General features: G+C 38.6%; 8 protein-coding genes and 1 long non-coding RNA gene across 15 annotated transcripts in view; 5 read left to right on the top strand and 4 right to left on the bottom strand.

Moving 5' to 3' along the window:
* Positions 1 to 11,725: 11,725 nt before the first annotated feature.
* elovl4b (ELOVL fatty acid elongase 4b) lies at positions 11,726 to 19,459 on the top strand. Its single transcript, XM_056733540.1, has 7 exons — positions 11,726 to 11,944; positions 13,236 to 13,326; positions 13,410 to 13,597; positions 14,360 to 14,440; positions 15,756 to 15,927; positions 17,398 to 17,525; positions 17,959 to 19,459. The coding sequence occupies exons 2-7, from the start codon at positions 13,260 to 13,262 to the stop codon at positions 18,232 to 18,234; spliced, it is 912 nt and encodes a 303-aa protein (XP_056589518.1). The 5' UTR covers positions 11,726 to 11,944; positions 13,236 to 13,259; the 3' UTR covers positions 18,235 to 19,459.
* Positions 19,460 to 22,546: 3,087 nt separating this feature from the next.
* LOC130409503 (protein SOGA3-like) lies at positions 22,547 to 27,512 on the top strand. The gene is made up of 6 exons (XM_056733515.1): positions 22,547 to 23,274; positions 23,485 to 23,709; positions 23,885 to 24,043; positions 24,214 to 24,279; positions 24,370 to 25,587; positions 27,372 to 27,512. The coding sequence occupies exons 1-6, from the start codon at positions 22,636 to 22,638 to the stop codon at positions 27,480 to 27,482; spliced, it is 2,418 nt and encodes an 805-aa protein (XP_056589493.1). The 5' UTR covers positions 22,547 to 22,635; the 3' UTR covers positions 27,483 to 27,512.
* Positions 25,635 to 34,156, top strand: LOC130409504 (uncharacterized). 2 transcript variants are annotated; one of them, XM_056733516.1, is made up of 6 exons: positions 25,635 to 28,584; positions 31,188 to 31,394; positions 31,843 to 32,226; positions 32,305 to 32,372; positions 32,464 to 33,202; positions 33,285 to 34,156. In XM_056733516.1, the coding sequence occupies exons 1-6, from the start codon at positions 28,561 to 28,563 to the stop codon at positions 33,474 to 33,476; spliced, it is 1,614 nt and encodes a 537-aa protein (XP_056589494.1). In that variant the 5' UTR covers positions 25,635 to 28,560; the 3' UTR covers positions 33,477 to 34,156. The 2 variants fall into 2 exon arrangements, with proteins under 2 accessions (XP_056589494.1, XP_056589495.1); XM_056733517.1 differs by lacking the exon at positions 25,635 to 28,584 and adding an exon at positions 28,616 to 29,876.
* Positions 34,157 to 42,345: 8,189 nt separating this feature from the next.
* Positions 42,346 to 47,914, bottom strand: rnf146 (ring finger protein 146). The gene is made up of 2 exons (XM_056733868.1): positions 47,720 to 47,914; positions 42,346 to 46,279 (listed from the first exon to the last, which is right to left on the bottom strand). The coding sequence occupies exon 2, from the start codon at positions 46,276 to 46,278 to the stop codon at positions 45,187 to 45,189; it is 1,092 nt and encodes a 363-aa protein (XP_056589846.1). The 5' UTR covers position 46,279; positions 47,720 to 47,914; the 3' UTR covers positions 42,346 to 45,186.
* A 3,090-nt stretch (positions 47,915 to 51,004) lies between these two features.
* LOC130409361 (cadherin-11) lies at positions 51,005 to 107,036 on the top strand. 2 transcript variants are annotated; one of them, XM_056733295.1, is made up of 14 exons: positions 51,005 to 51,106; positions 61,959 to 63,017; positions 76,308 to 76,602; positions 76,780 to 76,899; positions 78,672 to 78,839; positions 91,075 to 91,256; positions 93,649 to 93,905; positions 94,089 to 94,225; positions 94,794 to 94,915; positions 98,930 to 99,047; positions 99,970 to 100,296; positions 101,391 to 101,595; positions 103,513 to 103,873; positions 104,560 to 107,036. In XM_056733295.1, exons 2-14 carry the CDS (start codon positions 62,235 to 62,237, stop codon positions 105,364 to 105,366), a joined length of 3,882 nt encoding a protein of 1,293 aa, XP_056589273.1. In that variant the 5' UTR covers positions 51,005 to 51,106; positions 61,959 to 62,234; the 3' UTR covers positions 105,367 to 107,036. The 2 variants fall into 2 exon arrangements, with proteins under 2 accessions (XP_056589273.1, XP_056589271.1); XM_056733293.1 differs by having other exon boundaries at positions 51,042 to 51,102.
* LOC130409362 (uncharacterized) lies at positions 104,588 to 108,962 on the bottom strand. Its single transcript, XR_008904849.1, has 3 exons — positions 108,746 to 108,962; positions 107,088 to 107,226; positions 104,588 to 104,722 (listed from the first exon to the last, which is right to left on the bottom strand). It is a non-coding gene; the product is annotated as an uncharacterized LOC130409362 (long non-coding RNA).
* Positions 108,963 to 109,892: 930 nt separating this feature from the next.
* Positions 109,893 to 112,581, bottom strand: mdp1 (magnesium dependent phosphatase 1). The gene is made up of 6 exons (XM_056733385.1): positions 112,446 to 112,581; positions 112,058 to 112,121; positions 111,861 to 111,968; positions 111,301 to 111,408; positions 110,905 to 110,990; positions 109,893 to 110,784 (listed from the first exon to the last, which is right to left on the bottom strand). Exons 1-6 carry the CDS (start codon positions 112,477 to 112,479, stop codon positions 110,702 to 110,704), a joined length of 483 nt encoding a protein of 160 aa, XP_056589363.1. The 5' UTR covers positions 112,480 to 112,581; the 3' UTR covers positions 109,893 to 110,701.
* An 8,735-nt stretch (positions 112,582 to 121,316) lies between these two features.
* cltrn (collectrin, amino acid transport regulator) lies at positions 121,317 to 128,103 on the bottom strand. Of its 2 annotated transcripts, none has more exons than XM_056732177.1 (6): positions 127,748 to 128,103; positions 126,473 to 126,531; positions 126,312 to 126,397; positions 123,519 to 123,635; positions 122,263 to 122,457; positions 121,317 to 122,147 (listed from the first exon to the last, which is right to left on the bottom strand). In XM_056732177.1, the coding sequence occupies exons 1-6, from the start codon at positions 127,809 to 127,811 to the stop codon at positions 121,994 to 121,996; spliced, it is 675 nt and encodes a 224-aa protein (XP_056588155.1). In that variant the 5' UTR covers positions 127,812 to 128,103; the 3' UTR covers positions 121,317 to 121,993. The 2 variants fall into 2 exon arrangements, with proteins under 2 accessions (XP_056588155.1, XP_056588157.1); XM_056732179.1 differs by having other exon boundaries at positions 121,317 to 122,144; positions 127,748 to 128,100.
* A 2,652-nt stretch (positions 128,104 to 130,755) lies between these two features.
* Positions 130,756 to 144,179, top strand: part of reps2 (RALBP1 associated Eps domain containing 2) — a 27,655-nt gene continuing 14,231 nt past the window's right edge. For all 4 annotated transcript variants that reach the window (XR_008904840.1, XR_008904839.1, XM_056733140.1 and 1 more), the window contains exons 1-4: positions 130,756 to 131,034; positions 140,912 to 141,035; positions 142,420 to 142,583; positions 142,671 to 142,779. Coding sequence is in view for 2 of the 4 variants with exons in the window: in XM_056733140.1 (XP_056589118.1) it covers positions 130,855 to 131,034; positions 140,912 to 141,035; positions 142,420 to 142,583; positions 142,671 to 142,779 (577 nt within the window). In the remaining 2 variants the exon portion in view is untranslated. The remainder of the gene's footprint in view (positions 131,035 to 140,911; positions 141,036 to 142,419; positions 142,584 to 142,670; positions 142,780 to 144,179) is intronic.

Below are 144,179 nucleotides of genomic sequence, written 5' to 3'. Positions count from 1 at the left end.
TCTATAAATATATTTTGAAGAATGTTGATAACCAAACAACACTGAACCCCACTGACTTCCACTGAATGACACGAAACCACTGAGACATTCCTTCAAGATGTTATTTTATGGTCCACTAAAGAAAGAGTAATATATAATAACATAACTTCCTCAAAAAAATTGTGTTAAGAGAACTAAAAAAAAAATATTCTATAGTTTTTCCTACTATGGTAGTCAATGGTGCCCAAGAAATGTTAGTGGCTAACATTTACCCAAATTGTGTTTAGCATAACAAAGAAATTTATACAGGTTTGGAACAACTTGAGGGTGAGTAAATCATGACAGAATTTCCATTTTGGGTGAACAATTCCTTTAAAGTCTAAATTACAATGTCTATTTTTTCATGAAATATTGTGGGTACTTAAATTTACTTAAATTACTAAAATTTATGTGCCCTAATTATTCATGTGCCAACATTTCCGTCCTGTAGCGACTATCCATCTTCGATGATGTATGTTAGACAGATTGGGCGGAGCATCCGTTAACTCCACCCCTTCAACTGTCAGTCTTCTGCCAGTTCAAAATGCGACGGCTGTTTTTACACATCCAACCAAATCGCAGAGAATGACAAAAGCCATGCCCACTGTTTTTCTCATTCAAAATTCCTTTTCACTCGGAAATGTGTCAAAAGACGGAAGAAAAAACGATTGGAACAACCTCTGGTTCTAGGGGACTTTAAGTATGCATAATCTCATGACAATACATTAAAACTGGTTTAAAAATATTTAATTTAATAAATACAATCTCTTTGAGAAATGTTACCATCTCCCTTACAGAAAATCACAGATTGCATTGTGTCCACATGGTTTAAATTCTGATTTTATTTTGGACTAACATGAAGATGATACAAAATGGATTTATGACCCCGTCTCCAAACGGCCTGTCATTTGGAGACATTTCATAAAAACAAGTAAAAAAAGAATCTCCCTTAAGCCCAAAGTTAGAATATAATCCATCTAGCAAATGAGCTCCATCGGGGACAGCAGGACTGCACTGATGTTTGAAAGACAAAGTTTAAATACGTCAAGATGTCTCCGTTTCTCCTTAAACAGCTTAAGGGATAAAAAAGAAACAAAATTAAACAATTGTTGAAATCCATGAGGAGTATGAATGTGTAAAATAAATGCAGAGATTGAAAAGATAAAATAATCAGGATTTGTGTAAATTTGAGGAGAAATGTTTGAGTTCAGAATCAGAAACAGCTTTATAGCCAAATGTGTCTGGACACACAAGGAATTAGTCTTAGTGACAGAAGCCTCCAGTGCACATACAGGTTAAAAAAAGTGACAAGGCACAGGTAACAAAACGTAAAAAATGTATATGTGAGAGATTATACACATATGACAAAAAGGACAAAAGACAGTATATTTTATGTACAGATGTGCTATATACAAATTATACTGTGTTATATACGAGTTATGCAGGCGAATGTGGATAGGTAAATATCATATTCATATTGAGATCTTCAATAATATTGAGTTTTCATTGAAGTCTTGACAACAATGTGTCAAACTGAGCTCAGATTTGTCATCTCTTCCGAAACTCATTAGTGTGATTTCTCACTCGTTTTCTCAGGAGAATATCTGAGATGCAAATGAGACTCATATAGGAGAAAAAATGAGATTCGTCTGTATTTAAATTTATCTTAAAGGTAGACATAGGACTCAGAATCGACATCTGCCTTGCAAAAGCATCTCAGAAAGCCTGATCTAGATGATATAAATGTTCAAACCGTTTTTGATCAAACCGAGACATGGCCGCTTGCACCAAAGAGTAAATTTGAGTGAAACGGTTTAGCGTTGACGCACCACTGAGAAGCGAGTGACTCATCGTCACAGAAACAGGGACAGTCACACATTGGCCTTGTTAGTCGCCAGAGTGACTGAGTTTCGTGTCCTTGAACATATTTTAGGACCCCATTAGTGAAACCTCCAGCAGTCTGTCTCCGGTCTGAATCGCTGGGTCTTTTCATTTATGCAAAGAAATATTTGGAATACTGACAATAAATCTTGCAGATGCTGATAACTGATGGTTTGTGTGCACGTGGCGCCTGTTTTGTGAAGCTCCTGCTTCATATACCTACAGTAAAAGAGAGAAAAATCGTAAATGAAGTGTGTACTTTAAATTCCAGTGAACCATAAACTAAAACAAAATATGTAAACCAGAATAATAATTATTTAACAACGGAGACAAAAGAGCAAGCGAGCACTGATGGTTGTATGTAGCATTATACATTTCTTCAGGTGCTTTGACAGTAATCTAAAGAAAACTACTAGAAAAATGTCAAAGGCCGTTCAATATCAAAATTGAATTTATTGTGCTTTTAAAATACTAAATACTAAACTAAAATAGTGAAAACGAACTCCCACAAGGGATCTCGCTTCTGAAACCCCCAGAAAAACACAGAAAACTTTTGTCAAGACACACAAGTCTCAAAGCAGGGTTTAGCACTCGCATACTGACGGCTTTTGTGGGAACTCAGGGATGTCTTTATGTTATCCTGTAGCCGGACACGCAAACAAACATTTCCTCCGTTGTGCTTTCATTCTCTCCCAATAGCAATCATTTTCAGTGAAAATATTATTCAGAGAGGTGTACCAGTTGTTAAATGATCAGGGGCCAGACGAGTGAGTTGTTGCTTTAATCTGAAGGCTATTTGTGAAACCAAATCTGCAATCGTTTTTACATGTCTGATAAAACATCCATTAGAAACACACAGTACAGCCAAATGATACAATAACTTTCAAGCTCGAAAATACTTTTCTGAAATGGACGAGCAGTCAATAATAGGCCTACCGTATGTACTCGAGAACAAACCAACATTTTATTGCTCGCAGGCACTCAAGTTTGGTTTTCATTTAAGTATCAGATGTGTTTCTTACAAACATTTACTACAATTTGATTATTCGTAGGAGAAATAAATACAAATATACTGTAAATGGAACAACTTTCATACTCATAGAGAATTCATTAATCAGGAATATTGGGCGTATTTTTGGCCAACTCTTCATCTGGGATTGCATGTATAATTATCACAAATCTCCTGAAGTGTTGCAAACCTGAAATGGCTGAATCAGACCTCACCAAAGCTGTAAAGCCAAAGCCATAATAAACACCAGGGGATACCAGCGCTCAGGCATGTCCCGAACAACCACTGTCCCGAATGATTTACAAACATCAAAGACATTCCTAAACTGGACGGGATTAAAGAAAAGTAGACTGGATCTTATTTGGGTGTTTGTAAAGTGGGACACAAGTGCACAGCAGACCAAAGATGAGCTCACATTTAACAGACAGAAGGAGTGGATCATAGAGCCGAGACCACAGAGCCATCGCTGACTTTGGTCTTGAAACAGTCAAACGTAGGTTATGTTCAGAACGGAATACTAGAGTACGGCAGATGATTTTACACGAAAAGCAGGATTAAACCGTAAGCATTATGTAATAATAAACTATAAATCTGTGAAGTGAAATAAACATTTCGGAACATTTCGGAAACCATCTCTGTTTGGAACATAAAACCGCAGGCTACTTTAGTATTTATCACAATCGTTGATTTTATTTTGGACTCCTGTATGGTGTTCATGTTTTTATTCAACTTCAGTTAAAAGTCCAAAACATTATAAAAACACACATCTAAATTATCCCAATTACAAGCAGCATAGACCTTAGAGCAGAATTCACACAGGCTATGAAAAGGCACCTTTTGTTAAAAATACAGTCCTTTAGAAACATTTAAATTGATTTACAGTAACTGGAAAGATTTGGATTCAGATCTGCAGAACAAAACGTTCTGGATCTTGGTTCACATAAATGACATATTTTGCATTCAGAACGGTAAATTTTGTTTAAGGCGACATGTCTGCAGCTCTGTAATTATCTTTACTGTGAAGTCCACATAGTTTTATTCTCTTTAAACTGGAGGATGTGAGAGCAAATATTGTTTGCACAGACCTGCACAGAGTTCTTTATCATAACTTTAAAAATGTTGAAAAATCTTTTGAAAATCTGAAAAAAAGTATATTACCCCTCTAGAGATAAACACACACCATATCCAACAACACACACAATATCCAACAATACACACACTAGCGCACGCACACAATACCAAACAAACATCTATGAAAGCTTATGGGTTGCAAATCCTAGATTAGAATGTATGTACATTTTTGCACTAATTTATTATATTTGATTACATATTTTTACATGTTGCAAAACAATATTTAAAATGTTACCGAGACTCATTAGATACATTTAAGCCAAAGCAAAAATGTATCAATTTTTTATATATATGGAACTAACAACATTACTGCTGACCAAGGTGATTCACAATAACTGTTATGATATTTTCCTTCCTTTTTACTTGGGATTGCATTTTCATGTACTCACTGTACTGCAAGATTAATGCAGCAAACTCCAATGTGAATTAATTTAATTTTGCACCCAGTCGGCTTCCTTAAATATCCAGCTTGAATGCACCTGTCACTTCTAAGTAACTGGGTTGAGTGTGTATAGAATGAATAAATAAAAAAGAAGCGAAGTGACATCTGTATTCAGCTACAGTGTGAACACAACCACAGACACAGAACTGTTAATGCAGGTCAACAGAAAGACTTCTCAGATGAGCAGAAGCTCTTCACCATCACAGGCTTAAACCCTGACCCCACTCACAGGAATAAATCTGGCCACTTCATTTCAAATTATTATTAGCCAGTAAGACTCAAATGTGCCTATGTGTACATCATCCTCATTATCTCAAACAGATGTACACTTACTTGATATCCCTGCTCTCACGCTCAATGACATAGACTGTTAGAGATCTGTGTATCTGTGCTGATATGCAGAACAATTCACGTTCTGTAACGGTTAAAAAATAAATATATGCTTGTCTTTAATCTGAGGATTCGTTCATGTACAGTGTATTTATACATACATACTTAAATCACATTTTTTAAATATGCTCTGGTCATACTCAGGTAATTCAGTGAATTTTAATGAATAAAATCTTATGACAAAATGGGCCGGAAATGAAAGGATTGCAAACCAAAACACAAAGAGTTAGGATTGACTGTGTCAAATTAAAGGTAATGTTGACGTTGTCCAAATTAAATTAGACATACTAGAGATATATATTTATTTGTTTAAAAACCTGTAAGATTTAGATCGTTAAAACACAAAGCAACACATTACCTGTGAAAGGTTAATCCAGGCGACGCAAAGTGATGACAGCACTGGAAATGTTGACTGTTCCAAGATGGCGGATGTGTTGACATGGCTGGAGCGTAGATTGTGGCATCTACATGTACACGTCTATGTGCAAAATTCAAAGATAATTGAAGTGGAACATGAAGTGGAAGTTTCCTCTGTTGCCATGGGTTACCTCGGGTACCTCCACAATCCACAGACAGGCAGATCAGGTGAACTTGCTGCAGGTGTGCATGTGTTTATCTGTTAACCTGCAATCGACCGGTCACCTGTTCAGAGCATTTCTCTGCCTCCATCCTCATGAAATGAGCTCCGGCACGTTCTGTGACCCTACATAGGACTAGTGACAAACAACCTGGATAAAACAATTATTACATCTCTTCATAACTGGACTCACCTGTACATCACATACTCATATGTACAGTACCATTATTTGTGATGATCGTCGTATACAGTTTGTAATAGTCAAAAATAAAGTTATTATGCACTCATCTATGATCACCATATACTGTTTATATCACATTATTGCATGTGTTTATAATTCAGTTAGTATGACGGCTTATTCCTACACCGTTTTCAGCATTCAAACCAAGCATCATCGCAATATAATTTTTCTATTTTATTATCAGCAAAATAAAGGAATATTACAGACATAGATATTGTTTAGTATGGCATTTTACACCGGGGTTGTATAAAATATTTGTTTTCCTTTTCTACAGCTGTTTCTAATCAAGGTGGATCAACTCGGTGAAAATGTGCTACAAATCTCAACAAAGGAAGAAACCTTGCTACATATAAATATTTATTGTCTATAATCAGTGCAAAGAATGGAGTAATTATGATGCTTAGGACGCTTTTACAGCTGTGAACTGCTTTCGCTAGGAAGTAATAAGCAATTTAACAACGAATGTCATGAAGATGCGTTTGGTTTATTGAGTTCATAAACACATTTCTGAGCGATAATGATGGGAGTGGATGTGGGCACGCGCCAGTTCTGACATCATTCCCTTTCTACTAATATTGCCATGGCAACAAGACACTTTCTACGCTGCCCCATCCCTAGATCCAACAGTTGGCATCGCTATGGCGACAGGCGAGCCCTAATGTGATTCTCAATGACGTGAACAGAGACCCTGTGTGTATGTGTGTGGTGGGAGAATGCACAGGGTTACCGGCCCAGGGCTTTGTTGGAGATTAGCTCTAACACACAATGATGGAGCTCAGGAGATTACGAGCTTCTAGAATACAAACCTGAGCTGATTACCTTACTCGCCTGGCAGCTGAGATGTCATAATATATGACTCCGCCCCCTTACCCAAACCCTGCCATCAGAAATGTTAATTGGACACAACCACCCTAAAGAGGGACCGTCTAACCATAATAAATCTACCTACTTGAATTTACAAGCAAAAAATGAATATGACTTTCTTTCTTCTGCAGGACACAAAAGATATTTTGAAGAATGTTGAACCCCCATCAACAACGAACACCGTTGACTTGCATTGTGCGAACACCAATCCACTGAGACATTTCTCAAAATATCTTCTTTTGTGTTCCACTAAAGACAGAGTTAGTGTACATATGTGAACAGATGATGACAGGAGTTTTTTATTTGGGGTGAACTGTCCCTTTAAGTTGCTGTCGTGGCAGATTTGACAACAGTCTGTCAAGTTCATTTGGAAATAACTTTGGGACTTAAAGCAAAGTCTGTCTGCACACTAAATGAAAACCTCTGGCAAAGTGGCTCATAATCAGATTGCACTCAAAAATAAAATAAAGGATGCATTCTGGCTCACTTTCTAAAACACAGTGCAGTACAGTCATCCGGGCTCAACTGTTATTGCCGGATCTGTAACCAAGCACAGAGCCTCAAATCAGTCTTTCCCAAAGACATAAAACAACTATCACACTTTACGACAGGCAAATTTATATTAAGCATCAGGAAGTTTTCCCATGAAATATCTATCTCTGCTGGCACATCTCCTGGACTCCGGTTTCACTCTTAAAGTCATCGGAGTCCATTATGGGAAAATGACACGGGCCGAGTAAAACCTTCCAAACTCTCTCTTTCTCCCAGAGCTTTTAAACAAAACACAGAATTCATTTTACTGTTGAATTCATCTCAGCAAAACAGTCCAAGACAAAAACACACACACAACACCATCCACATAGTGAAACAGTAAATTTATTACAAGCAACTATAAATCTGTTTATGAGAAAACCATTTTCTTTCAGTTCTGATTTAAACCACGGCCAACGTGATAGTGTGGAAAATTAGCAGCAGCTGGTTCAGTTTTGTGTCTCCAGAGTAATTGTTTTTTTCTGTATTCTAAAGAAAGGAATATTCTGAGGCAAATCAACATGTTTTAGGCGGCACATTGTTGACGTAGAATCAAGTGTTTTCTTCCGTGTCTTCCGTGATAAAACATGAGAGACTCAAGAACTAGAGATGCACCAATATATCAGCCAATAATCTGTATCGGGCAATAAAAGCTATTCTTCAGCACTAATGGCCGACAATTTAAAAACAGTCAATGATCAGGGTCAATAAAAAGAAATAGGAAAATGCAATGAATAGATACAAGGTTTAAGAAAGACATAAAAATAAAAAACAGAAGTGTTTTCGGACAGCACTTCAATATAAAATGATTTGCCTGTGTTCAAATGAGGAAGGAAGTCATACTGTATCTGGGATAGGATGAAAGTAAATTCTCTTTCAGTGAACTGTTTCCTTAATACAAGACTTTTATTACGCACAGCCGAAGCATTTCGTTTATGTTTATTCAGTACAGTATGTCCGCACACAGCATCAGACGGAGGGGTCACGTCGTTTTGTTCCACAACAACGACACAGCTGGACTCATTAAACTGATTAGTTGGCCTCCGCATAGACGTTTGATAAACCGGGCCGTGATCGAGAGACTAGATAACTCAATACCTGTCAGACGGGTGGGCCTGCTCATGCCAGATCACTTTACATGAAAGAAAAATGTCAACACGCCTCCCGTAGATTACACAGCCTCGCCTGTCGACACGGCAACGACCTTTACAGCCAGGTCTTGTTTTCATGAATAAAATAATTACTTTCTGAGAATTCGCTACAAACATGAGGGCAACATTTCACTGTCTGCCAAACCGCCGAGAACAGAAGCAAACGGCATGAGACCAACACGCTACTGTTGATGCATTGACTCCTCAGGCTATTCATATGCATTTATTTGAATTGTTAAATTGCATAATTGTTTTTTAATGTAATACATTGCTTGTCAAACAAAAAATTCTAAATTTTACTCTGCATGCAATCATTTGGTTTGAATAAATCTTATGCAAAGTTTTGATTAACGTTAACATCTCATTGACATTTTTACAATGAAAAAAGAAAAGCAGAGAGAAATAGAGCCAGACATAGAGCGAGGGAAAAGAGAGCAAGTGAGGGCAAGACTGGAGATGTAAAGTGTCTCTCCACATCAGTATATATTCACAGCGTCTGTCCTGACAGTGTTCATTTAAGGACACGGGGTGGTATTCTGCATGTGTGCAACATCAGCTCTCTTATTCTCAGCCATGTTCAGAGCTCACACTCCCTCACACACACTGATATGCTTTTACAACCGATAAAAACCTCAGAGAAAAACATCTGAACCTCTTTCCAGCTGAAATAACAATGTGAAGTAAGGCCACAACAAAACTCACATGAATAAAAGCATGGGTAGAAGAAATACATAACGCGAAAACAAAGTCACAATATCAACCCTGTTTTCTGACACGATCTATTGGTGTGTGTGACTATACATGCATCCATATCAGGATTTATATTGTGTTTTAGGTTTTGTGTTTTACTTCTGCATACAAAAAAGAACTGCAGAAATGTGTTCTCAAGTTAAATGTCTCTCAGCGTGTTGTGTTTCTTTTAGTGTGAGAAGATCTGGTCACATCTTGACCGAGTTAAATATCACATGCTCACATTGTTCATTAGTTCTGTAGACACAGGCGCACACACACGCAAATCTTACGTTTTCATGTCTGATGACTTTTCCTATAATTTTCCTATAATTCATATAATGTCTACCTTAACCTTAAACTTTCATAAAACCTTCAAAATTTCTTTATTTCTTTAAAAATTATTTAGTTTGTTGTTACTTCAAACTTAAAAGTTGTTTCTCCACATGGTCAAAAATGACTTAAATTACAATTATTGCGGTCCATGCAACAAATAATGTACAACTACAGCAAAAACACAGACAGCTATATTATTGCATGTAAATTCTATAAAGTCATAGACCCAAAATGAAAATTCTGTCATCATTTACTCACCCTTATGTTATGTCATACCTGTATAAATAACTTTGTTCCAATAAACACAGATAAAGATATTTGGAAGAATGTTAGTCATTTTCAGTTGCGGGACATCATTGACAACCATAGTAGGACAAATTAAAGACAATCTTTTTTTCCTACTATGGTAGTGGATGGTTTCCCAGAACTAAAAATGGCTAACATTCTTCCTTATATCTTTCTTGGTGTTCATTGGAACAAAGAAATGTATACAGGTTTGAAACAACCTGAGGGTGAGTAAATGTTGACAGAATGTAATTTTTGGATGAACTGTCCCTTTAAATTTTAAACCTTGTGTGCTGACTACCTAGACAGCATCTGTAGATAAAATCACAAAGATCTCTTTAATATATCGATTGTTTCTCTTAAAAAAACGATTCAGTATTCTCCCCTAAAAAATAAAAGATGAGTTTTTCTATAACTTTTGAGACATTAAGATCGCCAGTAAGTCTCCACAGCTACGAAAGAGCATTCTTCCCGGGATCTCTCTCTTGTTCTTTCTTTTCATCAGTTGTATGATCAGTTTCCTTGTTTGCATCGTGTTGTTTCACATCTGCCCGGGAGCGTCTGAACGTCTGACTCCAGATCAGCATGCAAACACAGCAGATCTCCTCTCTGCACATCATAATCGCTTTCATAAACTTCATCACCTCGACTGATCTGTAACCAAAACCTCTCCCCTCTCTCCGCTTCACATCTCAGTTGAAGACTACAGACACGCATAACACTTCAATAAACTGAAATGTGAGAATCCTTCGGTTTGTTTGGATAGTCTAAGTGAAGACTAATAAAAGTGGAGTGAAGAGCAAAAAGCAGCACCAAATGAGAGAAAGATAGAAAGATATAAGATGCAGTAATAAGTTGTGGGTTTGAGACAAAGGTGAGATGTTGTGAGAGAGTTTGAAGCCATGACTTTAGTCTGTCATCACCTTTTGCTGACAGATTTAATGGCTCTGATCTCCAGCTGCTTCTGCGCTCCAGTGGCCTGCTGTGTGAGATCTGAACACCTGTCTGTCACAAAAACACAGAGAAATCACAGACATGAGACGTTAGACAACTACCCCTCACACAACCAAACATTACACCCAACACAAACGCACACACACACACACATTAGTGAGGTGTCTTCATCGATTTCATATGAGGCTTATGATATTTTCTAGTTCCCAAACTTGTCAAACATGTGCGAAGCATTAGACCTAAAGAAAACATGATTTGGATCATTTGTCTGTTTATCAAGTGAGGACTGTAAAATGTCCAAGTCTCTGAAGTTGGTTGTCATAATATTTCACTGTGAGTGAGGATACACACAAACGCACACACATGCACGCACACACGCACGCATGCATGCACACAAACATGCACATACGCACGCATGCACACGCACACACACGCACGCACACAAGCATGCACACACACACACACACACACACACATCACTAAGGTCTAGACGTAAATGTCCCTGAGACCAGACAGTGTTTAAAACTACAAGGATTAGGCATTGTGGGATATGCACTTGATTTGACCTTCAATTTCCTGTTTGATTAAAACATTTACAAAACATTTCAAGGAAACGTGAAGTTACCTTCAATATAAGTGGAGTCCACTCACTCAGTACAATGTGGTGTCGGAGATAAACGAACGCTAAATGGTTACATTGTTATGAACAAATGTAAAAAAAGGGAAGATAAGTTTCTGTGGTTTAAGTCCACTATGGTTTGCTGCCACCTCGTGTCTGTTTGGTGTCGTCACAACAGGAACAAAATCATCAGCAACATATTTGTCCCCAAAGAAAAATGTTGTGATGCTCATTCCATTCGTTAATTAACAGAACGAGACAAAAACTACACATACAATAACACTAGTGAAACTGCTACTCAAAATAAATAGTGAGCAGATAGTGGTTTTTTTTATAATAATAAGTAGTATAGGCTAGAAGAAGAAGGATACTTGTATTAGTGTTTATATTCTTCAGAAAATTGAATCAGGGGGATGTTTGTCATTTACTTATCAAAGCTATTGACGATCTCTCTCTCAGTCTGGTAACAGTGTTAAGGGCCTTTATAACGGTTCAACAATGGAGTTACCCGAGCGCACCGGCATGGCGCAACTGCGCATGCTCAGTGTGAGACAGATGGGTCTCCAGTGAGTGTCTGAGACGCACACATGAGAGCAGATGCCAGCGGACGCGTCTGCCTCCAACCCTTTTACTTGCACTGCATTTGCCTTCGCGTTATTGTTTCCAAATCTGCGGGGTTGATGTGTTTCAACGCAAATTGTAGATTTAAGACCAGTCATTTCTTCACTTTTATATTCCACTCGAGCTGCACTGCACCGGATGTCGGCATAGGCGCGCGCTTGCAAGGTAAGTGCGCGTGTTTCCGCATACGGTTATGCTTGTTTTTAAAAGTTTGCGCGTTATTAAATGATATTTGATGTAAAGTTTACTGGGAATGCCAGTGTAATCACTCAAATGGAGATTAGTCATGTCACTGAACCTACGGCCCTAAAATAAAGGTTCCAGGTAGAATCAAACAAGTATTTTACAACTTGTTTCTAAATAAAATCATTTTTTTTCCATTTGTTCCCTAAATCCAGTGATGTTAAAAGAACATCAAAACCATTACGATAAGAGAAACCTGTATGCAACAGGAATAACTTTAAATCTTGACTATTGGTTTCATGTTGTATGTCTATAATAGGCTTTACAGTTCATTCTACGAATATATAAGAAAAAAGAGAAACTTGTTTTCATTCTGTCTTCAAGTTTCACCTTTTCTCACATATATTTCACATCATTTTTATTACAGGGCGCTTTATACTGAAACGATGAGCATTTCTAACTTCGTTGTCTTTCAAGGTTTTGTAGTTTGTAACCGTGATAACCTTCGACCGGCATTTGTGCTTAAGCTCGTAGATCAAATGGAATTAAAGTCTGACTGACAAATGCGCGTGAAACCTGCTGACACACGCGCGCCGAGGCTTTCACCCGGGAGCGCGTGCAGATGGGCTTTGCGTCGCCCGGTGGGGTGTTTACTTTGAAACGGAACAGCACAAGTCCTGTTATTCTAGATAAACCCTGTTTAGAAAGCATCTGGACACTTACAAATACGCATTGCAATAGAATAAACACATCAAAAGTCTTAATGGCTTAATCATTTTTAAATAAGCTAAGCTGTAGTTTGGTGGTCTTCTTTATGTTATCACCCTACACTGTATGTTTTGTTAACACTTTATTCTCTAGTTTGTTTGTGCGTTTTATTTTGGCCTAGACCACAAGTCCCAGTTTGTCCCTGTGCAAAACGATATGGTCCCTGAATAATGTAGGAGCCTCAGCAGGGGACAGGCTTATTATGTAATGATGCTGGTAAACTGTGACTCATTTTAATTCTGCTTACCTGGCACACAGGTAGCCTATTTGCTTTCTGTGGGACTTGACTTAAAGACAAACGCCTTTTAAACATCTCGGTCTATAATTAATTTACTTCTCACTCATACTATATTGTTTGTCTCTCTCTTGGGGGATGCCAACAAAGTTCGCATTTTACGAACACCAAGCAAACGCAATCATGTATCCCTTATACATTAATTTGTACTTTTTTCTATTGTATATGTATTAAGTCTAAATCAAGCCTAAATGTTTTGTTCTTTTGCAGTATAATCATCTTAGAACTAGCGACATGGACACCGTCATTCACTTTATGAATGACTCTGCAGAGTTTTATAAATGGAGCCTTACCATAGCAGGTGACAAAACCTCCTAGTTTAAAAAAAATATTGCTTTTGTACATTTATAACCATATTCTAATGTAATGTGTCAATTGTCTCAGATAAGCGTGTGGAGAAATGGCCGCTGATGTCAACCCCGCTCCCGACCCTTGGGATCAGCGCTCTCTATCTGCTCTTCCTCTGGCTCGGGCCGCTCTATATGCGTAACCGGGAGCCCTTTCAGCTGAGAAAAACCCTCATTGTGTATAATTTCAGCATGGTGCTGCTTAACTTCTACATCTTAAAAGAGGTTTGATCCACTCCTTGAACCATCTGCACCCTTTCAGCCCTCACAATAGTTTCAAATACTTCACAATCTGTCAGCTAGCAGTTTAGCTTAAAGTGATTTACAGAAGAAGGACATGTGGACAGATCAATATTTCTCTGAACCAGTCAGAATTAAGCTTTGGATAGGATTGATAATGTTCTTATCTACTTTTTGTTGTTTTCATGATTTTGAAGTGATTGTTCACCCGAAAGTGACAATTCTGTCATCATACTTACTCTCATGTCATTCCAAGTTTTTATGACCTTCTTCTGCAGAACACTGAAGAAGATATTTTGAAGAATGTTAGTAACCAAACATTTGCCAGATTATTTTATGAATATAGGTTTAAATGATATAAGGGTAAATAAATGATAAAAGGATTTTCTTTTTTCGGGGGGCGAACTATCACATTTGAATTTGTGATATAAGCAAAGCACACAAAAAACTAAATGTTATTACGTTACTTAAGGTAGCTTCTTGTGATGTTGTTCATTGTTTGGTTAAAGGTTTGGTATATTGTCTGAAAGGAACACAGACAGGTCACAGATGTTTGGCAGCGAATCACTGGCTCAAGAAATGTTGTAATGCAATTCTTATGAAACACGACTTTTTGTACAGACAAACACATTTGATGTCTGTTTCTCAACCTGAACTCTCACACATATTACATGATATCAGACCTGACTTTTATCATAGAGCATAATTATCAAAACTGTGATTTTTACCGTACTTTTCTGTCTGCAGCTGCTCTTGGGATCCATAGCGGCCGGATACAGCTACCTCTGCCAACCTGTCAACTATTCCAATGATGTTAATGAAGTCAGGGTATGACACAACACAGCCTAACACACACACACAGCACATCCTTTAACCTAAAACAAAAAAAACTTTTAATTTGAATCATTTTTCTAGTCTCAACGCAGTTCGTGGCATTTGCACGAAATTTGGAATCGTTTGATTCGTGTTCATGGACAAAAATGTCCCCCTTTTGTCGTGTCACTCGTGACTTGCAATTCACAGACGGTGTGTGTAAGTAAATGTATATATTTATAGCCTGATTTCAAAATAAGTTGTATATTTTAGGCGGTTGCTAACCAACACCTGACCTCACCCCATCCTTAAAATCACAGCCGCAAAAGACTAATTTAGCTAGAATCGCGAGTTTTACGAGGTGGCAAAGCACCGATAAATCTCTCAATGCACAAATGACATATTTATCATCAAATTTATTTGTGTTATTCCTTTCCTCTTCACGAATGTTTCGTTTAAGGTAGAAATAATAGGCATTAATTGCTTGCAAACGCAAATGACGCAAAAGCCACAAAGTGCCAATAAGGCTCCTATGTTTAGGTTCACCGTTTCTACTGTAAATGGCAATGAATACGTCATCTTTGCCATTGAAGAAAAAAAAAGTTATAATATCAGAGGAAAAAATGGCACTTAAGAGGCTTTTGCATCTAAGCTCTTCATATGAAGCTTAAGAGAAAATCTGTTTGTCAGCCAACAAAACGTTGAAAATACATTTCATTTTCCTTTTTTCGACTTGGACTCTAATTCACAGTAATAAATAGAGGAGAGTTATTCACAGTAATACCATAAGACCATATAATGATAAAAGAGTTTAAAATAATTGAAGTAAGAGCGGGAATGTAGAGGAGAGCGCCGTAAAACAACTTTTGTGACTAAACTGTGATCAGGAGCACTGAATCCCTGATCCACTTTGACTGACGTACTTCAGGGTTTCTTCATGCCGTCGGCTTGGCATGTATCATCACCCTCATTGGCAGGATTGTTTCTCTTGTGATGCGAGGTCAAGACTCCTCACTCACCACCTAAAGCCACACCTCCTTGTCCATGGCCTTCGACTGAAGACTCATTAAATAAAACGAATATCACTTTAGTAACGTGACTAACAACAACAGGTCAAGTCTCCTTATCTAGTGATCAACCGTTTTTCTTATTTAAAGCAATAAATTTTAAGTATTCTTTTAAATGTGCAAACGGTGTCTTTTGTCTGGTCATTTGTGACGTAACGGACCACAGAAAATAATTGCAAATACAAAATGTCGCAGAAACACAGTTATCATGCTGCTTGTGTTTTTGCTGAAACACTCACATGAATGATGGTGTGTCGGTACAGATAGCGTCGGCCCTGTGGTGGTACTACATCTCTAAGGGGGTGGAGTTTCTGGACACAGTGTTCTTTATCATGAGGAAGAAGTTTAATCAGGTCAGCTTCCTTCACGTCTATCATCACTGCACCATGTTCATCTTGTGGTGGATCGGCATCAAGTGGGTTCCTGGTGGCCAATGTAAGTACGCACATCTCACAGACGTCCACCGTTTAATGCCAGATAGCCCAAACCTCACCATTACATCAACCTGCCGACACGGTTAGATTTAAAATAATAGCTCACCAAACAATCAAAATGTTTGCATTATTTACTCACCCTCACGTCATTCCAAAACCGTACAACACACAAACCTTTCTTCTGCCTGTTTTGTGAAATTAAGCAATTGGAAGACTAACCTCAAACCAACAGTAAGTTTAAGCGGAATCTAAAGGATATTTTTCAGTACTGTTTTGAAACGTGTTTACTTACTGTAAAACACAAAATAAAACCAGAATGCGACCACCAGAAGTGGGTTGAAGTTGATCTCCTGAAATGATAACGGTTGAAGTGCATGTCCCAAAAAACAAGAGAACCAGATGGTGAGGAGATCTGAGGAACATTCAAGAGAGGTTAGGAGATTAAAGAAAGGGGTCAAAGGGTTTGTTCGGGTACAGATAGTCCTGAGGGTGATTATGGGGGAAGAGAGAACAAAAGATTTGCCTCTTATAGACTCTTACATGGTGCACTTTCAGAAGGGTGACAGTCCTGCAGAGTTGAACTCAAACTCGCCTGAAATGCTCATTTAACATTAAGTGAACATACAAGGCAGGATTTGCAAAAATGACAGGGAAGTGATCATGCAGACTCAAGGTTTTACACCCCTGCATTACTCGATAACCACAGGAAGCTGTTTTAATTATAAAAAAACCACGCAACATATTTAGCTCGTGATGTTTGACAGTATAAACTAATGCTGAGTTAATTCAACTCACAGTTGAATCAAATATGGACATTTTCAAGGTCAATTTCATGAAACATGAGCAGGTCAATATTCTATGTAAACGCACATAATATACAATTTGCTAGTCGCACAAGATGGCGGCGGTGAGCTTTTGGGATGACAGGGTTTGCAGACTCATTTCCGATTTCTGGTTGTATAACACTGTAGGCCTATGGGAAAAGGAGGATTTTTTGCTAGCAAATATGGCTGTTTTTTCATAAAAAAATGAAGAAAGTAATATTTAAGCGATATGACTGATCGTTTTTACATTGCTGAGGACTTCGTTTAAAGTCCCAGTGAAATTCAAAATCACAGTTCTCAATTTTTCGTGAAATATTGCAGCGTTTATAGTAATTAGCTTATCAATGTGGGTCATACTTTTTTAAATCACTTCCGCCCTGAAATGACCGTCCATCTCAAGTGCTGTAAATTACACGGCTTGGCTCCTCCCCTTCAACTGTCATTCAGCTGCCAGTTTCATTATAATATCAATGCAAACGGCTGTTTTTACACATCCAATCAATTCACAGTTAAACTGTTAAAACACAATTGATCACAAGATTAGTATTATAATCGATACACAACTGTAAATATTAAAGATCAATATTGAGATCCATATTTTGTCAGACTTTATCTTTGTGTGCTGTAACTGAATGTCGTCTTTGCAGCGTTTTTTGGTGCTACAATAAACTCAGGTATTCATGTGCTGATGTACGGTTACTACGGCCTGGCGGCGTTCGGCCCGAAGATCCAGAAGTACCTGTGGTGGAAAAAATACCTCACCATCATTCAGATGGTAAATAAACACACCTCACATCATCATGTCAATGACGCATTAAAAGAACTTCTGAGCTTAATTGGAGAACATCTGGCAATTCAACGAACACGCAAACGAAACATGTAGCAAAAATTAGCTAGGTCTAAAAAATGTATTAAGTAATTTAATTAACAATTCCAATACTGTTTTTAAATTTCTAACATAAAATGTTTGAGATTGAGAATATATTTATATTATAAATCACATTAAAATAATATCAAATGAAAGTCAAATGAGAAGTATTTTTAAGAGTAAATTGATCATTTTACAATGGATTGAATAATCGCAATTACGTTCTTGAGAAAATACACCAATATAACTGCACATGTGATCCAATTTACCTGGATTTAGCTTTCCTTTAAAAGAATTTTCATACTTTTCTTAATTTCTCACCTGTTTGCTTTGTGTTTAGATCCAGTTTCACGTCACCATCAGCCACGCGGGTCATTCTCTCTACACGGGCTGCCCATTCCCGGCTTGGATGCAGTGGGCTCTGATTGGCTACGCCGTCACTTTCATCATCCTGTTTGCCAATTTCTACTATCAGACCTATAGGCGGCAACCGCGCCTCAAATCAGCTAAATCTGCAGTCAATGGTGTCTCCACGCCAACCAACGGGACCTGCAAAGCACCCGGGGTCACAGAAAATGGAAAGAAACCCAAAAACGGAAGAGCAAAGAGCGAATAAAAGAAAGGATGACTACTGAGATAAATACTTGCAAAGTGAAACGTTGGGTTCAACATGCCCATCTCAAGAACTACAGATGGTTTTTGGTCGAGTCAGACTATGTTTATTGGATTGTATGGGAATGTCGACGATGAGATATTTCAAACTAGAGACATTTTTAAGATTCTCTAAGCGGCAGGGGAATATATTCAGTTCGCATTGCATTTGTTTTATCACATAACTGCTTTTTCACATACTGTATGCAGAAGCGTAGCCTACTTAACTTTACTTTCTTAATAGTAAGGATTTTTTTTCTGGTACTCGCCGATACCAATGCAAATTTCACATTAAATTTCAGTCTGTTCTGTCTCAGGAGGTATCGGTGACTTTTTACGAGTACATGTACTTAGTATCGAGCCCGATTTTGATATCAGTGCATCCCTACTTATTAGTCTTGTTCAATATGCAGTTGTGGAAGGATTGTTCTTCCTTTTGTTTTCACGACCAACAACTTTCTTGACTTTCCTGAATCAGCCGAGCCCCTTAACAACAACACAAAAGTCACATGCAGATATAAAGTTATGCTGTTATTGTCTGTGTTTGATCCACATGTAAATTACAGAACCCAAAATATATCAAACGCAAACAAACAGACCTTTGCGGCTCAAAGTTTGTCTTTCTCAATCTTACCCTCACACAAACCTGTGGACATTAAAAGAAAAAAACAATTATTTTGTCGTTTCGTTAAATTTGCAAAACCTGAGGACCAGATGAAAATTTATCGGACATCTTTGAATATATTGGACCTTTCAAACACAGCCATATCTTCACACACACTTCTTGTTTACTTAATGTGTATAATGTCAGGTATGTGTTCGCTATTGCTTTGTGCATGCACGTTTTTTAATGATGTGTATACTGTATGTGCAAACTCTGCAAAGTCATATTGCATTATAGTTTTATGAAATACTCATTTCAGTTTTTGACTATCTCCAAAACCTCCAAAATCTTGTGATTGAAAAACCAGAAGATGGCTCACAAAGCCTCTCTGCTCTCAGCTGTTGTTGCTGTGTATTGTCTATATCCATACGCATACATTTAAACAGGATGTATTTGATATCTCATGCTCAGTAGATGCACTTGTGATTTTGTCATCACGTGTCCAACGACATCTGTGTTCCTCTCATATTAAATCATTAAACCCATTAATACAGAACTAAATTAAATAAAAGCAATGTCAAACCTCCTCATCTGATTTGCTCCACTCTCTCTTTCTGTGTCGACCTAAACCTCATCATGCCACTGATCAAACCTGGTTGTCAACTCATAACTGATGGTTAATGGGATGGTTTGTGGGAGTAATTTTTCAAACTTTAAGAATCACATCCCCGCATCATCTTATTCACATACCCAAGTGTCCTCAGGCGTCTACAGAGTGGTCCAGGTCAGATCTCTGAAGGGTTGGACAGACAGATCTTCTCTAATCAGCCTGTAAATTGGCTTTCGCTGTAAAAGAGCTTATATCCACGTCACAGTTTGCAGTGCTCACAGGGTCACAGTGGGAGAAGCACAATTATCGGGCGTCGAAACCGTAACATACAATATAAAATCGAAGCGTATGAAGTGCAAATTGAAAAATTTGAACTGGGAAATGAACACAAGATGGTCTTTGGAACATACTGATATTCTGAAGGATGATAAGGGTCATCAGGGTTTAGATGTTATTCGGCAAATAGGGGACACATAGGCCTACGTATTAAATGCAATTTTATTTTGTGTTTGTAAGAGAAAAACTGATTATGTTTGAAAGTAATTAAATTGTATTTAAAAAGTATCAAATAAAAAACGCACAAAATACAATACACCTTACCTACATATACACCCGATATTATTTGCATTAGCAAAACCACGTTTGTTTAAAAGCAAGGAAATCTCCAAATGTAGCATGCAAATAAGAATATAGATGTTTAACACAGTGTTTTATGAGCCGTTCTGTTGTTCTGATCCTTTTGTCTAAAGATTGCATGTTAATTAGAGAAATGAATTTGCTTCAGTACAGTTGCATTAAATTTCTTTTTCAGATTTTTGCTTTCCAAACCCATCCCCTCTCTCTCTCTCTCTCTCTCTCTCTCTCTCTGTGTGAATCTGAATAAGGATATTTATCAGTAAGAGGATTGTGCGTAGGCCAGAGATTTCCACTTGCCCTATTAACAAAGCGGTGTCACCTTTCTCCCAACCCGTTCCACTGATAATACATTCCCACAAACACTCGGTGAGAAAATGAGCTCTTTGCCCTTAGGACAGCATCTCTTGGCAGCACATGTAAACATGTATGTTTTACATTCTTTAGTGTATCACAAAAGGAACGTGTCAGTGGGTTTGTGTTGTACAATGGAAGTCATGGGGTTCAGGGTTGTTTGGTTATCAACATTCTTCAAAATGTTCTTTAGAAGAAAGAAAGACAGAGGTATGAAATGACATGAGGGCGTGTAAATGATAAGGTGTTGAAACTTTAAATGAATTGATGTTATCTTTGTGTGCTGAACGGAAATGATTTTCTAGCCTGAGTACATAGGCAGGCAGATGTCGCCCTCCTGTGTTTAGAGACGGTATTACACATAACAATCAATGAAATGGCCTAAGATTCACTTTGTACGTCACAATTTAAGCAGACACAGGCTGTTACAATTCAGCACTGTGTAAATCAGTTTCCTCTTTGTGTTCCACAGATGAAAGAAACACGTGGTGAATATATAATGACACTTTTTATTTTGGGATTACACTACAGTTAAAAAAATGTTTTTATCCCCAGAGAGAGGTGAACGGGGCAGTTGTTGTCCCAGGAAAAAAGTCAGACTGACCTTTGAATCTTTCATGCGTATCAGCGTATGTGTGCGTGTTAGGGTCAGAGGGGGGGGGGTCTGACACTGCATTTTCAGCAGCTCATCTGTGAAGCTGCAAACTCAAGCAGTCTACAGCTTTTCTCCTGCTCAGCTCTTAAAGGGGACAACACTACATTATTTACTGTATATTGTGAGCATTACAATAATTTGTGGGGCAATTTCTGTGATTTAGATAAAATATAAACCATGTGCCCTTTGATTTACTGTACAAGCACACCTTAAGCCTATCTTTTTTAAATCACCAAAAACTTTAGGGGAACTGAAACTAGCAGCAGGTGTCCAAATAGGCCTACATGTTCCTGCTACTGTGTACTTTATACACACTGATCCAAAGAGTGAGTCTGGGAACACATTAAAGTTACAATTTATCATGCGTGTGGCATTGCTTGTGATCAATGTCAGATTACCTTACTTCATCTGAATCAGACAAGATGCGTTTGAAATCTTCACATCATGCTGAGACAACATGAATATTCAGGTTAAGCACTGTGATTAAAACAAGAGGCATATAACAAACAGTAAGACCTTTGTAAATGTTAATATGTTTATAATAAAATTTGCTATAAGGAAAATGGTAAAACAAAGATAAATCCATAGCAGGCCATTAAAAGACTGAGGGCAGACAAAGAGCTTTTCTCACAGTTCTAAAAGCCAGAGATTCTTACACTTCCTTATAACATTTATACGTCACCTCATGAATATTTAGCGCCTCTGTCTTGTGTGCCTAAGCAGTGCCTGGTACCCTCGAGCTGAAGCGTGCCGTCCTATTCACACAGGAAATAAACACTTCTTAAACAGGTAAGACAGAATCACAATATATGATCTTCAGAAGAATCACTCAGATGACAACTGCAACAAGAGATGTCATTATTCTTATTTCTCATTATGGCATTAACTTTCATGATGACAGGAGTGTTCAGTGATGGATCTTAACCAAGAACATGCAAATAAATATAAGCTTAATGGTTTTAAAAGTTTTTTTTTGTAGTAGAAAAAGGTCTGGAACCTGACCACCTTTGTTTTTATATATTGAGAGTTAAGGGCATTACACTTAGCAATTAGAAAAACTGCACATACTTCAAATGTTTCAACAACATTCAAATGTTCAAGCAGACATTGTACTTAATATGATTTTGATATTTCTCCTTCCCTTTTTCACAGGATTCTGTGTTTTATATAAACTGTGGTGTAGATGCCATCATTTTTAATAGAAATGACGAAATATATGACAGCATTGCATTCTATTGTATGTTATATATAGTGGCCATTTATTTCATCTGTCTCTTATAGATGGAATAAGACTTTAGCCTTAGAACAATTAACCATGTTTTAAAAATATAAAAGTGTTGTTCCTTTGCATGTTTATTTGCAGAGTTAATACAAAAACACAAAAGAATAGTTCAACTACTTCTACTTCACAGAGACAATAGTAATGTTTACTAACAAATACCACAGTTAGTGTCCTGTAGTTAGTAAAACCATAGTTAATATTCGTAAGGATGGAGGTCCGTTATATGAAATGATGCGCTCTGCCACAAGCGGCGCTGCGTATTTTCCTCCGTCAGCCGACAGACGCGACGGGAGGAGGCGAGCGCGCTCTCCATCACCCGGACAAACCCCATGCGAACCGGCCTCGAGACCCAGCGGCAGTCGCTCTTTATCAACCACCGCGTCCAGCAAAGGACCTGATGGCGAGCAGGCGCGTTTGGTGAGGGTGCGAGGCGCGGCCGCTGTTCGTGGTGCTGAAACTGCGGCCTCGGGGACGGATGCGCTTTGGGAAACCGAGGAGAGGACCGAACGCCCTCCGCCCTCTGACGTGCGTCGCTCGCTGCGCTTCCCGTGCGTCCGGAGAGACGCGTCGCCGGAGCGGCCCGGCGCTGGTGCGAGGGGGAGAGTGAATGAGAGCGAGGCCGCTGCGAAAGGAGAGGACTCGGGCTGTGGCCAGGCCTTTTGGGGCGGGGGCTGCTGTCTGCAGTCGGAGCTTAGACAGTTTCACATCAACAAGCGCGTGAGGAGAAGCGGAGGGATGCAGCGCGAGGCGTCGGCAGAGACGCAGCCGGGATCCGCCGCGCAGGCCGCTAGCGAGCTCGTGACACAGCAGAATGAAGCCCTGCAGGACGAGATCGAGAGACTGGAGGACGAAAACGAAGAGCTTAAGGTTTGACTGGGTTTTCTTTGTATCTAGAAAACTTGCAGATAGATAATAGTAGACACAGACAGACAGTGATTTAGATATTTGTGCAGACAACTCTTTCAAAACTGAGGATGGATGATTCGATGCAGGCAGGCAGACAGTGTTGTTCTCTTTAAAAACTAAGTATTGATGGTTAAATGAATAGATGAATAGCAGCTCACTCTGGTTTACTAGAATGAGATCGAGGAGATGCGGACGGAGATGGACGAGATGCGCGACACCTTTTATGAGGAGGACACCTGTCAGCTTCAAGACATGCGGCGCGAGCTGGAGCGAGCCAACAAGAACTGCCGCATCCTGCAGTACAGACTCCGCAAGGCCGAACGCAAACGTCTGCGCTATGCTCAAAGCGGCGAGATAGATGAAGATCTGCTGAGGAGTTTAGAGCAGGACCTAAAGGCAAGTATTCATTTTAAAAGCACACACTGAGAGAGAGATAGAGATGAGATCTATAATCAGTTACTCGCCCCCAATGTCTCATTTGAATATTGTTCCTAAAATGTAATTTAGCCAAACCTACAAACTTTGTTATCGTCTTGCATATTTGACTACCACACCATCTGTTTTCTGCCAGGTTGCCAAGGATGTGTCTGTGAGACTTCACCATGAGCTGGAGAGCGTGGAGGAGAAACGGACAAAAACTGAAGATGAAAACGAGCGGCTGAGACAGAAACTCATAGAGGTGGAAGTCACCAAACAGGCTCTGCAGAATGAGCTGGATAAAGCCAAAGAGGTACAAACACAGGGTCCAAAAACATCATGACGCACATTTGCACCACACGCATCTAGTCAACACTTCATCAACACAGAATTCTTGTACAATGCATATGATAAATCATAGATTTGAAGTCAATTTCAATATTGAGCATGAGCAGAACGTTCACAGAACTTTCTTGTGATCAGTCTCAGAAACGAAGGGGCAGCAAAGATGCACAGAAACCCGAGAGGAAGATTCAGACACCTACCGAGGTGAAATGACACCGACACCTGCTCCAATCTCAAATAAAATTGGTAAAGATTCCAAACTATACAGTGGTTGAAACTGTCATTTGTTTTTAGGAGGACAACGATGACCTAAAATGCCAGCTGGCCTTCATAAAAGAGGAGGCCATTTTAATGAGAAAGAAAATGGCAAAGATCGACAAAGAAAAGGATCGTTTAGAACAGGAGCTCCAAAAGTATCGCTCCTTCTACGGAGATCTGGACAGCCCTCATCCGAAGGGTGAAGCCGGCGGTCCCCCCACCACCCGAGAATCCGAACTGAAACTGCGCTTACGACTGGTGGAAGAGGAAGCCAATATCCTAGGCCGCAAAATCGTGGAGCTGGAGGTGGAGAACCGTGGCCTGAGGGCGGAGCTTGATGACCTCAGAGGGGAGGAGTCGTCCAATGGCAGTCTGTCGGGAGCGCAGGGAGGAATGGGACGCGAGCAGGGCTCTGAGCAGTCCGAGCTCAGACAGCAACTTCAGCTGGTGGAGGACGAAGCGGAACTTCTGCGGAGGAACCTGGCCGATGTAGAAGAGCAGAATAAGAGGGTGACGTGCGAGTTAAACAAACTGCGTTTTAAAGAGGGGATGAGACACGCCTCTGGGAACGCGTCGGGTGGGGCCATGAGAGCGGGAGACAAATCCGAGGCCTTGCAGGAGGAGCTGAAGGCCGCTAGAAAGCAAATCAACGAACTGAGCGGGAAAGTCATGCAACTGCAGTACGAGAACCGTGTGCTGCTGTCCAATATGCAGCGATACGACCTCGCATCTCATTTAGCCATCACCCCACGTGACAGTGATGCGGAGAGCGACGGCGCTCCTGGAAACGGGGGCCGCAGAGGAAGCGACGACGACTCCTCCCGCCTCACTCCCCATCGTAAACGCGAGGGGCCCGTCGGAGGAGAGAGCGACTCGGAGGAAGTCCGCAACGCACGCTGCCTCACTCCAACCCGCTCTCTGTATACGCCCGACTCCGCCCGTCTTCTGTCACGCTCTATACGGGACAGGCAACAGATGATCGACATCCGTGCAGAAGCGGAGCGCTTGGGTCGGACCATCGACCGAGTCATAGCCGACACGAGCAACATCATAGCAGAGGCGAGGGTGTTTGTGGCCAACGGTGATCTTTTTGGGCGAATGGAGGACGATGACGATGGAGGCCGGATCAGGGAGCACGAGTTACTCTACCGGATCAACACTCAGATGAAGACCTTCAGGAAGGAGCTGCAGGGGTTTATAGACCGTCTGGAACTCCCGAAACCTGAGGAAAGAGATTCAGAAGAACCCTTGTCTGTGAGTCTAGCAAAAGTCTGTGTGTCCACGTGAAGCATCTTTAAAAAAGTGTAGCCATTTTTAGTTTTTTACTCATGCTCATGTTGTGGATGGTAACCCCCTTTTTGACCTTCAGCGAGACGCGAAATCGTTATTTAAAGAGTACATAACTTGAGATCATGATAATGACATTTCATGCAGTGTGTAATGTTGCCGTGTTTGAATGTAAGCAGACTGGAGATGTAAATCCGAAGGTGAATGTATAACAAAGATGTTGGATTGGAAGAGTCGACTCAGAATCACACAAACGATTCGTTCCTAGTCCAATTCGCGAATCATCGCGGATTTACGTCACTACATATAGTCCCGCCTACATTTTGCTAGGACTGCCTACGTAAACTTCACTCTTCTTCCCCAAACACTGTAGCTCGTGAGCCTCATTCACGGTAGACCAATCACATCAGACACCACAGTTCTGCACAGTTTAGCTCCAACACTAATCAAACACACCTGATTCAGACTAGGGTAGCGAAAGGGAGGGGATTAGACAGATGAATCCTAGAACAAATCATTTGACAGTAAGTCAAAAAGAAAGGTAAGAATAACTGCACATTATTACGGGATAATAGTGTTTTTACACCTTCTATGTACATTGGACACTCCATAAACAAAGGAATAAAAATCCCTAGTTATGTACTCTTTAAAGTTGTTTATTGATACTTTTGGATCCTTTGAAAAGGGATGTAACGATTGTATCGCAATACACAATGGTTCTTCACAGCAATGCCATATAATATTGTCAGTCAAAGGTTCTTTAAAGAATCATCTCACAGTTTTTCACAATAAAGAACCGTTTGCACAACAAAACAGAAAGGTTCTTCAGATGTTAAAGGTTTTTTATGGAACCAAAAGGTTCATTTATGGCATATTTTGAAGCATCTTTTTTAAGAGTGTACATGGTATGAACAGCAGGGGGCGCTGTGTGTACTGGTGACAGTTTTTAAATCTAAAAACTCCTAGAAATGGAGGTCTTAGTTTGTTTATTTTAAAGAGACTTTTGAATTATAATTTTTTTATTTGATTTGGAATTGGTTTTAAATTGCAGATTAGTTTTGCTATTTGACATAAAATATATTTTATTTTACAAAGAAATGTGTAGCATTTGAGAAATTATACAAAGGAAGTTGTTCTTTTCTAAATCATCTCAACTGACTTTAAAAAAAGTGAATTGTGAATGAATCGTATCGTATCGTGAATCGTGAGCAGAGTCAAACGTTACATCCCTACTCTCAACGCTTGAAGAGACGGTCACCATCCATTTTGAATTTTAAACTAAAACCCCAAACTTTTTTGAATGAAAGCAAGAACAAAGAAGGACATCAGGGTTTGAATGACATGAGGTTGAGTAAATATGATTTACGCTCTTTAAAGGCACTACGCAATATTGTCATCATTTATCATCCAATCTGAATTATTTCTTTCTCCTGTTGAACACAAAATGAGATGTTTAGAAAGTGTTTTGTGCTAAACAGAAGAAAGAAAATCATACAGGTTTGTTGTAAATGATCACAATACTTTTAATGTGTCTTTGAAAATGAAACTAATTTAGACAAGAAACAGAGAATGCTTCATCTATCAGCGACTGCTTTTAACTCAAATATTAGTTTGTGACATGCAAAGATTTTGTAAACTATGCAACCTGAGAAAGGTAAATGGCCATAATATCTTAACCTTTTTCTCCCTCTCTCTTCCCACGCACTCTGTTTTTAATGCATGTTCCTCGATCCTGTCGGTCGTTCACCAAGATGTTTCAGCCCATCATTTTATTTATCCTCATATTAGTCTTGTTCTCCTCTCTCTCTTATGCCACCATTTTTAAACTCGTGTTTCTTTTTACCCTCTTTTTTGTCCTGTGATCAGCATCCTCATTAGCATAGTTTGGCCCCTTTCTTTCTTTCTTTCTTTCTTTCTTTCTTTGTTTTGTTTGTTTGTCGATGTCCTTATGTCACCATGGTCGCAGAATCACAGGAGGGACACTTTCCACGCTAAAGGCTTCACGATTACGCACAGAAGTCAGCAAAATACATTTTTTCCATCTGTATCATATAAAGACAACCTTTGGTTGCCATTGAGACTTTTTTGAACTTAACTGGAGAAATGGTACTCCACACACACTAAATCCTCTGGAAACTGCCCAGCAGACGTTTCTTTTATTGAGGACTATGCAAAAAAACCTACGGCACCTGGATGAACTCAGTGGACGTTGCTTAGCTGGTGCACACGGCTCTGGACGCTTACATCTCTTCTTCATGGGCACTGAGTTCTGGAAACATTTTAGAGCCAATCATCTGATCTGCAAATGTCATGTGACTGATGACGCCATAGTGACACTCTTGCACCAGACAAAACACCATTTGACTCTGTTGAAGGGATAGCTCGCCCAAAAATGAAAGTTCTGTCATCATTTATTCCCACCTCAACATGTTTGTGACTCCTTCTGTGGAACACTAAAGAAGATATTTTGAGAAATGTCTCTGTGGTTTTGTGTTCATGGAATGGAAATCAATGGGGAGTCAAATGTTATTTGGTTATCACCGTTCTTCAAAAACTCTTCTTTTGGGTTCTGCAGAAGAAAGTATGTCATAACGAGAAATGAAGAAATATTTTATTTTTGTGAACTATCCCTTTAAAAGCTAATTCACATTGATTCAACAAATGCGAAGAGAGGTCTCACACAGTTTCACACCAAAACATTTGTTGGATCAATGTGTGTTCCTTTTGAAGCATCTGATCAGATGCCATTCAAATTAATATTCTTCTGAAGACACATGATCATTTTGGAAAGGACATCAATGAAGTAGAAGCTTTTTGCAAACATAAAGATGCAGTAACTAAGTCTACCAGCAGGGGGTAAACTGTTACTCATCATCCAAATGCCAGCAAAGACTTAACCCAGAATGCCCTCCAACTGCACCAGTGGGACTTATCGGTGAAATGATTGCCTGTAATAATATCGAGGTGAGTAAAAACATGACATACAAACATACAGTATAATGCCTTTGGAGACAGACATATATACATTGAGTATGTTAATACAGTCATCTGTTTTCACATAGAATGTACAATACACAACCATTACTGGAGTTAAACTTCAGTAGACAGGTATAATCTCAGGACATCTATTTCAGTAAACATGTCAGTGTGTTATTATAATCGCAAATCCTGTCAAAACATGGAAATAATCTAATTACAGCGAGGTTTATAGTATGTTAAATGCTTTAAGTAGGCCTAAGTTACCCAGTAAAGCGCTATATAGATGTAACAAATTATTATTATTATAGCTAACACATATAAAATGCAGTTTTGTGGAAAGAAAACTAAACCAAGATTTGAAAATGTTTGCATTAAAGAAAAACAGAGAAGATCAATTTAAATGATTTTCTTGAGATTATAGCAACCTTCTCAATTCTGCTTTGAATATTGCAACCAGTTGCAAGTAAACGTGTTAGCCAAAAACACCACAAAATTCTGTTTGACCAATACTTCACACTTTAATCCCAGTCATTTTATTTTGTTTTTGTTGTGCTCTCATACGTTATTGCCCCCAGGAACAATTTCAGTCAGTGGTCAATATAGGGCCGAAAAGTCGGCCGCCTCTCTATTGCGCAACAGCCGCACGTATCCGCTAATTCCGTCCGGAGGCATCTTAAAAACAAAATGAACAGAGTGTTTTGAGAGTCGCAAATAGCCAGGTTGCCTGTTTGCATGAGCTGGAGGCACAACAACTGGAATAGTCACAAGACCTCGATCTGCCAACTCCTAAAAGCAGACCAGCAACAAGACGGCTTCACTTTGGCGATGCAGGAGAAGTTGAGCATTTAAAATAGCCATGTAAACACACTCGCTCTATCCTTGTAATATTAACCTGGAATGAAGGTGACGACAGTGTCCTGCATGGAGACCGCGAATGCTGGAATAAATCTGACATTATGACACCGGACACCAGGCATGCGTGACGTCGCTGGGGTAAATAGTTTAGCGTGTATAAAGCCCCGGGGCTCCCACAGGATTGAAAGTTGTTTACCCTTAGGGCCGGACAGAGGAGAATTAAAGATCTAACGCCCGGGATTTTACGTCACTCCGGGGGCGAGAGCGGCGGTACGGCACAGGAGCTGTCGAGAGGGGTGGTACTGAAACAAGAAGCTCTGATTTAAGTGACAGACCCGGGCTTGAGTAACACTTGTGTTAAGGACAGCTGGTTCATCAGAAGCTTGTTAGAGGAAACTACCGGAGGAAATAACTCGTAACTGGTGAGTGTTAAGAAATGAGAAAAGAAAAATAAAGAAATAACAGAAAAGTCTTTAACAAAAAACTTTTTAAATCATAGAAAAGACATCATGGTTTGGCTTGCTGCGCATGTCTAAAGAAAACAAATGTTTTGTGTATTTCATTCTGAGAAGAGATGCAGCTTATTAACAACATACTGCATAATCGACAACAGAGCGTAAAATTGTGAATATTATCACTGTTCACACTGTGTGTGCATGTAAATAATTTAATTTCAAACACAACAATTTATAGAAAAAATGCGAAAAGCAGATTGCAATATTTGTGTGGTTGTTATTATTCTATTCAAATATATGTATATAGTGCATGTGTAGTATAACATTGCTTTACAGTGAAGACGAAAAACGATAATATAAAATGAAAAAATATAAGAGCCCCCTCAAAAAAGAAAATCATAAAAAACAGAACATTGTGATAAATCCATAATGCATGATATAACTGCATCTCTCCAAGTCTTTTAATCTAAGATGCACAGTTACAGAGGCTATAAATATCTTCTCGTTCTTACGTCACATGGTGCTACATTCTGGAAATTTCTAGTTAATGTTCCTTGTGTTCTGGGTGTCATGTCCCTGATGGGAGAAAATTCCTGACGTAAATCAAAGCAGCGTTACAGAAAGGCCAGGTGACGTCGCTGTGGAAAGGATGTTCCGCCTATTCTGAGCTTATCCAACAGGGCCAAAGGTTCTGCACGGGTGGGGAACTTTTGCCCTCGTGGCCAAGGCAAACACTGAAGTGTTGGGGGATGTGGCTCAACGGTTAAATGTTTGAATCTTATGAAAGGCCGTGTTCTAAATCGAGATACTTCAGGATACTTAATGGGAATATTACTATTGCTCGATTCGTAGAGCTCTGCAATGGTTGCGGAGTTCGATTCCTAGGAATTTCCTCAGGAGTTATCTAAATTAACTTAAAAGTGCTCCAAGTCGCTTTGGATAAACTTGTCTGCCAAATAAGTAAAATGATGAGAATCCTAAACAGAACAAAGTCCTGTAGGAGACTGGAGCGTGTCTAATAAATCTTCAATTTGCTGACAGTTTTGACACACCAAGGAAGGTCTGATGGACATGGAATGCAAGTTCTGTAGAAAAGGGTGAAGCCCTCATCGGCTGGTGGCCTGAATAAATAGCTGGGATTTTCATTTCCTGCTAAGTGTCATGGACAAATGTCCATCAATGACACATAACCTAGACCTTTAACCTAAAGATGGACACAGTAGAAATTGTTACTGTAACTTGTTTCCTAAATCCACAGTTTTTTTTGTGTGCTTACAGACCTGTTGGAGGACTTGCCTGAGTGTCTTTCACTTGGAACAGGAAGTAAAGAAGAAGAGCAGAATGGCGGCACTGGATCTGCACCGTGGGCTTGAGCCTGGAGGCCACGTGTGGGGTGGAGACCGAGTCGACCTGCTGGACAGTTTTGACTCCGAGATGCAGGAATGGGAGGATCAACTGCAGGAAATGCAGAAGAAGATCGAAGAGGTGAGAAAAACCTCCATCAGAGACTATATTATAACAACAAAATGTGTTGTTGTGATGGTGGTCACTATTACCTCGGGCTGTGAATGGCTGAAAAAATCTTGAACCCCTGCTTCCAAATCTGTCTGCATCTCTTGGATATTTTAATAAGAACTTGGGCTTCCATAGCCACCTGTGTCTTTGGCAGATGTTAAGAAGCGAATTAAGACTAAAACATTTACACTCAAACTCTCATGCCACAAATCAACAAGCACACGCTGCTCCCTCTGGCCTCTTTTTATAGAGAAACCTCATGTGGTTTATTTATGCACGAGTTGTGTAACTTTTCCAGTGCCATTTGCTGGCTCATGCATTTGTTTTGGTCGCGTTTCTTATTTGCTTTTTCATGTAAGAGAAAGCTATCATACTTTGCTACCGTTAATGGTATTTCTCTTTTTGTATTGCATTTCAGTTGTTTAATGAGGTCAAGGCACGAAGAGAAGCCAGCACCAACAACATCACAAACAATAAAAACTTGGACATTACATTGCTCCCTGTCAGCTCTGAGTTCAGTCAACGGGGTAATGGTCATCATCACGGACCTTCTGTTCACCCCAACAACATCCGCCCCGTTTATCAATGCAGCGATACGGCGGTTGGGCCAAGCTTCGGGATTCAACACCCTCATGATTATCGTAACGTCTCCAAACTTAATCAAATGAGCAACGGCTGCCATTATCCTGCCAGTTGTCATGATATCAAAAGACAGGACGCAACCCTGGATATCCTGAACGGATACCTTCAACAGGGGCCACAGTACAGAAATATCCAAAGGAACCTCGGGGTTTCAAGTGCAGTGAGTATTTCTTTGATTTTTTATCAGTTTCACCACTTGGTAAAGAAATAAAAACCTCATAATATGTCTTACCTTCAGAACCCAAAGATGCATCCAGGTGTGCTCGGGGATTCTGAGAATATTAAGACAGGCTCTGTGACCAACAGGTAAAGCATTTGGATTAAACCAGACCAATAGCTCATACTGTCATTATGCATGTGCAAAATGAAGATTGAATGACGTGTGCATCTTCCTCAGGACGTTTGAAGACATTGAGAACAAGAAAAACAAGAAAGCAAACCCAGAGGAGTCCCAGGCCCATCACTCTACCCGAAAAGACTCGATTTCAGGAAGAAATTTTCCAATTGAAAACTTTGCCAATAAACAGAAAGACGCTCCACCAGTGCCGCCTCGCTCCATTCACCACGATTCACAACGGCAACCGGACAGGAAGTGCCTCCTGGTAGACAGGAAGTCTGGCAGCCCGTCTGTGTTGCGTAAGTTTGGCGCTATGCTGCAGGAGAACGAGGGGAAGACTCTGATCGAGGACGGTGTTGTGACCACCGTCATCACCACCGAACGCCTCGCCAGCACTCCGTTCTGCCAGCGCAAGTTGAGCGTCGGCCGGGCATCCCCACGCATGCCCGTCCAGAGATGCCTTACAGACTGTGACGCGGAACTGGAGCCATGCCAGGAGCCTCGGGCAGCTGTTACCTCCAGACACGTGCTCCTCAACGGTGCCTCTAACGCAAGCCCTCCACACAAGGCTTCGGAGTCTAAAGAGCACAAAATGGGCTCTGAGGATCTGTTCTCGGACTACCAGATGGTGGAGAGGATCCTGGGAGCAGGTTCTCAACAATACAGCAAGGTGCACACGGGGAACGGAGCAGATACGAGATGGGGACATGACAATCTGGAACAACTTCTGGAAATGATGGAGATAGAGAACAACAAAGGTCAGAGAGCCACATTCACCCAGCAACTGGACACCAAACAGGTAATGAACGTCTATCAGTGATTAATCAAATTCACTCAGGTATTATTTACACAATTAGGTACATGAATATTTTTCCTCTCAGGTCAGCCGTGAGTCATCTCCTGCCCCCCACGGAACTAGTTTCTCCCGACCCGCACGACCAGCCAATCAACGCCGTCCCACCAGATGGGCGACGCCTTCTCCTTTGCCCAAATCCTGCCCGCCGAGTCCAAATCTGAAACGCAGACAGTTCCTGAATTCTTACTCGCTGCACACAGAAACAGTCATCATGTGACCAGGACAACTCATATGGACAAACATTTGACCTTCAACAAATTTGGTCTCTTTTTTGTACCTCCTTTATTGGGGTATTTATTGGTATTCTTAAAATGTCTCGTCTCTCAGTGTTCTGGAGTGTAACAACAGTGGACGTTCTGCGACCTGGTGAACTTTTGTGCCTATGAACTCATCATTGCCTTTCTTTCTGTCATTCTCATCACTTTTGTATTCTTTTCATCCCTTTTCTTTTCTATTCTCACTGAGTGCTTTGTATAAAGTGCTGTTTTTGCGTGCCACACGCGGCACCATGCAAGCATGAATGCCACACGTGTATGCCATACATGTAACATGTATTGAGCCTTATGCATTATGAATAACTGTGTGCAGATGTTTTTGATGTTATGTCAAATCATTCATTCATTTTAGTACTTCATAAAACTGACGTGCGGAGGTCATAATATTTATAAGCCATCTGATGGCGCCTGGGCTGTACCTCTTTGTTAAAATTGCCAAATGAATGAAGCCGATCCTTTAACATCTGCGAAGAGTAAATTTTATCTTTATTTTCTTCGTAATAACGAAGAAATGCATTTGGAATGTTTGTTTAGCATTGTGATTTGATCCGGACAATAATGTGATGCTTTCTGTGTTCTCTTCTTTTATTCTGGATAATAAACGTGTAAGTGCTTTGATGCATCTCTGTATGCTGTAGTGTTTGTGTGACTAGTGATGTTTGCCTAGGAGACCTTATATTAGGTTTCGAAAGAGTTGCATGCTACGCTCTAAAAAAGGTTGGGTTGTTTGAGTCACGGGGCAGTCGTGGCCTAATACGGGGCAGTCGTGGCCTAATGGTTAGAGGGTTGGACTCGTGACCAGAAGGTTGCCAGTTCGATCCTCAGGTCAGGCGGGAAACGATTGAGATGTCCTTGAGCAAGGCACCCCTACTTGCTCCCCGGGCGCTGCAGCGATAGCTGCCCACTGCTCTGGGTGTATGTGTGTTCACCACTTGCTGTGCGTGTGTTCACTACTCTCTGGATGGGTTAAAAGCAGAGGTATATCTCGGATATGGGTCACCATAACTGACAAATTGGTCACTTTCACTTTCACTTTCAAATATGGAGAAACTCAACTGTTGGATTCAAATAAATTTAGGAAATTCTAGGATAATTAAATCTGATTCTTTGGGTTGGTCCATAGTTGACTCAACTATGGGTCACATTGTCTTCAGAAAACATACAAATCAAATCTACATTCATCAGAACATGACAGTGCACTATAAAATGCGTTGGGTTATTTCAACCCCACGCTGGGTGAAACATAGACAAACCCAACCATTGGGATAAATTAACCAATACTGGTTTGTTTCAACCCAAAATGTTGGGTTGTTGTTGGGACAAGTATGTGTTTTTGGGTGGTTAATTTAACCCAACAATTGGATTTGTCCATATCACAATAATACTTTATAATTTTTAACATAGACTCAAAACTGACCAAACTCTTCTTGTGTCATGCCACAACAGTAAAACACGTCATCTTAAATTAGCTCCTTGTTAAGCAGTATTCACTGTATTAACATGGCTCTCACCTCATGTTAAAAGCTATCAGCAGTGCCTATCTAGAGAGAACTAATGTAACCCGCTCTTAGCCAGCTTATCCATCTCTCTCTCCCACCCTGCTCTCTTGGTCACCCGACCCGCCGCTGAAATGTTGCACCTGTGCTTGAAATAGGAATCGTGACGTTGTTTTGGTGCCAGAAATCTTAGACGTGTCACTGCAAGACATAAATGCAGAGACAGGGGGGGGGGGGGTCGTGTGATGATCCCTCGTAATGTCTCGCTCTATGACAAATAAAAGTCTTTCACACACACAGAGTAGTATTTTTATGATGCTTCTCACTACACTGTGTACAGATGGATCATAAAAAGCTTTGCTGATTCATTCATTGTGTCAGTCATTGTGCAGTAGTTCTAGTTCTTATTTTACATTTTTGCATTTGACAGACACTTTTACCCAAATCGACTTACATTGCATTGTACTATACACTTGTTTCCGCGTATGTCTACTCATTAGGATCGAACCCATGACCTTGGCGTTGCTAGCGCCATGTTCTAAGCACTAAGCTACACGAAAGCTAAAGGGTTTCAATTACTTATAGGTTTATTTCAATTTCTTTAATGTCCCCCATGAACCGGAAGTTGCGATTATATTTACTTCAGTATTCTGACGCATTTCCGAGTGAAATGGAATTTCGAATGAGAAAAAAATAGTGGGCGTGGCATGTTTTTCCCTGCCATTTGATTAGATGTACAAAAGCAGCCATTGGAACTGGGAGCAGACTGACGTTGAAGGGGAGGGGTTAATGGATGCCCCGCCCAAGCCATCCAAATAACTTAATTTCAAATAGATAGTCACTACAGGACGGAAGTACAATTTCAGATTTTAACGGAAGATTATGAGTGCACATGAAATTTTTAAGGAGAATGACCCATATTGGTAGCTATTTACAACAAATGCTGCAATATTTTTGGAAAAAATAGTAATTGTTATATTTACTTTCACTGGGCCTTTAATGATAAATGGAATGGAAGCAAATCATACATTTGGAATGCATTAGAGAGAATGCATTATGCCATCCATCCATCCATCCATTTTCTTCCGCTTATCCTGGGCCGGGTCGCGGGGGCAGCAGTCTAAGCAGGGATGCCCAGACTTCCCTCTCCCTAGACACTACTCCAGCTCTTCCGGGGGGACACCGAGGCGTTCCCAGGCCAGCCGGGAGACATAGTCCCTCCAGCGTGTCCTAGGTGTTCCCTGGGGTCTCCTCCGGGTGGGACATGCCCGGAACACCTTCCCTAAGCTGTCCCCTCTCGATGTGGAGGAGCAGCGGCTCTACTCTGAGCTCCTCCCGAGTGACCGAGCTTCTCACCCTATCTCTAAGGGATCGCCCAGTCACCCTGCGGAGAAAGCTCATTTCGGCCGCCTGTATCCGGGATCTTGTCCTTTCGGTCATGACCCACAGCTCATGACCATAGGTGAGAGTAGGAACGTAGATTGACCCGTAAATCGAGAGCTTCGCCTTGCGGCTCAGCTCCTTCTTCACCACGACACACCGGTACAGCGACCGCATTACTGCAGAAGCTGCACCGATCTGTCTGTCAATCTCCCGTTCCATCCTTCCCTCACTCGTGAAAAAGACCCCCAGATACTTGAACTCCTCCACTTGAGGCAGGGACTCTCCACCAACCTGAAGTGGGCAAGCCACCCTTTTCCGACTGAGAACCATAGCCTCAGATTTGGAGGTGATAATTCTCATCCCAGCCACTTCACACTCGGCTGCAAACCGTCCCAGTGCATGCTGAAGGTCCTGGTCTGATGGGGCCAGCACGACGACATCACCCGCAAAGAGCAGAGATGAAATCGTGTGGTCCCCAAACCCGACGCCCTCCGGCCCCTTTGCTGCGCCTAGAAATTCTGTCCATAAAAATTATGAACAGAACCGTCGACAAAGGGCAGCCCTGCCAGAGTCTAACATGCACCGGGAACAAGTCTGACTTACTGCCTGCAATGCGAACCAAGCTCCTGCTCCGGTCGTACAGGGACCGGATAGCCCTTAGCAAAGGGTCCCGAATCCCATACTCCCAGAGCACCCTCCACAAGATGCCGCGAGGGACACAGTCGAATGCCTTCTCCAAATCCACAAAACACAAGTGGATTGGTTGGGCAAACTCCCATGAACCCTCCCGCACCCTGGAGAGGGTATAGAGCTGGTCCAGTGTTCCACGACCGGAACGAAAACCACACTGTTCCTCCTGAATCCGAGGTTCTACCATCGGCCGGATTCTCTTCTCCAGTACACTGGCATAGACTTTCCCTGGGAGGCTGAGAAGTGTGATCCCCGATAGTTGGTCCCCCCTCTTAAAAAGAGTAATCCATTATGACTGAATAATTTTTTTTCGGCTTCCTAGATACAAACAGCCGTCACTAAGGAGCAAAACACTTATATTTTAGATTAGAGACCTTTTCAAATAATCCAGAAAAACAGAAAACATCATTTAAAAGAAAGGCATTTATTGCAGATAAAAAATATTGATACACACTACCCTACCGGATCATGTGCTTATGTAAATCTCTCTCACATCTGTGGTTTTACTGCTAAGACACCTTTGTGAACTTGAGGGATTCACTAAAAATCACCTTGACAACAGAAGAATAAATCTGCATAGATAATTCAGAAATGTGAAGTCAGTCTTGAGAAAACTTAGCTCTCTTTGTTCGCATATGCCATTTCCCTTTGAGTTTTTTATTTATAGCAAAGAACATTCATACATTTTAAAGCCTTTTCCTTTCTAGATAACTTAGTGTAGGTAGAAGAACTGCTCAGCTCGAGGTATATTTTCCATTTGAATGTCTCAGAAGACATGATTATTGCGGTTAAGCACGGATCATTTATCACCATTACAGCTGATAATAACATGTCATGAGCTTTCTGTGTTTGGGCATAATAATGAGACATTAAAATGACTTCACATGTTAGGTGTGCAGTAGCGTGACTATGGCGTGGGCAGTTGGGTGCAGGCACGTGTGTAACTCACGTTGCTACACTATACCCATCTGCTCTGAGGTTTACAGTCACACACACATGGCAGACACTCCTCGGGACTGAAATAGGCGTCTAATAAAACAGAGAGACACAACACGGAGTAAAACCTAATACATGTCCCCACAAGGATGGTAAAAGTATTATCCACTTACAATGTGGGCACTGGCCATTGTTCCCCACGATACAAACAAATTATTAAACAGACAAGATAATGCTGTTTGAAAAGGTCAAAATGCAGACAGATTGTATAAAAACAAAATATACAGTTTGCTTACATATAAACAAGGTGTAAAAATGAACTGTGTGTGTGCGTTATATATGAGCAATAAATAGGTTTACCATGTCTGCGCTCTCTCTCTATCTCTATAACTCTCTCGTTCGTGCTCTCCCTCACTCTCTCTCACTCTCTCTTGCTCCCTCTTGCACGTAAATTATGGATTTACAAGATGATATATTTAACTCAAGAGGATGTTTCACAAAAGTAAAGTAAATTTGCATTGCTTATATGTTGGCATTTGATGACATTCACGAAAATGTGAACGCAAACATCAGCGGAGGACTAATGAGCAAATACATCCATCTCACATATTAAATTACACCCACATCCACTGTCGAATGACAGCAAATCTCCAAGTTTGCATTTCCTGAAGCTGTTATACAACGGTATAAAATCCTTGTGTTTTTGTGAGACAAGCACTGTTCTAGAAATCCACCTGCGCCTGCCGCATGTGTGACATTTCAGAGGTCATCCAATCACAACAGAGGGCGTTAACATAGAAATCTCACAATCCCCCGTTTGGTCCCAAGGGTCAAAGGAGGAGCGGAAAAAAACAAGTGGCAATGTCCAATACGACTCACTTGTAAAGACACCGCACAACCTCCGGGGAGGGTGTTGATAGCGGAGGTCTGCCCTGTTATCCAAAATAGAGAAAGGTCCTGTGAAAGGAACTTTACGCTAAATCAGAAACGAGTGGTCCGCTGTTCTGGTATGAATAGAAATATTCTGATTGGGACAGGGTGGTGTTTGATTGACAGCCGGGAGTTAGACGGCGTTTTGATGTATTTTGAACACAAGGAGTGAGAGGTTGAAATGAGAGACAGTTTGTTAACCCCTTTGTGCATAACTTGGCACTACAAGGACTTTAGGAAGCTAATGTGTGTCTTGCAGGCCATTATCGCTTTGACTATTTGTGTCAATAGGACAACAGGACAGTGATGTATTGCTGTTGTGCTGATGATAAATAACTTCTTGTCACCGTGCCAAATAAAAGCGATCTTAAAGCCAAAATGAGTTTGTCAATGTGGTTCAGGCAATAAATCATTTTCAACCTTGTGAAGTCATATCTTAAAGGGATAGTTCACCTAAAAATCATCAAGTCAACATTTACCCACCCTCATGTCATTCCAAACCTGTATGAGTTTCTTTCATCTGCAGAACACAAAAGATATTTTGAAGAATGTTGAGAACCAAAAATCACCTTGACTCTCATGTTTGCAAACAAAAATAAAATAAAGTAATGCACTTACACACTGACAATTGACTCAACAAACAATTGATTATGTGCCTCAGTAGATTTTTTTATATATAAATTATAAAAAATATACTTAATATGTTCCTGTTTTTAACAAACTTCAGTTAAAATAACATAAAATCTTGGGAATAAAATCTACTCATTTTGGTTGTTAAGATTTTTATTATTTTGTTTGAGAAATTATAATTGAACAAAAAGTAAAGTAAATACAAGTCATTTAAATTGGTCAAATGAGGTTTACTTATTTATTTTGTGTTGAGACCACATAAATCATTTTTGTAGATATAACTAACTTGGAACTTGATTTGTAGTTCCCAGCATGCTTTGTATCTGACTGCAATAGGAGATTCATGTTCAGGATTTAATGTCATTTTAAGTTGTTTTTCATTAAAAAGAAAGCCTTGTTCGTGTTTTTTGTTGGTTCATCTTTAAGATTTGCAGCATGTCCACACCGGACATGGGACGGCGCGATTTGACACATGTCTTGTTCTCATACGATTGTCACGACACGTCCGGTGTGGACATGGTGTAGGAGAGAAGAGCATTGTTCATAAGAGCAGTGCTTGTGCCTAGGGTGAGGGAGCCAAGATTATGTCTTGAAGTATGTTATTACACTTCTTGGGCGGTAAATGTGCTAATACCAGTACAGATACCACCAGTCTCTTCTTACTTGACCATCTAAGTTGTAAAAAAAAAAGAGTATTTTCAATATGAAATAGGATTTACTTGATAGTTTAACAAAAACAAAATATATTTAATAAGTGGAATTTACTGTAGTCTGGTAAGTACGTTGTACTTGAATCATAGCAGCACATTTTTATAAAACTTCGACATTAAAACCAGATCAGTCCTTTTTGTAACAACATAGTCATGAAAAATATAACTAGATAAAACCATATCCCTTTAAATTTCTTTTTACTCTGCCTTTCTTTCTGAATGACCTTCTGTGGTAAATGATGGCTGTCAAAAGTATCTTGTATTTAACCTGGAACATTCTTTTAACATAAGAAAATGTCTTCAGTCTGGACTTGTTGCAGAAAGTCTGCAGATTTTATCGCATTGTGTGATGCCTCGTTTTTCTTTGCAAACTTTCAAAAAGACTGCAAGTGTGGGATGTCTGGTTTTTAAAAAATCTGTTCAGATTTTAAAATTTTGTGTACTGTATTCCAGCCTTAAATCTAAGCAAAGGTACGGATGAAGGATCTGTTCTGACTGTATAATTTTCATCAGAATTATTAAATTAAAATGACGAAATCTTATTTAGAAGAAACACCGATGCAGCAAACTGCGGGCGTGTGCATAAACAGAGGAGCTCAAAAGAGTGAGAAAAATCACACTTGCACATGATCTGAGACATGAAAGTGTGAGCTTCACCAGCAGCTGCTGTCATGGAGATTATCACCTGATCTCCATACTGTCCCCGTTCACCCACAGCAAGCGCTACACTTCCATACATTCCCAAATTTACTGAACATCTCACAGTTAACATAGGGTTTAAAACTTCTGTAGCGTCTGTCTGAATTTTACAAGACCTCCACGATCACATTCCACCCCATTTACTTAAGCAAACTGCATCATTTTAAGAGCACCGAGTCGTGACCTATTTTCACGAGCGGGATAATATCTCTGTAAATCGTGTTTAGAATCGTGTATAGAATTGTTGACTAGTTAGAAGACAAGCTGTGATCTGATCCTGTGCTGTGACCCGCGCATACCTGCCGGCGCCATGACTAGAGCGTTGGAGAAAGTGAGCTGAGATATCACCGTCAGAGTGAAAGAGAGAGAGGTGTCAAATAAAAGTTATTAATGATTTCTCTTACATTATTGCAGAGCGTTACAGAATGAGATCATCTTGGCCGCAGTGCCGACATATCGAGTCACTGTCCCTAAATACATACACAAATACCTGCGTACAATAAATACATATTCGATCTACAAGGAAAGTCCAAGTATGTCCTGAAATATCAGGACACCAAGTTTGGTTGAAGCTAAGAAGGTGAACGGCAGCTATACAAACATTCCCATGGCTATTTCGAGGAGCGAGATGCTACCGTATGTCCATGAATCGACACCCCGCAGATTGAGATGTTCTGATGGATGTCTGTTTGGAATACAAGAGGAAGTCGGTGCCATACGGGAAAGCTTTAATGACTTTACTGGAGAGCTACAGGAGTGCCTGGAGACACCAGGGGTCATGAGCCTCAGACTCCATACTGCCGACAGATAAATCCTTTCCTTAATACACCCAACAACCGATTGAAGTTATATTCTGTATCACTATATTTGTCTCTCCTACTGTAAAGACAGACATGCAAATAACATTATGTTCTATTACATCTGTCTACAGACAAGGACTTGGACTGGTTTGCTTAAATGTTATATGGCATGAGAGCAATATAAGTATTTTAAATAATAATAAATAGCTCTCTAGGCAAGTTACGGTTTGCAATTCTGAAGTAAATTAAGGGTAGGGCCGTAACACATGAAAAAGGAACAAACTCGCTCCTACAATCTGCTTCAATATAAAACATCAAAATAAAAAATCAAATAATTTATCAAGCAATTTCATGGGGTCTTTAAGCATACAGATAATCCCCAAATCTGGGTTTGAGTTGAGCTTCAAACACACTTTCCAGTCACAACATTCAGCTGTGCCGATTTTCTCAAGTTCAAAGCCTGAAACATTTGATTCAGTTCAAGTAAATCTAGTACAGACATAAGCGTAACTGCATTTTATTATGATTTTTTATGAACGTAACTGGTCTTTAAAAACTTCATAGCTAACATCAATGCTTCTTGCAACAAATTTTGGCCCGGAAATTTATAAGAGATGACTGACCTGGTTATTGGCAATGAACAAGGGCTGTTGCCCACAAAGACCAAATATAGAAGACATTGTACAGAATGGGGTACATGCACATGGAGCGATGATGTATGTCTGCTAAAATGTCATCCATGGCTCTGTTACATCCAGCGCACATAAATTCCGATGGAAGCAATAGCGCTTTTCACTTTGTCGCTTCAAGATGCACACAGGATTATGGTCAAATGATCCAAACACTTAGATACATCAACAACCAAAAAGGAGAAGTGCTTCAGGCTATCCGTGTCAAGCTACATTCATAAATGTGTAAAAAAGCTAAGTCAACTTGTCTGCACTTACTTGAGGCATGATGACAAAGGCATATAGCAATGTTCAGCCGTTGTGTTCTTGGTTCGCTGAAATTTGAATGTTTTCTTACCAAACACATCATTATCACTTGAAGAGCGGAAGTACGTCATCACCCCATCTGCATATACCCCATTCAGCTCCACTCATCACCAAACATACTGGTCCTGAATAATAAAGTGTTTTAACAAATTCTTGGCCTGTAAGATGTGAACAGCTCTGTCACAAAAAATACAATACAGTATTGCAATAATGATAAAGTAAAGTTTACAAAAAGGTTTAGCTCCGCTTTATGGAAACCTGGGATGCACACAGACCAATCAGAAGCCATCGGATGGGAATCACACACACACCAATGGCAGGATTTTGACTTAAAAATCACATGCTGCTGGCTTTATGAGATTTCTGGAAATCAAAAGATTCACTGGAAAAGTGACATTTACAACAAACAATAACTTTAGAGTTTAATTTGTTGAAGTTTAAAAGATTTATGATATTGTCATGGACTACTAGCAGAATTGACTGATATATTTATATATACAAACTGGTCTTTACACAAACTGCTGTAAAATGATATGAATAAGAGCAATTTTACACACCGGACCATCAGTTCTAGTTACACTGTTCATTACAAGTAAAACACGCAATATTAGAAGATATATAACTTAATGTTTTGTAATTAAGACATCAGAAAAGTTTAATCACTGACAAATAACAGACAACACTTTATTTTTCAGATAATCCTACTAACAAACAAAAGTAATACACCAAAAAGAAGTTAATTTTAACTAAGTTTTCCGTTCGCTTTGTTTACACCATGAACCTGAACAAATGACGATGAAAATTAGCAGTGTTGAAAATAATGGCCAAAAGCAAACTTCACGTAAGTATGTGATCTAAGAAGCACAGAGACTGAAATGTAACAGCACGCTTTGTGCACTGGTCGTGTGCTCTGTGCTTACATACTTGCAAACAATCTGTTTCAGACCTAATAGATTAAAATCTCAAAAACGTCAAATCTGACACCTATGCTTGAAAACAATTTGCTCAGTCAGATAAAAGAAAGGGTCGTAGTCCAGGGCTTCTCGCTCGCTCACATCAACACATGCAAATCCATGAAACAGAGAAGCACACCAAGATGAGACAGAAAGAAAAATATGTTGCTTAAAATGAATACACACGCAGTTAACACTAGCAAATGTAAGATTACTGAAGGGTCTTTTTCTGGCAAAACTACAATAAATACTTGTTTCGTTAAGTTTAGTTGAAATGCTGAAATCTAATGCTTGTTATTTATCACACACATAAGAAAACATCTAGACACCTCTGCAGCAGCTTGAGATGGTTTACATTTCCATTGAAGTGCTAAACAAAATATATATTTTCTTTAATCAAACAACTATTAAAGATGCAAATTGGGCATGGTTTTCCTATCGAAAGATGTCATTTCATTTTATGACGGCATGCCTTAACAGACTATTTCGAATGATAACAAATCGATATACTGATACATGGCATTTCTAATGAGTTGTTAAGTTCATTACAGTTAATTTTTAAGCTATCTCTTTATATTCATTAACATTTGATGCTGTTGAGTCATACTTGACAATCAAATGGAAGCAATAATATGAGCTCAGTCGTATTTCACCTCAAAATCAAAAGGATGAAAATAGAAAATGACATTTTTCTCAATGAAAATGAAAACTAGTGTTACCACAATTGTTAACATCCCGTCACCTCAATTATTATTGTTGTAAGGTAAAAAAAAAAAACTTAAACATTATTTAAATTGAAAACTATACTTGTACATTGCGGTTTTAAAAATATGCATATTTGAAATTAACATTTTAAACACTAATGTATTAAGAATCTAAAATGAATCACCACTGACAACATGGGGTTAAAACAGCCCATAATAAAATGTTTACCCCCAGTAATGAGAAGCTGTCTGTAAAAACATCCCATCTCAATAAACAGCGACATTTTCTTTGAGCATAATATTTTTTTCCTTGTGATTTTGGGGTGAAATCGAAGGTACAGTTTGGCAAATCTCTTTTCTTATCAAATACGCAGTACACTGGATGATATATTTTGTTTCAATGAGCTCTAAAAATTTGCTTTGGTGCAATCCTGAAAATGCATATGTGAACTAGATTAGGGTACTAGATGCGATAACCACGTTTTATTGTAGTTTTGCCTCTAATTTACATTTAAAGAGTACAGCCCTGGCACAGCCGTCTTAGAGTGAGAGAAAAAGACAGCCTCTCATCTTTACACTAAAACCATCTGACCCCACTCCCCACCCATTCCCCAGTCTGTGTTTCTTTGAATGGTTCATTCATGTATTTTTTTTGCATTTTAGAGCTTGGTTAGAAATTCCCAACAGTTGTGGTGGTTGGGTAGGAGTCCTGTAGTTGTGCTGGGGTCAGACCTTGGTGACAGTGCATTGACCATCGGGGCACCCGGAGCGATCGCTGCTTGGTGCAGGCCCACCACCAGGAGTCGGTCTGTCCAACTGTGGCAGTCTATGGCTACCCCGGGAGGCCTCCGCCGCTTCCTCCTCAGCGCGCTCGGTGTCATCCTCACTTGTGGCGGACTCCGAGTCATACCCAGAGGCGTCCGCAGCGGGAGAAGCGTCTTCTTCATCAGCATCTTCCTCCTCCGGTTCAGGCTCAGTGGGGTTGATATTGAGTTGAGCCAAAGCTTGAACAAGCTGAATTGCACTTGAGGAAGCGGGGCTCGTCAGGTGACCACCCAAGACAGTGGGCGGCCTTACGGGAGCGGCGGTAAAGACGCCTTGAGAACGCCCTCCATTGACCCCAGTGTCCGCTCCGTCTGCCGAGCTTTCTCGTTCGACCGCAGCTCCATCTACACTTAAATCCGCTCCTACGGGCAGCGTTCCTGAGCCTGCCCCCACCGTGGGGTTAGGATCTGGATCCAGTCTAAGTCCGGCAACACCTTTCTTAGGAATGTCCACTACATCTCTTTTCATCCTACGTCTGCGTCCATGTTCGTTCCTCCTGTACTGCACCATGTTCTCCAGGTCGGCCACGTACAGGAAACCGGCGATTAGCATCTCTGCGTTTTTCTTGCCTTTGTTAAACGCATCCTCCAGCTCTCGGCTCGTCCGCTCGTCGTACTGCCACCAGCCATTGCGTCCTTCATAGTACCAAGCGTGTCCACTAGTGCCCGTCCCACGCCCTCCCGACGCCGAAGCCTTCAGCTCTTCGGGAGAAAGCAAAGTGGGCCGTTCCAGGAAGTCTTCGGGGACTTCCTGCCTACATAGGGCACATCGCTTGCTGTGCCAGGAGGCTCCCTTGACGCACAGGAAGCAGAAAATATGGCGGCATGGCAGACGTACGGGGTGGACGCAACTCTGCAGGCAGATGGCGCATTCAGGAACAGGCAGCGACGGAGATGAAGACGAAGGAGTTCCATCCATCACAGACTCTCCACTCACCTTCTTTCCAGAAGTCAGGGTGTCCACAGAGAGATTGACCTCGCCACAGCTTGCCATACTGTGAAGAGAACAAAAATACGACAATTTAACACAAAGAATGAGAAAATGTGCATCACACTCACTCAGAAAACACAGTGACATCACTATATATGCAGATGTAACAAACAGGACACTGTTTAGGAAACAATGTCCTTCAAGTAGAAAAAGTCACGTGTAAACAGCAGCTTGAGCTCTTTGTTCATTGTTTCTTAATACGAGTACATAAAGCTCCACTTCACCTAATATTACTCCACTTTTAAAAGAATTCAATTTGTCATATCTGTGAATAATATTTTAACCCCTTAACACCTTCCCGCGACACTGTATCCATAAACATTACAAAACAATACCTATTTTAACTATAAAAAATGAGAAGAAGTGGAACAAGTAGAGCTGCAAGAAAAACAATATGCAATACCCTGCTAAATACAAAAATGTGATAATCCTTTAAGTTTTGAATTAGATTTAAGTACATCCAAATATGTTTAAAAACCAAATATATTTCAGGTTTCGTTGGGAAAAGGCTTGACACACTTTTTCTCGCCGGTGTCTCTACTATGACTACACACAACTTGAAGTAATGAAAACATCGTGCTTGCAAACCATTGCAATATGCACACCTGCAATATTTTTGATCATTTTCATATAACCCTCGTGGTTCATGTAACATTCTCAATATAGCAACAAGCCCAAATGAGAAGCAGAGACAGAAATCACAGGCTAAATATATCACGACCCAAATCCACTGCAGCCAAACCATTTACAGGACATTTTATAAAAAAACAGAACATATCAGAAGATCAGGACAAAAGATTTGAATTATAACTATTGTACCAATAAGCAAATAATGTCAGATGGATTGTCAAATCAACAAGCTGATTTCTGCACAACAACAGTAACTACAAAACTGTAAAATATTTTAGAAAATTAAAAGTGAACCAATGCATTCAATGTATACGTTGGTCAGCTAGACAAAAATATATTAACATATGTTTATTAAAATATTATCAATATTTAAACAATTACATTACTCATACTATATTTACCAGAGACATTTAACGTTAGGCTGAATGTTGACATTTATAAGGATGACTGTTGTTTTAAAGTTGAATTTCAGACCGAAATCTGTTAACAAAAAGTCAACTTATTTAAACATTCCACAATTATTTTATAACATGAACATTAAATGAGAATAAAGGTTTGAGATGTTCAGAACCGATCATTGCTCGGATCAGACTGAGGCCTGTAGACATGACAACACCCCTGACCAAAACACAGAGGAAAACCTTCATTTCACATCGAAATACAATCTCTGAGCTCTCATGAATATTAAAATGTTAACTAGAAACATTAAAGGTGTGAGATATTCAGATATTAAGCAAAGCAAGTGTCATATATTTTGGTATTTTCGATTATTTTAGCTGCGTAGTGTTGCTTGAATGTCTTTGAGTTTACTAACCTGTCAAAATGAGAAATTCCGCCTCTTTCTTTCAGCGAACAGATTTAACTCATCTTCTTGTCACTCGGTTATCGATCATTGTTCGTTTATTTAGGTGAATTATTCGGTAAAAGGTGAATTTGCTCGACCCAGATGAACACAATAATGTTTTCACGGCTGTTCTTTGATGATCAGACCGTTGCTAGTACGTTCGAGCGCCTCCACTCTGCGCATGAACTGCGCAGAAACACACAGCGTTAGAGCGTATATGAACACCTCCATTCTGCGTGGAAGCTGCGCATATCCATACAAAAATAAAAGCATAAAGCGTAAAACGCATTCCTCTTCTATAATTTCATGTTTACTTATCGTAACATTATTATATATTATCCTTTTGCATATCCTATTTTTGTTTAATATTTTTATATTAAATAATAATTATAAGTAATTTGTACATCATAGTTTTTGAAAGAGCTTTTCTTATCATTCTTTTAAACATTTATTTGTATGATATTATTTAAAGATGATGAAAAGAGACCAAGTTTAAAACGTTTAAAATCAGTTTAAGAGCCCGAAGAGATCCTTCAGCTTGAGCAGTTGAATATACAATATTTTTATTTTGAAATTCAATATCTATTACCATTTGTAACAGTAAGTGGTTTTCCAGACCTGGGATGCAATGTTGTCATGCAGAGGAAGGTAGGTTTAGGACTATATGAGCCAGTTTTGTGCTTATTTTTCAACAAATTGTCACTAGATGGCAGAATTGTGTTGCAAAAACATACGAGGTCCTAGTCATTGAGGATTAGAGGTAAATGTGTCTACATACCAACAAATTCAACACGAAAAGGAATCTATTTGTATTTGTTGCACGTTGGTTATATAAAACAATATCAGATTAAAGTTTCACTTAGAATTTCCACTACTAATTTAAACCACAAATACTAAACACATGGGACCAGAAAACCCATAGCAGAGCTTCAACTTCAGCATAGCTTGGCATTGACATAAAGAGATATACTGTAGTAATGGGAGGAAGAAAACTAGCTTAAGATAAATAAAAACTCTTCAACCCATTTTCTCTTTGGTAATGGCTTTATTTGATTTCTGGATCTTGCATCTAAGCCTGGCATCTCTGCTTGCACCCCCAACCAATAAAGTGAGCAATAAGGCACCTGGCACATGTTGGCATGCCTCCAGTTATGATTGCAAAACGACATTAATCTCAATTCGGAGAAGGTTATAGGATTCTAAAACCACTCCCTGTTCTAGAATATGATATTGACTGCATGTCTGCAGCATCCTTAACCGCATGTTCCACTGCAGAATGCGTGTCGCTATGTGCTATTTGTCAAATCTGCGCTCAAGGGAGTGCAGTTTCATTGTGGATCAAATAACTCTATTCAGTCGGAAGTAGAAAAAAAAGGCAGAGGCTTGCGATGCAGAGATAATCGGTTGATGTGTGCAATGGTGTGTAATACGCAGCATTAAATGAGAGAGATTCTTAAATTAGAACGGAAAAGAATGTTTTATTCCCTATGGCTTTGTCATGCTTGGATGGCTGTGCTTGCTGTATGTGTGTGTGTGTGTGCTGGCATGTGTGGGTGCCATATGCATGAAATCAATGAGTGCTCATTTTACACAGCATTTAATCAAACTCACAATGCAGTTTGACAGGACACAAACACTCCACAGGACATCCTTCATCATCTCATCATCACTGTGACCCCCCATCACCTCCTCCTCAGGAGGTCTCCTTTGCCACAGCCTATCAATTTCCATTTCACCCCTCACACCGAAATCCTCTCCAATTTTCTTTTTTTCCCCATTTATTGGCACCAAACTATTTCCGCTTTGATTCCCCAGGCCCTCACAGATGATGCTAGTTTATGAACCATCATCTGAAGCACAGGAACTCGCTGGAACGTTTCCCTCAGGGGACCTGGTTCCTTTCCTTTCTAACATGGTTTCCTCGCCCCCTACGTCTCTACGACGAAAAAGCACCATACTGCTGGTGTGTCCTCCTTTTCTCATTTTCTTTGAGCCGTGGCTTATTGTCAGCAGATTTTCTACGTTCCTGTCACTGGAAGCCACCTGGTAACAATGAGATAGAATCAGCAGCAGAAAATGGGGGCCAGCTAAACTGGGGCGTTGTAATGAACGCGGGCATACAAACTCTCCTGTATGAAAACACTACACTGCACATTCATCTTCTCCAGTTATTGGGGCTGCATGCGAGGCAAATATTCTCAACATCATTGTTATTCTATTTATACGATGAAATTAGAAATAAACAGATTGGAGTCGGATCCCTGCTGAAATTACACTAGCGGGGAAATGAGCTGACAGCAATGCATTGCAGGTTATGTGGAACCCCATTTGTCAGCGCTAGACAAACCCACTTTGTACTTTTCACACAATATTATGAATATTTATGGGGATTATATGTAGATTATTATGAATCTGAAACAGATTCTTGAAACTTTTTAAAGTGCTGGATACACAGAACCAGACATCCCAAGCAATATCCTGAATGACAGACAATAATCTTTTAGGTGATTGAATCTCAGTTTTAACAAAACAGAGAAAGGGCAACTTCAACAGTTTGCAGCGGAATATGAAATATTAACGGCTCTATTAAAAATTAAGAATTCTTTATTGTGTTTAATTTACTGATGAGAATCATTTATTGGATATTGCAGCCAACTGATGACTAAATACAGTATTATTGTTTAGAGAGCAATTTGGTACAAAATTATATATAAAACTAATGAGGTGTGTCAAATTTTGTGCACATTGTGGGCACCAAATGTCTGCACAGTAATTGTACAACCTAAAATGATCTTGCAGTCAATGGTCCCCATGAGCAAAATGGCTAATAACCATAATAAATAATGCCTTATGTAAGCACGAAAAAAAGTTTTATGTGAAAGGGGGTTTAATGGTTGGCGTTTTAGTTCAGTATAAACAATTCAAATACTACAATTGAATAAAAAACATGAAACACAAATCAACCGTAGTTATTTATGAAAACGTGTAGTCAAAAATCCACAGATGTTTTTTTAATGGTACTAAAAACTACCAAATTATATTTTAAATCAGTGATATCTACAGGTTATAAAGCCTATGGGGACAGGTTGTGGTGATAGAAATCATAATGAAAACTAATTTGGAGGAATATGAGATGAATAGAGTGCAACGCGTGTGTTGAATATGAGCGCTCATATTGTGATGCTGAGGAGAAAGAGAGAGAGTGTGTGTGTTTCAGAGAGAGATAGATAGAGAGAGAGAAAGAGAGAGAGATGGGGACTATTCGCTTCTCTGTGCGCGTTTGTCTCCCATCTCTTCACCAAGCTGAACACGAGACAGAAGACCCTCCATCTGTCAGATGAGATCAGTCTCCTGTAGGTAAGACCTGACATCTTTTAAAAGCTGCAGATTGCATGCACTGCCGCATGTACATCACCTTAAAGTCAAACTTACAGGGAACAAGCAAGTTATGATCCCGCGAAATGAACAAGCGGTGTGCGTAATGAACTGAATATCGGATCAAAATTATGCTGCATTCGCGGACATGTGCTTTGCGCGTTTCTCACCAATGCTGTGGAGAAGGACAACTGTTCGCTGGATGTGTTTTATGTGGATGCATGTGGGAAATAAAGCTTTTTCAGAGTTACCAAACTGATGAGAGCTTCGACTGAATGTTTGACAGATGGATGCTTTGCGCACGGGTGACCGGAGCGCACGGACCCGCGGCGCACTGTAGTACTCATCCACCGACTCATTTTGTCGCGATTGCGAAGGACTTTTGCAGTACAGTTATTTCAATTATACCGAAACGTAATGTAAGTAGGTATGTAGTTCAAATATCAAAAATGTTGCTTGATTTAAACCCACAACCTTGGCTTTGGCACACAACGAGTGTACGCAAAGTATGATAGTAAGCTCTCCGTTATTCTGAGCTCTTATCTTGAGCAACTCAACACAACATACCATTCAATCTTCAAATATTTGGGTGGGGGAGAAAAATGTGCAATTGTCATTTCAAATCTCTTCAAATTGGGCTTGTAAAACGATTCACAAATGAGCCAAATAATTTCAGGAAGAAAATGCCAAAATGTGTCAATATGATTTGAAGTCAGAGTGGACATAAATTGCTTAGTTTTTAAACAAAAGCTAACGTAAGGCCCTTTGAAGTATAAAATCATACAGGGGCTGTTTTTCAAAACATATACAGCAGTGCGCTTCCTAGTAAGCAACTTAAAGCAAAAGGTTGGCAGCGAAATGATCTTCTTTTGGATTTGAGTAATATTCTTAGAAGAGAATGCCCTCATAAAATGCATTGCAGTACATCACTCCAAGATGCCATTAATCAGATAAATTATGACTATAAACACGTTTGTCTTTTTTCTAAAAGTATGATAAAAAATGTGATTTGATATCTTTCTTTTTGGGTGATGAATAGAGTATTTTTATGCATTAACATCATGTTGTAATGGCCGGAGGCATGCTACCGGCAAACTCAGAATCAATAGTCATGAAAAATCTATTGAAATCAGACGTTAATTTGAGTCTCTGAAGAGTGTTGTTAGTTTATCAGCTTGGTGTGGAACTTTGTTATATACCACAGTAGTTTATAATTACCATAATACTGTAATATGGTATTTATTTCAAGATGATTATCCATGGTGCTTTACCTGAAACATTTTTAAATAGCACACACACACGTAAACACATCACATTCTAAGCACCATTTAGACTGGAAATAGTCCATTGTGATATTTGTTTATTTGTGGGTGTGAGAAAGAGAAAGAGCGAGAGAGAGAGAGAGAGAGAGAGAGAGAGAGAGAGAGATGGGATTATTTGATATGGCCTACCTGTTGAAGGAAAATGATGAGATTTACGGCAGCTTCTCTGGCAAACAGTTTTAACAGCGTTTATTGGGAAGCGTTTTAGTTTTGTTCTTGATTTCTGGCCTTTAGTTTGTGTCTCTCAATGAATTCTATACATCAGCTAGAACATTAAAGCAAGATTACAGCCACAACTCACTGTAATTACACAAGCAGTGCAATGTATATGTGTGTTTGCTCCAGCTTGTTTGTTACAGAACAAATTTGTTAAACAAATGCTCTACACATTAACAGTCCCAGTTTGCTTGTTAAGGTTGGAAACTGCCATTTAGCTCAGCATCCAAACAGAAGCTCAGATCTGCATGAGATAGGCTACGGAAGTGAATTTCGTTTTCTGCACTTTTTGGGTCAGCCATATAAGGATTTAACGTTTCCCTCAATCTCTCAAACAAAATATGTGTGCGTCTCCTGTCATCTGCCTATGCAAATCTGACAAGCTTGTAGGTTATTTTTTACTGCTGGCTGTGGAGTCCAGTGAAGTGAGACTGGAACAAAAATTTGCCATTAGAGATTCAATGAGCACTCATTATTACCCATCTGAGCTAACACGAATCACATACAGTAAACCTCCCTCTGTCTCTCTCTGTCTACTTACATGCACTCTTAGCAACATTTATTCAGTGCCATTGTTCCATTCTTCTTTTATAATATTAAACGTTTTTATTTAAGTAGTTTTATTTTAATATTACTTATTTAAATAAATAATATTCATTGAGATGTATATTGTTATTTTATAGAAAATATATTAAAATATTTATAATTCGTGATATTTTATTTTAGGTTAAAACAACTGCGAATGGTTTGTATAACCTAACGATTTTTAATTAATATTCTTGTTAATTTAGTTGATATGTCTTTACACATTTTAACATCATATCAGGTGCTGACAGTGTGAACCTAAGGTGGCGAACAGAGAACCTAGAAACACTTACAAAGAATTTGGCTCATTTCAAAGTTCAGAAAAGACTCCTTTCGATAAAAGAATATGAGAAGATACCTTTCTTTGAAATCAATGCAGTTGACGTTACTTCCGGCTGATTCGTGGCTCCTTTGCGTTCGCGTCAAGTGCATTGCGTTGTGTGACATAGGAGTCGCAATGCAGTATATGATGAAATATCTGTCTGTTATATCGTTATTAATCAAACAACTATGCTCACACAAAAAAATTCTCTTTGCTGGATTACTTAAATAACTTCAATAAATATGTATTATTATAACAGAATTTTATTAAGTATAAATCTGTTGTGTATACAAACGTATTAGAAAGTGTGTTAGATTAATAAATGTTGTAGACATATCGTTCATTATTAGTTTACGTTAGACAATGCTTTGACTAATATTAGGAAACACAAGCTTATAGGGTTGGTTTAATTTTTATCTTGTTATCTGTATGTAATTTGTTTCCTTTCTGTTATTTTATTGCTTGAAAAACTGAAATTTCAACATTTGTTGTCAGGACAACCTGTATACACACAGCACTATAGCTGTTAATATCTATAGCCTTATAAAAAGTGAGCGCAATGGAGAAAAAGGCTGCGTCCAAGTACCCCCGCTTGCGGTCTTTGCACTTGACCACTTGACTACTTTCATGACGTATTTCCTGTTTTTGGCCGAAGTGTTCTAGTGGGCGTGAAGATGCCAAGTGAGCATGTTGTATTTCTAACCCAACAGGACCCATGTAGCAGGTGCAAACATGTAATTAATGTGGTGTTTCTAATTATGTGATAAAAAGCAGTTTAACAAAATACTTAACTCTGGAGTTTTCACCAAAAAATGTGCAACACTTTACGTTTTACTATAAAATTATATGTCACAGTAATATAATTACAGTCAAGTTAGATTTATTTTTATAGTGCTTCATTTGTATCGTATAAAAGCTCATGTACCGAAAAACGAAAGAATAACACGTCAGCCCAACATAAAAAAATTTAAGATACAAAAAGGGGTATCTTAAAGGTGTCACATGGCGCGAATATGTGTTTTTTCAATGTCTTTGGTGTGTTATAAGTGGCCCATGCATGTATAAGACACGTGAGAATGCAAATATTCAAGTCTCGGAAGGAAAGATGCATTCTATCAAAACGCGAATGCTCACCCAGACCTGCCTGAAATGCCTTGTGTAGCCACACCCCCACACATCTACATCAGTTGGTGGTATGATTTAACTAAGACCGCCCTAAAAGGCGTTACATTTCCATCACACGCTTGCAGTATTCCACCAATCACTATGCACTGATTAACTGGCCAATCATAGCACACCTCGCTTTTCAGAGACATGAGCTTTGTAAAAATTCTGCATGTTTCAAAGAGGCAGAGCAAAGAGGAGATGCAAAAATGCAAGGTATGTGGAAAATACAGCATTTTTTAACCCTTAAATCGTGTATACACATTGCATAGCATCTTAAAGAAACAATAATATTTGTTTTAGCTGTATCATATGACCCCTTTAGAAACTAGTAGTACTGGAAAGCTTTCGGCAACATCTCACTGGTAAAAAGTCTTATGATTTATATCCAGAACGTGATGCATGATGGGATACACTTAGCCCTGAATACTGCGCCGAAGCGGCATTCAAGATAGTGTGGGTTTAGTGGGTTTAAGGGCACTGCACTTTGGCGTTTTTATGACATGGGGCAGGCTTGCGCTCTTACTTCCTATCGCGTGCAAGTGGCCAAGACCGCAAGAGGGGGTATTTGGATGCAGCCAAATACTTCCATTCGTCAGAAGGAGATTGGTGATTCATATTTATGAGCAAGTGTTAATGTGAACCTAAAAGCAGGTCCGGTAGAGATAAACCCAACCCCCCTTTTACCTCTTAGAGGGCCCAAGAAAAATAGAACGAGAAAAGAATAAAAGCCCAGATTGAGCTGCAGAATAAGTCAAACTTTAATGATCAGAAGCTCTGAATGTTTACTTCACTCCCCCATGATACAGAGCAGTGCGGTGAATTATAGAATAAACGGAAATTTGTCGTCTTTTTCATCCCTTTAGTAAACACTCCAGTTTGGATCAATAAAAGGCAGCTGTACACACTCAGAGGGTCGACTAGCTCCTCATTTCCATTTTAATGAATGGGGCTTAGTGAGCTATTGAGCAAGTTATAATTGTGTTGTGGGGAAGAGACCTGGAAAGTGCATGATACTGAAAATAGGATTTAGAAAAGTGGAGTGTGCTGTGCCTGTGTATGTATCAGATTTTTATGAGCGCTTTTATTTTCTGCCGGTAACTAGAACAAATACTTTTAACTATGTAATCTGTATGTCAAGTCCTGTTCACAGCATGAGCAAATGTATGCGTTGAACATGACTTTGAATTTAAGCAATTCACACTGAGGACATTTTCTCATCTCATGGAGCAGGTTGATGGTCTTTGAGTTTTTGGATCATGTTTCTGCAAGTGTTATGTCTGATAGACTCCTGGGAGAGTCTCTGGTCACCAAGTACAAATGACATATGAACTGTTAAGGTAACAAACCAGCAGACCAAAAAGAATTGGTTCGAAATTGATAGGAAAAGATATTATAGAAAACCTTGGAACTTGCTGAATATAGATTTACAGATTTTCAATGCATCTTCCTAGCAGCTTTACAACAGCAGTCCGGTGTCATTGAATTGTCACTTTATTGACTGAAATCTGTGAACGGTAGTTTTGTTCCTTTTAAAGCTTTGAGCTGTTGTTGCCTGGCATCTTTTGTGTTTCACAGAAAAACATCAGTGTGGATGTTTGTACGACATGGGTAAATAATGGCAACGTTTATTTTCTATTGAACTGTTCCTTTAAGAATGTCATGGTGAAGGAATGAGAAAATGGACGGATGGAGAAGATAGAAAAGGAGATTGAGGAAGAGAAATGTCTGATAATTATGGTTCTTTCGTCTTAATATGTTGGTGACAGCCTCCATCATGCCTTCTGGCTCTGAAGATCAATGGCAGGGACCTGACTTTAATACTAACTCTTTTCAGATCGTTAAACATCAGCGAGCGCTGAAATTAATTACAGCATTTATGGCTTCAATTTATCACATCGAGGGGATGTTTCTGATCCCGGCTCCTCAGGATGTTTGGGCGGTGGTCATGCGATTTGGGATAGGAACCCCATTAAATTCTCACCTCATTACAAGACTTCGGAGCGAGAATCAGTTAGTGCTGATTCTGTTGTATTTTGAACGCTGATGTCTGATGCAATATCTCATATTATTCACAAAATGCTTCCTCATATTGAGCATTGGCTTGCATATAAAGGCTGTAAACTGATGTTACAGCGCTCCAGATGAATACAGAGCGACCTCTGACAGTCAGAAACAATATTTTCAACTTTTTACACTGTTCCCATTGCTTAGAATAAACATGAGGATGAAACGCACACACAGGCTCAGCTTGTTAAGAGCTATTAAACTAATTTTTAAATCAATTTGACTTGGTTACATAATTAATTATTTAGCTTTGTAATTTTGATGAAGTACATGTTACTAAGTATTGTAGAAATAAATTTGGCATTTTAAAATACTGTAAAAATATGCTTGGCCGGTATAATATATTTCGCTTTGTTAAATACTGTGGAAATAGTTGGCAGTTGTAAAATGTTGTAGAATTAATTTGCTTTGCAAAATATTTTAGAAATATGATTGGCTTTGTAAATTATTGTGGAAATACATTTGTCATTGTGAAATATGGTAGAAATATGTATGGCTTAGTAAAATATGGTAGTAATATGTTTGGCTTTGTAAAATATTGTAAAAGCACGTTAGGCTCAGTAAAATATGGTAGTAATATGTTTGGCTTTATGAAATGTAGAAATCCATTCCATATAGTGAAGCTGGGTTACTATGAGGTTCTTCATCTAGAAAAGATGAAATATTGTAAAATGCTTCAGGTACAGTAATAGTGTTGCTGAAATGTTTTGAAGTACTTTAGATGTCATAAAGATTGAATGTCATGAGATGTTGTAAAGCTGAAATATTGCACGAACTTGAGATGTATCAGCATTACCCCGCAACAGAATGGCAGTGAAACACACAGGCCCGCTTTGTAATGAGCTTTTTACGATTCTCAAATCGCGACCATTTCTGTCAAACGCACTTGATTAATTTGAGCGGGATACATAAGTTTGGCCTTGTCGTTCCGTTACAGTCGCGCACAGCCCACCCACTTCCACCTGTCTCTATTACTTCCATCAGGGATACAGTCGCTGTCACCAGCGCTGATGTGTGGAAACAATATTGATCCACAGCCAGGAAGGCGGCGACCCGCACATCGACTTTATTGCTTTTTATTAATGATGCATTTCATGGCCGATGGTACGAGCTGTTATGAGGTGAACAAAGACCCACGGCGAGAAAGAGTGTGACATGCTGGAGATGAGAAGCATTTGTGTAGTTTGTCTCGCTGTGTGTTATCCAGTCCTGTGATGGAAGCACCTTTAGATAAATTAAAGATAATATATTTTGCAAAGCTGTGTTGGACTCGTGTGGTAATTCAGTGTCTTGGTGCAAAGGTTTTCTCATCTTGGACATTGCAGAGTTTCAGTTAATGGCAAATCTCTGCCACGATCGAAAACCAATCTTAGTCAAGGACTAAAGTGCTTGTCTTGCACAGCCCGGTTCTGTCTTAATATTCTTTCTGAGTGCAATCCAGGGTCCTAAAACTTCTTTCTTTGGCTATGTTAAAGTTTTGGTTTGAGCATATGGCACACTTCACTTGGTCGGGTGATGCTTCAATTGAACATAGCCTTGAACAATATTTAAATGATTAAACTTTGCAATGTGCATGTCAATGTTTTCAAAATTTCCTACACAATAAAAAATTCTACAGCTTGGCATAACTAAAGCAATTCTATTTGTTTTTTAACAAATACCAAAACATTAAGAAACATTTTTTAAATATTTTTACTTATTTATATAGTTGTTTTGTCTTAAGTCATCTTGAAGCCACCTTCCTTGAACTTTAATTCAGAGATTATAGATGTTCGATTGTTAACCTTATGTATCTTCTTTATAAAAATGTATTCTGTCTGTCTTGTTCCTTTCGTCCGTCTTCCATTACTTTTTCAAAGCTCCTGCAGCTGTAAAAAACACAATTTAATGAGAGTGATGCTTCTCTTGATGGACAGTGTGGGTGTAGCCTTTGTCTCGACTATAAATTTAGGGTCTATCAGAAATGTGACTGAAGGCTGACTTTTATGCTTTCCGTCTGAACAGAGTGAAAAGCTTTTCAGAGATTTCTTGCACCACCATGCTCATAAACTGAGATGTGCCCAGTTTAACAACACATCAAATAAACGTTTTATTTTTGAGAAACATTAAGAACATCTTACAAGTGTTTTTTGAGGATGATTCAAGAAGGAACTTTTGGGGAAATCTAGTTCAGACTCATTAGATGATGAGAAAATGAGAAATGCAAAACAACAGAACTATATTTAGAAAGCGTTTCATGGCCATAAGACGACGTTCGCTGAATGTGCGCTGTTATCTCTCGCTCCTCACGGAAGTGGAGTTGGCTGTCTAATATGCGAGCGGAGCTGCAGGGTTGGATGGTTCGGGACAAGACTGTTTCTCCTCTGCTCTTAATCTATGTCAAAAAAGCTGTTTGACTGGTTAGACAGCAGCGAGATTTTCGAGGGGGAGAAAAATTTCACAGTTTACCACTACAGGTGACATACTTCAGATGCAGTGAAGCTGGGATATTTTTAAAGACTCGAGATGTCGTAGGGCTACATGTTTTTGAAAAAAAATGATAATTTTTTATGTTTATAAAATCAATTTTCAACTGTAATACGATCTTTAAATGGATACTTGTGTTTTGGAATTAATATTCCCATGGGAAGATGGGCTTGAAGAGGCTCATGAAAGGAAAAATAACAAATATTCCGATCTGGCAGCTAAAGCATCTCAGAACGGCTGGAAGGCCAGCCTCTTCCCATTAGAGGTGTGATGCAATGGATCCTCCACCAGTTTGCTGAGAAAAATAGGGGTGAAGGGTCGCTCTCTCCAGCATGCCATCAAGTCCATGTCAAGTGCTGCCGAAAAAAAACAGTAACTGGCTCTGGATCAAGTGTACGGACCCCATCTGGGCAGGAAGGTCGAGATAGATGGTATGCGGTCTGGCATATGCCCGACTCAGGGAGAAGGATGCCCATGCCATGCAGAGCCCATCAGGGATATAGTGGGTATGGCATGGAGGGGGGGTGTACCTGGGATGCTGGGAACACCGTTGAGCCCTCTGGAGACGTTGGTAACATTGGGTACACCGTTGTGGGCTTCAATCAACGAAACGTCGATGAAGCAGGGTGCCCATCTGATGACCCCAAGACATACCTTACCCTCCTTTTTCACCACTCCACACCGACTGCTACTATCAAGAGTTTCCTAATAAAGGGATTGAAACATCTAGTTCAATTACTTTTACCAATAATTGTGAAAACGATACTATAGTTTATATAGAATGTTTTACATGTTTTTTGATCATTTCAATATAGTACGCAGTCCTAAATTGTTGGAGACTGTAAAGGGCCGGGTATACTTGATTTTCACCGTCCGTCTCGCACACAAATGGCCCGCACAGCTTCTGAACATACTCAACCGCCTATAGGCACGGATGGACGAGTTCGATACATGCGCAGTACGTCACCTAGTGTGCACGGCCGACTAAAAAAAATTCTGCTCATGCGCTGTTGTAAAGTTCTGTAAGTGTGATCAAAAAAATTGGGCTGTGAGAGGACAACCTCGGACTCTTCTGAGGACGAAAATCACGTCATCATCCGGAGTATACTTTGGGCTTAAGATAGTTTTTACACTACAAGAATTACTTAAGAATTTCAGAAGTTATAAAATGTTATTAGTTTCAAATTAATTTCAGAGCTTTTGGTTGAAGAGCTCTGTCTAGTGCTTTTGAACACCCACAGTGTGGAGATTCTGTGATTGAAAACTGTTCCCATTTGAGCACTTCAGATGAGATAAGAGCAGAACTGACAAAGGTGTGTGATGACATGCAGAGGAAACCAATAGTGGTTGAAAGAGCTTTACTCTCTGACATTTTAAATGGAGGGTTAGTCACAAGTCTTGCTTAAAGTCTCGACCTGTTTTGCCTGTTGCAGAGGCAGGGGTGGAGTGTTGTTTAAAGCTTCAATGTAGAAACGGCTGATGATGCCGGAATATGAAACGTAGTGTAGACTGCTAATGTATATGGCAATAAACTTGTCCCCGTACAGCGTGAATCAGGCCGGTAGAATGCTCGATCACATCCAGACAGCGACACATTTTCAAGACCAGTATGATTGAGTGTTTCAAAATGCTTAGCCACCGGAAATCTAAGCCAGGTCTGAGCAACAATAATTTTAGCTCACAAACTGTTCTCTGAGATTTGCCAAAGAGCCGTTTGAAATAATTATTTCATGAAATATTACACATTTAAAATCTCTCAAATAAAATAAATTATCTCAACTTCCAAGTTGTTTCCCCTGGAGCAACGAGATCAGATGGAGAGCAAATTGAGACTTTTAGTCAAGCCTAGCTAGTGCTTCTCAAATGTTTCTGCCATATTTCAAGATTACAAATGAGTTCAAACATTTCTCATCAGATTATCTTGTTTTATCAGAGTTTATGTTAACCTCATTTTATTGATACTCTTACTGGAGGTCAACAATTGTCTCATGTATTTGTATTTATCTTTTTATTTAACATAGGAAACATAACAGAGAACTATTAAATCATATCAAATATCAAACGATTAAAAAAACTAACCCTCTCTCTTTTTCTTAACAGGTGTTGTTCTGGCTACTAACTTGGTATTAGCATCTATCATATTATTGCTCCTGTATGACATATTGTTTATTGCTCCCTGAATTCTCTGTAAGTTGCTTTGGATAAAAGCGTCTGCTAAATGACTAAATGTAAACTTTGAGCAATAAAAAAATCATCTGGAGGGTAGTTTAATACCAGAGAACATCTGTCATTTGTCCTCTTTTTCCATTTCCTCTTTTAAAATGCTAAACATTATGGACATAGAGAAAAATCACAACAACACCAGTTTAATTAGTTTTGAATAGATTGAGATGTTTTTGGCCGCAGTAAACGTTTTCAAAACAATCTTATTTTGGTAAAGTAATGGAGATGAAGCACTAAGATTCTCTGTTTATTTTATGGTTTGGAAGACCTCTTTGGAACCTTCCCAGATGTTAAGTGATTGAACATTTTATGATCCTAGACATTGCATTCGCACGCTTTTGTACCCATGATTTCTTGTCAGACGGGAGAAATTTTTCGTAATTTGAAGTGTTGTAATTTTCCAACAGCATTCCCTGTCGAGTTGACTATACTCAGCCCTGATTCTTTATTCTCTTATCTCTTTTAACAGGTTCGTCTGTTCAAACCATGGGATTCATCGCCTGTGCTTAGCGGAGCAGGTGCTAAACAGACAAAATATAATCCACAACAGAGGATGAGATGCTGAATGACCACAGATCCCGTTGAGGAAGCTGGAATAGTAGGAAGAAATGAAAAGAAGGAGGAATTAAAGCGAGGAGATGAATGTAGTAGTCGCCCACACAACAAGTCTGCACGAGAGTGAAGGTCGATCTTATTGTTCTTCCCCCCGTGGCAAACATTGTGACTAATAACAGAGTGAGGCAGCATGAGTGGTCGTATCTGGGCAGCATTGCTCTTTCTCTGCGTGTGTTTAATGCTCGGGGGATGTGCCGCACTTCCGAGGGGAAAAAAGAGCGAGGGCCGTGTACAAACCTTCAGGAAAGACAAGCATGCAAAGCGTCTAGACGTGGAGGAAGGGCAGAGTGAGATGTCATTTGTTAACACAAAAGAAACACCAAGTTCTAAATTAAAGGAGGGTGACTCGATGATTTTGGCTAGACGTGCCATGACTATGGCTTCAGGATTGGATCCTACAGAGATAAGAGAAACAAAGAGACCTGCAAAAGAAATCACAGCCACTCCAGTGGTATTGTCCGATTCACTTAATACAAATAAGTATCCAGAAGATATTCCTGAATCATTTACGAGAGTAACACATCACATCCAGAACTCTAAATATCTAGATTCTGAACTGACAGAGTTCTCGCGCCCTGGTGAAAAACAGATAATAGCTGACAAATTTACTCGGTCCTCGGTTTCTTCAGATGGCAGAAAATCACTGGATGCCGACAGTAGTCCATCAGATGCCAGCGTGTTCCTGCTAAAGCCTCAGTTTGGGTTAAACAGTGGACAGGAAGGGCAAACTATAGTGATGGGCAACCAAGAGGAAAACAGCAGTGAAACTGAGGCTATTGATTTTCACAAGACCTTCAGGGAACCGAGTATGGATGAGATGCCTTCTCGAGTTCGTCGCCGGAGGAGCTGGATCTGGAACCAGTTCTTCGTGATAGAGGAGTATACTGGACCAGAACCAGTGTTGATTGGACGGGTAAGACGAAGGACTGATTATTACTTTTAAATCCTTATTGAAGTGACGGCATGTGAGCAGTTTAATTTGTTGTTACTTACGACTAATCATGTCATGTTAATGTAATGTACGCTGCTTTCAAGTAGAGTCGGCACAATGATGGATTCACTAAACCATTGTATCAGATTCTTTTTGTCAAAATTCAGAAACAAGAAGTCGAAATCTGAATAACAGATTTGTTTCTAAAACAATTTTCAACATTATTGTTGCACATATTAAACTTTGAAGCATGCCTCTCAAACGATTAATCACGATTAATCACATCCAGAAAAAGTTTGTGTTTAGATAATATACTTTATGTCTGTGTAATGTGCATATCATTTTGCAATTATAAACACATATACTGTAGATATTTAGGAAATAAATGAATGTATGTGTATGTTTTTGTGTTTATAAATACAAACTTAATATGCACACTACACAGACATGTATTATTTAAACACAAACTTTAATTTTGTATGTGATTAATCGTAAAGTAAAGTAAGGAGTGTGATCTTGTGACTGAAATTATTTTGTTCAGACAAGAATTGATTTATTTAGTCATTTTATTTTGCCCACTTACTGACACAGACTGAATGTGTTTTAAGCATTTGTGCAACACAAATACAGTAAAAGATGTGCATTAGGTGTTTAATTGATGCTCGGTCTTATCACTCTCATGCTGCCCATGTGCCCAAGTGAATGATGGGAAATGGTGTTTTTTTGCACATGCCTCTCGCCTCATTAACCCGTTAACCGAATTGCATTATCTTTTGAGTTTTATTGTTGTTTTCCATCAACACAGTGGGCATGTACTATTAAAACCTATTATTTTCAATAGCTGTTTCAATAGTCTCTGGGTTTTGTGGCTGTATCCATGACCCCCTGTCTTGAAGGCAGGAATAAAACAAGAAAGAGACTGGACTGTAGGACTGGACATGACAGGTGCTTGAAGGGCAGAATGTGTAAAATAAGAGATTGTTGACACCTACTGAAAGGAAGTGGACCAGTTGGTTCATTTTTAGAAACGTCCACAAGGACTTCATTCCGTTTCGTGAAACTATACGTTCCGCTCTTTTCTCTTTGGAATATCATGCCAAATAAGTCAGTTTTCGTGTTAACTTAAAATCTCCTTGAGAGGGGAGTTTGCGATTGTCTTTACTTTCGGATTTTGACGCATTGCCAAGTTAAATGGAATTTCTAATGAGAAAAATAGCAGGCGTGGCTTCCATCTTTTTCTGCGATTTGATTGGATGTCCAAAAACAGAAGTTGCATTTTGAAATAAAACTGGCACAGATTGACAGTCGAAGGGGAGGAGTTAATGGATGCTCTGCCCAAGCCGACGTCATTTAAAAAAAGAGCACTCTCAGACTTTAACTAAATGTTATGAGAGCACAGGAATTTTAAAAAGAGAATGATCAACATTGATAAACTATTTGTAATAAATGCTGCAATATTTCAAGAAAACACAGTAATTGACATTTCGAATTTCACTGGGACTTTAAAGCTTCTGTGCAGTTTTAATTCAGATCTAGGCAAGCAAACATAATTCATATAGATCCATGTAATCCGGTTGCTAACATGGTTAATTTAGAAAATGTTATAATAAACACATGAAAGTAATCATATTTCCAGATCTTATTACTGGTATGCTATTATTAGATGTCGAAAGAAAAATGGATAGAAAAAGCAATTACATTCCTGGTGGTCACATTTAGTACATTAACATGCGTTTAACACGGATGCATGTTCCGCTGTACTAGATATATATCACATTATCTGCAATCCATAGAGTAAATTTACCGGCTGCTTAAACAGAACTGTGGGGGTTAAAGAATCTGGCGCTGAACTAACACAAGTTACAGAGAGCCGCCTCAGAAATGTTTCATTCCTCTCCTCTGCTTGCCACTGTGCTCTTACGGTATTTGTGTAAATGTTTATTCGATAGTCCAGGACGGGCAGTCACTGTTGTTTATCGTGATGTGACGTAACTCGCCTCGAGAATAACATTGTGAATCAGTTTTGGTGGTCTATATGAAAAACAATTGTCTCGGAGTCAAAGCTACATTGTTGTGAGACGAAACCAGGGTCAGTCTCATCCACTGTAGTCTGTGTTAGATGTAGGCATTTAAGACCCTATTAACATTGAAAAGATTTGTGGCTTGAAGGTTTCGTCTTTGAAGTTACTGTATGTCACAGCGGTGGCTCTCGACGGGCGCATTGGAGGCCTCTTCTGATGCAAATAATAACAGATTTGCAAAATCCATATTCATAGAAGACACATCAACAAGTGTCTCATTAATATGCACAGGCTAGGATTTTAACAGCTGTTGTTTTTACAAAAGATTTACCAAAATGTACGTTTTCCAATTCAGACCATATGATTTTTTTCCACAGTGTTGAGTTAAGTTTTACGATAGTATGTATTTCTGTTGAAAGGAGATTTTCTGCATCACATTGGTATGTTAAATAAATGAAATGCTGGGTTTTTCCAACCCCTCGTTGGGTAAAATATAGTCAAACCCAACTAATTTGACCCATGTTTGTAATGCTGTGTTCACACCAAATGCGAAACATCACATTCCTTTCTCTTTATTACTCGTGGGAATAGTTTATTTTCACTTGAGTGACATGGAAAAAAATCTTTGCGTGACGGGGAGTGTCTTGACACGTGCACTAGAAATTTTTCAAATTGCACGGAAGACGCAGTTGACTTGTGTCTGTGGCAATCGCGGTGCCTTATTTGTTTCATTCCCATCACTTGATGCGATTTTGTGTCCATTCACGTCTTTGCATTGACTTTGTATGCAATTTATATACTCATGCAAATCGCTTAATTCGCTTTTGGTGTGAATGCAGCATAATATCCTTACATTTCAAGACTATTTGAAAACCACCTAAGAATTTTTTTTAACCAAAAATATTGATAAAATCAAACACATGAAATGAACCTAAGCAGTTTACGAACGAGGGTCTTTAGGAGATTCACTCTTCAGTCCGGTAAATGCATTTGCTCTACAAACACAGCAAGGCCACTAAAGTCCCTTTAGAAGTCAGGAGACAAATTTCTCCAAGCTTACAGATAAATATAAGCAGTGTCTGATCAATAATTTATATTCCCACAGACCATAAGGTCATTAAATATTATTGAAAATGTTTAATGTGACATGTGCGATAGCTGCTGCTTTGACCTCTTTAGTGCAGGAATCACACGCAGGTGAAACTGCATTTAGTGTTTCTAGAGCTACTAATGTGAACACCAGGGACTCTGGCAGAAAAACATGGATAGATGCGGGATACAATGAGAAAAGAAGCTATCCTGCTGGGAATTTCTTTGGAGATCATTTCCGCACTTTTGTTCTTTATTTAGCTGCTGCTTTATTTACGCCTAAATTGTCTTTGTTTTGTTCTTTACGGATTGGATTAATTTAATTCCCACAATGTTTTAGTGTACAGACAACTGCAGCAGAGCAATTAAACAGCACAATTTTGAGAGAGAGAGAGAGAGAGAAAAGAGAGGAAATGATTATGAGATTTATGTAACAGAAGATTTGTGAACAGTTGGAAAAAGTAGGATACTGAAGCACCGAGAGGTTAAAGAGGGAGAGAAAACCCCTGCAGCGTCCTGATTTGCATACTTCTACTTCACTATAAAAGTATGTACTGTACATGTGCTTCTATGGCTGCCATGCACCACTGACAGTCCGGCCTCAGGAAGATGTATGTTTTAAACACATAGTTATATGTATACCTAAAGAATGTAAGTCTGGTGATGTAGTTTTAAATAGTAAGCAAGTTGATCAAATGTTCAGTATAGATTTTTTTTAAAGTTCACCCAAAAATGAACATTTATTTATTCACCCTCATGTCATTCCAAACCTGTATGAGTTTCTTTGTTCTACAGAACACAAAATATATTTTGAAAATGTTGATAACCAAACAACACTGAACCCCATACCACAAAACCACAGAGACATTTCTCACAATATCTTCTTTTGTGTCATGTCATATACAAGGTTAGAACAACATCCTGTCCGGTTGTCTCTGGATAGGAACAGTCAGTACTGATGACAAATATAAGTTTAAGGAGGAGAGAAAGACTTAGCTTGCAGTGATGGGTTTATCTGCATGTTTACTCAGCGTTGGCACTTTTAAAAGCTTTTTCTGGCTCTCTGCTGGTTTAAGCTGAGGGTTTTAGTTTAAGTGTTGAAGGTAAACCTGCCCATCGCTGGACTATGAGCTGAAGGCCTCTTAGCATGTGGTCTCATTGGACTTGCTCTCTGTAAGCAGCATACGGACTGCGTTTTTGCTTTGTTGCGATATGTTTGTACATGCGAGTGTGTAGAATATTACGCATGTTTAAGATATTAAAAATTAATTATTTCATTTATTTCAATTATTTCTTCCTTTGTTTTTCCATCGTTTGGACAGGAGGCATTATCGACATATAGGGTCAAAGTCTAAAACAGCATTTTCAATCTATTTTAATAAAAAAACAGGTTAAAAAATGTTGTGCAAAATGTTTCCATCGGCAGTTAATGACCCACAAGAAGTGAAAGCTGACATGAGTATGAAAGCCTGACTCCTCCCCTCCTGAAAACCGGCATCACTCATTGGTTCAAATGTAAATGGCCATAATCATGACATCGTCAGAAGTTGTTTTAGAATCAGATTTTATTTTAGAATAACACGCTTACGACCAGGAACGTGCGTTAAGAAAGTAAATAGACTCAGTTTTGAGTTTGTGCCGTCTTTGTACATTTGCTCGTCTGCGTGTTTGCGGGTGTTTTGACTGGTTAGAGTAATAGGCAGTGAATGTACTTTGACATCATGGTCGTGCCGTGCTGTGCGACTTACACACGCGTAAAGGCAGACTGCTAAGCCCGGGGCTTCACGGAGTTCAGCAGAGAGAGAGAGTGAAAGAGAGGCTTCTCTGCCGTCCTTTGATGCTTTGCTCCTTTCCTCATCTGACACACAGCCATGTTTGCTTTACTGCCTCCAAAAATCAGCCGAGCGTGCCTCGTATGTGACCCCTCAGGGAAGGAAGTCTCTCTGACTGCAGGAAGTGTAAATCTCGCCCATTTCAAATCACTCCGAGTTTAATTTGTCTTTGGCGTCACACTCGCAGGAATTAAAGGTTGATTTTGCCCAGATTCTGGGTACATTTGTCAACATCCCCGAAGAGCCTGTCAGCGGGTTGGTAAATATATTACCGGAACGAAACATGAAGAATTTATGAGCGGTTAAGAGCCAGACTACCAAACAGAGATCCTGACGTGTTGTTGTCCAATTCTTGCAGGGGATTTTAATACAGCGTGCTGTGTTTTCTGCCTTTAAAGATTGTTGCTTGTCAGAGTGTTTTGACCCGATTAAGAGCTTGAAAAACAATGCAGACAATGCCGCTATGACTTTGGGTTAGTGTCATTGTCTGCACAAGAATAATTAATTTATGATGTTCATTTAAAGATCCACTGAAGTGCCCTGAAATGCTTAAAGATTGCGTATCACAGGGAGTTTCTGCCAATCTCATTGTCATCTTGAGTGCCCATACAGTAGTGCTGCATACGTCGTATGTTCGAAAAGTATTTAGTTTGATCACATTTATAAAAGAGAGATACAGCTGTACAATTATTTCCCGGAAAAACACAAGATTTTAGAGGTGGGACTAGTGGGGAGAGCTGGATAGAACTACAGCACGGGCAAGCAACACATCATCACATTAATCCCTTCGTGTTTTGTACATTATGCACATACACGCCAATTGCCAACTGAAACACAGACGTATGACTAAGTTTGATTTACCTTGTGCAGTTCATGTCCGGCATCTTTTAGCACTGGGACCACGCCTTCTATCAGTTTTAAACAATCTCCAAATCCAGCGTTATCTCCACCCTTTATATTATATCCATCTCTGAAATGCTGTGAACAAACAGACACACCTAAACTTCACTATCACAAGAGTAAGGAGCTGCGGCACAGTCCTTCTGACGCAGCGCAGAAAATCTTGATTGTAAGCGAGTCTTGCTCGTTGGTTGGCTCGTGGGTGGGCTCTTTCTTTCGCCTTGCCGTGCTTTTCCGGGAGAATGGCCGATAACAGGAATAGAATCCCTATGATGACACAGGGATCCAGAATTATAAAAAAACAGGTTGGAGTGCAAGGGGAGTTTATCAAGTACTGAAATACCACGTCATAAGTACAACTGGTTTTTTAACCATGTTAAGTATGAGAAGCCAGAACGTTTAACAGTTTAAAGAAGTCAGAATGCAGGACATAGCATGATAATCGATCTTTAACTATGAGGGACGTATTCAGTGGCTCCACCTCTTTTTAAAATAGCCAATAGGGTTTAGTTTATTTCACAGGCTGGAATCTGATGAGAAGCGAAGTGCAGGATGATGTCATAGAAGTCGTTGATCCATCTTGGCAAAAGAGTGGGACTGAGTGTTTTCAAAACTTGTTTCATCCAAACATGAATTTTATTGTTAAGTTTAAAATACTTCCATTTTGATTGTAGGGGGACTTTAAATTGATTCATGTTATTGAATACCAGTTTATCAGTTTAACTCATTCCGTCAGGACAACAGCCATAAAACTATATGATCTTTCTTTTGGGTCCGCTAAACACTTTAATACTGAAAGTCCAACATCACATAGACAAGTTAGTAAGTGTTACTGAACGTGTCGTTATCTCTCTCAAACATAGGCAGGTTGTCATCTGCGCTCTTATTTGTTGTGCGTTTGACCCAGGCTGTCACAGGACCAGTCACACCGCAGGACTGCGATCCAAAACTTCTGACACCATCACCGGCTCAGACATACCTCAAAGGCATTTAATTGGCATCTGTGAGCGTGTCACACCATGCCATCAAAGTCTGCAGATTTCACCTTATGATGAAAAAAACCTTTTATGACTTTTTTTATGACGCATAACTTGTGGCAAAAACCTTTCTTCTGATGTATTAAACAAGAACAGGTCTGTAGAAATGAGTCATTGTGACAGCGAGACACATGCGAGGTGGTGAGCAGGTCCTCTCTGGCTATCCGACAGAGCCGTTAATGATATCTGTCATCGGATGTCTGATTAAACACATTTGTTCCTTGTGGTACTCAGATCTAACAGGTTTGCTGCTAATTTCTTTTAGTGCTGATATTTTACATCTACTTAAAATTCTCAGGGCTTTGTTCAGTGCTTCTTCTTCTGTCTTGCCTTTTCTTTCATAAGAGCAGCCCGTCCTCCGTCTCTTGCTGTCACATGAAAACCTCTCTTATGACTACAAATGGATTCAGAGTGCAGCCGAGTAAAGCACTCGCCGTTCCTCACAGCTCTTATTATGATCAAAAGCAGTAATGCCTCCCAAATTTTCAACCAGCCACTGGATGGAATGTTCCTGTGTCTCTGGCTGTGTATGGAGTACTGACATGCACTTGAGTCAAGAGTAACTAAGGAAGTCATTTTATTAATTTAAATACATTTTAAAGTAGTCGCTGCGGTCCGATTCAATGAATTCAGTTTGATGGTTAAAAAAAGTAATGATTAATGTGATGTTTGGCATTTTACAATCCCTTTTTATAGCAGAATGTTTTATGTATTTATTAGGTTTATGGGGATATTAAAGCTGCAATCCATAACTTTTGCCTCTGTATCGTCATCTCTGTTTGAAGCTTTTTATTGCAGGTTACTTTATCAAATTAATAACATTTCAGTAGCATGACTCTTCAGTTCAATTTAATGAATTCAGACAGTTCATATTCTAAATGAAGTAGCTCAAAAAAAGTATGGATATATTTGTTTTATTTTTTGTTATATTAAATCTAGGTTTGGGCGATGTCTACCAAATTGGCATCGGACGATGTCTACAGTGAAACATGGCGATGTCATCATAAATACTTGCGGCGTTATAAAGTAAGGCGTGTCTAGGCACGAGCTGCGCAGAGACACATCTTCTTTATACAGCGCGAGCTGGGCAGTAAAACATTCAGACGTGTGTCATCTTTACAGCGGGAGCTTCACAGTTATTAAGTGAGGCTTGATTGTGTTGTTATTCTGATGTTATATTCAATACAAAACATTATAAAGTGAGGCACGTCTTTATACGACGCCTGCTGCGTAGACACGCATCTTCATTATGCAATGTGGGCTGCGCAGAAACTTGTCTCTTTATACAATCAGGGCTGCGCAGACATGCGTCTTCTTCATACAGTTATAAAGTCAGCACAGAGCATTGAGAGTCACTTCACGAAAGTGAAACATTTGTATGAATCACAATGCCGGCTATTGAAACAAAATTTCTGGTTACTTTAAAGACATATTTTCAAATGGTTTAAGTGTAGTTATAGTTTTGGTTTTAGTTTTATTAATATTTTGAATCAGCTTTTACTTTTATATTTTATTTTTGTTATATTTTTACCAAATTTGTTATGTGCTTTGTAATTATATATATTTTTTCAGCTTAGTTTTTTTTCTGTTTATCTTTAAGCGCCTCAATCTAACCGTATTTAAATGTTTTCGTATTTCAGGGAACAATTTTTTAAATAGTATTTATTCCAATATTTTATTTTTTTATTAAACTATAATAAACTCGGTTTAAACGACTAATTGAAATGACTAATTCTTATCATGATGATGACTTTAGAATTAGTCATTTGACTATAAACCAAAGTTATTATAAGTCACTTAAACAAACCAAAACAGGTTTTGAAACAGGTTTGGTAAGAAAAAAAATTCCCACCATTTTTTTATGTATTATTCAACAACTCTCCTTGTTGTTTATTCTAACCGGGGTTACAGATTTAATGTATTTCAATGCATAAATTAATGTTTCAACCTTATTTAAGATTCAAACGTTTATACACCCTTAATTATTTTCATGATGTGAACTCCCTCACACATTTCCAACATTGTTGGCTGTATAAAATATATGCCATGCATTATGCAGTACGCTAGTATTTTGTTCTGAATATATCCCGTCCCTGTGCTTTACAAACGCAAGTCTGTTTCTTAACCGAGCGTGGGTCCAATATAGCAAGTGTTAATGTGAGATTATGATACTGAGTTCTTATGTAAAAGTCTGTGACAGCTTGCACACAGTAATGGCCGTTGAATATACGGCTCCAGTCTTCCACATATGACACATGCTAATGCATCTCGGTATGTATTAAGGTCTTTTGGGTGCTAATGTGTGGATTTGAATATCTCTGCTGTCAGACACTCAGCGGTGAGGTTTGCGTGGCTGTGGGACAGCGGTGGTCGTGATAATGAAAGTTGATCGATGATCAGGTCTGTTAATCCAGACTTCTCGACAGGTCTCATCTCTACCCAGCCGTGCATTTCTATATGCGTGTTGACATATAGCTTAAAGGGACAGGCGACCTAAAAATGAATATTGTCATCATTTAGTCACCATCATGTCATTCCAAACCCGTGTGACATTCTATGTAATGCCATGTGTGCAGGCTGCTCTTTTCCTTTTAGTGAAAGCGAATGGGGAACCAGCTTTTCAAGTGCAAAAGCACACCATAAAAGTCATAAATGTGTTTTCTACAATTTGATCTTGTAGAGGACTTTTTCATCTTTAATTACCCTTGTGTCATTCCAAACAGGAATTATATTCTTCTGTCGAACACAAAAGTAGATATTTTGAAGAATGTTGATAACCAAACAACTCTAAACCCCATTGACTTCCACTGTACGAACACAGAACGACTCAAAATATCTTCTTTTGTGTTTCACTAAAGAACGAGTCACATACTCCACCGGTTTGTTAATAAATGAGTTAGTGACCTTAAACCTTTGAATGGTTGTGTGCTGTACAATCGCTGGGATTTTGGGGATTCTTTAGCAATATATTCTCTCAGCAGAACACAGAAACACAGGTAGAGAGAAATGGAAACATAATAAGAGGAGAAAGTTGCCATTGTTTTGCAGCTAAAAGCAAAAGGAAGAGGTTTAAAGAACCCAGATGCTCCTTTAATCACAACTTCCCTCAAACCACTTTAGTTTCCCAGCATGCCGAGCGTTAGAGGGATCAAAGACCAATGTAAAGGTTTTCTTTGCGACCACACACCCGCTCTCTCTGCTGCGGTAAAGTACCAGCCCAAAAAGCTCTGAGAGCAAGACAAAGATAAGAGACGACTGAAGGATGTATAATCCCCTCCGCTGCTTCTGGCTGGACGTCAGTTCTCTCTCTCTCTCTCGCTCTCTCTCGCCCTGACCCGGCTCAGAAATAATAGCTTAATTTCCTTTAAACACTCTTCCCCTCCTTTTCACTCTCTCGCACGTCTAAGTTTGAGCTGCTACTAAACGTAAAATTCCCCCGAGAGCGATGGTCAGATAAATAGTGGAACGAGGGTGACACAGATGGACGAACGGAAAGAGAGAATGTGCAGAACAGATGGACAGAGAGGGTGAAGGAGAAAGGATGAGGACAACACAGATGGACATACAGACTGTCCGTGTGTGTTTTGAAAGGCCGTGTTTGCGGTAGCAGTGTCGTTCTTGTAGTATTTGTGTGATGTAGGCTTGTTGTCGTAATACCAGAATGTCAGTAAAATGTCACTATTTAAAGAGCTTTGGTGTTTTTTGTCGCATTGATGTGGCTGACATTTTATAAAAGTAATACAGATCAAATTGAACTTAATAAAATGACTGGAACACACAGTCTCTTGAGCATTCTTGCTTTAATGGCCACTTATTGAATTAAACAAGTTTTGTAATCAGGTCATGTTAACACTATATAGCATGCGAAAGTATAAAACATTCGCTGCGTCCGAAATCGCCTACTTCCATACTATGTAGTAGGCGTAAATGAGTATGAGTCATGAATAGTATGTCCGAAACCTCAGTATTCCAAAAAACGGTCGGCGAGAAATACACGGGAGGACACTTCTCTCCCCATGATGCAACAGGAGCTGAGCAACGTTCAAATTTAAAAAGTAAATCAAATAAATATAGCAGAAAACTTAAAGGCGGACGTCCGTTTTTAATGCAAGTGCCAATAAGGGATTTCTCATGACTATATTATGTTTTTATCAACGCTCATGTGTTGTTGTTATACAGGTTACATGACCATAAAACTATAAAAATACTATATAAATCGTACTGTTTTAACAGCCGATAGTGATGTACTTATTCAAATTCAGTATTTACTGTCACAGCATGAGATTTCGGATGCAGCGATTGACATAGTTTCTAGGATGCTAGCCAATGTATGTTTGATTCTACATTTGTTGGATGTTCCTCACAATTCCCCTGTGACCTTATTGGTCGGCTGAACTAATGAATTTTCTGCCCGCCCAATCATCGGCTTCCTATCAGTCGGAAAACACCTGGTGCTCCTCATATCAGGCAGACGGCATATCTGCTTATAGAGGTCTTTTTAAGCCCCAGGTGAATGGTGCCCTTTCCACTGATCCCAGATCAGTCCTCCTGCCCAAAGCTCAAACACAGCAATTATGAGTTCGCCCGAAAGCATTGAAACGGGAAAGTCTTTTATTATTAAAGGATTAGTTCAACACTGAATTTACATTTTTACATTATTTACTGGCTCACGTAAAATTTACAAACCCACGAGGCTTCTTTAATGCAAAACTAGGATGGTCAATACTTTTGGATATACTGCCAAAAGTCTTCAAAAGTTTAGAGACACATTGAGCCAGATTTACTCAACGGGGCAAAATAACGCAAGAGCACAATTTTCAAAAAGCGTAGAGGGGACTGACAATTTCTGCGGGTGATTTTCTAACAAGGCGCACATAAAAAAACACAGGCGCAGTATGTCAGTCCCATAATGACCAACACAATCTACCAAGAGCAGCGCAAATAAGCACTGGGTTTAAGACATGCTTTATTAGGTGTTAAATAAGGCTGCAAATACCAGTGACCAATGACCAGCTCAAACCTTTCTAAAGGTAAATTCTCTCCTCCCATAAACTTTGCGTCTGAACTCGTTCAAATGTATATGCAACATGGTCAGTCCTGAAAACAGCTGTGTCCAACGCCTTTTCAGTGCTGATTTGCACTGCATGTATTTACAAATACTGACTGTAGTTTTTTCACACCAATAGTGGCACAAGGGGCACAAGGGGTTAGTGGAATTGACCTTTTTTATAACATTATTAATAATTTAGAATAACTCATCGAAACTATGTGGAATGATACAAATATAACTATGAGAATTATGTTGTGATGAAAAAGGTCCAAAATAAATCAAAGCTATCCTGTGTTTTATTATCTACAGTGTAGTAGCCCTTTCTCAAGAATTCACAAAAATGCACTTTTGTCATTTTACAAAGCAGCTTTTTGAGGTTTGAACCAGAGATGCTTTTCCAATAGTATTGAAGGAATTCACATCTCTTGACCTCTTATTGACTCATTTCTCTTCATTATTCAGTCCAAGTCAGTCTTTAAAATGATATAGATATACCATAAGGTATATTAATGTTTATGTTACACACTTCAAAGAAGGGAAGGAAGGAGGTGGGAACCGGCGAACATTCAAACAAACTTTAATCAAAATAAACAAACTATAACATGGAAGTAAAAGACCGGCAGCCACCTCACGTTCGACTGCAAAACTTCAGACGACTTGGAGTCAAACGAAGAGATTTTATGATACTTTTATGGAGCTCGTATTGTCATTATAGAGGTTGACAGCCACAGTCCTCAGTATGGTATTCCTCCAAAATATTCTTCACATATCGTTCTATTTCCACAGAAGAACAAAAGTCCTGTGGGTTTAAAAACAACATAAGGGGGAATAAATAGTATCTAATAAATAGTTCTCATTTTTAGGTCAGCTACTCTTTTCTTTTTCATAGACAGATCTTGATGGTAGTTCTTCTCATAACATTTGTTATTTTTTTTTATTATCAGATGTGTGTTTGTGTTCAATGTGAGTCACTGAAAGCAACAAACCGGTGTCATTACTTCATGGAGTTATTTATTCACATATAAGCAGATGATATCTGGAGTCATTCTCTTCATGCCATGTTGTTAACACAAGAATAATATCCAATAGCTGATTTAGACAACAATGTCAAAGGATAATAGTCACGTTTTCTTGGTATATCACATACTACTGTACTGTGTTTTGGTATAGTTTACATGAATGTAAGCAGCTGTGTGAAAATATTCAAATACAGTCATCGAGATGTGATCATATTATGTAAATACGATCGACACGAATATCATGTCATCAAGTGTTCTTTGACCTGAAACGGCCAGACTTGTTTCCAAACGTCTTCAACATTTTGTCCTTTTCTGCCTCCTTAGCTCCATTCGAGCGTGGACAGGGGAGACGGACGAATCAAATACATTTTAAAAGGCGACGGGGCGGGCTCTGTGTTCGTCATCGACAGCAGGACGGGGAACATTCACGTCACCAAGCCCCTCGACAGGGAGGAGAAGGACGAGTACCGTCTTATCGCCACGGCGACAGACAGGCAGACCGGCCGGGCCCTGGAGCCTTCATCCCAGTTCATCATTCGTGTGCAAGATATCAACGATAACCCACCTGTGTTCCAGGGCGGCCCATACAGCGCCACCGTCCCTGAAATGGCCAACATCGGTATTGCGCTCGAATGCACTCACGTATATGCCCTATGACTACTGTCTCTGGGAGGGTTGAGTTTTGAGGAATGGATGGAGGGCAACATGCTCACTGAACCTTGACTTTGTCAGAAATATCTCTTATTTTTAGTGTTTCTTCCCTCTCTCTCTCTCTCTGTCTCTCTAACTCCCCAAGGCACATCCGTTATTCAAGTGACAGCCACAGATGCTGATGATCCAACCTATGGGAACAGTGCCAAAATTGTGTATTCAGTGATCCAAGGCCAGCAATACTTTACTGTGGACCCACAGTCAGGTGAGCATTCTATTCTATTGACTACATTATGAAAATTCGCTAGATTTGTTCAGCTGGCTTTATTCATACTGTTTAAACTCTCATCTACATTCTATTGTATTCTATTGACTAGATTACTAGTCTTGCTTAGAGTTAATCGCCACTTTCTTTGGCCAAGGCCCACCCAAGAGGCCATATGACTGCACAACTCCAGGAAATCCTGTGAAATTCAACCAATCAGATGACGACTTCAAACATGCTGAAGTGTTTCCAGAAAACTGTGCTTTGTGTATCAGACGTTTAGCTAACAGTCCGTGGGTCCGCGCATGACATCTAATGCTGCGTTCCCACCAAACGCAAATGAAGCATTAAGTGCGAGTGATTTACATGTTAGGTCAATGCAAAGACATCCTGTGGTGCGAATAACACGATTCGGGTGAAAGACGAGGCGTGAACTGAGCATTTTGGGCATTTGATGAGTAAATTAAAATTGTTCAACGGTCCAACTACGCGCGAATAGCGTGATTTATTCATGCAAGTCGCGTTTGGTGGGAACGCTCTATTAGGCTGAGACTACTAGATTACTAACTAGATTTTTATTTCATTGGCTATGTTGGATCCTGTTAAAAAAACTCATTTCAAACGTAATTGTGTGGGCTCCACTGTTAATATGAATGTGTATTTTACTAACATAGTATAGAGAAGGCGGGTTTCATCTACGTTGAACATCTATATGTTCAAATATGGATGCCATCTCTGCAAAACTAGCATTTAAATCTAAGTGCTGATAACTAGTAGATATTGAATCGAATCTGAATTTAAACTGAAATGAATTGAAACCATATAAATAGACAAATCAAACCAAATCGCCAATTTGGTTGCAAAACCAAGCCCTACGTAATATATTATATTATATTATATTATATTATATTATATTATATTATATTATATTATATTATATTATATTATATTATATTATATTATATTATATTATATTATATTATATTATATTATATTATATTATATTATATTATATTATATTATATTATAATATAATATAATATTATATTATATTATATTATATTATTTTATATTATATTATATTATATTATATTATATTATATTATATTATATTATATTATATTATATTATATTATATTATATTATATTATATTATATTATATTATATTATATTATATTATATTATATTATATTATATTATATTATATTATATTATATTATATTATATTCATTTACTAGATTCTGAAAGCTAGAATATATTCTAAAATAATATATTAAAATTTGTTTTATCAGTTACCTGCATTATATTCTACTCTGTTCTATTCTATTCTGTTTACTAAATTCGAAATACTAATAGGATTCTCAGGGTTCTCCAGTTTTCTTCACAGTCCAAAGACATGCAAATTCAGTGAACTGGAGATGCTAAATTGGCCTTAGGCGTGTGTGAGAGAGTGACTGTGGATGAAACTGTGAACAAAACTAACATATTTTATCTCACCATAGCCATGAAAGCTGGCATAGTGTTGAAAAGCAACGAAAAAAACATCAACACTCTGTTTTATTGGATATTATTCTGTCTCGTTGTGTACTCTATTTTGTTGTATTATGTTTTCTGGGCTATAATCTTTTCTGTTCACTTGTGGCTAGGACATGAAGGCTGACTGGATTCTCTTTTGTGCTATTGACTATATTCTGTTCTAGTGTGATGATCGTTCAATATCACTCATGCACAGTAATGAAAGGGATCTAAGTGATTTGTGTCTGTCTTCCAGGCATCGTGCGCACGGCGGTACCTGACATGGACAGAGAGACACAGGCGCAGTACCTGGTGGTGCTTCAGGCCAGAGACATGGGGGGGCATCAGGGGGGCTTGACAGGGACCACCACTCTCACCGTACATCTGAGCGACGTCAACGACAACCCACCTCGCTTCACTCAGAGTCAGTGCCTTCAGCCTTCATATTGTGTTACATGCATTGAATTAAACAAGTGTGGGTTTCCAGATTTAAAGAGAAGGACAAGAATGTGTGTTGTATCTAGACCAGGGGTATTTAATTTAAGTTCCAAGAGGTTTATATTTTCTTCCAAAAGGAGGTCTGGCAATATGCTTTTTGAAAATAAATAAATATTTAATCAATTTAGCCAAGTTGGATATAGTGTATAAAAGAAATGATCTTTCATCAGGGCATTTATTTTGTATTTTGATGTATGTATGTATAGGCTCTGTGGCTTTAGGGGAATGCCCTCTTAATAGAAGTCTGATAATTAATATTTGTAAAACCAAAACTACTGACAACATGCAAACAGCCAATGTAACAATTAAATTCTATATATTAATTAAAATCATAAACAGAAAACAAAATAACTTACTAAATTAGGCTTTCCATGCCATTTTCACCTTTTCACTTTCATACCAGAACTACTTCTATCTTTAAATAATGTCCCAATTATTTAAAGATATAATGTCCCAATTATTTAAATTATTTGTTCATTACAGAATGTAAACCTGCTAATGTGCTTCATAAAATCATCCTACAGAATATTCTGTTAAAATAGAACAATATCTTTAATATTATCTAAATAATACCAAAATCTTATTAAAATGATAAGATATGAATTGAATGCTTGAAATACATCTTTAATGCCTGTTGTCTAATAATCAATTAGATTATGAGTCTTTAGATATTAGAGGATAAAGCAGCCAAAGATTAATTAGATAAATGTTCCTGAGAGCGCATGTGATATGATTCTCCGTTGTGAAGACACGCGGCTCTATTTCAAAATTTTAAATGGTTTATTAGGCTATGTCTCGCGGCCCGGATGGAACAAAGCAAAGGTCCGGATCTGGCCCGCGGTCCGCCTATTGAGGACGACTGATCTAGACTGTTCTTTTCCAGTTGTGTGTTTTAGTTTAGTCTGTTCTTTTCCACTTCAGTCTTAGTCTTTTCTTTTACATTTAAGTCTAGTCTGTTCTCTTCCTGTCTTACCTACTCTGTTCTGTTTCACTTTTGTCTACTCTTAACTTTTCAAATTTCAGTCTGGTCTAATCTGTTCTTTTACATTTTAGTATTGTCTGTTCTGCTTCAGTTTAGTCCAGACTAGACTGTTTTTTTAGTGTAGTCTGTAATGTTCCAGTTTATTCCGTTATTTTCTATTTTAGTCTATTCTGGTATTTACTTAATCCAGTCCAGTCCAGTCTAGTCTGGTCTAGTCTATTAAAGTATTTTTTCTTTCAGTTTTTTATCCAATCTAGACATTGCAGTCAAGTCTGGTCTGTTTTTATTTTAGTCTAGTCTAGTCTGTTATGTTCTATTTTAGTGTAGTCTGCATTCTTCCAGTTTAGTATGTTATTTTCTAGTTTTGTCTAGTCCGCACTTTTCTTATTCCAGTCTATTTTTTTTATTTTCTCCATTTTTCTGTAGTCCTTTCTGTTCCACTTTAGTCTGTTCTGTTTTAATTGAGTCTGTTCTTTATAACTTCAGTCTAGTTTATTCTTTTCTATTTCTGTTCAGTCTGTTCTCTTCCAGTCTAAACTAGTCTGTTCTGTTCGGTTTTAGTTTTGTCTAGTCTGAATTTTTCATATTTCCATCTAGTCCAGTCTGTGCTTTTCCCTTTTAGTCTAGTTTGTATTTTTTCATTTTAGTCTAGTTTTTTCTCTTCCGGTCTGGTCTGCAGTAGATTGTTTTCTTTCATGTTAGTGTAGTCTGTAATGTTCCAGTTCAGTCTAGTTTAGTGTTTTTCTTTTCTAGTTTCGTCTAGTCTGGACTTTTCTTTTTCCAGTCTATTCCAGTCTTTCCCATTTTTCTGTAGTCCTTTCTGTTCCACTTTAGTCTAGTCTGTTTTCGTTTGGTCTGTTCTTAATATCTTCAGTCTAGTTTATTCTTTTCTATTTCTGTTTAGTCTGTTCTCTTCCAGTCTAATCTAGTCTGTTCAGTATTAGTTTAGTCACGTCTGAAGTTATTATATTGCTTTTCCCTGTTAGTCTAGTAAATTCTATTCCAGTCTAGTCCGTGGTAGATTGTTTTATTCCATTTTAGTGTAGTCTGTAATGTTCAGTTCAGTCTAGTTTAGTCGTTCTTATCTATTTTAGTCTAGTCTTGACTTTTCTTATTCCAGTCTGTTCTAGTATTTTCCGTTTCAGTTTAATGTGTCCTGCCCCTCTGCTCCAGTCTAGTGTAGTCTGTTTTAATTGACTACGTTCTTTTCTATTTAAGTCTAGTCTGGAGTCTTTTCGGTTCCAGTTTAATGTGTGGTCTCTACTTTTCTCTTTCACTTTAGTCTAGTCTGTTCTTTCCATTCCATTTCATTTTGGTCTGCTCTGTTCCAGTCTTGTCTTGTTTGTCTCATTTATTTTCTAGTCCAGTTTTATTTCAGTCTTTTTCGTTCTGTTTCATGTTTGTCTGTTCTAGTTTGTTCTGGTAATATATATGTTTATGGTTCAGAATATATAAGCTCAGAATTCAAAAATGGTTCTGTTGTGAAGATCAAAGAGTTTTGCCGCGGGCTCTTTATATTTCTGTCCGTGTGCACGGCATCCATTAGCCGAGCACTGTTGGCTAACAAGTCCTGTTTCCATGCCTGCCGGTTTATTTACAAGCATGAGGAGAAAAGGTGTGTATGAGACATCATGCTCTCTCATATACAGACTGTGTCTCTGTCCACTCCAGCTTATTACAGCAGTCGTATTCATAAAACCAAATCCGTCTTGTTATCGTAATTGATTGACGGTTTGAAGAGGCGAGCGGTTGTTTGAAGACAGTGAGCCTGATGTCAGATGTTGACACGGGGGATTGAGTCGTGTGGGCTGTATTATATTCTTTCTGATTGGGATCTGATCTTATCAGACAGGCACTGGATAAAGATGACGAACGCAATTACTTGCATGCATAAATTCGATCGCCTCTCTGAATTGTTTGAATAAGATTATTTCCCTGGAAATTTGTAATACTGTTAGTTAAATATTATAGCATGTCTTACTGGCAGCGCCTCAATTATAGAGAGACTTACGTTCATTATTGCCTTGAATCAAAGTCTATATCACAACGCCTGAAAACACCTGTTGTTTGTTTATCCTCTTGCACGGTCTTGCAGCAACCTGTCATGGATTTTCTGTTGCGTTGCAGGCATCATTATGTTCGCTCTCGTCCCGTAGACACCTCACAAAACCTCATGCACCTGCGTGTTTATACATTTCATATAAGAAATATAGTTTCAAATTAATTATGAAAAAGATGTTAGGTGAGATCTCTTCTGAGAGTCAAATGGAGATGTCTGTGAGATGTTTGGCTTTAAGGAGAAATATCTGAGACAAAGGAGAGTTAAAGGGGTCATATGACACGGCTCAAAAGAATATTATCGATTCGTTTTTTTGTTTATTGTGATGCAATGTCTGTACATGATAGACATCTGTCCGGTTAACCGAAAATATATATCACGTGATTATGCACACATTGTGAGTGAAGTACGGTCAAATGCTGCTGCATCCAAAAGCCTGAGGGCGCTCTCGTGCTGAAACTCCAAATACGGACTGCAGAAGAAGACCATTACACATGTAGGAAATGCCTAAGGACGTGTTTTTATCTCTGATCCGCAAGCCTCCTTAGGTATTTTCATAATAATAGAGTATATTTATTTTGATACGTTTGACTGGTGTTGCTTTTTTAAATGCAGGTTACAAGTGACTCAAACTCACACTGCTTTTAGATCGGGCTGCATTTCCTGCTGATCCCAGAGCCGTGCTTCATGGACAAGCTTTGCATCAATAAAATAATCGATACCTTGCATTATTATTAAACCGCGGTTAATAGGACACATGTCTAATATACAAAAAAGCTGTATTTTCCACAGTCTTGCAGCAAAATATGCAATATTTTTGCATATTTTTAACAAAGCTCATCGCTCTGAAAAGCGAGGTGTGCTTTTATTGGCCAGTTAACCAGTGCGTAGTGATTGGTTGAATACTGTAAGCGTGTGAAGGAAACGTAACACCTCTTACCATTTTTGGAACATCAGGTTCCTCTTCAATTGTACTGACAGGTACGCCCACCATACTTGAGTATACATTTGGGCAGTCTTAGTCAAATCATACCATGAACTGACGTAGATTTGTGGGGGTGTGGTTACACCAGGCGTTTCAGGCAGGTCTGGGTGAGCATTTGCTTTTAGATAGAATGCATCTTTTGTTCCCACAGTTTTATTTTAGCAATTTTAGATGTCTAATACATGCATGGGCAACTTATAACACACCAAAGACACAGAAAAACATGTATCCAAGCCATATTACTCCTTTAAGAAATAGTTTCCATTCATTCTCCATTCTCAATAATGTCTTGGAGAAATAATTAAGAGATTACAGAAATCTCATCTGTTTTGTCTTTCATATCGGGTGTTGGGTTAGCGAAGACTTCGATCGTGTCCTTTATTTCCAGTTGTGATGGTGTATTACAGACGTTGTGTGCCGGTGTGGGTTATTTCTCAGCTCTCAGCGGGTGTTCTGGATCACATTGTTTCTCAATCACAGTGTGGCTCTAGTCATGAATCTCTCAAATGAGTCTGGTGCCCGCTGACCCGTGATCTGTCACAGCTTTCATTTCTACAGCACACCTCGTACGACTCTCCAGGTGCTAAAAACCCCAGCAGCGCGTGCATAAGTGTGTGTTTGGAGGCGAGATACAAAGGTATGTTTGATGGGAAGATAAGAGCATCCGTGTGTACGTGTATATGAAATATTCAATGATGTCTTTCAAGATAACACCATTGTGGCATGTGCTGTGGTTGTGTTTGCGAGATATCAAAGTTTGGGAGGTCGGTATGCGCAAGTGACTTTTGATAAGGGGTATGGGTTGCTGTCAGTCTGTATCTTTCTATGAGTGTGTGTGTCCGAAGAAAAATAGGAAGTAAACAACACTGAGTCACCTCAGAGCAAGAGAAGTCCAGAGAGATGGTGTGAGCCGGACTGGACTCATAACTCAAGATGTCGCTGTGAGTTCGGAGCTAATTTCAGTCGATATAGATCACCAGTTTCACCTGCTCAGATACGACAGAATAACCACTAAAGGGTCACCTTTATAGGAAAACTTGTAAGTACAAAAGTCAAATAATGTAAGCTATAAATTAAGATAGGTGGTCATTGAAGTATTGCAATCTCTATCGCCATGTCTATTAGAAACATAATGTTGCATGCTAGTATACTTGACAGTATGTTTCCAAGGGTTGTCATGATATCAAATTTTCACTACTCGATTATAATAGCCAAAAAATGTATAATAGAAATGATCTCAATATATATTGAAAAGATGTTTTTAAAAGTTATAAATGCTACTATCAGTAATGATAAGTGATGCTATCTTCAGTTTTGCTCATTTTGCGTTTTCTCTTTTATTTTGGTCATTGAATAATACTAAAAATGCATTCCTAGACTTCAGGCAAGATTGACCAGGTGCTAAATAGTTTGCAAATTTACACTGTATGTAGAATTTATATAACGCTTTTCACAATTTCCATTGGTGCAAAGCAGCGTCACATAGATTATAATTAAAAGTAAAAATAAAAATAATAGACAAATAAATAAAATAAAAACATTATATACTGTATAAATATAAAGTACATTGTAATACATTGTATTATTGCAAGTTCTTCTTTATGCAATGTACAAAAATGAAATTTGTTGGATTGTAAGAAACTGTCAGTTATTATCTGAAGCAAATTCTTTCTAGTATTATAATTTGTATGATATCATGGTTTTAATATGACAGTTATAGACAATATCAGTATATTGTGCCACCTCTAGTTGCAGTGAAATGACGTCAGCCAACTTGTAAATCATTATAAGCTTACCATTGTGAGACAATGTATTTTGTGTATGCACTTTTTTGAACATTTTAATTTTTTATAAGTTATAGATTGCAGCGTTAAGAAGTTCTAAGCAAACCAATACTTGTGCGATAAAGGTGTTCATTTCATTAAGAATTTAACAGGTAACATCTTTTCTTGGCATTTGAAATTAACAGCTGAAACAAGGAGACAATGCAGATTTTCTCATTAGAGTAAATGTGATGCAAAGACTTTTTAAAGCTGACTATTTAATCACAATCATCTCAATGACTACAAAACACTTCAGAGTCCTATTTAGACCAGATTAGTTTTCAAGAGATGTGACATTTGTAATGTTTATCGTCGATTGGCATTGGTTAAACTGTGTCTGTAATAATCACATTTCTATCACGATGATTGTGTTTTCTCTGAGGATTAAACCCATGGGGCCCTGTTTTAATGATCTAAGCACATGGTCTAAATTGCACTGCGTCACGTGCAGTAAACCAATAAGAGCTTTCATTCCCTTTAAGAGCTAGTTGCACTCATGCCGGATTTGCTATTTACACTGGACATTATTCCAGAGAGGAAACGCATCTGCTCGTGCGTGAGGATAAAGCACGCGAGAAGACCATCTACAGTACAATCTGTATGTTTATCTTTATGTACACAATAATCATAATTATGCGCTTCCCTGTTTTATAAGTAAAGTGAAAGCATGTTGTTGTCCCGCCCAGAGGCTCTTTTCTTACTAACGCAATCTTTAAATAAAAAATATATTGCACCATTGACTTTAGACCAGGTTTTAGTTGGATTATGGCCAGGGGCGGACTGGGAAGCTATTTCAGCCCTTGACTTTTTGGACCACATCGGCCCTTCACCAAATCTGTGGAGGGGGGGCTGTATGTGACGTGTGTTTTGCGTTACATGCATACATGTCCGAATCGCTAATGCCTTCAATTTGCATGCATTCGCGTTAATAAGTCCACCAGGCGGACTCAGAATGTCCTACTGGTCAGTCCGCCACTATCTATGGCCCTGAAAACACCACTTTTTCCAACCAGCACATCCACGGGGGCACAAATGAGCGCGAATCATTTGCTATTTAATCAATCTGACACAGAATGGGAAAATCTGTAATTCTATATTGGATGGAAATCTTGAAATGTCAAAGACTATGTTAGGGTTTGATTTGTTTCTACAAAAGATGGGAGTGTAGTAAATATAAACTCAAGATAATTTCCAAATGATATATTTTGCACTTTTTAATGCCTAGTTAAAATATTATGTAATAGTGTAATTATTTTCGCTTGCAAATGCATCGAGTGAAAGTATTCTGTTTTTAATAGTCCTCAAGTAGAAATTCCCCAGAATAATACTTTAAGTATAGTAATGAAGTGCACTTATTCAACCACAGCTTCTCTCTCGCTCTTCTCACTGCTTCAAAAGATTTAAAAACACGAATTTCTTCTGAATGTGTAAACCAAGCAACGTCTAAGCATAAAAAAGACTCTCACATGCTAACAGATGTTTTGCTGCTCGTTTTTGTGATTCCAGGCGAGTTTTAAACTCGTCTTAAGTTTCCTGAGACGTGTTTCGAGCGCTGCTGTTTGTTGGAGTTGGTTACAGCATGTCGTTCACTTGTTCTTTTCTGCCTCGTTAGTCTGAAACAAGGAAATGTTTGTTGCGTCGTCTGTAAATGCAAATACGCCAAGAACTTTTTTCATTTCCAAGAACACCCTATGAAAGTAAAATGAAACTTTTGAAAGTCATCCAGAAATATTAGTCAGCATCAGGTGTATATACTGTAAGAATTTTGCAATAAAATATCCAAAAACCACTTGGCCAATGTTATATATTTAGTATATGTATTTAAAATATCGCAAATGTTTCCAACAGCTTTTAAATCGTGAGAAAATCTCCATTCTAAGCGTTGGACCAATGCTGTTTAGTCGCCTGTCAATGGCGTCATATCCGCGTTACTCTTTGTTTGCCGCCTTTACTGACGTAGCAACCGCGTGACACTGTTGTGACACAAATGCGGAACTTGTTTGTACCGCCAGTGCGTCTAAAATTATTGCAAATGATGTTGGTATGTTCAAAATAACTTTGACTATGATTGATTTGAACACTTAAAACTGTGCAGTGTTATAACACCATCGAATTGGACAATTACTGTAACTTCTGTGACTTACCTTTCTGTGATTTTCTGTGATTTTCTTATCTGCTTCGTAAAGCTGCTTTGGAACAATGCACATTGTGAAAAGCACTATATTAGTAAACTTGAAATTGAATTAACAATTTAGTTTTAAACCTCACATTACTCTGGTCTAATTCATTAAAATGATTTCATAAAACGCAACATTTATAAACTTAATTACTTTACCTCTAACATGATTTCTCGTTCCTGTCTGATTGATGTATCAGCGGTACCATCAGCGGTGGTGTTGAAGACAAAGTATCCCATCATTCCACGCTTCTACACCGCATCATCAAGCTACACGATTGTTGTTGTTTTGATCGTGAGCCCTCTAGCGGCAATTTCTACAAACTGTAACTTTAAAATGAATCACATCAGATAAACAGGAGAATCAAAATACCATGTTGCACATTATGGTTTGACCTTCACCTAAGGAACTAGAAGTCTTAATTGTTGTTCATTCGGAGGAAGATTGATGTTCATTTGTTGCTCTTTCATATCTCAGGAGGTTTGATGGAGTTCTTTGTTGTGTTTCATTTATCTTACTTAATCTCAGATGTTTCTCTTAAAATTGCGTATGAAAAATAAATGAGAGTGTAATTGTCTAAACACATGAGGAGTATCGAGGTTTAAAATGAATGTCGATTATAGAGAAAATTTGATGAGTAATGAGATCTTCAATAATATTGACTTTTGATCTTAGACTTGATCAATCTGAGCTCAGTTTTGAGACAATGAGTGCGTTTACATGCACAAAATAAATGGATATCTATCAAAAATCTGATTAAAAAGATAGTTGTTTTCAAGGATTCACACCCATAGTAATAAAGCGGCTACACAGAAAACCAAGAAACTTGCAGAGTTTCTCGCGAGCAGTGACGTCATCGTCGATAGTAATTAAAAATGCAGTCGGAAAATGGTTAGAAGGCGTACTTTTACATCTCTTGTCATGTCCGCAGTCCCTGCATAGTTCTTAATTTTGTCATTTCGACATCAACTGCATGATTCGAGAGCTGACTTTTATACGTTATTTACTATTATGTCTGTTTAGGACTTTTACTATTGCGCTGTCAGACATGCGCACACATAAACAAAACTGAGAGAAAACCGGTAAAGGCGTTCAGGGACACATGTGATTACTTATATTCATTCCCAACGCCACAGCCATCATTAAAGGTCTCCGTGCCAAGATTGTCTGTCACAAACCCTCGGAGAAACGACTGCATCACGCTGTGTATCGTAATTATAAAGATTTTCATAACAATAATGATGGCGAACATTATCAGATGATGACGATAATGTGTGCTACGTGCTCTCGGGTGTTTCTGAAGAGTGTTACGGCGTCTATCATGCGTCCCTATGGACTCTCTCATCAAAATCCACACGATTAATATTTCATGTAAAGTTCAGAGCTTTCTGGCTCAGTACGCAGCACAATCACAGCTGAAAAATACCGCTCGGAGACATACAATACATCTTCCCTCTCTCTCTCTTTTTCCTACATGAATACACACTCGTCTCCGCCGCTCTCCTGTCCTCGCTTTTCCCAGCCTTCGCTCCGCCAGGTTTCCTAATGTCATTCTCTTTTTTGTTCTATCTATCTATCCTAATCTCTTCTGCTTATCCCTCCTCTTCTCCTCTGAATAATACACAGTGTTAATATAGTGTGCAAAGAAGCCATATTGTATTCCCACAGTGTGTTTCTGCAATCCTCTTCTCTTGGCTGCCCTCGGCTTTAATGAATGTTGGAAGTTATTAGCTGGCACAAACTGCCTCTGGTGAATCACACTGTCTCAGCCTTTGTTGTTTGCGTGATTCATTTTCAGTTCGCGAGCAAATTTGGCTCTTAAAAGAAGCAAGGAATCGTCGCATTCCTTTTCATATTTCTATGGCTCTTTGGATCACATTTCTTTCTTTGATACGCCCTCTCACTCTTTCTCTTGGAAGGCATTTGTGAAGATTTTTTATCGTATAGTTGGCTTTTTGATGGTTGAAGCGCCGGACAGAGTTGAATCTGAATCTCTCACATCTGTCTGTCTGTCTGTCTGTCTGTCTGTCTGTCTGTATCAGCAAAAATGTAGAAAAAAAATGATAAATGTCTCTTTTGCTATGTTATATTATGTATATGATATAAAATATCTTCTTACATATTATATTCTTTTTTCTCTTCTTTTATTCTCATTCTGTTCTCTTTTCTTTCTCTTTTATTCTCATTCTGTTCTGTTCACTTTCTCTTTTATTCTTATTCTGTTTTCTTCACTTTCTCTTCTTTTTTATTTGTTACCTTTTCTTTTCCTCTGATTTTCTCTTTTTTTCTGTTGATTTCCTCTTTCTCTTCTATCTTCATTCTGTTCTGTTCTCTTTCCCTATTATTCTCTGTTATTCTCATTCTGTTCTCTTCTCTGTTATTCTCATTCTGTTCTCTTTTCTTTCTCTTTTATTCTCATTCTGTTCTGTTCTCTTCTTTTTTATTCCAGTCCTCTTCTTTTTCTCTGCTTTTCTCTTTTTTTCTTTTTCTCTCCTCTTTCTCTTCTATTCGCATTCTGTTCTGTTCTGTTCTCTTCTTTTTTATTTCTGTCGTCTTTTTTTCTGGTTTTCTCTTTATATTATTTTTCTATGCTCTTCCTCTTCTATTCTCATTCTGTTCTCTTCTCTTCTTTTTTATTCCGGTCCTCTTCTTTTTCTCTGCTTTTCTCTTTTTTTCTTTTTCTCTCCTCTTTCTCTTCTATTCGCATTCTGTTCTGTTCTGTCCTCTTCTTTTTTATTTCTGTCGTCTTTTTTTCTGGTTTTCTCTTTATATTATTTTTCTATGCTCTTCCTCTTCTATTCTCATTCTGTTCTCTTCTCTTCTTTTTTATTCCGGTCCTCTTCTTTTTCTCTGCTTTTCTCTTTTTTTCTTTTTCTCTCCTCTTTCTCTTCTATTCGCATTCTGTTCTGTTCTGTCCTCTTCTTTTTTTTGCTTTCTCTTTTTTAATTGTCTCTCCTCTTTCTCTTCTATTCTCATTCTGTTCTGTTCACTTTCTCTTTTATTCTCATTCTGTTCTGTTCACTTTCTCTTCTATTCTCATTCTGTTCTGTTCACTTTCTCTTTTATTCTCATTCTGTTCTGTTCACTTTCTCTTTTATTCTCATTCTGTTTTCTTCACTTTCTCTTCTTTTTTATTTGTTACCTTTTCTTTTCCTCTGCTTTTCTCTTTTTTCTGTTGATTTCCTCTTTCTCTTCTGTCTTCATTCTGTTCTGTTCTCTTTCTCTATTATTCTCTGTTATTCTCATTCTGTTCTCTTCTCTTCTTTTTTATTCCGGTCCTCTTCTTTTCCTCTGCTTTTTCCCTTTTTTCTTTTTCTCTCCTCTTTCTCTTCTATTCGCATTCTGTTCTGTTCTCTTCTTTTTTTATTTCTGTCGTCTTTTTTTTCTGGTTTTCTCTTTATATAATTTTTCTATGCTCTTCCTCTTCTATTCTCATTCTGTTCTCTTCTCTTTCTCTTATTTTATTTCTGTCCTCTTCTTCTTCTCTGCTTTTCCCTTCCCTTCCTCTTTTCTCTTTTTGGTCTATTCTTTTCTCTATCCGTTTTCTTTTCTCTAGAAAGTATTTGTTTGTGATGAATGATAAAAAATGCAAAAAACGAATTCCAGTAGCAACCATGCAGCACACGCTAGCAACTTCTCCGAGCATCTTAGCAACTGCATTTTATTTTTGTTCCTGTGATTGATCATGATATGAGATATGATGCCTTGCTCTCCTGTGAGAAGAGAAGCACTTTTTATTCTCTTAATGAGTGCGGAAGATTGCCTGCGTTATTTGTTGTCTCTAATTAAGTTTCAAGCGAGTCGAGGAGGTTTTCTCTTTTTAGACTTGTATTCTTGGCCCACAGTATAGAAAGAACGAAGAGCTGTTATTAAACTGTCTTATAACTGAAGATAAACTGTCTATCTGAACAGAGGGGGAGGCTTGGCTCTTTTCAAAATGTCTTTGACTTAAAGTCTGGCGGAGGGTGCGGCGCATATCGATTTGAAAAGCATTTGAATGGCAGTGGGAGTTTTATACCATGCCTTATGTAACGTGATTAATGGCGGTAATTATGAGGTGACATCATGATTTTATAGCACGTCCTTGTTTTTGACCAACTATTTGTGACGTTCTCTTCATTTTTCTCTCCTGAAGGTCTGTGGTCATTTTCCGTGTCCGAGCTGGCTGTCCCCGGGGTGGAGATCGGTCGTCTCTTGGCAACGGATGCAGATCTTGGGGAAAACGCTCGGATGGACTTTACGATGGTTGACGGAGAGGCGGGAGACACGTTCAATATAACCGGACTGAACCAAGAGGCTGTGATTTTACTAAACAAGGTGGGTGAGCGGAATACAAATGACATTGTATCTTAAACCTTTATTCAGATTTATGGACTTGGGACTTTGACCTGAAAGATGTGATGCATCTTTTTCGTCTTTTGTGTAATATAATGAGCAACAAAAACCAAATTGTAGGCGGAGACCTCTTTAGACACTTGAGAGGGGCCTGCTAGAAATATGGACCTAGTAACACCTTAGCGACTACATAGGAAACACAATTAAAAAACACTCTTGTGCATCACAGCAGCTGTATAGCAACGCCTTGGCAACCATCCAGAACTACCTAGCAACCAACAGAGGCAATGTATTCAATTCATTTAATATTGTCTTCTTCAATTTATACATTTTTATATTTCCACATTGTTCAACGCAGCTTTACTGTAAAACATGTGAGAACAAAATTAAACAGACCTAGAATAAAGGAACTATAAAGAAAAGCTATAAAAGAAACAATAACTAAATGAATTTAATTAACTTTAATTGAGTTCAGATGTAAATAAGAGTTAATCTGTGCTGAAAGCCTCTGCCAGCAAACATGCGTATTAGTGCCGGCGGAAGAAAGTTTAACCTGCAGTCCCTCGGGAGGCTTCACCGCGGCATGTACAGGCACCAGTTTATTTCACCAGAAACTCTGCACGGATAGACAAACGTGCATTTGAAATATAAAGCACCAATTCGCACGGAACTAATTGAAAAGTGGAGAGATACACATTTTAGCTGATCCAAAATACGCACTGTGAAATATGAATAGCAAGCTATTTTCCGCCCTGATAGCTGCTTATAAAGACAGATGTGTGTGCATACTACACATGCGGGTATGCGTGCTAGTTAAAGACACGGGGACTACAAACAGTAAAGGAGAGGCATGCATTAAAAAGCAGAATGTGGAGGTTGCAAAGAACAAGAGGAGCGCTCGAGTCACGGTGAGGGGGGTGCATGTACGAAAAGCAAATTAGACAGAGCGCACAGAGACTGATGCTGCTGAGTAACAAGAGAGTGAGCGAGTAAAGGAGATGCTGATTAACACGTGGCTGCAGCCCAAGTGACAGAGCTTTTCATCTGCGTGTTAGCTGCACTGAACGCTCCTCGCTCATGCTGTTACAACCACTGCAACACCACCGATACCAGCAACATACAACTGACTGCAGCTACTGCACCTACCGCAGGCACAGTTTTTCAATAAAGTCCACTTATACTGTCGAGATCATATTTTTTCAAGGGTTTGGTCCGAGGGCTGGGTTATATATTGAATATTGCATATTATTGAGATTTCTATGCAAAAGATATAAAACGACTGCTGAACAAGAATTAGAAATACGGTGGAACATGAATAAAGAGACGGCACCAGGAGGCAGTTCCACTTTGACGTGACAGAAGGTGGTTGTGCAACTGATTTATTTCATCATCTAGATCATCATTTACATGTGTGCATTTAATGAAAAAGTAGTAAGTGGTCACTAGGTCTATGTCTTCTTTTTTATTTTATTTTCAAATAATGATGTATGGCAAAAAATGTAATCACAAAATATGGAGATATGTGGTTACGGAAGGACAGATGAAACAAATTTAAGAGCATATTAACAATGATTTTAGAGAATGAAATTAATGTTTTAAACCTTTTGTAAATGACTTAAAAATGATAAAATGATAAAATGATAAAAATGAAAAAATGGGAAAATATCATTGTGATGACTTTCAGAAGGTTTTAATTCATCTGATAAATGATTGACAGCCAATCAAATGTTCACTTCAATTCATAAAGCTCGCTCATTTACTCTAGCGTACAAGCTTAGAATAAATATAACATTATCATCCGTTGATGTGGACGCAAATATAGTTATCATTATATTTATTGTTCTAAGTGTCCTTAAGTGTCTGTGTAGATCCTCTCGGAGTATTTTACTACAATCATACAGACTATTAAAAAGCATTGACAATCAGTCTTTTCATAATAAACTTCTTTAAATAATAATCCATGTTTACTCAAACGTAATCTTGCATGTCAGTCCCATCCCTCCTGTGGTTTACATCTAAATGATTATGTTTCATCACATGCATGTGTCTGTAGTTCACTGATGGAAACAGTGTGGTGGATTTATAATCTCATCGTGAACAGAAGTTTCTGGACCTACATGCATGAGTGACTCCTAACCTAATCTCACCAGAGCAAAGCCTGAAGCTGTGGAAGTTATGCATCCCAGACACATGCTATTTTTGACTGTCTATATGTTTCTACGGAGGTTTAGAGATGAGACGAATATGTGGGAGTTTTCAATTCTCGCTGAAATGAAGAGATATTTTAGAAAACCTTCCTCCTGCTACCAAATACAGTATAGAGAAACCCAGTGTGTGTGTTTTAATAAGGATGTGCTTTTTTGTGTTGAAATAGGCCGTCGACTACGAGCGCCGCAGCACGTATTCTCTCGCTGTGGAGGTGCAGAATCCAAACATCGACTCACGGTTTTTGAGACGGGGTCCGTTTAAGGATCGGGCTATGGTGCGGGTGACGGTTCTGAACGCGGATGAGCCTCCACGGTTCTCCCGTGCCCGGTACCGACTCGACGTGTCTGAAAACTGCCCTCCGGCTTGCGTAGTGGGGAGAGTGGCTGCCATCGACCCTGACACAGGCCTCAGCAACAATATTAAGTAAATATGTATTTCTATACTCGTCTCTCAGTTTTGTGTTCCAGCAGGATGTGTGTGGGCTGGTTTTACTTTCATCTGGCACGCTTCTCTGTTTAAATGAGTTATTGACTTGAAATGACTCGCTCGCTCCCGTACATCTTCTAATCCGCCTGTCCTCCTATTACCTGTCTTTTCTCCTCACAGGTACTCCATTGATCCCGAGTCAGACCCCGAGGCGCTGTTCCGTATCACCACCGACAACGGTCTCATCACCACGGCGATGGAATTGGATCGAGAGCAGGACCAATGGCATAACATCACTGTCATCGCCACACAGAGAGGTAACCACACCTCCCCGCCATTACTGTTAAAGGAACACGGGCGTCCGGCAATTTCACACGGGCAGTGGCGTGTAATTGTGCCACAGAGAAGCTATTACTTGAGACCCGGCCGGGGACACGAAAGCTCACGGATGACACGGACAAACAGAGATGGAAGAGAATGGGATAATGGCGTGATAACTCAAATTGCTTTTGGAGCTCAGTCCCCCGCACGGTTTTCCACCTGAGGTCAAGGTCACCAGATTTAATTCTTAAAACATCTTAAAAGTGACCCCTAAAAGGCATTTACATCTTATATTCTGTCATGATTATCAGTTTTTGGGCAAGCCAGCGTGTGATAAGTGTGGTTCTGTTGATTGCGTTATATAACATTATATTCAGAACAGCAGATGAGCACATGATGGTGTTCGTGCCACTTCGGGTCATGATGTTGAGCAAAGACCCCGCTGAAGACGCGAATTACGTCATTTCTGTTACACAGTCAGTTAGGTCGAGCTGACCTACTTGCGGTGTAAAAGCTTTCTGATTTCTAACTTTACCCATAAGGCTATTCTCTTCTCTTCCACAGACAGCCCAAGCCAAACTTCCAGGGTAGCGGTTTCCATAGAGACGCTCGACCTCAACGACAACCCCCCCGAGCTCGACCGACAATACAGCACCGCCGTGTGCGACTCCAGCAACACCGGACAGGTCGGCCCGTTTGACTTGTGCTTTGACCTCAGTTGACCCCTACAATGAAGCTCTAGACAGTTCTATCCATTGGTACCAATTAGCTAAAGACTGTGCCTGAAAACTAGTATAATTTAGAGTCCCTGTGAGCCGGAAGTTGCGATCGTTTTTACTTGCGTATTTTGACTCATTGCCGAGTGAAATGGGAAAAACAGTGGGCGTGGCTTTCGTCTTCTCTGCGATTTGATTGGATGTATGCCCAAGCGTTCTAACATTCGTCATTAAAAATGGATAGTCATTTCAGGACGGAAGTACTTTTTCAGATTGTAATTGAAGATTATGAGGGCACACAGTTTTTAAAATGAAAATGAACCACATTAATAAACTATTTACAATAAACGCTGCAATATTTTAGGAAAAAATTGGCATTGTTATTTTTTATTTCACTGGGACGTAAGGTCATAGAAGAAAGACATTTGGATAAAACAACTGCACTGCTTTGTGGAAGAAGACGCTGAACAACTTAAATAAAATGGCAGACATTGCTTGTCATTGTTTTCATTTGCTGAAAATATTTGCATACTAGAGGAATAATATTGAACAAATTAAGCCGTTACAAGGGAATTAATAAACAAAGAAACACCGGTTTGTACTACAATAACTGTGGAAATTTATAGTGTAAATCTTCCAGTCTCAGTTGCATAAGATTTTATGAAATGAGAAAAGTAAATACAAGTATTAAAACAAAAATTTTGACGAGTAATCTAAAACTGATTTATGCAACCGGCCCCGTATCCTGCAGAATCTTATGACCTTGAGTTCTTTTATGAAACTTTTCAGATAATGAAGGACACATCATTTCATTCAAATCTCTTTTTAATAAGCAAATTAAATGACTTTCATTCTTTGCCTAAAATTTATTCCTTGACTAAGGTTAACAGTATATTCCCTTTCTGTCGGTCTCTCGACGTTGTGTCAAGAACGACAGATGGGGTTCGCCCTTGAGAACCAGTCGACTACTATAGAAAAGGCCAATGAAATTTGGCGAATGAAATTTGCATGCCGGTCTCCGCCCCCGGATGTCCGGTATAAAAGGAAGCAGGCGTGCAGCATTCATTTACCTCTTGTTCTTCAGAGCCTTCGCTCATGACTACGAGCAAAACAAATTCAACGCATTCTTCTTCTACATTGCCGGATCTACGACGTAGAGAAGCGGATCATTCCTACCTGCAGCCACCTTCCCCTGGGCGTCTCGGTGGTTCTGGAGATGTTAGAGATTTTTTCTAAAAAGGTCCTTTTAAGGACTGAGCATGTCCTGCTGTTCTCTTGGGTGTGGTACTTTCATCGAGGAGGGGGATGGACACGATCGCTGCGTCGAGTGATGACGCCCTGCTGCCGACGCACCATGACCCCCTGGTCTTCCATGACCTTTCGACAGACTACGGTCCCCCTGGGCAGGTTACGAGGCAAGTCTCTCTTCAGTCGTGGACCAAAAGTCCCCACTATTCCCTTTCTGGGGCCAAGTGTTGAACTTGCAGGTGCTCCCCATCGGGGAGGAAGACCCAACCCCATTCGTGTTGTGTCAAGTCCGCGCACTGCGCCTCCACCTGGACCGCACGCAGAGCTCAGAAGCTCTGACCAGCTCCTTGTCTGTGTTGGAGGACAGCAGAAGGGGAAGGCTGTCTCCAAGCAGAGGCTGGCACACTGGGTCTTGGATGCCGTAACGACAGCATACCGATCTCAGAATCTCCCATGCCCATTGGCAGTGAGGGCTTACTCCACACGGGGTATAGTCACCTCCGAGGCACTGGCCAGAAGCGCCTCTCTAGCAGACATCTGTAGAGCTGCGGGTTGGGCTACGCCCAAACACCTTCGCAAGGGTTAACAACCTTGGAGTAAACCCGATGTCAGCCCACGTCCTGCGTGGCGACATGTAGGACTGGCATCCAGGGGGGCGTATGCCTGCGAAAGCACCTGTCCACACTCCAGTAGGTTGTGTCAGTGTGCTATCTACCTCTCTTCTTACCCAAACGTATGGCTAAGAACAGGTATCTCACCATCCTTCCTTCTTACCCAAATACTGATTAAGAACAGGCATTCCATCCATCACTAAGCAAGCACCCCCTGGGGGTTGGGCTGGGCAGAGCAGCCTTCCTCCTTAGGCTGGTACTCCATATGAACTATCACAGATAGCTCTAACCAGACCTAGTGCTACCGGACGTTTGTAACACCCCCTCCGTGGGCTGTTCCATCCGATGTATCCTCATGAAATGGTTTCCACTCATGGTAACCCATGATCTTCCCCATGTGGACCTCCACCTCGCTGTTAATTACTCAGCCCGCACGTTCCATGCATTCTCCTCCAAGGACGAGACCATACCTATGTCCACCGTATTCCTCTGCAGCGCATACCTAATTAAGGAAGTTGCGCTTACCCGGTGTAAACCCGAGCCGGACGGCCTCTCGCCAGTAGAGAGCTAAGGCTCCGTCCGTGAAAGGTTACCGGTCAGGGCTGTACCCATCTTTCTCCAAGAAAGCTCTGGAACCCCCCGACCACCACACTGGAAGGTTACAATTTCGCGAAAGCTTCGAGCTGACACGCCCAGGCTTGTTACCGTCGCTTCGCTAGAGATTGTGACGCGATACAGCGTTGTGGTGTTTTCCATAGGTAACTCCATCTGTCATTCTAGACACAACATCGAGAGACCGACAGAAAGGGAACGTCTTGGTTACGTTTGTAACCTCAGTTCCCTGATTGAGGGAACGAGACGTTGTGTCCCTTATGCCACAAACACGTATCGTATTCTGCTGCAGTCGTGAGAGGCTCTCAAGCTCTTCAGAACAAGAGGTAAATGAATGCTGCACGCCGGCTTCGTTTTACACCTGACATCCGGGGGCGGAGGCCGGCAATATAAATTTCATTAGCCAAATTTCATTGGCCTTTTCTATAGTAGTCAGAGTTGATTGGTTCTCAAGGGTGAACCCCATCTGTCGTTCTCGACACAACGTCTCGTTCCCTCCATCAGGGAACTGTGGTTACAGACGTAACCAAGACATTTCGGGGATTCTCAGCAGTAACATGTACAACAGTTCGGTGAACACTTATCAAGAGACCAGAACATCATGGAGAACGAGAGAAGGCCAGTCGTAGATGCTGTAAACATCAACGAGTTTTCCAAACATGGCCAACACTATGCAGATGTCTTTGTCTTTTTCAATTGTGCTACTTTTACAATTTTAATGTTTCAGTTTACACAACAGGACGTAACATTTGATATTCCCACATGAGTATAATTCACGAACAGACTTTGACTGTTCCTGTCATGGTTCCACCTCTCCTTGTCAGGTATTTCTTGGTTTAGAGGTGGAATCATACAGAATCCTCTGTTTCATGTGGGAGAGAGACGATTTCATCTCTCTCTTGTCTCGTCATCGTTCCTACCCTCCTGTTCCCTAGTTTGTGTTGATTAGCCTTCCTTGATTGTAATCCCTTGCACCTGTTCCCTCTTGTTATCTTCCCTATAAGAATCCTCATGTTTCATTGTCCTGTGCGCGTTCATTGTTTGAGGTTTGACGTTGTTGTATGTCTTACCCTTGCTGTAGCTGTTTATACCGTACCTTGTTGCCTATTTGGATGTTCCTTGTTCCTGTTTCGTGTTCCCCAGTCTAAGTGAGTTTAGTCATTGTTGTTCAAGTGTTTTGGTTTTATAGTTTAGTTAGTCCGTGTCCTTGTTTGTTTTGTAATATATATTCCTGCTCCTGTTTTCCCCTGCGTGGGTTTTTGTTTCGTCCTTTTGTCTTGTTATATATTTAAATAAACCCCATGTTAACCCCTTCATCCCTGTGTTGCCTGCAATTGGGTTCTCTCTGAGACATATCCTGACAGTTCCAATATGGCGGGCAACTTACAAATAGCGACCCACAGAAACAGCTACTAATGGGGCATCTGTGTATCAATGTTATGTTATTATTGGTTTTGTAGAATGAGCATCTGCTGCAATATCTCTCCATAATCTTTGTCAATATGTGTTTCAGGTGGTTCAGGTGATCCGGGCAGTAGATAAAGACCGAAGCAGCTTCAACTCTCCCATTCACTTCAGCATTCCCCCGGACTCCAGCAGTGCCCTCAACTTCTCCATCAGAGAGAGGGGAGGTGCGCTCTTCATCTCCTTCATCCGTCTTATCTTCCTCCCGGTCTCTGTCCAGACGTATATCCACCTTCATTATACTCATCCATTTGTCTTTTTGTCACACTCTGCTTTGCTGAACGCGCCAAACTCCCCTCAGTATGCTCTGCAGTCTCTCTCTTTCATTCCTCATTCATTTATACAGTATTCTCAGTCCTTTCATTGATTTAAGAACCGTTCACCCACCAATGAAAACTCTGTCAACTGTGTTTTTCTGTTTTTCCCTCACATGGCATTCCAAACCTGTATTCTCATATTTATTGTGTGCAGAACGGATTAAAATGTATTTATGCTAGTATATTATAAATATTTGAATAATATTCTTTTGTACTTTGCTATTATATTAATATGTTCAATTTGATTTTTTTTTAATTAAAATTTACTTAAACAAAAAAAATAGAATAAAATTATTATTTATTATAATATATTAGTAGTCATTTTTTATTATTGTAGTATGTAGTAGTATCATTGTAGTAGTATTTTTCTTTTTTTTATTATTTAATTAGGGCTGTACAATATTACAGAAAAATGCTATATTACTTGCTAAGTAATGTGATATACCATATGCGATACGAAAATGCTTCACATTTGATAAATCAATCCACAATGTTTTTTTTATGTAAAATAATATAGTTGAAAAAACAACCACGTTACTTTGATTAACTTTAACTATGATTACACAGATTACAAACTTTTGTGAAGAAAAAAATTGAGTAAAGATTCTTTTCTGTTGCACAAAAAGAGAAAAAACAGCATACAGATCTGGAACTAAATTATAATAATAAGTAAACAGTGACAAATTGTCATTTTAACCCCTTTAAAAAAAAAAAGATTGGTTCCATAACGGTTCACGTGACTAATGAACGTTTGAATTTCAACTCCTTCCAGACCACACGGCGAGTCTTCTGCTGTTGTCATCCCTGAAGCCTCTTCCCCGCTCTTCCTCTTTACTTACTCTAAAAATACCCATAATACTCCGTGACGGTGCGTCAGACCTCAGGAGCACAGGAACGATTACCGTTACGGTGTGTCCCTGCCAGAATGGAGGAATGTGGGCAGAAGAACAGAAACGTCAGCCGGGTGAAACAGACAAACCGTCGCCGCCGGACTGGGAGAGGCAGGCCGTGTGTTTGTCCTCACCGTCCAGCTCTTCGCTGTTGGGCTTCAGCTCGGCCGCCATGCTGGCCATTCTGGCCTGCGCTTCCACTCTTCTGGGTCAGTGTGGATTTCCAGAGCGTTTCGTCAGTGATTTCATTGCCCTGGTCTTATGCTCACCTTCTCTACACCCGACTGGTTTAATGATCTGTTGTAGCTGCATCTGTCTATCACTTTCTCTCTTCATCTGCCGTTGCCTGCTGGCTTGTCTTGAAATTGCTGCTTTTTGTGCATCTGTGTGTGTCTGTCGTTCAAACTATGCCAACCCGCCTTGTGGTTTCCGCTCTGTTTGTCATTTGGGTTTTCTAATGAATGTGTTGCTTCATCTCAGTACTAAGCCAGTCATAATGTACATCGATGAGTTCTGACGGCATCATATGGCATTTCAGATTGTGGACATCCCCCACCCCTAACATTGATTTAAGTTTCCAACTCCAAAAACAAAAGTTCTGTCATCACCCCACCCCCCCCATGTGGATCAAATCCTGTATACGAGTCTTTCTACAGTGGAACAAAAAAGAAGATATTTTGAAAAATGTCTCAGTGGTATTTTGTTTATACAATGAAAGTCAAAGGGTTGGATCCACAACATTCTTCGAAATATCTTCTGTTCTGCAATAAACAGAACAGAATTACATAAGTTTTTGTAATAAACTTATACAGGTTTAAAATGGGTGAATAAATGATGAAAGAATTGAATATTTTTGGGTGAACTCTTTAACAGACATCGACCTCGGCCAAAATGGATTATTGTGTTTTCAGTTTTATTCCAAATATTGCTTTAGGTTTGCAGGCTGCTGTTTAATTATTTAATTTGAACGAATTGAGTTATTTTTTTAACTGGGTTAATTATGTAACATGAATATATAATGCTCTATATAATTAGATGTAATCCTTCATATTAAATATAATCATATTTTAATGTTTAAAATGGCTTAAAGTTTAATGGTGCAGTATAACACATTTTTAGTGCCCGTTCCTTTTAGCAGTGTTTTATCGTACACTTGCATTTATATGTGTGCATTTGGCAGATGCTTTTTATTCAGTTGTGTGTTTCCTGTATTTGAGCTCAACCTCTACCAATTAAACTAAAATTATGATTGCTATAAACTCATAAACATATGTTGAAATAACTTGTCTCTCTCGCCCTACAGTGGTGGTGGTGCTCTCTCTCTCACTACGCAGACGGAAGCGAGACACTCAATCTCCGGTGGAAGATGATGAGATCAGAGAGAACATCATCACGTATGATGACGAGGGCGGCGGGGAAGCGGACACGGCCGCTTTCGACATCGCGACCCTGAAAAGTGCCCCCCAGAGCATGAGACAGGCACAGCGCCTCAGAGACAGCAAGAACATGTTAGTGCACTCGTATGTTTGCAAGCATGTGTGTGTTTGTTTGCATTGACTTGGACACAAGAATAGATGCAGCATTTCATTATTTGAATTTCATCTCCATGATTTAATGCCGACACCGTTTGATCTTTCAAGTCATGGTATTTCCTTGAAATTCACTTAGAAAATGTCAAATGTCATTAGGCCGGGTGTAGCACTCAGCTGAAATATTAGCTGACATTCAATGTTGTTTTAAGCAGCATCTTACTTTACTTTTATTCATGTGTTTTGATTATTTTCAAGGTTTACATTCATCAGTATGTGTGTTTTAAACTCATGACCTTTGCGTTGTTAATGCGATGCTCTACAGGAAGAGTTGCGTGAGATATGACTGCTCTGTACATTGGGGTGCAGTTCAATGAGCCTTTATGATGCCAATCTGGCAGCTGTTTCAGTGCAAAGTTCATCTGGTTAATATTTATGCTATTGAAACAGGGGGTCAGGGTTTGGCTGGTTAACCTCAGCGGTTAACCCCTCCTGGCACACGCTTTGAATTCACTGCTAGCAAAAAACAGCCATGTTGCATTTGATTTAGCTGTGCGTTCTAAAACATTATTTTTACACGCGACGTGTAATTCAAAAACATTGTATTACTGTAGATGTTCCACAGCTCTGTCAAATCGATTTTAGTCACATGGTATTTACAGCTGAGACGATTGGCTCATGAACGTTTCCAAAACAAAATGGCCATGAATTGAAGATGGCAGCGTCCAGGTCACGTTCTCTCGGGGCTGCGTTTGAAAAACTGCTATGGGGATGAAGGAAAATGTTTAAAAAGATCTCTCTAGTTATGTTAGATGAAACCCACTCTGTCTTCTGGCTTATTTTTCTTTCTAAGCCTTTTATATTTTAATATCCCTGTAGAGTGTGATTAAAGAATTATTGCAACTAACAATTTTAAAATGACACTTTAGCATTTTTGTATCATTACTCAAGGGCTCAAACAAATTTACTAACATATTAGTAACTCAAAAGCATCTAGTACAGGATATTAGTTCTTGTCTGAGTTGTTGTGCGCTAGTTGCAAAAAAACATGATTTATGATCTATTTCCGGCTGTCTTTTCATCTGTTGGCCTGTTTATCTGTATCTGTCTGTCTGTCTCTTGATTCGTCTTTCTATTTATCTGTTCTTCTGTCTACACTGTAAAAAAAGACTGGAGTCAACTTACAATAATAAAGCAACCTATCACAAGCACACACAACACAACAAACAGAGACTGAAGTCCACCCAACTTGAAATGTATTTTTAAGTCATTAGTTGTCACAACATAGTCAATGTTAACTATTGAACAATAAAAAAAATTGGAACATAAATAGAACATAAATAGAAACTATAAATTGGTTTATTTATAAATAAAATGTTTGCATGTTTACACACAAACCTCAACCATGGCAACAATCAAAAACTATCATACATTAAAAAACTCTAAACACAACAGACAACTAACAGTAATAACAAGATTAAAGCATAAATTAAGCCAGCAAGAACTAAAACACGAATCTTTAAAAAACAAATAAGAAATAAAGAATTGAACAAGTAGCAGTGCATCTTCGGAACTTTCAAACTCTTGCAATTTTGTTTGTTCAGAATACACTTTTTTGTAAGTTGGGCAAACTGTCTGTTGCACTTTGGCCAAAAACTTGGGAATCTAAATCCAAAATAATCTTCGTTAGAAACATGTTTTGGCTTATTTTGTTTAGTATATGCAAAACAATCATTTTACTCCTTTAACAAGAAAATCTATGTTCAAGTTACTTATTTTTTTTGTTGGGAGATCATTCAGCAAGTTGGATTTTTTACAGTGTATTTGTCTGTTGTTATACATACAATCATACAAATAAAACATTTTTCTTCACTTTTTTAAATTTTACACTATTAGGTATTCTCAGGATAACCTGGATAGTCTGAGGACATTCAGCTGGGGTCAGAGTTTGGGTTTGGATCCACGTCGGCCCGTCTCAGCTCCTCTCTACGGCCGGTACTGCTACAGCATTCAGACTCTTCCAGCTTCAAGAAACAGACTCTGGCAGTTCAACTCCGGACTGGACCTCGCCAAACTGGCATACGTTCTACCCAGCAGCCGGGACCAGCCCAATGGTGCTTTAGAATCCGGCTGTGTGTTCATCAGCAAGAGCACCGATGGATCAGAACATAAAGGAACAGAGGGATCCACGGAGAGTATTCCCAAAGAGAGCGAAACAGGAAGTGAGATCGTCTCAGAGAGCCACACAACAAGTCAGGTAAACCTACATTTTTTACGCTTTCTATTTTCTTTATAAATGACTTGATTATCAAAGACAATGAACACAATGAAAACTTTGCGTGTCACAAGCTTCTATAATCGAAACCACAAATCAGTGTTTAGTAACTACATTAATTATAATAAAAAATGCAAACATATTTATAGAATATGACTGTTGTTGGCTTTTTAGACCAAAGGTTAAATGCTCAGTTGTACAATAAGTCTTGGTCAACTTTTTGTTAAAATCCTCAGATACATACAAATGTATGTCAGGGTTAAAACCCTGACATACATTTGTATGTATCTGAGGATTTTTCAATAAAAATTAAAGGTTAAAATATAGGCTATAAATCACATTTTATTTCATATATTTTATATTTTGAATGTGAATATTTTACATTACATATTATTATATTTTTGTATAATTTATATATATTTGTATGTGTATACAGTTTTTATTTATTTATTTTAACTCACCATGAAATCAGAATTGACAGTTGAATTGTTGTAGTCGATTATACATCACAACAGACAAGAAAAGACCATCACAACTCACCTTTCATGATGACTTTATAGAATGGCCTAAAAAACACATTGACAGCAAAAGCTGCTTGACTCTGTAAAAGCTTAACATTTGAAACATTCCCATCTCCTCATCGTCTACTGTCATGTTTTCTCTGTCAGTCTGACCAGGTTTTGTTCATGAAGAGCTCCAGTCAGAGCGGGTCCTGCTCAGAGGCGTCTCACAGCAGTTCTGCGGGACACAAACCCGTCTCATCTCCTCACTGCTTAACCACATCCGCTTCTGTTTCTACCGTCACCACGGACGATTCGACCGCTGCCTCGACTGCGGACAAAAACTCAGATGTTCATCTGCTCATCAACACCAACCAAACCACATCCAGCCCTGGCACAACAGACATGCCCTTCAGAACCATGGAGGGCACATTGCTGAGAAGCGGCGGAGAAATAACTTCGCCCGGGACGTCTTTTCTGTACCCAGAGGCTGCCAAATTAATGGGATTGTATGGGTCAGGAGGACAGAACTATGTGCCACACCTGGTGATGTCCCTACCTGGAGGGGCGGGGCTGTATGACAGGGGGTGGGGCTTGAGAAATGGGAAGGTGGGGCAAGCGAACTCTGGAAAGGCAGGGGTCGATTCTCTGACAAACAGAATGGGCGACTTTCTGCAACACCGGCTAGCCCTGGTGACCTTCGACCCCATGCAGCCGCCATACGACTCGCTGCAGACGTATGGACTGGAGGGCTCCGGCTCGCAGGCCACGTCCCTCAGCTCCCTCGAGAGCGAGCCTGAGAAAGACGCGGAGGGCGAGAACGACGGTTTGGAGAAATGGGGACCCAAGTTTCACAGATTGCTTGATATTTTTAGAGAACATGCGAAGGAAAAAAAGGAGAAAGACAAAGGAGCGGACGGATACCAGTTAGGAACGCCAAAAGAGGCGGAAGAAGATGACAAGATAAGAAACTGAGGAGAGGCGAAGTGCGAGACAGAAGCGAGAAAACAGGATGAAACGAGTGAATCAAATGAGAAGGAGCCGACGGAGGAGAAAAACGCAGAGGCAACAAAGGAAATGGACGACGGGAAGAGAGAGTGAAGGGAAGAGAGGACCAGAGATGCGATGTCATGTCGTGGGCATTCAAAAGCAATAAGTGCTGACAGGAGCCAATGAGCACAATCTGGACAAGAGATTTTTATGCAGACCTGTCAAGAACCGTAGATCACTGAACCAAATCTTATATATGTCTTATATAAGTCACTTTCGCAGTATCACATGCGTTTATTTGACCAATCACACACATGTTCATTTGTACATTTCTGCCACACGGACTGGTGTCAGATCTCGGACCAAAATTTAGGGATGATGTATAGTCAACTGATCATTACATTGACGGCCAGGAGGTTTATCTAGATTGACTATACATTCTTATTCTTCTTATACGGCTGCGTACCAAATAAGTCAATTAGTGGTCACGAAATTTTGATTTCAGTTTAAATAGATAAGAAGCGATGGGTTGAGTTTGAGCCTTTTGTTTTACAGGTTGGGTACTATAAAATTTTTTGAATGCAGAATGATGTGTTTCAGTGAAAATTTAGAATTTTTAAGAGCTGCTGTGAAATAAGGCCAGAAACATGACTTAAGGTCGATTGGGACACTTTTGGAAGAGCACAAAAGGTTTGCAAAAGTGACATTTCATTTTACACTCAAAGATTGAAAGTTTCAGATAGGTCGTCCGGTTGTGCTGTTTGGAGTCTTGTGAATTTCTCTTCATTGTTTTTTATGAGGCATATTGCCTGTAAGTTATTGATGATGACATTATTAGACTTATTTTCTTCATGTACAGCTCACAGTATAAACAGGCCATGTGATGCTCGTTCCGGTACAAATCGAGCGCAGCACAAACACATTAACCGTCCGTGTTACCAAAAACTCTCCCGTTACACTAAAGTGAATTATTCACACCGGCTCGTCGAGCCAAAGTTATGAAACATGTCATTTTTGAAATATTGATTTCAGCCCTGCGAGCTGCATTGTTTGAAAATGTGTCTTCTGAAATATGTACAACCGCAGACAAATTCATATTTAATCTTGAGTATTAATAAGAGATCGCTCTTTTACGCAGTTTGTAATGGAGAGAATAGATTTAAAATTGGCTCGATTGAAGGTTTTTTTACTAGGTCACAGTAATCACAAACATAATGGAACAACAACACAAAAAGTTATTGTGCATGGCTTACTTTATTTATTTTTTAAATGTGTTTTAGTGATTCCAAGATTATTTATCTGATGATTTTTAACATTCACACGTATTTAACCCCCTTCAGTTTGTTTTGAGGACCTGAGCCTATGCAACCAAAGCCCCGAGACAATGAACTTTTGAACTGAATGCCAATTGATTTTTCCTCCCTATATTTTTTTCTGTAAATTGTTTATAGGAAAATATAAAGTATGTTTTCATGTACAGATGTAAATATCATCGGAGAAAGCTTTTTAGACGTGAGTGTTTGTCTGTAAATGTTCATTCTTAAAGCCCACAAGAGGCAGATTCACTGAATTCCAAGGTGTATGATCTTATGAAGTGTCATCAAATGCTCAATAAACGGTACAGTGAACTTTCACAAACTTGGAAACTTCTTCACACGTTCACATTCAGCCACATCTCACAATATAAAAAAAAAAGAAATAAAAACCTTTTCCAAATAAATAACCATACTCTCTCTCGACAGGAGTTGACATTGTAGAAACCTGGTAACATGGTTAAGCCTTTCTTCTATTATTGCCTCCCTATGATGAATCGCTTTTTTCCTCACTCTTGTAAGTTTCTTTCATCTGTAAAACAAAATATATTAGATTCCAAGTCTTTCCAAGCCACACGATAGCTAAGGTGAACAAGTTCTGCTGCATTGCATCGCATTATAAATTATAAGGGTGTTTATTTAAACAAAGACACAACATTATTGTCTGTGCCACCAAAGGTATAAAAGAGACTTTATCTATCACATTCCTTGTAATTGTATTATAAAAGTTCCTATATTGGTAACATCTTGGTTTTTCATAGCTAGACATAAATGAAAGCATGCATTAGTTATGTAATGTATAAGATCCTTGCTTGTGGATGTCAAATTCATGAAAATCATGGCTCTTACAGTTTTAATGTTCTAAAATATTAACATTGATTAAAAAATCCTATTTCACTCAAACCTATTAATATACATAATGGCTTAAATCAGACATGCTATTAGTTATTATAGATATAAGCGGTCTGTTATTTTTCTTTTACAGTTCATTTAAAACCTTTAAATTTGTGATGTTGGCTCTGGTTCATGACGATAATCCACTGCATTAATGTTTCAAGCTGGCGTTAATAATTGAAATCATTTTTAGAACCACCTACACAGCACTGACACGACACAAACCTCAGGTGATGTCTTCATATCTGACTGGTGATGTTCAGACAGAACGCATGTGCTTGCATTGCATTACTGTGTCAGATTTGATTTGTGTTGCTGCTGTCGATTTAATGAATGAATTTATTTACATCAATGCAGAAAGGATGCAGCTGAATGAAACAGAACGAATGAAACAATATTGATTTTAAAGTCAGTTTGTGGATTCTCTATTGAATTTTACACACAGTCGTTTTTCTCAGCTTTTCTTTGCAAGAGTGGTTCGGTGCAAGTTTTTTCGCATATTATATTTCAAAACCAGTGAGGTTTTTGAAAAACTTGAGAATGAATCTCTTTCAAGCTCTCGTTAGATGTTCCTCATATCTGGTGTTCAATTGCATTTAATTGCATTAAAAAAGAAAAATAAGAAATTTGTGTCTTTCCATTGACCTACATGTACTTAATTGTACTTTTATTTCCGACAGATGAAACTGAAGAACAGAAGAAAGTTTAGCTGTTAACCCGAGATGCGCGCTGAAGGCTTCAAGCCCCGGGACGAGTGATCCAGATCAAGCGCATCTTCTGTCTGTCTGTTGAACTGGAAGAGATGCTGCACTTTCGGCTTTTATCTTAACGGGTCGACACAGAATCACTTATTCAAAAGAGAGTCGAGACCTGGCAGGCAAAAGCACGCCATTAACAGTCTGAGGTGGAACGCCTTTAAATGAGCAGGGCGAGCGGTGGGTTTCCAGACCCTCAGCGATGTGGGCCACGGTACTCTCCACACTAAATTATTCAAGCAAACACACAAACCCTCCACAGAGAGATAAAAAGTTTTTAAAATTTGAAACAGCTTTACCTCCAAGACAGTATTACCTGCAATATCTACCCGAAAATTCACGCATGCAGCTCTTAAAGTGACAGTTCAACCAAAAAAGAAAATTCTGTCATAATTTTCTCACCTTCGAGTTGTTCCAAATCTGTATAAACTTCTGTTCTGATGAAAACTGAGAAAGATATTTGGACGAATGCTTGTAAACAAACAGTTCTTGTACCCCTTTGACTACTAGGAAAAATGACAATGTTAGTCAAAAGTGACCGAGAACTGTTTGCTGTCCTACATTCTTCAAAATGTCTTCTTTTGTGTTCAACAGAACAGTATTTTTTGAATCTCAAGTGACGTAAATTAGAAGGCTTGGCCGGTGCATCCGTTAGCTCCTCCCCTTCGACTGTCAGTCTGCTGCCAGTTTCGTTTAAAAATGAAGCAGCTGTTTTTAAACATCCAATCAATTCGCAGTGATAAACGAAAGCCACGCCCACTAAGTAAAAACAATCGCAACTTCTGGTTCACGGGGACTTTAAATGGCAATAACATTTATCACATGACATATATAACCCAGTTGATTGGTTCATGAAATCTTTCCAAAACTGAACTGCCCTGCGTTCCAACTGGGATATATCGCCCTCCAAATGGCCCTTCGGAGTGACAGCAATCATCGCCGCCATACTGTAGGGTTGTTCCAAACCGAAGTGCTCATAACTAGCCACTTCAAAGTGCCCTTCAGTTGGGTACAACTGATGGTCACTTCGGGCTCCGATGATTCTTTGCGTGGTGACGTCATCTCCTTATGGGTGGGATGATGACGCAGAAGGGCACTTCAAGAAACTGTTGTATGGTCCCTTTCACCCTTTAACCCCTCAAAGCTCTGACACCGGAGGGTAAAACATTCGAAGGGTTTAGGGACCAGCTTAAGCTGAGTGGGCGTGGTTTAAGCACTGACAGCGGACACGCCCCCAATGTTTGAGAGTAGACAGTACTGCTCAATTTTTTATCATTCACATTCGTTTGGGGGGTTGATAACACATTTTCTATGGTGGGAAAGTTTTAGAAAAAACATTTATTATTGGTTCACCTGCATCACTCATGCAATAGTTGTTTTTTAACCTTTTTCATAATTTCATACTGTTTTTTGTAATTATGAATCAGATTAAAATTCAGGCTAACTAATTTTAGATCTTTTATCCATAAGTGCATTCCCTGGGGAACAAAGATCCTGTTTAAATCTTATCTTTTATTAAAAAAATGTAGAAGAACACAACAAGTAGAAAACATGTATAAAATCCATTTATTTTCCATATATTCTCTGTGTAGTATAATTTATAAAAGTCAAATATATTAATCATTTAAACACACTGATAACGTACAGTTAAAAGTTACTGGGATGCACGATAAATAATCATTCATATTGGTATTGATTTATGATGATATTTAGGCCGATACATTATAGCGGATAAATAATTTCCTCTGGTTAAACTTCTTCAGCTGCACACTGCTAACACTTAAAATACACAACAGTACTGTCTTTCTGTCATGATCATTCACCTATAGCTATCAGCAAAACATTGCTGATGTAGGTACAGTATGTCGATATTAACGAATGTGTAAATTATACAAACACAAGCATTTTGTTTGAATCAGATTGCTGTCTGAATGCTTTCAGTCTTAAGACCTGTTTGTGGCTGGTAAGAACATTTTCTTGCTCTAGAAGAACATCTATAATTTGTTTATTAAATAAAAAATATCCCAGAAAAGTTTGAAGGTTAAAAAATCGTTGACTAGTGTAAAGTAGTCTTGGTACATGATTTTCAGGGGGACAAAAGAACTAATGGTGACCTTGTTTTCTACAGTGAATGTTTAAAATGTCCAATTTTGCCTTTTGCTTCAGTCGTGGGAATTGTATATTAATATTTAGATACCATATACAGGCCATATTTATGTTATTGGCTTCCAGAATGATCGGTTATCGTTATCCGCCAAAATGTACATATCGTTGCATCCCTACTTACAACCATAAAACCAGATAAAAACAAGTGAACTCTGAATAAATATATTCTTTCTCCAGGGCAACAGATGGACGTCATTGCTTTCTGCTGAACTTTATGAGTTCACTTTGGACTAATTTAGAGGTGATGGCATTATGAACCAACACACAGTGAACACCTGGAAAAAACAGGAAGTGGTCAGTGATTCAGGAAAACAACCAACAACGTTCACAGTAACACAACTGCACAGTTTCAGACGTCTGGAAACATCATGAAGGAGAAAAAGACGTGGACTCACCTAGACCTCCAACCTCCACAATGTTCCTGTCCTCATCATCAAAAAACATCATGTCAGAAAACTGGACTCCACTGTCAGCTTTAAGCCTGGAGATAAAACACAGTCGTCAGACGGCTTCAGATACACACACACAGGTACTACAATATCTGCACTGTGAAGAAATCTATCTCTTTATATCTAAAACATAAATAAAATTATATAATTTTACTGGCTAAGTTTTTAGAATACATATCTAAATTTAAGTTGTACATACTTGTTGTCCTAATAGTAAAACTAATGATTAATTCATTTTTTTCTTGTCATCTAAATGAATACGAAAGCAGTACAGTGAAGTGTTGTGTGAAGAGCAGACTGACATTTAGGCAGCTAATTCTTTCTTATAACTCAATACTTTACCTTTTAAAGTGAGTGACCTTTGACCCGGGGTAGATCTCTTTGAAGGAAATGTATTGGTTGAGATTATAAAGTGACAGTAGTTGATTGGCTCCCTCCACTTCGCTGGTGCTTTGAGAAACAGAGAAAGGCCACAGATTTGACACATGCTGAATTAGAGGACATATTAATGATCTTCATATATAAATAATGCAGTAAAAATGAGTTTTTTTCTCTCTTAAGGTTAAGTTTTCTTAATTCCTACCCTAAATTTCAGTTTTATTTTTCAATGTCAGACCTATCCTAATGTGCATACGGAACCTTTAAATAAATCTTGAATGCTGTCGGCTTGTCAACAAAATTGTATGGGGAGGCAAATGAATAAATTGAAGTGAATTTGTCATTTTAAAAACTTAATTTTGTTGCAAACCTTGTGACAGTGTCATAACCTTGTACTTGAGCACAGTAGAGAATCGTGAGGTGAATATACTGACGGACAGACTGATCATCAAGTGTGAGATTTGAGTCCCGAGACCCATATTCAGGAAGTGATAGTCAAATGATCCGTACTTTGGAAATCTCACCGTGATGCAATGCCAATCTTGAACCCCTGACTGTGGAGTGAGCTCAGGATCTTTTCAGTATCCTGGAATATGGAAACTTTGGACCGGGTTGAATCTCGTACAGTGCCACTACAGGAAAACAGGAAGGATACATTAAACGACTGGATAACTTGAGGAAGAAAAGACAGTAGAAACGCCCCAGTAAGAGCAAGACAAACCTGTCATCTTTGTGAAAGGGCGGACAGACGTGTGTATCCACCCAAAAAGGCCAGAGGGTGTAATCTGATGAAATGTGAATAGCACAAAACACATAGAAGGACAACATGAAACATTTCAGTGGCTGGCAGAAATGTATGTTATTGTACACTACTGAACAAACAATATACTGTACATTCAAATGATTTACAGTAAATACAATTCCCACAATAAACGTAAAATCTATAAGAATTCCTGTGATTAAAAAACGTTGAACCACACAAAATATGACAAGAATTAGAACAAGCATTTCCTGCTTACTACATTAAAGCTGATCACAGAAATACTTTCACTTCTTAAACGAATCGTTACTTTAGGTTTAACGTTTAACGTCAAAAACTGATAACCTACCGAGATCGAACACTATTAACTTGGGTTTAGACATCTTTGACGAAGAGAAACTTCACCCGTCTCGAGTCAACTGACAGTAATATCACTGTTGTTCTCCAGCTTTGGGAAAGGCGATGAGCCGGGCGGAAGTAGCGTCGTGACGTAGGCATTACGTCACGCAGAAGGCTTGGAAAGGCTACGATTGCGTTTCGGTTTAGTAGATTTACAAGTTTTCATGATCCAATTCTGGAGCGATCATATACTTATTATACAATATTAATTGTGTAGCGCTTTCTAAAAAACAATGCTTATTAAAATCAGTTGTGAAAAATACGATTTGGTCGTAAATGCCCACGAGCAGGCCTACATGTTGAAACTTTATTTGAGAAACGAATCTTTCTGTCTTTCTGGTTCAGTGAACCTACAATGTGATATAATTCATTGTATTAATCTGCTTATTTAATAATGCCATATTCTAGTGTAGATCTGTAGACGTTTTGTGATATACATTGTTTTTGTTATATGTAATAGTAAGACTATTTATGTTTGCTATCATAAGAGAACTGGTTATATTATAATGCAGTATTGTAATGTAGAAGTTCAATAATTTGTTAAGTTTGATAAGAATATTAAACGTATTATTTTAGAATGTTATAATAAAATATCAATGTAACACTATTTGTTTGATAATGTAAGACATGAAAAGTCAGTGTTATTTAAAATGTCATAAATTTAATAGTTAAACTATATGTTTGTGATAATATATAATGAAGAGTTTGGTTCCAACATAAGATAACTCCGTTTTTAAAATGTTTAAAAAATCATGTTTTTTATTGTGCATTCCAATTGATATCAATCAAACTGCTGTTGGTATGTTTTAATTTAAACCGTAATAACTAAAAAAATACAGCTAACTATATATATATATATACACTCACCTAAAGGATTATTAGGAAAACCTGTTTCAATTTCTCATTAATGCAATTATGGTGGTGGTGTAATGGTGTGGGGGATATTTTCTTGGCACACTTTAGGCCCCTTAGTGCCAATTGGGCATCGTTTTAATGCCACGGCCTACCTGAGCATCGTTTCTGACCATGTCCATCCCTTTATGACCACCATATACCCATCCTCTGATGGCTACTTCCAGAAGGATAATGCACCATGTCACAAAGCTCCAATCATTTCAAATTGGTTTCTTGAACATGACAATGAGTTCACTGTACTAAAATGGCCCCCACAGTCACCAGATCTCAACCCAATAGAGCATCTTTGGGATGTGGTGGAACGGGAGCTTCCTGCATCCCACAAATCTCCATCAACTGCAAGATGCTATCCTATCAATATGGGCCAACATTTCTAAAGAAGGCTTTCAGCACCTTGTTGAATCAATGCCACGTAGAATTAAGGCAGTTCTGAAGGCAAAAGGGGGTCAAACACAGTATTAGTATGGTGTTCCAAATAATCCTTTAGGAGAGAATATATAAATAAAAGGAAAGACATTTGAAATGTTATTCTAAATACTGTATAGTTATTTATTAGATTTTTACAATTGTACTGTTTTCTGCTCACGTACATTGATCATAATTGTGGCCTTTTCCCATAGAAGTGTTAGGGGGGTCACTTTTTTTATAAAATCAATACATTTGAAGGTAAGGAAATCCATGATATTATATTATGCTTTTAAAAAGTAAAACAAACTTTTGTTGTAACATAAAATTTTTTCCGAATTGATTGTACTTTTCAGTAAGGAATACAAAGCAACTAAAAAACCCTGACAACACTGACCTTATCTGTCCTCCGCTTCATACCAGAAGCTTTCATTTGTGTTCTCATCTTGATGTCAGTACGTCTCTGCCACCTTTCATTTCCTGCTCACGACGTTAAGACAGCATGGATGTTAGTGCTGTGTCCAGATTATACCACTCTACCTCTCTCTGCAGACGTGATGATTAATCCTATCTTCTGTCCCTGAAGCCAGATCTAGGGAGGACAGTGCCCATCAAACCATCAGCCACTGCAGGGATGCTGAGAGAAGCTGTGTTGCTAGGAGACCATTAGAGCTATCTTTTATGATGCTGGGAATGCATTCCTGAAAACTTAGAGAACACACAGATGTGAATATGAGGTATGAATCACAACCAACTCTGAATGATCACTAAGGCTGGAATTTGATGAGCAGTCACCTTCCTAAATTTTAATGGTTATTTAGAAGTTAAGTTAACAACAACCTTAAACTGAATTAAGCTTGTCGGCTTTAAAATCTTAGCCTTGAAAACCAGCAACACCCAAATAAATATTCGGTTATTTGTGTGTGTCTGTGTTTTCTGAAAAATCCATTTAAAACTTGTTATTAAAGATCAGTTTGTGGTTAATCATTCGATTTTACTCTCTACATTCACCAGCTCGTATCGCAGATTGAATCGGTACGGATTGATCCGAGACCGAATAATAGGAGGTTCACTCAATGAACTTCATAATGAAATACTGCCGGTGTATCAGGATTGAACAAGCACACCTCATTCTCTGTGAAACGAATCTCTTGCTCATTTCTTGCACCTTTCAGACACCTCTGCCTGTTTCTACATTAGCTCTTGGTTCTGCTCTGCTATCACAGTTATTTTCCTCTGATGGATTCACCTGTTCCAGCTGAGATTTGAGTGACAGGCTCTTAAGTTCTGAAGTTGTTTTACTGTCCCGTCCCTCCACGAGCTTCGCTTTGAAGACTCCGAATCTGCAGAGCATAGAAAATATACAGTAACATAAAAGAACTAGCAAACTTTCCCAATACGGCAGAGGTTTATGTAACCATTTTTAGTACAAATCTAATGCTCTCCCCCCCTCGGCACAGGAGAAACAGTATCTGTTAATCTTCTCACAGAGAAAAACTTTCAAAGTGATTTTGAGGCCAAGCAAGCATTTATTTGGGAATTACATTTTATTTTTTCGCCTCAAACAATTCAGATGTGCATCAGCAACAGCAGATCTCATTAATAATAGGGCCATAAACAAGACGTCTCCAACCATGTTGAACCAACGATTATTATAACACACATAGTAATGTATCACCAAGAGCTTTTATGACCCCAGGAGGAAGAAGAGACGGGGCTAGTTGTCACATGGGGATGTTCCATAGTTGGTAATACTACAATCAAATGTCCGATTACACCCATCCTGTACTCTTACAACATTTGTTGAATCATTATGGGACCATGTAAATGAGATATCACATTCACACACAATAAATGCCAACAAACCCATTCCAGAGGCTGTCGGATGTTGGATGTTTTCTTAGCATTCTACAGATGAACCAGAGTCATTGGAAACAAGTTCAGACAACACAATCTCATTTTAAGAGGTGGCTAATTTGTATAAATCTGTCCGAATGTCACTTTGTCAAAGTTTAGCTATGATGATCTTTTGCACCAGGAACTGTTAGATTTAGGGGTGTGGCTTCATTATTATTTGTAAACATATATTTTGGTACAGTGAATTGTACAAATGAGACTATTATGTAAAAATTGTATGACTTTTATGAGCATTCGTGCAATAGTGTCATTTGTTTGTACATGCCACCTGGTTCAATATAGTGATAATAAATGCAACGGCAGTTATTTAAGTGATAGTTCACCCAAAAATGAAAATTCTGTCATCATATACTCACGCTCTTTTCATTTCAAACCTGTATGACTTTCTTTCTTCCGCAGAACACAAAAGAAGATATTTTGAAGAATGTCGGTGCCTGGTACCTGTTCACTTGCATTGGTTTTGTTGCCAGCCAGCGCTGTGTGGTTTCCAACTTTGTTCAAAATATTTTCTTTTGTGAAAGAAAGAAAGTCGTGCAGGTTTGAAATGACCTGAGGGTGAGTAAACGATGACAGAATTTTTTATCGGACATGAAAACTGTTTTCACTTTTCCGCCGTTTTAGTCGTCTGTGTCTCTATCTGCCATGATTCTACCATCACTAATGTGTTTTCTTGTAAAAACAGCATCGCCCAGATTGAGCTGACAAATATGAAACTCTACGAGGTCTCAACTTCACCTTTGGGCATCTCTGATATGAGTACAGATGGGGTGCGAATATCGAACTCCCATTCGGCCTCGACATTAACAGTTCATTTTGTTTTCATTTTAAGATGTCAAAGGTAAGACACACTTTTCAACGTGTTAGTTCAGGTATTTTTAAATGTGCAGAAACAACAGAGTTGCTCTTAAATAGGCAATTACGTTACTCGCTTTATTTATTTATTTCCTGTTTATTCGTTTACGCATTCAATAAAAAAATAGTGGCGTCCTCATGGCTCCTAAGCGGAAAACCCAAGCAAATTAGAATCCGGAAAATTGCATTTTACCTGCACTTCGGAAGTCACTCTATACAAAAAATGATCTAAATAAAGTTTATTCTAATCCGTGCTCCTTCATCATTGTTCTTTCAGTTGTCTTTGGGGTGAAACGTGAGCTTTCTGCTGTCGTGTATTGTGGGTTTACACGGCAAGATGATAGTGAAATGTAAGAATAGGGACGGATATTCATCAGCAGCTCTGGGAGAAGATGACTTGATGTTTTTCAAACAATGCGGTAAGATAAATAATTATCGGTTAATCATTCAAATAGTTATTCTGTGTTGGCGAAGGGTCCCCGAGTCTGCAACTAATTTTCATGATGGATGGCAGAATTCAATTACCTTTAATCTGTAATTAAGGCTAAAGGAGGCAGCCAATGGCTGTGATTTATTACATTAGGAATGTCTAAAACACAATCAGGATAGCGATCTATATTTGTATAATTGAGAAAAACTGTCTCTCTCTCTCTCACTCGCTGCCTGAATGTCTATAGGGAGGTAATTTTCATGAACAAGTAGAAGCACAATTCTCATGGTTTCATTACTTAAACATCCTTTACGGTAATTCAAATGATACCGTATACCGATCACTGGCACACACGAATGTTCAACGTACATCTCAATCAGAACTGGAACATTTCTCGGTTTATAAATAAGATGTTTTGCCAGGTCTGGGATATCTAGCTCTCAGCAGGCACTGAAGATTTGCAATGATGTCAAATGATGTCAAGCCACTGGCTTATTTCATCAAGATGTTCCAGCAAGTGCTACTGGGAGTCTTCTCTGCCGGCTGTCGTACGCCTCCTCATGTCCTGCAGTGGTTGTTCTCACAGAGACCTGGACTTCTTCCCCGCTCACGATTAATAATGTTGTATTCTGTGTGGTTATGATTCTGTAGAGTCAATGTGTGACCCTGCCTATGAAGAATTGCATAATCTATATGAGATAATGAACATGATGAACTTTTTTGATTCTTATCAATAAGAATTTTTAACAATATTTCATTTTGTGTGACAAACTCTGTTTTTCAAGTTTATTCGACTATTAGAATTAAGTTATTCTAGTTTAACTGATAGTTTAAGTTATAGCAGCAAAATTACTTGGGGAAAAAAACTTGTACAGACAAAATAAGTTTATCACAGTGTATCAAGAAGATCAAAGGATGAATCAGAGAGAATGGGTCTAAATGCAGCTTATAAATGATTGAGATGACATGGCACACCTGGAAACAATCAGAGCAGCGCAGTAAACACAAAAGACTACAGAGACCATAAACCAGGACTACAAAAATAACTTCAAAATAAAAGACATGACAAAAACACATAACTTACACACAGCAGCTCAACTAAGATTTTTTTTACAGTGAATCTTTGACATGGCTTTCTTTAGTTATCATTAAATATATCAAGGTTGCATTTTTTTCAGAATGATCTTTGTTTTAAAGGATTTTTATATTTATGTCGAAAACATTAGTCTATAAAAAATGACTTTAGCTTTTCACACACGGGTCACATACTGCATATCAATGCCAACATGCATTGCTTCAAACAGAATCATATACTTCATGAAAAAAAAATGAACACATAATGCGATTCAATTTATTTTTTAAACCATAACAGTACAAACTTCAGAATTTCAGCAAAAAAATCACGAAAACACAAAATAACTCTTTTATGACCCAAGTTATGAACCAAAGTAAGTTTAATGATCTCATGGGAATCCGTAACAATTTCATAATTCGTACAAAAGCGTATGATTATTAATTCTGTGTGATTGTGGATGATTAATAATGTTGTCTAAACTATTTTTTATCACAAAGATACTTATGACGTTTATTTAGTTTGCTGTGTTTACTTTTTTATCAAACTTTAAATACAAACTATGTTAGAGTTAATAAATACAGAAAGCATCTTCAATGTGCTTATTTTACTGTTTGATCCACTTTAAATAGCTTTGATTTCTCCTCTTCCAATGGATGACATGATGCTGTGATGTTTTGTAGTTTATATGAAGATTGAGCTTTTCAATAGGAGTTACTTCTTGTGTCGCTTTCTTTGTTTAACACAGCGATGAGAGTACATTTAAATATTATTGGTGTTGGTCCATGAGATAAACCGTTCTCTGAAGTCATCTCTGGCGTAATACCAGGAAAACTCATTTCTGATGGTCCAGTAATGCCTTACACATGTCATTACTCTTATTTCAGCTCTCTGTTCATTTGGCCAGTGCTAGATGTCTACTTTTATGAATGTTCATTTTAGGTTTATGTGAAAGCTCGTAATAGTTAAAGATCCTCCCAGACTCATTTGCGTTATAATGGCCGTGGAACTTTGTCCCCTGCTGTTCTCGAGGTAAAACAACACAGTTACACAACGTGCACGTGTGATTAAAATACGCAATATGCACATATATGTCCATATATTTCCTTTTTGACTGTGATTAATTCTAGAGCCGACTGTTTCCATGGTGATGTTACATTACTCAAAATGCGTTTTCGAAACATTTCTTTGATGTTGCATCATTAAAACCCAAAGAAAGCTCCGTTCCCTTTGAGATTTGATTGTGCGGCAGTTGTTGTTTCACAGTAAAATGATTGAATAGGAGGTTAATGCTTAACTAAGAAACATTCTCATCCCTGTAAAACCCCATCGTGCTCAGTTTAAAGCTGACTGTGCTCAGAACATCCCTCTTCTCTTATAACTCAAAATCAATCGAAACTTAAAAAACATTCACAAGAGTTTTGTCGATAGATCAATAACTTCTGTATTGCTATGATATCTCTATATAAACACTACTATGTGTCTTATTTGCTTATTTTAATGTGTTGTTAGACTTTGAAAATGACATTGAAAGCTGTCTTTCTCAAGATAATAGGTTTTATTATTTTAAAACGAAGAAGTGAATGAGATTTTTACAAGTTATTGTGTTTGTTTATAAAGCCAGGGGTGAAAAAACACATTCAATTCAATGTCATTTTAATGTAACAAATGAAACTACAGAAAACTTTAGGCACACACAAATATATATTTTATAAAAGTGAAGTGAAACCTACCTGAGTGCCATTAAAGTTTGTTATTCATTAAGATTTCGTTGATGTCGTTTACATTGTTATAAAAGTAAACATTTAACCATAAGTGAGATTGAATCATTTCATGTCACTTAAAAATAGACAACAAGACAAAAGGGAATATAATAAAAAAGGCAAATTAAATTCAAGGTTGAACGTTCTAGAATGTTAATGTTATAAGAAATTATACTTTTTATTTTGGAGAAGTTGCTCTTTCATAGCTAATGAGATTTGATAATATAATAATATTATCTATAATAATAAGTTTCTCCATTGTTGTTAAAGACAAATAAAACAGAAACAAATAAGAGTTTTTGAAACACAAGAAAAGGAATGTAAAGGTAAAATAATCAGGATTTGGGTAAATTTGATGTGAAATGTTTGAGTTCATACGGAGATCTTCAATAATATTGACTTTTGATGGCAGACTTGACATATCTGAGCTCAGTTTGACACATTGTTGACATCTCTTCTCAAACTCTAATGATGTCAGATTTCAGATTTCAGACTCTTTTTCTCAGGGGCAATATCTGAGACACATGTTGAAAAGATCTCATCTGTGAATTTCTTTGGGAGTTTTTTGAGAACAAGGGTATCCCACACACATTGTAAATATACTGCAGTGTTCTCGTGATATACTCCTACAGTACTGCAGTGCAATAATATAAAATGTTTATCTGATGATGTCTCACTGTGACTCTAGCTGCATGAAACGCTTGTGAAGATGAAATTGTCCCTCGGGGATTAATAAGGATGTGTTATATTAGCTGAAGAGCGTGGCTGTTTATTACACTGTAGAAATTTTCTCAGAAGAGCTTAATGTTCTCTGAAGAGATTTTCCCATTCGCTGGAGCATCGAATCAATTAAAGAAGATAAACCCGGCCATCACAAGTGATGCTTCACACGGTCATTTCTGACACTAGAGAGGAATTGACTGATGTTATAGAAGCATGTAAATGTTTCATAAACAGTGTTGGGTGTAACTAGTTAATTGGTTAGTTGAAAAAGTAATAACAAACTTTAATGGCTCAGGTTGGCTTTATTTCATTATATATATATATATATATATATATATATATATATATTTATATATATTTATTTGTGTGTGCCTGAAGTATCCAGTATTTTCATTGGTTACATTAAAAATGAAATTGAATTGAATGTGTTTGATATTTTCACATTTAGCTTTAAATAAATATAATAACTTGTAAAAATTTCATTCACATCTTCGTTATAAACAATGGATAAATTCTGTTGGGTAAACAAGCTTTCAATGTCATTTTCAATGTCTAACAACACATTCAAATTTTCTGTAATTAAATTACAGTTGTTTAAAGTTCTGATAATTAAACTAAATGCTTTGTGTAATATATGTGTGTGCAACAGTAGAATTGACATCAAAATTCAAAGTCTATCTTTAAAATCTGTGCTTTTATGTATAATTCTCACATTTGTAATACTTTGGTCAGTTAATAATGCTACTTTATGTAGTTTTATATTATTTATTTGAATGAATTAAATGAGCAGTTTCATGTCTTGAACTAATCAAGGTTGACATAGAAAGTAATTAGTAAAATAATTAAACACTTTTTGGAGAGAGTCATTTGAACAGTAATCTAATTACACTATTGAATATGTAATTATGTAACTAATAATGAATTACTTTTTCAGAGTAACTTGCCCAACACTGTTCATAAATGATTCATTCTGTTGGATAAGTCATTAAATGCTGAACAAACAAGTAACTGAGAATATCATTCACACTCAAGCATTTCCTGCCGAGAAAGCAAACAATAGTTTACTTTGTAACAACGTCCAGGAAAGGATCAAACTGTGAAGTGACATTTGCAGTTGAAGCAGGTAAGTGAACCTGTGCTGGGTTGTTTCAAGCCATGGTTGAGTCAAATGAAGATGAAAGATTTCTAGATTAAAACAACAGTTGGGTTTGTCCCTATTTTACCCCACCTGAACCAACACAGCATTTTATAGATTGTAGAGAGAAATTTATCATACAAACCTTTCTGTTATAGGAAGTATGTTTGAGTTCCTCATCTTTGAACTCTTTCAAAACTCATAAATAACAAATAAACCATAGACATTTAGAATATATTTCTCTGGTAGTGAATGATTTAAAGGTGCGGAGTGGTCTCATCGGGTCTCACAGCTTTGTGAAGCGCTCATCATTGGAGAATGCCTTATTATAGTCGCCATCTTTTGAGTCCAGGCGTGTAAGTGATGTTCCATTCTCTTTGACAAATCCTTCTATTCGTTCTTCCTCTTTGCCTGAATCAATGCCTTTATCTGCAGCTCTGCTGTGAGTCATAAACAGGTCAGATCAGATACAGGGATTGGTAACATCAAGGCTTGAGATGTGATCCTTACCAGGCAGTGCACTGAAAAGACAAACGTAAAAGTACACAAACTTACCGTCTTCGTCTGGTCATGGTGGACATCAGTACAGATAAAATCCCCACGGCCACGGCTCCTATCACGACTCCAAACACGATGAGCCACGGTTGAGTGCTGTATGTGATGGGGGTTGCCAGTGTTGGTGGAATTCCCACAAATTCAAGAGTACCGTCTGATAGCAGAAACGCACTGTTGAGGCGATGCCTATGCTTCCTGGAAATAATAACAAACGTGTTAGAGAACTACAGATCACATTCTGAGGTGCATTTCAACTGCAGATGTTTGGGATAATTTTAAGACAAATACCATGCGTTGCAAACAAATTATAAACTCTTTCATCAAAGATAAAGTGTCTGGAGCGTCCCTAAAAAATAAGTATATTTTCAGTATAATATCAATCAACTAGTATACTAATGAGGTTACACTTTCAATACTCCTTGGGACAAAAATTGACTACATTTAGTTGATAAGATTATACTTTTAAGTACAGTTTAATAAAATGTACGCAATATGTTACATAATCATTAGGGTATACTGATGGTTTGTAGTTCAATACTTGTGGAACATATTTGATTTTAAGAAGATATACTTTGAAGTACTCTCTCATACTAAGAAATCCTCACATACTAGTTTAGTTTACTACTAGTTTAGACGTATAGTTATACTGCATGTACAATTTTCTTTAAACGAGCTTAGTGATAATTATGTATTATTTATATTATATTATTAATATATAAACTAAAACACTTAAGTTATTAAGACACAGAATGTTAAACTCTGCGAGAAAAGTGTTTAAATCGGTTACTTAATCAAAAAAGTAAACACAACAAGCCAAGGATACTTCTTTGTATATCTCCATTAAAAGATTGAATACAAGCAAATACAAAATTTATTCTCAATAAATTTATAAAATCAAATATACTTAAATATTGTAAAATTAGGTATAGTCTATATAGTAGACTAAACGTAAATGTTCTTATTTTTAGTTTAAAAAAGTAAACAAATAGAACACTTGAACAAACTTTTGTTGGGAAACTTTATAAGTAGATTTAATTTAGTACCACAGAATTCCATTCTTAAAATTACAACATGAAATGTTGTATTTCAACATAAATGTTTATGTCTGACAAGGTCTTGTCAGTGCACACTAGGCTTTAAAACAGAGCAGCAATGTTTACAAGTGTGTCACGTTGTTACCCGTGTGCAGTCAGGCGTTTAGTTTGCTATATCAGGACATTTAAAGTCCAAACCAGTAAAAGTTAGCACTTGCTCACCTCACTGCAGATGCCACTTGATCTTTGGGAATCAGTTTGGTTGAGTCATTTGGTGATGTCACCACGAACACGAACGACACGCGTTTGGTCTCATTACACACCAGTATGTTTGAGATTCTGGATGACAAAAATGGACAGATCACATATATTGGAGGTGTATTTAAACAGCCGATACCTTTAAAACACAGCCTTAACAAAACCCATAAGATGGAAAAGTGACAGATAAGATCTCTTTAATTATGTCTCAGAAGAGATGTCAACAATGTGTCAAACTGAGCTCAGATTTGTCAAGTCTTAATCAAAAGTCAATATTATTGAAGATCTCAAAATGAACTCAAACATTTCACATCAAATTGCACCCAAATCCAGATTATTTTACATCTAAAATCTACATTAATTTTACCCCCCCATACTCTTCATGTGTCTCACCAATTGCCTTTTCTGTTTTTATTTATCCTTAATACAGAAACAAAAAAGCGTCTTCGGTTAGGGCCGGAAAAGTCATGGTTCTACAGTATAAAAGTCTAAATATCTTCATTTGGGCTATTTAAAGGATTTTAGAGATGTGATGCGGCACCTAATGGATTTATTTAGCTTGAAGTAGAAAGCTATCAGATGTCAATTTCCCAACACCTAGGGTCAGTGAATCAAGCACACACACGCAAACACGCCATGACGTCATTGTGACATGATAGAGCGAAAGAAGCGCACGCTTCAAATCCAGCATGCGGACATGAATCAATACTGCGGTTCTCTAACAAACAAGCCTGAAGCATCTCCACACCTCCGCTCTGAGATTTCACCATCATTACACAACCGGATCTGATTAGCAGGGTTTGACCTGAATTGATTTCCCCTGACCCATTAGAGTTGACATTGGCCTGTAATTACACCCGTAAAATGAATTAGTCTGGTCTTCAACTACCTCACCATTGGCTCGCCCTCGTCTGAAAGAAGCTGCGTGACTGCAATTGATGGTAACGTGTGCTTTACTTCGCTAAAACTCAAAAATTTGTAATAAAAGAGAGTGTTATTGTAGAAACACATGAAGATGGAATCGGAAAATGAATTTTGATTGTAGAGGTTAAATCATCTGGATTTGATGAGAAATGTTGAAGTTCATATTGAGATCTTCAATTATATTTCTTGACAAATTTGAGCTAGATTTTAGACATTGTCAAGATCTCTTCTGAAACTCAAATGACAGGAGATTTCTGACTCCTTTTTTCATAATAACTATTCATTGGATCGCATCTGGGATTTTTCCTTCGTATGGGATCGTTTGCTCATAAAAGGTTGACTGGACAACAAAAACTGAGCATGTTCTTCATACATTGATTGTTGTATCAGTAACATTTGCTACATCATGAGTGATGGGCTCCTAATTCCAGTAAAATTCAGTATAACATTGAGTGAATCATCACCATCAGTCATGTGCAGAAAATGTGTTTAGATGAAGCTGAGAGCATCATTACCTGATGTGTGATTTTTTGGTCTCCGCTGGGTTTCATTTGAAAGCAAATCATTTATCTCATTAAAAGTACATTCCTAATGATTTCGTTCGGAAGTTTCTTTAAATTGCGATACTATGTGGTATTAATAATTCCAAATGTATGTGTCGAAATGTTAAATGTGTCATCAGACTGAAACGACAGGACGCAACACTTCATATCATTAAAATTCACTAAATAATGACTTGGGGAAATGAATGTTAAAGATCCAGAGAAGGGCCTTGAGATACCCGGCTTTGTTCAATGCGTTGTTTTAATTGAAACACTTAAACAGAAAGTAAGGGCGGGACATATTGAGTGGCTCCTCCCCCTTTTAAAAATAGTCAATAGTGTTCATTTTACCTTTCAGACTGGAATCTGATGAGAAGCTGAAGTGCAGAATGATGTCATGAAATCATTGATCCGCATTGGCAGAAGTGAGACTTTACATGTTAAAAGATTTTATATTCTATATGTGGATATTTTTTGTGTTTCGGAGCACACCTATATATATAGCCGTGGAAAAAAGGAAGAGACCATTTTTAACTTGAATTCACTATTTATAGGTATGTGTTCAGGTAAAATGATCATTTTCGTTTCATTTTGTGAACTACTAACAATAATTCTACCAAACTTCAAACAAAAATGTTGTTTCTATACATTATTTCCACATGTCCTTGAGGACACGTTTTTTAATGTTTATGCGATAAACAGGATTTTTATCATAGTTTTGATGTGTGTGGTCATACTGTCAGTCTTTTACACTTCTTTTGAATGACTTTATGTCACCCCTGAGGTTTGATTTTCTTGTAATTCAACAAACACAGGACAGGAATGACCACAATACATCTACAAATGATTAAATAAACATTTGGAATGGTCTCTTCATTTTTTCCACAGCATTTCTTGAGTGTCAAACCCATGACCAAACATCTGATTTGACACGTCTTTCATATCTAAAGCCTAAACAACATTAAATTATGATTAAGCGCTTGTTTAAATTTACAAACTCAGTATCTGAATCATAGCAACACTGATGCATGAGCTACAAAAAAACCAACGAATCACATTTATTATTGCCCTACCTTTCAAAAACTCAAGGCCACTACAACAACAAATACAATTTCCTTTCAGTGACGGATATAAAACCTGACCACATGGATGGCATCTGTGGTCTCTGACTCAAAGCTGTGGTGGAATCATACTGCACACGTTTCCAATCACTATCACACAAACAGCCTCAGATTGGCTTTTCATCATCTGATTTGTGTCATCCACTCGAGGGGCAGGGGGGGCTACTCACTCAAACTTCTCTTCCTGGGTGTATTTCCTCATGGCGAATGCCAAAGAAGATCTGAAGAGGAACATCTCGCTCTCGTTCCAATCATACTGAGAGACAACGTTGAAATATTAAACCAATTGCAAGAAACCAGTAAATACGTTAATACAGACACAAAACCTTACAGCTTTATCTCCAAGAGCCGTCTTAATGCTGAGTCGGACTTTATATCCGTCTTTACCATCTACAGAGAGAGAGAGAGAGAGAGAGAGAGAGAGAGAGAGAGAGAGATTTAACAAGCAGAAATCTTCACTTGTTGTTAGTGAAGTGCACTTTCTTTACTTTGTAGGCTGATAAGACTTCCGCCGAGTGTGACCTCACATACCATCAGCGTGTCAAATATAATCCCAGCAGGGAACTCATGATGTGTCGCTTCATTCTCGGACTGATATCCGGAATGTTGAATAATAAACAACACTCTTTTCGTTCAAAGAAGAAAAGACAAAAATGACATTTAAAACGTTTAGACGTTCAGTGATGATCGAGTCCTCACATACACTGACTTTGAAATATTTCATCTTTCTTTCAATGTACCAGAAACATAAACAGATCGAGGTCACGGCGTGCTTAAAAATCCAAGACAATGATGTCGCAGCCGCAATAGTTAAAATTGACTTCAACTCACTTTGAGCGACATTGACAGTGTTATTTCCTCAGATATAAAGGTTAAAGGGACCGTTCACTCAAAATAAAAAAATTCTGTCATCATTTTCTTGCTTTCCAGTTGTTCTGTACAACTCTTTGTTCAAATAGATAGTCGGAAGAATGCTTACAACCAAACAGATCTTGGACCCCATTGACTAAATTTGCTTTATGAGTTTCTTTGCTCTGTCGAACACAAACAAAGATATTTTGAAGAATGTAGGAACAGTTCTTGGGTTGTCAGTTGTCCTTCTTCCTGTTGTGGTAGTCAATGGGGTCCAAGAACTGTTTGGTCAAAAGCATTCTTCCAAATATCTTTCCCTGTTTTCAACCAAACAAAGAAATTGGAGAGTGAGTAACTCATGACAGAATTTTTATTTTTGGGTGAACTATCCCTTTAAATACGACCCAGATCTGCATCAGATTCATTAGATTCATAAACATACAATCAAGATTGTATGATTGGGCTGATTCAATTAGACGTGACGATTAAAGAGCAAAATTATGTCCAATAACTGAATAAAATCATAGGCAAACATTTCAGCCGATGAACAACACACACATTTTCTCATGTATTAAACTGTGTTCAGCATGCTTTTCTTTCCGCTGTGAGAAGCAGCTGTGCGAATCTCCAGATTAAAATAATTACAACAAATCCAAGTCAAGAACAAACACTCAAACCTCAGCGCTCCCACACCAACCCACACCAATAATTCTCAATTATGAAATGAATAGTGAGAGATTTTCACCGGGTTTACCTTCACAGAGATCCTGTGCTATCACAGACGGCAGAAATAGGAGCAGAAGAATTCTGGTGATCATCTTCGTATGTGGATGAACGCTATGATGTGTTTGTCAGATATGCAGTGGTCAGAGATCATAAGCAGAGGGCTGGGCGCAGTAGTTTAATGGTTAAACAATGACATGACCTGCCTTCAGAATAAGAGAGCCGGTACAAACACTACACTATATCTTCAGATATTCGGTTTTCTAAGGGAAGTATAAATGTAAAATTAAAAGAGGAGTTGTTTGCTCGACTGGCTTTGATTGTGAACCGCTGTGAAATAATAAAGTCAGATATAGTGTGGGAGTGTGTAAACACATCTCCTGTTTGCTTTTAGCTCTGTGAGCGCTTAAAAATGTGAATACAGTACATCCCCGCTGAAAAAATAACAGAGTGGTTTCCATTACATCAAGTACTATTACTATATATAAGTACTATTAAGAATCAAGAAATGTTTAGCATTAAAACAAATACAAAATTATATTGTGTTCTGTTGCATTTCACCATCAACCAGGGCTGGACAGGAAAGAAAAATCGGCCCTGGCTTTTTTGGCCCACATCGGCCTTCCACCGGCGTTGAAACTGTCGACCGGAGGGGGGGTGGCATGCATACGTGTCTTCTGCATTCGTGTAGCGAATACAGAATATAATACATCCAGCTGAGCGGCCAAAGCACTATTTCCAAAACTCCCGAAATGCCAGATACCCAGTCCGCCCCTGCCATCAACATAACCAAGAGAGAGACCAAAAGAGACCATTAAAACCATTCCAATTCCCAATATAACCAAAGTTTTGGCTTTTAATTAATTGGAGAACAAATGGAAACTTTAGCGTAAAACTTTTCTGTATCTTAGATATTTCTCTTGAGAAAAAGGGTCAGAAATCTCACAAACGTCTCCATAAGATTTTTAGAAGAGATGTCTTAAATAAGCTCAGATTTGACAAAAGTCAATATTATTGAAGATCACAATATGAACTCTCACGTGCAAAGCTTGCTTATCGAATATATTTTTTTACCTCCACAGTCTATATTTTTCACATCCCCACTCTCTTGTTTCTCTTTAAATTTTTCTTATCAGCAATTTCAGGAGAAAAATCTGAGATTTAGTCGATACATGAGAATTTTCCAATTTCCTGAACTGTGAAAACCAACATCTTAGCAATAACATTTTTCTTCAGGGCTGGTGTTTCATCACACAATGATGAAAACTGTGTCTCAATATTCTCTGTTAATATGTTTTTTTCTGGTTTAAATGAAGTTGTCTGAACGTATCTGTCTATCGTCAGTAACATTGCTTCAAAGTGATCCCATAAAGACTCTCACAGGTGGATCATACAGATGCGGATTCTGCAAACATGAAAGATTGTTCCTCGTGTGAACCCGTCTGGACTGAAACAAAGCCTCTCAGATGCGTCTTCACTCCGCTTCAGATGAAAGCTTCAACACACCAGAAAAGACTAACCAGACGCACAAAAGACGTTTGATAGTTAACCAAGATCTGACGCTGCAAGAAGTGAACACATTTCATGCGGTTAATTCATCACCTAATAACAAGGTGAACGCTTCTCTTACACTTCTTTAACACGGTGTCTTCGAAGTCTTCAAAGACATGCTTTAAATATTTGATGACAAGCAAATATTATAGCTATCGGTGGTTGAAGAATATCTTCAAACAGTAAAGTTTTCTGAAGGGCTTCCGCTGTGGTTTGTCTTCTTCTGGATTTTACTGCTGTTTCAACAACTTCAGGTTTATCCACATCAGCAAATTCCTAACAGAATATAAAATCACACAAAACTCTCTGGTTAGATAGAATCAGGCTGTTAGATGTTGTAAATTGCTGCATTTATACCCCGAGAGACAAGCAGCTTGAGCCACCAACCATGAACTTCCCTAAACAAACAGAAGATCGTTTTTTGTCCATTAATGCAGGGGTTCTCAACCTTTTTGACTCCGAGACCCACGACTGAATTCAACAATATTCAAAGTCCCCCCTCCCTCCCACTTACAAAAATATTACCAAATAAAATCTTTTAGAGCTTGTCATTAAGTAGAAAAACGCTTATTCATTATAAAAAATGGCCAAGTAATAAGAAATATATTGTTTTCTTAAATGTATTTCAATGCTTACTTTGTCTCATTTTAGGTCATCCTGAGGCCCCCGAAGTCAGCACGGACCCCCTCGCGGGCTCCGGGCCCCCTGTTGAGAACCACTGCACTAAACCACATTAGCCCTCAACTCTTAGCTGTCACAAGATGGCAGTAAAAATCTAATTTACTCATGAAACATCTATGACAAAAACAAGCCCATATGGGCAAATGATTAATACAAAACAGCAAAATGTATTCATCCACAGAAAATTATTCTGAATTGCTGTGCTCTGTTTGCTGTGTCAATAATTCATGTCGCAAGCACACAATGTGTCATTTTGCTTTTAAAATATTAACATTTATTTTCACTTTTCAAAAATGCAATCTTTATTCAGATTTGGTTTAGCTAGGATTTCAATGTCTATTTTGTGTCAGATTTTAGGATTAAATATACTTTCAGACAATAAATATGTATTATTAGATTCTATAGATAGATGCTTAAAATCTTTTTGAAAATTTCTATAGAAAATATCATAGTAAACAACAGTAGCCTATTTGCTACTATAAGTATGCTACAATTTAGAGTTTACTTTAAAAACTAAAGTATACCCCAGTATTTTGTTTCATATGGCTATTTCAGCAAAATCTCAATCATACAATTAAATCTTGGTAAAAATCAACACATGAATGAAATTCATCACACATACTATCCCCTAAATCATGTACGTTTATTCTTCACCAAAGAGTGCATTTAAAGTAACTTAAATATTGAAGAAAACTCAAAAGCAAGTGTGACTCGTGAGTTTGCTCCAAGGCCCTTCTGGTCTTGTCTGGTTGTTTAGCGCCTCTGCGCGTTCGGACGCGGGATTTACGGCGTGCGTGCGTGCGCGCACTGGAGTACCGCAGAGAGGACGCGCCTCCCTCCGCCAAAGGGCCACGGTGAGGCCGTACGTCTGGAGACGCAGCGGCGTCTGCGGCTCTTCGCTTGGGAATGGATCAGGGAGCCGTCACAGGCACCGGAGGGACTTTCATTTCCCTGAGCGATGTCGAGCAGAAATGTTACTCCGGGCTTTACGCGCTCTGCCAGCCCGACGGCACCGGCACACCGGCGGCGGGGAAGGTGGCGGAGCTGTTCCGGGCGTCGCAGCTGCCGGCCGACACGCTGCACCAGGTGAGTGCGCGCTGGTGTCACGGGGCGCACCGGGGATTGCGCGTACTTAACATCTGTCACACTGGTGTTTCTCAGATTTGGATATCTGTTACATATTGTCGTGAAAAGTAACAGCGTATTCGGGACAGATTTAAGTTCATGACTCTAAATAGTCTCCTTATATTTTCCTCTTATATTTACAGTACAATGCTGAGGAAACAACGAACTGTAGAAATCATCAGATATATTCGGATGGTTTATTGGTTATAATAGGAACTATATTGGTTTAAACGGAAAGTATGCTGGTCTCTTTTGGTCTTGTAATGTTTTGGATTCTATAGGTGGGATGTTGTGTGGCCATGGGAACGTATAGAACACCATTAAATCATACTGGAGTAAAACTCAAAACACCCGAAATAAAGAAATGTTATACATTTTTTAGTTGTGAACCACAGCTGATGCTTCCTAATAGTGTTTTTTATAGGAATTTGTTTTGTTTTTCTTTATAACACTCCACGAGACTTAAACAATATAATAGTGTTGCTGTTGACATGTCTGGTAAAGCATCTTGATTTGTGTATACACACCATGTAAACTTTATTGCCTCTGGTGTACTAGATGTGTGAATCTACTGTCAGGTGAGAATATAGTTAAGTGTAATGTTTACACATGATGTCAGAGTATATTACTCACTGACGGCTCATTGTATGTGTTTGGACAAGACGCAATTGCATACTTCTCAATTGTACGTTATAGTGTTAAGTCATTGGATTATCGTGACTTGCACTACGGTACACTAGTTTGTTGTTTCAACCCATGGTTGGGTCAATAATTGGCACTTTCTAGGTTAATTTAACACAACACAGTTGATTTTGTTCATATTCTGCCCAACCATGGTTTGAAACAAGCCACTGTGTAGTTTCAATGATGCAGTTGGCTTAAAAACACAATGTCAAAGTTTGAGGTTCATGGGAACTGTGAAATGTGAAATGTTCCTTTTAGTCTTTATTTTAAAGGAACGTTTTCTCAAAGCATAATAACAGTCTGTTTAACACTTACTAGGCATGTTTTGACAGTAGTCATTTTGTAAACAATAGGATGTGGTGTGACTCGTGTCATATGACACAATGTGAGTCAGGTAAAGAAGTGTAATCTTGTTTCAATTTCGTTTCAAATGCTGTGTTTGTGTGTCTCTGTGTGTGTGTGTGTGTGTGTGTGTGTGTGTGTGTGTGTGTGAAGGAGATGACAGGAAGCGTGCTACCGTATTCACACACAGATAACAGCTCATTCTGGCTGTTTTGGGTGGAACCCAGGATAACACCTTATTGCTTCAATGTGAATAAAAGGTTTTGAAAGTTGAGCCGGTTACCAAGATGAATGTATTAAACAGGTCACCATAACCTGCATCTCTGAAAGTTTCGGAACACATGATGATTTTCAAGGGTCGTATAAGCGAGCTTTATATTTTTTTACCCTGTGATCTACTTATGATGTTGGTAAAGGTTACACAGAAATAACCATTCTGTCATCACTTATTCACCCTCATGTTAAGCAAAACCTGAATGTGACTTTCTTCAGTGGAGAAGATATTTTGAGAAATGTCTCGGGGTTTTGGTGTTCACTCAATGGGGTCAGTGTTGTTTGATTACGAACAGTCTTCAAAATATCTTCTTTTGTTCTGCATTAGACGAAAGGTGCGTAAATTATGAATTCATTTTTGGGTGAACTATCCCTTTTGTGGAGTTTACAGTTTTATATTACACTTTTTATTTACAGTTACAGTCATTTTTTCCTTGTTGTTTTATAGCGGGTTGTGTTGTTTGTAAGTTCTTTTCTCTGGAATGCAAATATTTCATATACAGCCTCTGCCACGAATAATCTTACATGAGTAAAAATAAAGCGTGAGTGTTTGGAGGTGCGTCACAGCAGGTTTTGGCATTATTTATCGCCACAGTCTGCTGGGGGACGTCTATCATTGTGTTCCTGCACTGACAGGAAGTCCAGCTTGTCCTTCTGCTCTGTTTCCTGTCCCTTTGCCCTGGCATGTCGACCCACCCTGACTTCATCTCTGAGAGAGACACGCCCACGTGCACAAACACGTATGGAAAATCACTTAAGCAGGACGTGTATTGTTCCATCATTAAATCATGTGATTGGTATTTCAATAACGGAAAATAATAAAATCATCATTTTATTTTTGGTCATCGTAGACTTAGGTCGGTGTGTTTATGCATTTTGTTTTGCAAGTTATATCATGTTTCCCAGCTGATGGTCATATGATCGTTATAATAAAGTCTCATGTGTCATCCAATCATCTTCACCGTCTATTAAAATGCTCATTAAAAGTCGTTCCAGTTAGTAACGAGATAATTTATCCGATACACAGCTGAAAGAGAGAGAAGTGGAATAGATAGACCATTGTGTGGCTTTTGAAGGGCCTGTCAGTGTGTGTCTTGTGAGCCAGCAGGACTGCACACACACATCCTGGTGATGTTTGGGTGTTTGCTCTTTGCTTTGTGACAGATGAGTGTTGTTCCAGCCTGTGGTCAAACTAGAAAAGCTTGATGTGTTATATTTTTTGGGTTGCACAGCATGACTGTACTTTCTTCTTGTTGGCCCGACACATTCCACAAAGCTTTAAGCTGGTGCCACACCAAAATATTTGTTTTAAACCTTAACACAAACATGAGGAGACCTGTCTGTGAACACAGAAAATCTCGCAAATTCTCTCGAGATTTCAGAATACGTTTTTTATTATTCACTGTAGGCTATGTTTTTTATATATGTGTTCAATAAAAACAAATGTGTACATATTACCTTTTATGTGATTTTAGCGTCGTCTAAAGCTTTTTGACTCCAACCTTTTTGACTCCAAGGCCCTCAACTGTATTCAACAATATAAAAAAAATTCTCACTCAAAATTTCTATATAATATATACTTATAAATATCTTGCTTTTTAGTTGTTTTAAAATGTATTTCAACGGCCACGGGCCCCCTGTTGAGAACCACTGGTCTAAAGCATTTAAGGTGGCACAGCACTAGATATAAATTTATTGCAACTCAAATATATGTCTTCACAGTAATTCAAAAGGAATATTAATACTGTTTTGTTAAAAACAGCTGCTGACATGTTCACCCAAAAGGTCTACTGGCTCCATAGCTCTACTGGACCTATTTATTCTGTTCTACCTTAAAGCATCTGGACAGTCGGACACCGTCATTTTTTTTTATTGAAATTATTCATAATTGCGATGATAGTGTTTGTAATGCTTTTGACAGAAAATTGAGAGAATAGAGAAAAGGGTTTGGTTGAAGTCATGACTGTGGTTGTTATGCTACTGTCAGCTGGCTTTTGGATTGGGTATCGTTTTATTCCACGTGACGGTCAACAGAGTTCTTCTGCGTTTGTCCTCAGGGTTTCCCCCACACGTCAGGATTTCTGATTGTAAATATTCAACATGTTGAATATTTTTACGATTCGCGATGGGACGGCTCCGAAGTTCTAGCGATCAGGCTCATTCACTCTAAACACACACCACACCACAGGAAAATCTAATAAGAAATCTTTAGAGCCGTTTAAGGTCATCTGGACTTTACCTAGGATTCTCGGAAGGGAAAAACAGCCCGATTATCTTGTTGTGAAACCCCGGCATAAGCAGAACTGAACTAACTGGAAAACAACCGGTGATGTTTGACTGGGTCCATGATGCATTCTGGGCGGCTGCCAGGTGGTTAAAGTGTGCTGAGTGGTTTTTAGTGTGTTGCTAGGCAGTTTCTAAGTTGTTGCTAGGAGGTTGCTTGCTATAATGTTCTGGGTGGTCACCACCAGGGGGTCGATTGAGAGTGGGGTCGCTGCAGAACTAAAAGGGGTGTTTCTCAATTATTGGGAGTTTTCAAACCATGATTTGCAAAAAATTCCAATTTCGTTCTCCCGTTGGATAATTAAAAAATATTAATCCCGTTAGGAACCAGCCAATAATTGAAAAATGTTCAGTGGTTGGTTGGATTTGTGTACTTTGGTCGATATCTAGTCTACCTCAAAAGAGCCCCACACTCGCTTGATGTATTGCTCCATTGAAATGGCTTTGCCTTCAATGTAGGTTTGTTGTTTTTGCTAAAATATATCACTTCCAAAAATGACAGTCAGTGTTTTCTAGCAACATCTTGCACATGTTGCTCTTGATGCTCTTCGTGATGATAACTTGGAGATTTCATGGCTTTCTGACAGGATTTTATTTTTAACCGGCTCAGGCCTTCACCCATCTCTTGGACAAGCGTGTTGGCATGCTGTCCGTGTGACTAAGCTCCACTCTTGTCTTGTGTAGTTCCGATATGATTCAATTGTCACTCACTAGGAAACTTTCTTGGGATGGTGTAGGTTTAATTATCGTAATGGTTGAACATTTTTCAGAGTTGGTAAACAGAGACATGCTTCATTTAAACACAGAGCTTCTGGAATCCCCGTCTTACACACACACACACACACACACAGTTCCTTCCTCAAACGCTCTGTGTCTTCACGCGACCAGATCGACCTGTTCCACAGCCTCTGTAGGGGTAGTAACTGAAGATAATGACGTCTGGATTAAATGCTGTTTCCCACAATCCCCTGGGGCGTTATTGTCCTTGTGTCATGATCGGTCAGCATGTTTGTAACTTTATTTATGTTCTAAAAAACGGTGAGACCTTTGTACATTTCCCTTTTTATTGGAGAGGATGTTTGAGCCGAGCTGTTGGCTCAGCTGATGGTGTGAATTTGTAGCGGGCTGACAGAAGACTGGGCAAACTTCATTATTTTGTTTGGTGACACATTGCAGCTCTAACACCATTTTGAGGTAGAAATAATCATTTGAAAATGAGAAATGTGAGGTTTCTGTTGACAGCGGACAGAATCTGTGAAAGACCCAAATGATGGAAACAAGCAGCTCTGAATTCGATGCTGGTGTGTTGCAGAACTTTTCATAATACTTTCCATCTTTACTTCATTGAGATTTAACAGATTATCAGGAGTTATTTATTTTAAATGAATATACAGCGTGCTTAAAATGACCCATTATTGTAAAAGACTGAGAATGAAAGTTAAAATAAAACAAGCATAAATGTCCTCAAATAAATGTAAAACATTAGCTGCATTGTTTTGTTTAAAAATTAATACAAACTGTCTTTGCAGTATTCATGATATCAAAACGTTTTGTTATTTTTACCAGTTTGTCCAGTTTTCTCCAAATAAATGCAATATATATATATATTCTTTTCGGTATTTCACAGAATACAATGACAATTTTACCTACATACAAAGCCTAGCTTTACTTATAAAATTATATGTCTGATTGTATCCCAAAGCCATACAGAATATATGAAGAGTTTGGTTCCAAAATGAGAACTCAGTTTAAAAAAAATCTAAAATCATGTTTTTTTATAATGTTATCCTGTTTTTTTTGTTTTATTGTTATCAGTAGTGTTACTTAGCTGTATTTTTGTAGTTATTAAATCAAAACAAGCTAACTGCAGTTTGATTAATATTAATTGGAATGTACAATAAAAAATCTTTATTTTAATCTCAGTTTATAGTAATATATAGTATATGGGTAGTTGACATATAGAATATACCAAACCAAACCATATCATTTGATATCATAATGTAGCAAAATTATTTAGAAATAGAATCTTCAAGTTTTACTTAAAATGAATATTGCATATAGGATTTTATAGTCTGTTTAATATTTTACATGTCTTTCTCTCTCCTTTATCTTAAATGTGTGCTTCTCAGTGATAACCACTGTGTGTGTGTGTGTGCGTGTGTGTGTGTGTGTGTGAGTGTGTGTGTGTGTGTCTGTGTGTGTTAGTGCGTGTGCATGTTGTGTGTGTGGAGTGTTTTTGTGTGTGGGGTGTTTGAATCAGTGTGTGTGTGTGTGTTTGTGTTTGTTTTCTGTGTTTTCTCCTTTTTTGTTTTTACTTTTATTACTTTAAATGTTTTGCATGTACAGCTGCTTTGTAACAATGAAAATTGTAAAAAGTGCTATATAAATTAACTTGACTTGACTTGAGTTGAGTTGACTTTATTATTGACTATTATTAATATCAATATTAACGATACAAAATAGAACACAAGATGTAGATGTATCGGTTTCACACCATAGGATACTTTTGATATATTTGTTAACTACCCATATATAAATAGTAAAATAATTCTCAAGCTCTTGTCCATCTTGGTTAATGGTTTATTGTTTCACTTGTGTGTGTGTGTGTGTTTATATCAGTATTGTCTTCCTGATACGCTCATATCCTGTCAGAAAGTGAGACGAGCAAGATAACCTTTAAATAAACACTCTTTTGTGTGTGTGACCTCCAGTATGTCATCACAAAGAGAGGACATTGGGGGTTGGTTTAAACCTCTTTTTTTTGTTCTTATGTAGACTTATCTCCGTCTGTGTGTGTGTGGAAAATGCAGGTCATGCAGTCCTGACAGTCTGTCGATTACACTCCACACAAGACGAGCTTTGGTCACGCTCGGAGCGTGTGAGGCTCTTGTCAAGAGTCATTTTTACTTCTATCAATCACAATAAAGGCTGTGAGCTTAAAGCAGGTCTACATGTACTCATTTAAAGCGCAAACTCGCTGAAGAATAAACTTTTACACTACAGACATCAATAATATGTGTGGTTTGTTGAGGAGAAGTGTGCTATTTGTTCTATATATTTCCACATAAAATGAGCAAAAATATCTAAGTACAGCTGCTCAGTATGACACGTTTTACTTCCACAATTGTCGTTCTTTGATTCGGTTGGTCAAAATATGATTCATTCGCAGTTTTCACAAACTAATCCACGTAATCCTCTGCTTCGATGTGAAAGCAAAGACGTAAACATATCCCAGAATCCCTCGCAGCAATTCCACATACAATATGCAATAGGATCAGATTCTCATTAGATGGTTTGAATGGGACCTATATTCAATTTGTGCTTAAATTTAATCTCAGGATTTTCTTCTTAAGGGATGTTGTTGTGATCTGATTTACAGCCTTAGTTCTTTATACACAACAAACTTCATATATCCTACATACAGAGCAGCATCTGCATATCAATTTCTATACATTTTTTCATAAATCACGATGTTTCGAACAACCACTTCAGCTCATTTGAGCTGTAACTGAAAGAGAAATCAGCTTTAGGATTAAATGCTCTTTATTCGGGGGTCCAGTGGTCCGGCCGGTCAGAGACGATTGATCAGACGTGAGGATTGCAGGCAGGCCCTTATCGTTTATGTCAGATTTGGCTAAAGTTCACCGTTACCGCGGTACTCCGTAATGAGCTGTCAGCACTGCCGGAATCAGATGAACACGATCAATATTCTTCATCACAGCCCGTCGAACAGGAACGCTGAGTCAATGTTTGAAAAGTTTGCTGGATAATGTTCAGAAAAGGTTATTCGCCACAGCTTACAAAAAGCACAAATATGACATTTTCTTTTTTTTTGCACGTGGTGTTTTTATGACCTGAACATTTTGTGTGAAACCTGAGGTAAAGTTTGTTGTTATTGAATGAGATAAGAAGTTTCGCTTGAACAGCAGATTTGTTGTTTTCTCCACGCGGGCAACGGCGGCTTCTTAGAAAAACAACAGAGCAGAACACAATGTGCTGCTATTTAAAGTGCACAGATCTTTTCCTGACTGAAGTTTACGGTGACTGAGGTGAACTCTATTGATTTTATCTGTGAGGAGGATAGATGCATTTCGGCTTTGTGTTTACAACAAGAACGACAGAGAAAATAATCTACGGTGGGAGATGTTGTGCTATTTTCTCAGTAGGAAATGTTGGCTTGTATGTATTATAGGCAGTGTTGGGCAAGTTACTCATTAATGTAAGTTATTAATTACATATTCAATCTTTGGTTACTGTACAAATTACTCTCTCCAAAGTATTAAATTACTTATTATTAATTACTTTCTATATCCTACATCAACCTTAAAGTTAAGCAATTCAAGAATAGACACGAAGCGGCTCATAATTCTTTCAAATTAATAATATAAAACTACATAAAATATTCTTATTAACTGACTAAAATATTACAAATGTGAGAATTATATATAAAAGCATGGATTTTAAAATTAGGCTTTGAATTTTGATGTCAATTCCACTATTGCACTCAGAGTATTTAGTTTAATTACATCAGAAGTGACTGTAATTAAATAGAAAATAAGAATAATCCCTTACTTTACTTTTACAAGGGAAAAGTCATTTAATTACGGTAACTATTTATTTAGTAACTAGTTCACCCAAAAATACAAATTCTTTCATAATTTTATAGTAAAACCCCCACAGAAATCATCTGATATTAAAGCTTTCCTTTAGCTCAGTGGTAAGAGCATTGCGTCAACAATGCAAGGTTGTGTGTTCGATCCCAGGGATTTGCACATGCTATTTTTAAATGTATAGGACATTGCAATGTAAATCGCTTTGGATAAATGTGTCTGCCAAATGCATAAAAATGTAAATATAGAAAAATTATATCGGAGCCCGTTTTTGGATTTTGTTTAGTTGAGACCGAGAGGAACATGTCTTCAGGAATGACTTTAACCAGATATTGTGTAGTAAGTGAATATTTGCGCAAAAAATGTTTCATGTCTCTGATGAAAGCTGGATCTCTCCTGTATTCTTCCGTCTGTAGGTTATTGGATTTCAAACACATCTCTGTTTTCATGTGAGCAGTGTATTTGTGAAAGATTGACGTCTCTGTAATCTACTGTCTAATGAAGTGAACTCGATCGATCCTGTTGCCAATGCGAGTATAAACGTATGTTTGTCTTTTTGTAGCAAAGAAAAACGGCAAGCATGAAATAGATGCATTGAATTACGTCTCTTTAACGTCTCCAATAAATCTCCTTAATGATGTTATGGGCTGTTCCGCCACCTGTGTCTTTTTGTCATTATTCCAATGGTCTTCTTCCCAGAGGATGTAAGGCTTCTTATCTCTGCTAACTTCTGTCCCTACAACCTGCTGGAGACACGTCTTAAAGAAATAGTTCACCCGAAGATTCTCGTCATCTATGAATCCTCATACCATCACAGACGTATGACTTTAATACGTCCAACACAAATCATTTTTTCATTAAAATGGCATTTTTTGGGTCAACAAGGCCAAGCTCCGATCAGGATTTTTTCAGCCGATATGGAGTACCTATTTCTTGTCATCATAATCAGCCGATACCAATCCTGACTTCAATGCTTCAAGCTTTATATACCTGATTTCTAAGCTCTTTGATCACTCTTAACCTTTTATTAGTTAAAGTAATGACAACCGTTGATGACATGACTGCAGCGCCATATCATTTACGTCGTAGATACATGACGTTTGCGTGAAAAGATTAGCGTGGTAAATTAAGATATGACGGCAAATCCATAATATTGAACCTTATTTTTTTTGTTTTCAAGAACCAGTGAGATTTAACATTTTATTTAACATCATGTTTGGGTGAACTATTCTTTTACATCTCATGGTTTTCTGGTTTAAGACGGGTCTCCCAGGCCTCAAAACCTCTTTAAAAGCATTAAAACAGACCAGTCTAGCCCGACTGGATGTCTGACTGACTGATTTATGCCATTTTCCTTTTCGCTGGGGCGGTGTGAGTTTTCAATTACAGAAATGTATATAAGAGTGAAATTCAGTCTATTTAGAACACAGTTTATCTTCTGCTGGCTATAGAGACAATAATGAGGATTTGGCAATTATCGGTTCATTTTTCACCCCTGTAGCAACTTTGCCAATTACGATGGAAGCAATAAATTCCCGCTCGCGGTAATGAATGCTTTTAAAATATTGTAGCTCAATACACTTTGGCTAATTGTTGTCATATGTTATGTGAATATTAAAATCTCCATTATTCCCTCTCTCTCTCAGATAACAGAGGTGTGCGGTGCGAAGCGGCTGGGATACTTTGGCTGTGGACAGTTTTACGTGGCTCTGAAGCTGATGGCGGCGGCGCAGGCCGGACTGCCGGTGCGTCTGGAGAGTGTGGGGGGTGGTAAGTTCTCAACACGTGAACGGAGAGAGAACCAAGCGGGATCAGGGATTTGTCCCGTGTGCCAACAATCCCTAAAGCTAAAGAGGGATAATGCACTGAAGTCATGATGTGCGGAGGGCACGGCACTCTAAAAAAACACTCTTGAGAAAGCAGCTGTGAACTCCAAAACACAGCACAGTTTTCTCAAACGTTTCGCAAAGGCCTGTTCACACTACGCCAAGAGCGACAACTATAAAGTTTTAAAAGACTTTAAAACAGTAATGAAAACAATAAGGTGGAAAAATATCTTTGGGATTCATTTAGAGCTAAAGAAACGATCAAACATTGAAAGCACTGATAGCATTTCAATAGATATTGCGGTAATATCAATGTCATAAATTGTGTTGTGAAAATCTGATTTATGTCAGCCTTATTTTCAATATTTGGATGTATCGAAAATAGAAAAGTTCTCCAAGGCACTCGTGTGGTATAGTTAAAAAGCCTTTAATAGACAGGGCTTTATATCTTAAAGATATGAAATGATGATTTGGATGTATCACCTTTCAAATTTATGTTCCAAAAACTCATATGTTTAGTGCAACTGAATGTGTTGTAAAAATATAATTTGACTGAGCAACTTTGAGCTCAACATCGCCTAACTCCACCGGCTGGTCAGAAACGCGGTGAATGTTGGCAGGATTATCTTTAAATCCCGGTACAGGCTGTTACTAAAGGACTCAAGGGTCTCAGAGACCCTCACAGGGGTTAAAGGAGCTGATCTGACCTCAAACAACGGCCTCACTTATCACTAATGATTACACACAGACACACACGGATAGTCTCTTAAATACACACATGACTTGTGGAAAAGTGGAAGGAGATGGATAAGAAATGTGTATGCAGGAAGAAATGGGCTAACCTTAAAGGTTCTTGTGAGATAATTAGCTTGGTTTAAAGGCATGTTAACATTCATTTCGTTTTTGTCGAACATGAAGTTTTATTGGGGGCTACGCCTGGGGGTCTTCATGCATGTGATGTTGAATTCCAGCTGTGATCAAACGCATCTGAAATGGCAAATCAAAGTCTTGGGTTCACAACTTTGGATGTGCATTGAATGAAATTCTAGCTGTAATTATTACTGAAATAAAAATATGTCATCATTGATTGATCATCGTGTGGTTCAGAACATGCATATGCCTCTTTTTTCTGAAGAACGAAAGAAGATATTTTGAGAAATGTCTTGGTGGTTTGGCGAAAGTGTTGTTTGGTAACCACCGCTCTTTGGTTACCGGCGTTCTTCAAAATATCTTCTTTTGTGTTCTGCTGAAAAAGAAAGCCATACATGTTAAACAACAAGAAAGAATTTAATATTTTTGGCTGAACTGTCCCTTTAAATTCTACACAGAGCTTCCTCTGCCTGTTTTTGTGGGGATAACTCACGACCCTGAGATGCGTTACCCCACTCACCCCCCGATCAATGAAAGCCAGCCTCGCATCCCAGGCTCTGCCCCTCTTCCCCCTGCAGACAGGCCTTTTTTCAGACACCCTGAAAGCAGCACGGACAAACAGGTATGAAGTATGAATTTAGCGAGAATCATTACATACATCATTTCAAATAATTCCACTCAACTTCTGTACTTTTTTTCTTCCTCACAGGATGCGTGGTCTCCCCCGCGGTCCCCGGGCATCTCCCCGCCCCACTCCCCGTCGGCCTATAGCAGCTATCCGTACAGCGCTCAGAGGAATGGAACAGACGCGCTATTGGGTGAGGTCCTCCGTCACTCATTTTGAGCTGGATACTCGTAATCCTCATGCTTGAAGTCACATGTGCAGTAAAACTGTCCCAGATCAGCCTTTACATAAGCTCGTATCACACAGCTGGTGTCTTTCGCACGCTCTGAGCTCAGAAACTCTAATGACATGGGACAGCTGTGTGCGTTTGTGCGAGCGTTTAGCCTTGAAAAGCTGTCGTTCGATCTGAATGCGGTGGGATAATTGCATCTCTCTGGTGGCGTATCCATATCACACTCTCCAAACACAACACCTGTTGACTCACAAGACCTGTAGCAACTGTAACACACGCTTCAGATGAAACACACGTCATCTCCTGAGACACTGACCCGAGACTGGTGATATAAACACAGAATTGTTTCACGTGTTATATTTCTAGCTCGTTTTCCATTTGCTTCCACAAACACGTCAATGTGTTGACTGCTCGGAGTAAGATCTTGTTCTGCAACTTACACAAAGAAAATTACACGTTGCTATGAAATATTTGGTTGGGAAAATTGGTTAAAAACAGTGTCCAAAGCCCATGAGAGTTCCTTTTGCCAGCTGATTTTTCTCAGGCTAAATGCAACAAAGGCAGATCACAACCATGAGAAAAAAACTCACATGCGCAAATGAGGAGAATACTTTCTCATCTGCATCTGCATATTTCTCGTGAGAAAAGGGGCCAGAAATGTCAACCACGTGTTAAACTGAGCTCAGATTCAATATTATTGAAGATCTCAATATGAACTCAAACATTTCTCATCAAATTTACCCAAATCCAGGTTATTTTACTTCTACAATCGCGATACGCTACACCTCCATATCTTCAATGCACGTGTTTCAACAATTACTCATTTGTTTGTCTTTTGAATTCTTTAGGATAAAGTCTGACACTAAATTGATATTTATATAAAAACACAACTGAGAACTCCATCAAATCTCCTGAACTTTGAAAGAGCAACAACACAAATTTTCAATACATTAGCGCCCCCCTCAGACTCAAGCGAGTAGTGCACGAGTTTAGTCTCAATTGATCTTTTTCTCAATGTCATCTACTTTTTTTTAATTTTGTGTAAATGTTTGCATGCCGTTTACAACAAACACTGTATTTTTTGTGTCCTCTTGTATAATATATATATCCTAAAGTATTAGATGCACAAATCTAATGCGATATGTTTTTATTCAAGATTTTTGATCGGTCTTTAATTTTTATTGTTTATAAATTAAACAATTGGGTATTAAAACCAGCAATTACATTTTGGGTTGTAAGTTCATTATGTGCTCATCATGTTCTGTGCAGACCCTCGTAACAGCAGCAGGTGATTGTTCTGAACGATCAGTTTAAATACTGTGGTGATATTGTACTTTTATCTTATTCTTCTCCAGCTGTGA

Source organism: Triplophysa dalaica, chromosome 20, assembly GCF_015846415.1.
Source record: "Triplophysa dalaica isolate WHDGS20190420 chromosome 20, ASM1584641v1, whole genome shotgun sequence".
NCBI lineage: Eukaryota > Metazoa > Chordata > Actinopteri > Cypriniformes > Nemacheilidae > Triplophysa > Triplophysa dalaica.
The sequence above is the reverse complement of the archived record's forward strand: the minus strand, read 5'-3'. Positions and strand labels throughout refer to the sequence as shown.

Excerpts from the sequence above, each read along its gene's own strand:
- LOC130409361 (XM_056733295.1), top strand. The coding sequence starts at position 62,235 with ATGAGTGGTCGTATCTGGGCAGCATTGCTCTTTCTCTGCGTGTGTTTA. Across the intron at positions 76,900-78,671 it reads TACTGTGGACCCACAGTCAG|GCATCGTGCGCACGGCGGTA; the intron begins GTGAGCATTCTA and ends TCTGTCTTCCAG. Across the intron at positions 99,048-99,969 it reads CTCCATCAGAGAGAGGGGAG|ACCACACGGCGAGTCTTCTG; the intron begins GTGCGCTCTTCA and ends AACTCCTTCCAG.
- rnf146 (XM_056733868.1), bottom strand. The coding sequence starts at position 46,278 with ATGGCAAGCTGTGGCGAGGTCAATCTCTCTGTGGACACCCTGACTTCT.
- mdp1 (XM_056733385.1), bottom strand. The coding sequence starts at position 112,479 with ATGTCTAAACCCAAGTTAATAGTGTTCGATCTCG. Across the intron at positions 112,122-112,445 it reads GTTAATAGTGTTCGATCTCG|ATTACACCCTCTGGCCTTTT; the intron begins GTAGGTTATCAG and ends ACATTTCATCAG. Across the intron at positions 110,991-111,300 it reads AAGGTCACTCACTTTAAAAG|GCTTAAAGCTGACAGTGGAG; the intron begins GTAAAGTATTGA and ends TTTTATCTCCAG.
- cltrn (XM_056732177.1), bottom strand. The coding sequence starts at position 127,811 with ATGATCACCAGAATTCTTCTGCTCCTATTTCTGCCGTCTGTGATAGCA. Across the intron at positions 126,398-126,472 it reads CGGCTCTTGGAGATAAAGCT|TATGATTGGAACGAGAGCGA; the intron begins GTAAGGTTTTGT and ends GTTGTCTCTCAG. Across the intron at positions 122,148-122,262 it reads ACCATGACCAGACGAAGACG|CAGAGCTGCAGATAAAGGCA; the intron begins GTAAGTTTGTGT and ends TATGACTCACAG.
- LOC130409503 (XM_056733515.1), top strand. The coding sequence starts at position 22,636 with ATGATGCGCTCTGCCACAAGCGGCGCTGCGTATTTTCCTCCGTCAGCC. Across the intron at positions 23,275-23,484 it reads ACGAAAACGAAGAGCTTAAG|AATGAGATCGAGGAGATGCG; the intron begins GTTTGACTGGGT and ends CTGGTTTACTAG. Across the intron at positions 24,044-24,213 it reads AGCTGGATAAAGCCAAAGAG|TCTCAGAAACGAAGGGGCAG; the intron begins GTACAAACACAG and ends TCTTGTGATCAG.
- LOC130409504 (XM_056733516.1), top strand. The coding sequence starts at position 28,561 with ATGATTGCCTGTAATAATATCGAG. Across the intron at positions 28,585-31,187 it reads TTGCCTGTAATAATATCGAG|ACCTGTTGGAGGACTTGCCT; the intron begins GTGAGTAAAAAC and ends GTGTGCTTACAG. Across the intron at positions 31,395-31,842 it reads TGCAGAAGAAGATCGAAGAG|TTGTTTAATGAGGTCAAGGC; the intron begins GTGAGAAAAACC and ends ATTGCATTTCAG.
- elovl4b (XM_056733540.1), top strand. The coding sequence starts at position 13,260 with ATGGACACCGTCATTCACTTTATGAATGACTCTGCAGAGTTTTATAAA. Across the intron at positions 13,327-13,409 it reads ATGGAGCCTTACCATAGCAG|ATAAGCGTGTGGAGAAATGG; the intron begins GTGACAAAACCT and ends CAATTGTCTCAG. Across the intron at positions 13,598-14,359 it reads ACTTCTACATCTTAAAAGAG|CTGCTCTTGGGATCCATAGC; the intron begins GTTTGATCCACT and ends TTCTGTCTGCAG.